The 144,179-nt window shown below is 36.3% G+C and overlaps 10 protein-coding genes and 2 long non-coding RNA genes across 13 annotated transcripts; 5 read left to right on the top strand and 7 right to left on the bottom strand.

Moving 5' to 3' along the window:
* Positions 1–10,074: 10,074 nt before the first annotated feature.
* Positions 10,075–14,140, top strand: LOC110782667 (trihelix transcription factor ENAP1). Its single transcript, XM_021986862.2, has 2 exons — positions 10,075–11,070; positions 13,738–14,140. The coding sequence occupies exons 1-2, from the start codon at positions 10,185–10,187 to the stop codon at positions 13,749–13,751; spliced, it is 900 nt and encodes a 299-aa protein (XP_021842554.1). The 5' UTR covers positions 10,075–10,184; the 3' UTR covers positions 13,752–14,140.
* A 5,551-nt stretch (positions 14,141–19,691) lies between these two features.
* LOC110782666 (uncharacterized) lies at positions 19,692–25,407 on the top strand. The gene is made up of 2 exons (XM_021986861.2): positions 19,692–20,200; positions 25,121–25,407. Exon 1 carries the CDS (start codon positions 19,814–19,816, stop codon positions 20,195–20,197), a length of 384 nt encoding a protein of 127 aa, XP_021842553.1. The 5' UTR covers positions 19,692–19,813; the 3' UTR covers positions 20,198–20,200; positions 25,121–25,407.
* A 1,408-nt stretch (positions 25,408–26,815) lies between these two features.
* Positions 26,816–41,220, bottom strand: LOC110782665 (protein LIGHT-DEPENDENT SHORT HYPOCOTYLS 10). Its single transcript, XM_021986860.2, has 2 exons — positions 40,233–41,220; positions 26,816–27,146 (listed from the first exon to the last, which is right to left on the bottom strand). Exon 1 carries the CDS (start codon positions 40,886–40,888, stop codon positions 40,286–40,288), a length of 603 nt encoding a protein of 200 aa, XP_021842552.1. The 5' UTR covers positions 40,889–41,220; the 3' UTR covers positions 26,816–27,146; positions 40,233–40,285.
* A 1,757-nt stretch (positions 41,221–42,977) lies between these two features.
* Positions 42,978–43,493, bottom strand: LOC130472263 (uncharacterized). Its single transcript, XM_056842792.1, has 3 exons — positions 43,302–43,493; positions 43,097–43,240; positions 42,978–42,992 (listed from the first exon to the last, which is right to left on the bottom strand). The coding sequence occupies exons 1-3, from the start codon at positions 43,491–43,493 to the stop codon at positions 42,978–42,980; spliced, it is 351 nt and encodes a 116-aa protein (XP_056698770.1).
* An 8,341-nt stretch (positions 43,494–51,834) lies between these two features.
* LOC130472426 (uncharacterized) lies at positions 51,835–53,379 on the top strand. The gene is made up of 2 exons (XM_056843342.1): positions 51,835–52,353; positions 52,445–53,379. Exons 1-2 carry the CDS (start codon positions 51,874–51,876, stop codon positions 53,243–53,245), a joined length of 1,281 nt encoding a protein of 426 aa, XP_056699320.1. The 5' UTR covers positions 51,835–51,873; the 3' UTR covers positions 53,246–53,379.
* Positions 53,380–62,214: 8,835 nt separating this feature from the next.
* LOC130459787 (uncharacterized) lies at positions 62,215–65,120 on the bottom strand. The gene is made up of 3 exons (XR_008919389.1): positions 64,384–65,120; positions 62,699–62,749; positions 62,215–62,563 (listed from the first exon to the last, which is right to left on the bottom strand). It is a non-coding gene; the product is annotated as an uncharacterized lncRNA (long non-coding RNA).
* A 14,442-nt stretch (positions 65,121–79,562) lies between these two features.
* Positions 79,563–82,141, bottom strand: LOC110782600 (uncharacterized). The gene is made up of 2 exons (XR_002531951.2): positions 81,617–82,141; positions 79,563–80,361 (listed from the first exon to the last, which is right to left on the bottom strand). It is a non-coding gene; the product is annotated as an uncharacterized lncRNA (long non-coding RNA).
* Positions 82,142–97,842: 15,701 nt separating this feature from the next.
* LOC110782664 (phosphoenolpyruvate carboxylase 1) lies at positions 97,843–104,260 on the top strand. The gene is made up of 10 exons (XM_021986859.2): positions 97,843–98,163; positions 99,360–99,754; positions 100,236–100,320; positions 100,511–100,733; positions 101,057–101,160; positions 101,242–101,329; positions 101,555–101,709; positions 101,981–102,979; positions 103,272–103,658; positions 103,750–104,260. The coding sequence occupies exons 1-10, from the start codon at positions 97,996–97,998 to the stop codon at positions 104,047–104,049; spliced, it is 2,904 nt and encodes a 967-aa protein (XP_021842551.1). The 5' UTR covers positions 97,843–97,995; the 3' UTR covers positions 104,050–104,260.
* Positions 104,261–104,910: 650 nt separating this feature from the next.
* On the bottom strand, positions 104,911–111,845 carry LOC110782663 (protein CONSERVED ONLY IN THE GREEN LINEAGE 160, chloroplastic). Of its 2 annotated transcripts, none has more exons than XM_021986858.2 (10): positions 111,273–111,845; positions 107,460–107,506; positions 107,294–107,369; positions 107,124–107,219; positions 106,950–107,030; positions 106,756–106,847; positions 106,203–106,298; positions 105,872–105,940; positions 105,610–105,789; positions 104,911–105,176 (listed from the first exon to the last, which is right to left on the bottom strand). In XM_021986858.2, exons 1-9 carry the CDS (start codon positions 111,606–111,608, stop codon positions 105,642–105,644), a joined length of 1,041 nt encoding a protein of 346 aa, XP_021842550.1. In that variant the 5' UTR covers positions 111,609–111,845; the 3' UTR covers positions 104,911–105,176; positions 105,610–105,641. The 2 variants fall into 2 exon arrangements, with proteins under 2 accessions (XP_021842550.1, XP_021842549.1); XM_021986857.2 differs by having other exon boundaries at positions 104,911–105,157; positions 111,273–111,823.
* Positions 107,811–111,262, bottom strand: LOC110782662 (uncharacterized). Its single transcript, XM_021986856.2, has one exon. It carries the CDS (start codon positions 109,684–109,686, stop codon positions 108,088–108,090), a length of 1,599 nt encoding a protein of 532 aa, XP_021842548.1. The 5' UTR covers positions 109,687–111,262; the 3' UTR covers positions 107,811–108,087.
* A 1,781-nt stretch (positions 111,846–113,626) lies between the features above and the next one.
* On the bottom strand, positions 113,627–114,064 carry LOC110782570 (protein AGENET DOMAIN (AGD)-CONTAINING P1). The gene has a single exon (XM_021986736.1). The coding sequence runs from the start codon at positions 114,062–114,064 to the stop codon at positions 113,627–113,629; it is 438 nt and encodes a 145-aa protein (XP_021842428.1).
* Positions 114,065–117,537: 3,473 nt separating this feature from the next.
* Positions 117,538–118,879, top strand: LOC110782599 (heavy metal-associated isoprenylated plant protein 28). Its single transcript, XM_021986765.2, has 3 exons — positions 117,538–117,690; positions 117,796–117,871; positions 118,328–118,879. Exons 1-3 carry the CDS (start codon positions 117,682–117,684, stop codon positions 118,711–118,713), a joined length of 471 nt encoding a protein of 156 aa, XP_021842457.1. The 5' UTR covers positions 117,538–117,681; the 3' UTR covers positions 118,714–118,879.
* The last annotated feature ends 25,300 nt before the right edge of the window (positions 118,880–144,179 follow it).

Genomic DNA, 144,179 nt, shown 5'->3' with positions numbered 1-144,179 from the left:
GAGATTAGACTTCGTTTGATAGGTGATTACCTGAGCGTTGCCTTTATAGCCTCCTTTTACGGTGCGACGGTTGGTCAACGTCAAAGCAACCAGTTCTCAAACAAGTAATCTCAAATCACTCAGGTATTGAGGATTTAGTGTCTAATAATTTAATGAAATTTACTTATGACAGACTTTCATCTCTTACAGTAAAGTTTCATAGGTCTTGTCCGATACTAGTCTTCCCAAAGTAAGTATCTATGCAAATGATTATGACATTGCCATGTCCACATAGTTCAAGAAACAGAACTACTAGTCATCTTGCATTCTAATCGTCTAACGTTTTCTATGCGTCCAATTTTATAGAAAACTCCAATTAGGGACCATTTTCAACCTTTGACATTCAAGTTCACTTGATAGACATTTCTTAGTCACAGGACTGGTCCTGACAGTCTATCTTGAATACATCGTCAAGTTGAAGGGACTCATCATTTAATAAACCACAAATTAAATGGAAAAATGAATTCCTTTCATTTATTGTGAATGATTAACCAATAATGTTTTACAAAGATTTAAACTCTAAAACTTTAAAACATTAAACAGAGACATCAAAGTCATTCTCCAATATGCTTGATTCCCATAGCTGCAGTGTGCGAGTTGTGCTTCGCTTGCGGCAGAGGTTTAGTTAATGGATCTGATATGTTGTCATCAGTTCCAATTTTGCTTATCTCGACTTCTTTTCTTTCAACGAACTCTCGTAGAAGGTGAAATCTACGAAGTACATGCTTGACTCTCTGGTGGTGTCTAGGCTCTTTTGCCTGTGCAATAGCTCCGTTATTATCACAATACAGGGCTATTGGTCCTTTAATGGAGGGGACTACACCAAGTTCTCCTATGAACTTCCTTAGCCATATAGCTTCCTTTGCTGCTTCATGTGCAGCAATGTACTCCGCTTCAGTTGTAGAATCCGCAATGGTGCTTTGCTTAGCACTTTTCCAGCTTACTGCTCCTCCGTTGAGGCAGAAGACAAACCCAGACTGTGATCTGAAATCATCTTTGTCGGTTTGGAAACTTGCGTCCGTATAGCCTTTAACAATTAATTCATCATCTCCACCATAGACCAGGAAGTCATCTTTGTGCCTTTTCAGGTACTTCAGAATGTTCTTGGCAGCAGTCCAATGCGCCTCTCCTGGGTCTGACTGGTATCTGCTCGTAGCACTGAGTGCGTACGCAACATCCGGGCGTGTACATATCATAGCATACATTATTGAACCAATCAATGATGCATATGGAATCCCATTCATTCGTCTACGCTCATCAAGTGTTTTTGGGCACTGAGTCTTGCTTAGAGTCATTCCATGAGACATGGGTAGGTAGCCTCGCTTGGAGTCCGCCATCTTGAACCTATCAAGCACCTTATTGATATAAGTGCTTTGACTAAGTCCAATCATCTTTTTAGATCTATCTCTGTAAATCTTGATGCCCAATATGTACTGTGCTTCTCCTAGATCCTTCATCGAAAAACATTTCCCAAGCCAAATCTTGACAGAGTTCAACATAGGAATGTCATTTCCGATAAGCAATATGTCGTCGACATATAATACTAGGAAAGCAATTTTGCTCCCACTGACCTTCTTGTATACACAAGATTCGTCTGCGTTCTTGATGAAACCAAAGTCACTGACTGCTTCATCAAAACGTATATTCCAGCTCCTGGATGCCTGCTTCAATCCGTAGATTGACTTCTTTAGCTTGCATACCTTTTTAGCATTCTTTGGATCCTCAAAACCTTCAGGCTGTGTCATAAACACAGTTTCTGTTAAAACGCCGTTTAAGAAAGCAGTTTTGACATCCATCTGCCATATTTCGTAATCGTAATATGCAGCGATTGCTAACATTATTCGAATAGACTTTAGCATTGCAACTGGTGAAAAGGTTTCATCGTAATCCACACCGTGGACTTGCCTGTAACCTTTTGCAACCAATCTAGCTTTGAAAACTTCAAGTTTCCCATCCTTGTCCTTTTTCAGTTTGAAAACCCATTTGCTTCCAATGGCTTGGTAGCCATCTGGCAAATCGACCAAATCCCATACTTGGTTTTCAGACATGGAGTCTAATTCAGATTGCATGGCTTCTTGCCATTGCTTGGAGCTAGGGCTCGTCATAGCTTGCTTGTAAGTCGCAGGTTCATCACTTTCAAGTAATAGAACGTCATAGCTCTCGTTCGTCAAAATACCTAAGTACCTTTCCGGTTGAGATCTATATCTTTGCGATCTACGCGGGGTAACATTTCTAGATTGACCATGATTCTCACCAGATTCTTCTAAAGATCTCTGAGTTTCATCCTGAATGTCATCTTGAGCATTCTCTAGAGTTTGTTGTTCGACTCGAATTTCTTCGAGGTCTACTTTTCTCCCACTTGTCATTTTGGAAATGTGATCCTTCTCCAAAAAGACACCATCTCGAGCAACAAACACTTTGTTCTCAGATGTATTGTAGAAGTAATACCCCTTTGTTTCCTTTGGATAGCCCACAAGGATACATTTGTCAGATTTTGGATGAAGTTTGTCTGAAATTAATCGTTTGACGTATACTTCACATCCCCAAATCTTAAGAAAAGACACATTTGGAGGTTTTCCAAACCATAATTCGTATGGAGTCTTTTCGACAGCTTTAGACGGAGCTCTATTTATAGTGAGTGCAGCTGTATTTAGTGCATGTCCCCAAAATTCTAATGGAAGTTCGGCCTGACCCATCATTGACCTGACCATGTCTAGCAAGGTTCTGTTCCTCCGTTCTGACACACCGTTCCATTGTGGTGTTCCAGGAGGAGTCAATTCTGATAGAATTCCACATTCTTTCAGATGGTCATCAAATTCATAGCTCAGATATTCACCGCCTCTATCAGACCGCAGTGCCTTAATCTTCTTGCCTAATTGATTCTCTACTTCACTCTGAAATTCCTTGAATTTGTCAAAGGATTCAGACTTATGCTTCATTAGGTAGACATAACCATACCTACTGAAGTCATCAGTGAAAGTGATAAAGTAGCTGAAACCACCTCTAGCATTTGTACTCATTGGTCCACATACATCTGTATGGATTAAACCCAATAGTTCATTTGCTCTTTCTCCAACTTTAGAGAAAGGTTGCTTTGTCATTTTGCCAAGTAAACATGATTCGCATTTACCATAATCCTCTAAGTCAAATGGTTCTAGAATTCCTTCCCTTTGAAGTCTTTCTAAGCGTTTCAAGTTTATATGGCCTAATCGACAATGCCACAGATAGGTGAGATCTGAATCATCCTTTTTGGCCTTTTTGGTATTTATGTTATATACTTGTTTGTCGTGATCTAATAAATAAAGTCCATTGACTAATCTAGCAGATCCATAAAACATCTCTTTAAAATAAAACGAACAACTATTGTCTTTTATTATAAAGGAAAATCCCTTAGCATCTAAGCAAGAAACTGAAATGATGTTTTTAGTAAGACTTGGAACATGGAAACACTCTTCCAGTTCCAAAACTAGCCCGGAGGGCAACGACAAATAGTAAGTTCCTACAGCTAATGCAGCAATCCGTGCTCCATTTCCCACTCGTAGGTCGACTTCACCCTTGCTTAACTTTCTACTTCTTCTTAGTCCCTGTGGATTGGAACATAAGTGTGAGCCACAACCTGTATCTAATACCCAAGAAGTTGAATTAGCAAGTATACAGTCTATAACGAAAATACCTGAAGATGGAACGACTGTTCCGTTCTTCTGATCTTCCTTTAGCTTTGGACATTCTCTTTTGTAATGGCCTATTCCATCACAATAAAGACAGCTTGATGTGGACTTGTCCTGCTTTGATTTAGCATTGCCCTTGGACTTTCCACCTTTCTTGAATGGTCTCTTTCTAGCCTTGAGTAAATCTTTGGCTTCACAGTCCAGTACTATTTCAGCCTTTCTGACAAGGTGAATAAATTCTGCAACTGTTTCTTCTCTTGGTTCACTTAGGTATTGTTGCTTGAAGCGACCAAACCCACTGTGTAGTGAATTGAGCAAGACAGAGACTGCCATCCTTTCGCTTATTGGTGTTCCTAGTAGACTTAGGCGATCAAAATATGAACACATAAGATCCACATGGAACCTCAGTGGGACGCCTACCCTCTGTTTAGTGCGAAGGAGCTGAACATGTGTTTCTTGGACCTCCATCCTATAACACCTGTTGGGAGAACTAACCTTTAGCCCAGACATTGATTCAATCAACTCATGGACGTTCAGGTCCCTGTCCTCCGTACTTCCACGACAGATATCCCTCAGATTCTTGATGAGCGTAAAAGGTTCATAAGCTACAAACCTTCTAGCCCAATCATCAGGGATATTGTTCAGCATGAGACTCATAACCTTTTTGAGATCCGCATCCCAGGCGTAAAATCTCTCAGGGGTCATGTCTCTGGCATAGTAGCTTGGCATGGGATGTGATAGTACATACTCAAGTCCATTGAGTTTGACTATTTCAACTAGCTTAGCTTCCCATTCAAGAAAATTTGTCAGGTTCAGCTTGACCATAAGCTCAGAACCCATGATGATGTTTTGATTGCTGTTTGCCATATTAAAAACTACAATTGAAAAGAATAAACAAATAAATAACCATTCACAGTTTCTCTTAATAAACTTAAATTCTAGCATACATGCATAATTCAATGTTTATTAAGCATTTTATTCAAGTTATGTGTTCCGGCAGGTGTGAATAAAATGATTCCAAGATCCTAAAATCATTGAAGAACTAAGCACAGTTTGTCGACTTAATCCTAGAACATCTTAGGTAAGCAAAAGCCTTTTGCTAATAGTCTAGAAACTATTCTTGGTTGATAGGTACGTCTAAGAACTTATTAGGTAAACCTATCGAATTTGCCACGACATAAAAGGACTCCTTACTTATATCGTTGAGTTTCACCAAAACTAACATGTACTCACAATTATTTGTGTACCTTGCCCCTTTAGGACCAATAAGTAACACCTCGCTGAGCGAAAACTATTACTAGATTGATGTAAAGGATATCCAAGCAAGTGTATATTTTGGCATGGCACCTTTTAACTCAATTTTTAAGTTTGGAACTTAAGGCTCTTACTATGTTGGTTAGATTTTAAGTGAACTAAAATCCTTAATCATGCAACATAATCAAGCTTTTGATCTCATGCATTTTAAGACATATTTAAAGCAATAAATAACTTAAAGCATGCATAAGATATTTGTGATCTAGTATGGCCCGACTTCATCTTGAAGCTTTGACTTCAAAGTCCGTCTTGAAAATCTCCGTGGGAGGCACCATTTTCTTCAAATAGGATAAGCTATAACTAATTACAACTATTTGATGGTACGCAGACCATTTTGAATTGAAAAATAACTTTGGTGCTTTAGACCAATTACATTCAAATTAATGGTACGCAGACCATATTTTCTATCCTATTTGGGCCATACTAGTCACTTCATAACCTGCAAAACAGTACATATACAATATATACCATTCACCCATTCATTATCATGAATGGCCCACTTAGCTGGTTAGTAAAACACATTATGCATCACGTAAACATTTGCAGCAATTAATCAAGGGCACCAATAATCTACCAATTATTCAGTCCTTATTAATTCTAATCGAGTTGTTTTAACCTTAAGGATTTGTAGACCTAATCAAGAGTTTATGACTAAAAAGCGCTCCCACTCAAACCAATAAATTCATATGCTTTACTAATTTTAAACATAAAATTGTATTTCTAGTCTAACCGGAAACATACAAATTTAATTAAAATTTAAAGCTCATATAAATTTATAATTGAATCCAAAAATTTAATTTAATTTCAGTCGCATTTAAATTAATTCATGATTTTAATTTTAGTAAAATAATTAGAATAAATTCCATTTATTATAATTATAATATTCAAAATTAAAATCCAAGAAATTAATTAATTTTAAAATTAATTAAAATTACGTGAACTGAAATTTTCAAATTAAACATTCAAAACGATCTAATCGTAACGCAAACACCCTACGCGTTGCACGCCCATGGGTCGTACGCACACAGCCATTGCTGGCCATGTGCGCGCAGCCCATGCGCTCGTCGCATAGCTGCTGCTGTCCTATCGCAAGCCTCCGCACAGCGCCCCATCGCACGCGAGCTATCGCTCGCAGTGCGCGCGCGAGATCGCTCGCTGGGCGCGCTGGCTCGCTCGCTGTGCGCGCGAGCCATCGCTCGCTGGGGCGCGACATCGCTCGCTGGGCGAGCGACATCGCGCGCTGCGCGCGCGAGGCATCGCTCGCTGGCGCGAGCCATCGCTCGCTGGTGCGCGACATCGCTCGCTGGGCGCGCGACATCGCGCGCTGCGCGCGCGAGCCATCGCTCGCTGGGGCGCGACATCGCTCGCTGGGCGAGCGACATCGCGCGCTGCGCGCGCGAGCAGTGCTGGGCGCAGCGCTCGTGGCACGCGAGCTTGCGCTCGCTGCGCGCGAGGCTGCGCGCACTTGTGCGAGGCAGCGCGCGTTGTGGCGCAGCTCGCTTGCTGCCCACACGCGACTGCCTTGGCTCGCCCTTCGCCCATGCCCATTCGTTCATTGCTCGTGGCACACGACACAAGGCAGGGCTGCTGCCTTGTGCTCGTGCACTACGCCCTTGCTCATTGCATTCGTGCCGCACGGGCGACGAGCTCCCTTGCTCGTCGTCGCATGCCCGCATTATACAACACCCCTTAAGGGTAACACGAAGCGTCCATTGCTTCGTGCGTGCAAGTTATTTGAACGAATCGCATAAAAATTTAAAATTTATATTTAAAATTAATGACAAATTAATAAATATTATTAATTTCATAATTTTAGGGCGAAAAAATCGAAAATTTATTATCCAATTGATTTCCGATTGATATGGATTCAAGTCTAGGTCATAAAAATTTAAAATTTATCGTAAATTTACAATTTTTATGGTGGTTTTTAATCATAGGTTTCTAATTAAATTACAATTAATTATGAAAATCAAATTAATTCTAAATTATTCTAATTTTCAACAAATTAATCATAATTACAAATTAGATTGCATAATTAACAAGACTAGGCATTCAAACTTGTTAAACATATGCAGTAGGTCAATCAAAAATTCAAGATTTATCAACAAGAATCGCAAATATTTAATTTAACATCTTAAATTTACGAAATTTTGCATTCGAAAAACTAAAACCTTCGAAAAGTCATAGTTAGGCTTCGAATTTGAGAATTCTGGGTTCGGCAGAAAAATACTATTTTTGTCAAAATTTTAGAATGCCTTTTACATGCGGAATTGACACAAAAATCACTCAATTCGGATGAGTAATGAAGAAACTGCCGAAAAACTGCGTACATATAATTAAATAAACGCAATTTGCAATTAATTAACAATTACGAAAATTAATCACCCCTTTTAATTCTTGCAAATTTGTAATATTTAACCATGTTCATGCAATTTAGATTATGAAAATAATAAGGGGCTCGTGATACCACTGTTAGGTTATGATACATATGACATTACATAGATCATGCGGAAACAACCATTAACCCAGGACAACATATTATTTACACATAATCATACAGCATAATTTAGATGCATACTCTTTGTTGCGTGCCCTCCCTAGCTGCGCCCGAACCGAACAAGAACAAGTCTTTTAGGACTCCAAGTGTCGTCCCTCCGTAGATAGTCCACAGCACGTCCGGATCCGCCTTAAGATTGACCAACTAGAATCGCCCTTAAGGTACTAGAAAATTTCGGCACTTTTGAGCAAGATGTGTGTTTGATTTTCTCTCAAAAGCTCACTTTTGAATACTTTGAAACTTGTGTATAAATTATGACCCCTAGGCCTTTATTTATAGAGTTATGGAAAAGGAATCGTAATCCTAGTAGGATGCGAATTAATTGGAATTAGAATCCTACATGAATTCTATTTAATTAATTTATCCAATTAGGAATAGACATTTAATCATACACTGACTCTTGCAGATTCAGGAATCACGCATGAGCACAAACTCACACACACACGGCAGCCACAAGGGCTGCCCATGCGCGTGCGAGCAGCAGCCCGCGCATCACGGCCCACGCAGCCGTGGCCCTTGGCGCGCGCTGGGCCTGCCTTGCGGTAGGCCTGGGCGCTGCCTTGGCTGGGCTTGTGGCGCGCATGCTTGCTGGGCGATGGCCCCGGCTTCGTGCTGGGCCTTCGTCCGGCAAGCCTCGTCCGATGCTAATTCGTACGATACGCTTCCGATTAAATTTCCATTTCCGGAATCTATTTCCGATACGAACAATATTTAATATTTCCGATTCCGGAATTAATTTCCGTTTCGAACAAATATTCAATATTTCCGTTTCCGGAATTATTTTCCGATTCCGGCAATATTTCCGATTCTGACAATATTTCCGTTTCCGGTAATATTTCCGATTCTGGTAATATTTCCATTTCCAATAATATTTTCCGATACGTACCATGTTTCCGTTTCCGGCAACATCTACGACTTGGATAATATTCATATTTCCGATACGATCCATATTTCCATTTCTGGCAATATCATCGTTTCCGGAGTATTCATTTCTTGCCTGTGACGATCTTAGCTCCCACTGAAACCAAGATCCGTCGGTTCCGAATATTCATAGATGGAGTATTTAATGCCATTAAATACTTGATCCGTTTACGTACTATTTGTGTGACCCTACGGGTTCAGTCAAGAGTAAGCTGTGGATTAATATCATTAATTCCACTTGAACTGAAGCGGCCTCTAGCTAGGCATTCAGCTCACTTGATCTCACTGAATTATTAACTTGTTAATTAATACTGAACCGCATTTATTAGACTTAACATAGAATGCATACTTGGACCAAGGGCATTATTTCCTTCAATGCGCTACGAAGTTCAAAATAGTAGTATACACCTACCGGCTAAATTAGCCCAAACAACTTCAAAGTGGAAATTCATACATTTTTATCACTCATAGACTATGTATAACGCCAGCAACAAATCCCAAGTACTTACATTGCATCCAAAGTACTAATTCGTAGGTACATTTAGGGCTAATTCGATGAAACCAAAAATCAAATGGAAATTGATATACTTGCGAAAAATGACATGCACAAATACATGTTATAAATATCATATTCAAGAAACTAATTACAAGAAATTGGGCAAAAAAAAAAAAACCCAAAACAATTTGAGCATAAGTTTCATACGACATTTTACTCGAAATTAAGTCAAGAAACTCAAGAAAATTAGTAATCACTTACAAAAATGTTGTCTAGAATTACTTGTTTGGGGAAGAAATCAGCAAGGATCTTAGCAAAAAAAAAAAAGCAATACATATCGAACAAAAGCAGCACCTGGGATGACGAACTATTCCTACAAAATTCAGTATTTAACACAAGAAAATTCTTGCGCCCATACCCATGCGCGAAAGGATTCGTGTGCCACGCAGCAACGCGCGAAAAAAGTCTTGCGCCCAAGAAGTATTCTGAAATTTCTTTTCGGGCCACTTAGACTTCGCCCAGCTGCAAAACCAACCGTTAGCTTTACAATTTCCCTCATGCGGGAAAATTAACGGTTTCCTAAAACTATGACTTATTCAAAAAATAGTAATTAAAATCGTGGGCACACCAAAAGGTAACGGCCTCCCGGGAAATGATCGTGATACACTAACCGGTCATGACTCTGACATTTATCAAAAAATCACCTTAAACTTTCAAAGTTTAAGAAATCACCACCTTCTGTTAACTTCCGTCAAATGTTCCGTCAAATGTTCCGTTAACTTCCGAATGTTTGGCCGTTGGATGTGGGCCCCACTGACGGAACATTTGACGGAAGTTAACAGAAGGTGGTGATTTCTTAAACTTTGGAAGTTTAAGGTGGTTTTTTTTAAAAAAAAATATATAAGGTGGTTATTTCAAAAAGTTGAACTTTTAAAGATGGTTTTATCAAAAAAATCCTTATCAAAACAAAAAATAGTGTATAAGTCAAACAAAAAATAGTGTAAAAGTCAAAATATTGCCAATAATTTGGAACGGGAGTCTTCAACCCGGTCCAATTACCATATCACCCCACCCTTCCTCCCCCGCCGATCACAAACCATAATTCCTTCCGAAAATATTTCTCACAAAGCAAAATTCCCTCATTATTTTCTCTCTCTTCCACCCCCAATCATCTCACCGGTACCTGTTCATGGCCACCAACGTCGACGATAGCTCACCGTTTCCGGCGCTCCGTAAACTACGACATCAACCATTAGCGGCAACCCTGACCCGCGCTTCGCCGGTTCTCCGGGAAGATTGTTGGTCGGAGGATGCCACCCACGCGCTCGTTGAAGCCTGGGGGTCCCACCACCTCGCCCTCAACCGCGGAAACCTCCGCCAGCACCATTGGCTAGAAGTCGCCGCCACTGTTAACACCATCGGTGACCGGCGCCGTCGAACCGACATTCAGTGCAAAAACCGCATCGACACGTTGAAGAAGAAGTACAAGATCGAGAAATCCAGGACCATTGATCCCTCCGGCACTTACGTCAGCCCTTGGCCGTTCTTCTCCCGCCTCGATTACCTTATCTCCGGCGACGGCGAAAAACTTCACTCTTCTCGAAAAATATCACCAGACACTCCGTCTACGGCGACAGCGCTGACGAACTTCCCGGTGGCTCCTAGGTCGGCGTTGATAAGGAAACGGCCGGTTCCCGTTGACGACTCTTTTTTCCGGCGGCAGTTTGCGGCGGTTGTCGCGGCGGCGGCTGAGATGGAGGAGCGGGAAGATGAGGAGGAGGAAAGAGAGTCATCGGAGCGAACTGGGACGTCGAGTGACGGCGGAAGGAGAGATAGAAGGGAGAAGGAGGAGGAAGGAGGGTGCAACAATGGATGTCGGCATTTGGCGGAGGCGATAATGAGGTTTGGAGAGGTGTATGAGAGAGTAGAGACGGTTAAGCAAGAGCAATTGATTGAGCTAGAAAAGCATAGGATGCAGTTTACTAAGGATTTGGAGTATCAAAGGATGAAATTGTTTATGGATACTCAGCTTCAGCTTGCTAGGATTAAACGCTCCAAACATTCTGATGATGCTGGTATATTTAACTTGTGTTTTTTGGGTTTTTAAATTTTGTTTTGTTAAGATTACTTTGCATGTTTTCAGCTTCTAATGATTGGAATTCTGATATGGGATTGTTTGGTTAGTACTTCGTATAATGTTTAGTTTGTTGAGTATGGAGCTGCATTTTGCTTAGATTTTGCGGGGCATTGAATTCAGGATGAATTTAAATGACTACTAATTGCGCACCATATTGTTTAGAACAGAGTGTCTTAGTATAAAATTCATTAACCGCGAACCCAAAACAAAAACGCATCGCTGCTTAGGGCTAGAGCAGCATCTCCTTCTACTCCGCTACTGTGAGTGCTTCTCGGGGTTGGAAGGGGAGGGGTTGTTGATGAGAATCAGATATTCTGATGATTGTGTTTGCATTAGGACTGTGAAAGAGTGATGTATGTTGTTTGAAGTTGCAATAAAAATCTGTTGATAATACTTTCCCTTCTATGGTTATTGAGATGCAGGCGTATTTTACCAGAAAATTGATTTTTCAATGATTTTTCGTGAAATCTATATGACTATTTCAGCTATAATTAGAACTTCAAAGGTCTGCTAACATTCTCTGTTTTTTGTGTACTTGTATTGGTCTCCATTGACCAGAAGGGGGTCCAGGAGACTTTGGGGTAGCAATAGAATCTGGGAAATGATTTTGGCCTAAACATTGATTTTGGCACACCCATTGTAGCAACACAGTTTTATGTGCTCTACTTACATAGAGTTGTGCCAAATCAATTTCCATAAAATCCAGGTTTTCATTGAAACCAGTGTGTAACAGATCTGCAATTTGCCAATTTCCCAAGGCAGAAGCTAAAGAAGTTACTGAACTATGCTATCCTAATTTCTTAAGGTTCTTACATGAAAAGGGGGAAATATTTTGGCTGAAAACTAATTTAACTGCATGTCATGAAGACTAATTATCAGTCCTCTTTTTACTCCTTTTCATTAGTCAAAATCTATCCTCAACCAAAATTTTCTCTACTTTCACAGTTTCACTTTAATTCTTGACAAACTAGCTACAATGCAAACATACCTAACAATGACATACGACCTGTATAACTGTATTCCGTAATTTACATCGATACAAAAGCTTTTCAATCAAACATTGTACAACATACACGTAGAACTGTATAAGAACCTGTATGCCGTAGGCCTGTACCTACTTCACTCCATTGCGCATGATTCGTTTCTCATATAACCTGTAGTCTAGCATCAGCCAAATTTCTCCAAATTTTACATAATTTCTACATAGAAGTTAATTTTGTGTCTATAGACAAATCTTACATATTCATTTACATAATTTCTACAAGAAAGTTAATTTTGTAGTCTATAGACTCTATAATCTTGCATATTCACCTATAAAAAAAAAGTTGTTACTTGCTAGAGGGAGAGATACTGAGAAGAAAGAACCGACATGTGTGGCTGTCAGCCTACCAAGTCCCAACTGATAACCACTGTGTTCGACTACTTGAGGTAAGTCGCGACTTCCTACACTTGGTTTGGCTGCTTTGAATCCGAGAGAGAAAGAAGAGAGAGGTGACTTGGTTAGAGTGAAAGGTAGAAACTGAGGATTCTAGATCTTAGAACTAAAGAAGGGGGAAAACAAAGTTGGATTGGAAGTGAGGAAGATGGAACTCTTCGCTAATTGTGGTTACTTGGTTGTTGAATTTTGCAATTGGCATGAGTGCATGACAGAGGGTGATAGACTGAAAGAGAAGTCCTGAAGAGAGATATCTGATAGGCAGGTTATTCAGAACCAAATTTGAATTTTTTTCCTTTGGGATAGCGTGTCAACCCCTTGCTAATTAATAAATCGGCTTCTGCATGGGAATTTGTTCTGGTTGCATCTAGTTTTGTTACAGGTATAGGGAGAATATCCTTTGTGTTTGCTCCAGTCCTGTTGCTTTAATAGAAAAGTGGTCAACAGATCTATTTTTGTAACCTAAGTCTCAGAAATAACTTTGTTTTGTCTTGTGTGTCTATATTCAAAATATATATATTTATTTGTACTGACTGGTTCGTATGTTTGATTGTTTGGACTGGATGCTTGAAGTAGTACCTTTGGTTTATAGTTTTGATTGATCTGTAGACTTCTTGCTAGAATAGTGAAGTCTTATCTTGTTGAGGTAATAATGCAACACTGATATTGTTGTGTTACCCTGGAATTCTATTGAAATAAGAAATCCACTAGGCAATATGCCTTGTTGTGGTTGCTGGTTCAATTTGTAGTTTGACTACCTGGTTTTCATTATTTGCAATGTTACAATTATAGAACATTGAAGCAGCTGTTTGTATTATAAGGATGAGTTTGCTGCATGGCATGGAGGGAGAAAGAGTGAGCCTTCTCTTTTGCTTTCAGCATTTTAGACAATTAGTCTGAATATATACAGGCAAAACTCTTATTCTCTTTCAGAGTTATTTGTATTTGTTGTCGAGTTGTTGGAACTTGTCATTTTAGTGTTGTTGAGAATAACCATTAGGTTTCGTTTTGAAGTTTGTCCTTAGCCGAGAAACTTTTTGGGATTTTTTAAGAAGTTCTTTATTCTGATTTGGCTCCCGCTTTTGTGTTTGGAAGATGTTTTGCTTCTTTGTATTCTGTGGCAGAGAAAAGTAAAAAAGGTTCTAACGTGGGTGTTTTTCCTTGTAACAGACAGTTACTTGTAGCTCGTGAATGGAGAAGAAAGAGAAAGGACACAGTTGTTTGTTAATAGTTCATGATAGGAATTCTGGGAATCCTGCTCAAAACTGGCAACTCAGTGTATCTGATTGATACCGGTTATGATTCACAACAGAACTCAGATAAGTTTTAGGATATAGATCTAGCTTTCAGAAGGTGTGTAATTACATCAAAAGTCCCTGTTTCATTTTTTTCCGTTTTCTTTTTGCTAATTAGGAACATGAATCTAGGAATACATACAGAGTTACTCCTTAGTTCTTAGCATGTTTAAGGTATGTTTGTTTAGCATCTTATTACTATCTGAAATTCAGTATGAGTAACATTTGTCTTTGTTTCACTTTGGTGATGTCCTTCAAATGGCATGTTAAGATCACAAGATTACAAGTTTGTACAGTTGTTAGTTTTGTTGTCATATATCAGTAGTGTTTTTATCTCCAATCTGTTTCTGATTCAAAAATCAAAATCTATGCAGTGCCAAATATCTACCCCCTTCACTGTGTTCTGCTAATTAGGTGAAAAGTCTGTGTATGTTTTATCTTCTTTTATTTGTATATTGCTTCCTTTCCCTTTTTGTGAGTTGTTTGGTTCTTAGTCTCCTATGTTCAAATGTGGATAGGAAATACTCCCTCCGTCCCAGATTAGTTGTTACACTTTCCTTTTTCGTCCGTCCCAGATTAGTTGTTACACTTCTAAATTAGGAATGACCCCACAATTATTATATTGTCTCTCTCTTCCCACTAAATTTCTTTTTGTCCTCACACCCTCTATCATTCAATTAAAAAAATACCTCACTAACTCCTATCACATCTACTTTTTCAATAAAATAACAATTGATAACCAAACAACCACTTATCACCTACTCCCCCCGTCCCATAATATAGTGCCCGTTTGACCAAAATCACGGTTATTAAGGTAACGGATAACATTGATAATAAAAACAATAATTATTTGTACTTTCAAGATAAAGTACATGTTAGTTGACTTTTATGGGGAGAAAAATTAGAGATTAAATGTGTGTACATAATAAATAGGCCTAAAAAGACAAAAATCAAGCACATGGGTTGAATAAAAGTCAAAAAGTACAATTTTTAAAGTAAAAATTAATAGTTTAAAATAAAAATAGGCACATCATTAGGGACACTATTTTAGGAAAACAGGCACTATATTATAGGACAGAGGGAGTAAAACTTTGTGTAAAGGTAAGTGTAACAACTAATTTGGGACGGAGGGAGTAAAAGGCAGTCTTTATAAATTGAAGGTGACTGTCGTGGTTCCTGGTTTCCTTGTGTTTTAGTAGGTGTGTGCGTTTCCTATCTTTTTCTATTTCCAATTACCAGACACTTTATTTTCTAAATTGCTAACGCAAAGGGAAAAAAGAAGAAAAATCCATAACTCAAATCCTCCCATTTCCCTTCTTCACCTCAGCTTTCCCGTAATCGGTAGCTTTCTCATCTCTAATCGCAGATTCGTGACAATAGATGTTGTTGAAATAAGGGAACTCGACAGCCCTAACCATTCATGTATCTTATCCAGTATTACTTTGTAGGTGTTGCCGTGCTGAAGCTTTCTGTTATCTCCCCAATTACGTTTTTCTGGTTTGTGTCTTGACTGGCCTCTCTATCGAGTTAACCATGTCTCTGTTTTTCCTTAATCCTTAACCCTTAAAAAGTAGGAACTTGATCCCTATGAACAGTAATACCACTCCACTTTATCTTTTATCTTTTATTTTCTATTTTTAATTTTATATGTTGGGTGTTATGGAAGAATTAGCCAAATAGTTAATATCATAATTACTTGCCTCCAAACAATTATCCTCGAGCATAGATACTTCTGCCTTCTTATCTTTTGAGTAATTATAGGGGGTTTGATTACGGAGTTGCTTTAAATCTCTAAAAACATTAACATTTCAATCAAACAAACACGAGCAGACAAAATTTCGAAAACAATAATGTCGAAAAGAGAAAATTAAATCAATCATGTCATCTTACATATCTACAAGAGTACAAGTTCTAAGCATTAAAGGAATTGAGGCTAAGCATTTGAAGCATCATCCTCGCAAAACTAGGTAATTCGAGTCCCTAAATCTCATCATTTCTAATTTATATGCTTTAATCTTCTAGGTTTTTCATAATCCCATGATGTTTTTGTGAGTTCATAACTCACTCAAGCTAGGATTTGTACAAAAGGAGTAATCTTTAAGGGGTTTCATACTTGAATCCCCCTTAAGTGGTATTCCATACTCCGTTTTCAAGTTTCAAGTTTCAATCTTTAAGCTTTATTTTCAAAACAACATGATTAGTAAGTTGAAGCTTTTATTCTTGAATGTGTTCCTTGCAACAATCATCATCCAAATCTTACAAAAATCCAAGCGTTTATGAATGTTCAATGATGTTTGGAAAAGTGCAAACCCTTTCTCAATTTAGAACACATGAACATCAAAGTTTCATGTTCAATATTCAATGTCTATAATCAAGGTTCAATAATATTTAATTGGGAACAATTTCTCTTTAAACTAGAACAATTTCAAGTCATGGAGCATATTAAAGATGATATCTTTTAGCATGAAAGTTGTAATCTTTAAGAATATAACCTTCTAATTTCAATATTTAAGTCCAATATTCAAGTTCTACATTCAATGTTCAAGTTCAATATTCAAGTTATATTTCAATATTCAAGTCCAAAATCGATGGTATGTTTAATGAGCAACCTCATTTTAAAGTTAGATTTTTTCAAAAGTTGAATCCATGGGAAACCAAGTCATACTTGAAGATGTGTTTCTCATTTGTATTTCCAATACTACTCGTACAATTTCTATTATTGTAACTTCAATTATTCATGCTTACATTGCACATTTAATTGCTTTCTTTAATATTGCACCCTTCAATTTTGCACCTTTATCATTCATTCAATTTGGGTTACACCTAGTCCATTCTAAATGGTGATGTATAATTTTACTTATTGCACCCTTTATTTTCTATTGTGATGCTTTGCTTTATTTTTTACCCAACATGTTAACTCAACAAAATACAAGTTCTAATCATGCTTAACAAAGGTAATTTTTAGAAAACCGGACTAGGTTCCCTTTAATTTGACTAAAAGCAAAGTGATCACATACAAAATTAGCAAACTTGATGTTTTAAAATGAATGCCAAAATAAACCTAAACATAGTGTCATGATTAGGATTTTCTTGCATGAAAACGATCATTGTCTTGATTAAACCGAACTTCATAATCTTTCTAAATAAGTGTCTCATTCTCTTACCCATATCTCTAAGAGGTTTCAAGTCCTATGCCTTATCCCGAGTCATGGTCTTTCCAAATCGTACCCTTAAAAGTGTTTGGTGGTGTGAGGGTGTCGATTTTCCCTTCTTCTGGATGTGGCAAGCATATTAAGTAAACAGAGACTAGCTGTGGGCGTTAGCCTCTTTTTACTAGTCTTTAGGAGTCGCCATTCAGTTTTCTTAAAAACCCGGTTATCGTGACATGCCTGGAGTGCAAACATGTGTGATTCACGACGGCCATATATTCCCTTGTAATCCCTGGTGTGGAGATCCCTCAACGTAACATCCAGCGGAGCAGAGATTGAGAGTTCGGGGAACGTTTACTAATACGGGGAGTGCTCAGCATTAGCCCACGCGGCGCGGTCCTTACTAGTTCAATTATGACGATGATGGGACATGTGTTATGCTACATTACTACTCTTGATTGATTTTAATGCACAGATATTTACTAAACAAACGTCAAAAGCTGATTTAGATTGATTAAAGGGACTTAACAATAAACCGGCTTGTCCGAGTATTATCTGATTTAGGCGTGAATAATATAACAAATTAAAGTTAGCAGATTTATATGGCGGGGAAAGCAATAAAAGGATAATGCACGTTACAGCAAAGCGTAGGCTTTACTGCGGTTCTCAGGAACACCTACCACTTGACTTTGCTTGCTTTCCGTTTGGCTTTCGAACTTTCCGACTGACTAACTACGGGACATGAATCTTCCAGAGTTTTGAGTATTTTGGGGTTTAGGATTGTGTTTAGGTTTCTACAACACTTCGACAGGATTCAGAGATCAGGCAGTCGTGTGGGCAGGGTCTGCTTAACAATGTGTTAAATACGGCAGAAACACGAATCAGGACTTAGAAAGCTTCGGTCAATACTCAAGCTTAAAGGTTTAGGGTTGGAATTGTTGTGTATTTTTTTCCAGTTTCAGAGGCGCTATTTATAGCAAAATAGGCCAGAATAAGATAAATTTCGGAAAGAGAATTTTCTGACTCAGATCTGCTGAGCGCTAGAAATTCCTTGTGTATATTAATTTTGAATAAGTATTATGTTCATTTATAAAATGATTTATTATGTTAATAGTACTTGATTTATATGATAACCATTTAAAGCATGTTAAAAAATCATTTTGAGCATGTACATTTATAAAAGGTTGCATGTTCAAGTATAAGCACATTTATTATTCTTTTTTTTTTAATTCCCATTTATTATTCTTGTATAATCATTTAAACATTTTGAATGCTTACCATTTTCAAATCATTAAATGTTCACTTTTAAATTAGTTGTGATCATCATATTAAATTAGTTACTATTTTCATTTCCAGCCTACAACAATGAGGAAATTGAAACCGTGAATGTCAAATATTATGTTTAAATCACACTTCATGCGCACATTCAAAAGTATCAGAACTCGAGATTACATCAAAAGTAAGATTCGAGATTGAAGATATAGGAAAATAAGAGGATGATTTGTACCAATGTCTTGTAATTCAAGTACAATTTTGCATAGGCAATGCCTAAAATGTTCAATTTTTCGGTAATATATGTTTTCTGACATGTTTTAATTGCACAATATATGTAAATATATGTTTAATGTAATAACATAGTAATACAATAATTATGTTCATTTTAAAATTAGTAAATACTCATTTGCCGCTTCTCCCTCTCCCCCTCTTTTCTCTCTCTTTTTAGGGTTTACAAAATTAGGGTTTTTTAGGGCGGAAATAGCCAAAAAAAATTCGGAAATTTGGTTATTTCCACCCCCTCTCTTTCAATTCTGTTGTGTTTTTGCGTTAGATTTCAATAAAACTACATAATTTCAGTGTAGTAAGTACCCCTACGGTGGGTTTGATTGTTTCAGTGTAGTAAGTACCCCTATGGTGGGTTTGTTTTTAGTTAAGTTTTGTGTGTTTAGTTTAGTTCATGTTGTTTCTTTGGTAAAGATTTATGCGGGATTGAAGAGGATGTCAATCTTTCGACTACAATCAGACGAATCAGACGGAAATCATATTTGTCACGTCTACAACAGATGTATAGACCCTCTCGTCAATGAAGGCTGTAAATCACAGCGATATCAAAGAGGGTATACAGAATGTTTGATATACTACGATCGTTGCTATGGTGAAAGAAAGTTTTTATTTGATTCGATTGTTATGTATTTGTTAGATTTAAATCTTTATGTAGATGTCGTATGACTTTTTATCAATGAATTAATTTGTTTATCAAAAAACAAAAAAAAACAAAAATGTTCATTTCTAAATTGGTTGAATAAATGAGAATTCCCAAACAATTAGATAAAAGTTCATTCTCGAATGATTATATATATGTTCATTTCTAAATTGGTTGAATAAATGACGATTCCCAAATAATTAGATAAACGTTCATTTTTCGAATGAGTAGATAAATGTTCATTTTCAAATAAATAAATAAATGTTCATTTCTAAAATAGTAGATTTTCATTTGCAAATAAATAAATGATTTATTTTGAAATAGTAAATATTCATTGCCAGATAAGTAGATAAATGTTCATTTTCATACCAGTATATTAATATTAATATTAAACAATACAAAACAACGTCATTTTAGATGGTCGCACAGCCAAAAAATTTGGGGTAGACATAAAAGTCGTTGTTAACAAACCAAGGAATTGCAAAAGGCCTCTGAATTTCGATCTTAAGTCATAAAGCACAAGTCCACACCTTAGCTCCGTGATTGCAACGTCAAAAACTCTAGGCGGACCTTTCAAATCCACCATAACTACCACCGCCAGAATGTCATCAACAAACGCCGCAAAATCATGGTTGCAATCCCTAAGACGCTACATAAAAGCGCCATGGCAGATCACAGGTCCGTGTGCATCGCCTGAGTACAAGTCGGCGGTGCCAAGGGCGACGGAGTACCGTCTCTTCTGCCCCGCCACCATCCCCCAGGAAGCGATTGTCCCATCTTCCAACCCCGATACGGTGTTCGACATCAAGTACTTTCCTCGAGACCAGCGTCGCAACCGCCCCGCCATCCGCCGTACCGTCCTGAAGAAGGCCGATGTTGAGAAGATGATGGCAGAGAAAACCTTTCAGCCTTCTGATTACCCTATCCCTTATTTGACGGCTACTATTGAGGAGGATATGAATACTCACGGTGGTGGCTACCAGTAATAGGTTACCTCTTTCTCTTTTCTGTAATATGACTTTGATTTTTAGGGATTGGAATTGATTTAGGGATGTTATGGCTAATTGCTTTCTTTATAGTTGTAATGCTTGTTTGGATTGCGCGATTTGAGGTATACTACTTGATAGTGACAATATTTCTTTCAGTTTTGCCCTATAAGATAGCGCAATTTGAGGTTCATTACTTGTTTTGACAATAGGGTTTTGCCTATACTTCTCCGGTGGCACAATTTGAGGCTCAATACTTATGATAATAGGATTTATCCTATAGAATAAACACAATTTGAGGTTTAGTACTCGTGTTTACAATACGATTATGCATATGCCTCTTCTGGCAACGCGATTTGAGGTTCAACACTTGTTTTTTACCCTAGAATTCTTCCGATACTGGTTCCAGTAGCGTGATTGAGGTTCAGAACTTGTGCTTTTACTATAGTATTATGTCTTTACTTGTTTGGGTAGCGCGATTTGAAGTTCATTTGAGTAGCGCGATTTGAAGTTCATTTGGGTAGCGCGATTTGAAGTTCATTGGGTAGCGCGATTTGAAGTTCAATACGGAGTACTTGTTTTTATAGTAAAATTGACCATTTATTTACACAGTTGGAAGCTTCTCTTTGAGCAGTGCCTATGTGATCTCTTTGACCAATGATGAGCTGTGATTACCTTAAATCTTAGTAGTAAAAAATAATAATCTGTATAATTCAATTTTTTTACATTTCCTTTTGATTCAAAATTTTGAACATTTTCTTACCCTTTGTTAACATGAAATCCCAGAAAATAGCTTATAATAGAACTACAGAATCGTAGTGGTTGCAATTGTTTGACAAGAGAACAAAATCTTGAGTATTTGCATTCTTCTATACCTTTCTCTTATAAGGTGCACCCTACTGAAATTGCAACCATGAGTCTCTAAGCATGTTACATGAACCAGTAAAGAATATGAGGGTAATTATCTTAAGAAATGGTGCCAACAATCATTCAGTGTCCTTTGCGCGGTAGGTTTTATTAAGAGAACAAAAGAACTCTCCATGATAAGAAAACCTCCCAATAATAATGCCCACTGATATGGACTATGAGCTGGTCGGTTAACAAATACCGTGTATTTTCGTTAAGCCGTGCAAGGAACAAACAAACAAAAAGCATGATAAGCTAAAGCAAACAATTTATTTCTAGAAAATTATAACAATAATCTAAGATTAAAATTATTGTCCGTGTAGGCAGTTTTTCAATACTTCCTAATAAAATCCTTTATATATGGATAAGATGATAAACTTACCAGTCAATTTGGTTGATGGTCCATTTTGCAAACAAAGAGGGTAAGCCCTGATTCAATCAACTTCCATATGCTTGTAGATCCTTACATGATTGTCCTTATGAGGAGCGGGGCGAATTTCTGCAGCATAGAAACAAGAAAACTCGTTTATAAGTAAGTCACTACACAGACATTAGCAGTCTAATGATCTAACCTTCCTGATGTACTTTTTCTTAAAACGTCAGTTTGTTTGGATAGTAGGAATGGAGAGTAAGGGAGGGAAGGGAAAGAGAGGGATATAAGCGCAATTTGAGGTTCAGTACTAGTTTTTACTTTAGGATTCTTCCTATAATTGTTCCAGTGGCGCGATTGAGGTTCAAAACTTGTGCTTTTATTATAGTATTATGCCTAAACGTGTTTGGGTAGCGCCATTTGGAATTTAATACTTGTTTGGGCAGCGCGATTTGAAGTTCAATACTTGTTTTTACAGTAGAATTGACCATTTAATTTACGTTGGCATTCTGTATTTTGTATTTGGATGATACCGTAGAGTGATTGAGGTTCAAAACTTGTGCTTTTATTATAGTATTATGCCTAAACTTGTTTGGGTAGCGCCATTTGAAATTTAATACTTGTTTGGGCAGCGTGATTTGAAGTTCAATACTTGTTTTTACAGTAGAATTGACCATTTGTTTTACGTTGGCACTCTGTATTTGGATGATACCGTAGAGTGATTGTTAGGTAGTTCTGCTTTTAAGTTGCCTAAATTCATTTTGTTGTGTATTCTATATGAGAGATATTCCTTTAGTAGGTGATTTAAGAACATAGATCGCAGATTCATGGCTCTATTAGAAGCTCCCTTGAGCAGTGCCTATGTGATCACTTATTTAGTGTAAGCTAGAGGACTTTAAAACATTTTAGTGTTGGGAATTCTTTACCACGATTGTTACCTTGGTCGTTCCTTAATGGACATCTCTTGAATCTTATCCGGACAATCTTCTTGTGGGATGCTTTCCTAAGCAGGATTTTTGTAATATTGTGTGGAATAGGCTGTAAACTTGTGTGATCTACCTCGAATTAAGATATTTATAATATCTCTTATAATGATCCTGATCTTTATAGCTATAAGGTGAATGACTTAAGTTCAACATTGGAGAGTTAGGCTTCTAATCCTTTAAAACTTGTCGACCTCCGTTTGATACTTTTCAACTCTTGCGCTTACCATTCCTTTCATGTTCCCGACTTCCCTTAAGTTTCTGACATCTACTCCTCCATCTCGAAATAATGGTTACGCTTTATCTTTTCACGTTTGTCAATCAAAAACTTTGAGAATTAATATCTCTAATTATGTATTTGCCAAATTTTAAAAGTTGATATTCCAAAAAGTACACAATGAGATGAATCCAAGAAGATCCCACATGACCATATTTCCATATTTTTTCTTATGTCAAAATCATAAGCGATAGTCAAATGAAGTTTGTGAATAAGTGGTAGTATCTTTTATAGAACACTTTTGCTACTTCTCTTAATCCTCTCCTAAAAGAAAAAGGTGCTTTGGTGCTAAATCCTTGAATTTCTTACCATACATTTTGGCTGCGCTGCATGACAAGGTGCTTTGTTGACAAGGCTGCTGTAAAGTATAGTGTATTTGTGGTTATGTACTTATGTGTGATGTGCTATGATTAATTCTACCATCCATGCATTGATTAAATGCTTATGAAATTGACCTTTCTTCTTGATGTGCTAGTTCATATCGTTGTTTGGTGTTAGATAACATTTACAATTTGGTGGTATGTATATACCTTCTAGGGCGACTCGTTGGTTTAAGGATCAATTGCGTTAACAACTGAATGGAAATGTTGGGTTTGTACTTCTTAGATAGGAAAAATATATTCAGTCCCTTGTTCTGTAGTTTTGTTGTTTTTGAAAATTTCAAACACAGAAGTGACTATTACTTTATCCCCACTTCTATTTCATTTGGGTTGGTATCTTGAAAAGTCTTAGTGCATTTGCAACCCACTGTTTTTTCAGAGAAACCTATGAATTTTTTTATAAAAGTACGCATGACTATGCCTCCAGATGGAGGATGTATGTCTATGTTACGATATTAGGAATAGTTATTCATTGATCCTTTAGGGAAAAACAACAACTGCACAACCATGTATATCGCATGAGTCGGGTTTAGGAGGTCTAATTCATACAAACTTACCCTCAAAAGTTCAATCCTTTTTTAATGTATTGTATTGTCAAGGAAAAATTGCTTTAAATAATCCAACATTCGACGATTTTCAGTTAATAATGCAACCTTTGAAATAATCAATTAATAATGGAATTAGAGAAAACGGTAACATTAGATTGGGGAAACATCTACCATGATTTTTCGACTTTTGGGCCTCATTTCCAAACAATGATTTCTTCATTAAAACTGTCCACTGATAAAACAGAGTGAAACAATTTTTTTTGGGTAGATAAGTGGGTATGAGAAAGAGGTGATGAGTTTAACTGTTTAAGAGCGGTGGAGGCTCAGAATTGAAAATAGGGATTTTGATTTTACGAATGGAGGAGAAGGTGGTAGCTGACCTAAATGAAGTTAGTATAACAACATAAAAGGGTCTCAGATTTTGGGCTTCAGGACTCAGTTTTTGGGCTTGGTCTCAAAACTCGATCTTTGGTTATCTTTTGGTCTTAGATTTTGATCTTATATCTAAGATGAAATGTTTAACATCTGAAAATAATGTCCATAATCTGAGATGTTTTGTCCAACACCTGAAATGTTATGTCCCAAATCTTATGTCCATACTCTTGTTACATTACACCTATCATAACCCAACTAATTAGCTATAATGGGACATTATAATGTCTACTAATATTATGCCTATTATAACCTTTGAAGAAGAATAAGATGTAGGAATATTTCTCCAGCCCTATGATCTCGTACCAAAGTATCTCACTTCGGAACTTCTGCCGTTGGTAGCACATATGCTTCTAATGTGCATGCATCGTGTTTTCTTACTGCGTTACACTTGGTGTATTTGCTTACTTTTTGATGTCTCTTTCAGTGAGCAGCACACTACACGCCCTATTTAACCCTAGCCTAGGCCAAGTACAATTATCAAATAGTCACACCAGTAGGGTATATGAACATGAGTTCAACGACTTCAACCAGCTGCATGGAGTTGTCTTCTGCGGCAACTCTTGTTGTGCATCCATACTTGTTTAAGGTGAAGATAATAAGAGTGAATATTATTTGATGTCCATTAGTCTCCTGGTAATATATAGGAAGCTTGGTTGTTTCATTTTTTCGTCTTTTCTTCTCTACTAGTCAATGGGTTGTTTCTTCCGAAATTTGCTAGTCATCTCATTGTTCTAGCGATATTTTGTGCCGGGGGAAAGACACTGATAGAAAGACAGGGTGCCAATATGAGATTTCATAGTCTGCATAATTCAGAGGACGTGAACCGAGCCTTGTGCCTCATTTATATATCTGGTCTAGTTTCTGCCACTTTGTTTTTTCTCTTTTTGGGTCTTTTTCAGCTTTCAGATGCAATATGTTGGGTGTAGGGAACAAACAGGAAAGTTCTAGTGTTACATAAGCATAAGCTGTATTCGCTGCTTGTTTTCTTGTGTAATCTTACATACTTTGTGTTCCTTTTTGTCAGGGATCTCAGTAAATTGGGGGAGCAGCTTGATCGTTCTGTTGACGGCAAATTTGAGCTTGGGAGGAAGAAGCTGAACTTCTTTTGAAAATTTTCCTGTAGTAGAACTGATGATGATTATCATTGAACCGAATTTTTTCCTGAAACTATTGTACCCACTTCAGTGTGCGGAGAATTTGTAAATCCGCTATTATTAGTGGTTATTTTATGCATGAATAATCGTGATGTATGGCTTTTCTGATAAACCAACCCTCCCCCCCTTTAAGAAGTAGGGATCTTCCCTTTTTCAATCTTAAAATTTCATTACGGAGTAATTTAAATTTAAATTTAAATTTGAATACTGTTTGGGAAGTAAAAAGGGCTCAGGTAGGTGTGCAAGTGTGGAGCAGGGAAATGTACAAGATCCAATTTGGTTATGGAAATTTTCAAACAAAAGGTCTTGCGCGCACAAGGTGTACAATAAATTTATTGTACACCAAGATAACTTTTATGAAGTTTTTTTTGTAACTTTAACCTATTTTTCTGTAACTTTAATATTATAAAATTAAAAAGTTGATAGATAAACATTTTAAAGGGTTAAATGATTAATTTATACATTATTAGTGATTTTGAAGAAATAAATTTTATTCAAATGAAAAAATTTATCATTAAAAAATAGATAACTTTTACATATATAAATATAACTTTTAAGCATTTTGAGTCAACTTCTACTCCGGTGTACAATATTTATTGTACACCCATTATAAATAAGAATTTGTGATTTTCAAACTCCCAATTGAATACTATTTATACTTAATGGATTTTTAAATGGTTTAATACTTTGGTTTTGGGCCTCAGTGGTTCCAACTTGTTTTAATAACCATTAACTATTTATTTAATATGTTTTGAAAGTTAGTTAATTCCGCTGCGTAATTCTGGTAAATAGTAATAGCCGTTATCACGGTGGTGGTAATATCTTGGTAATTCATTTGTTTTAAAGTTGGAAAATGTTTTATAAAAAGCAAGGAATTATTAGGGTGTTACAATTGTCATAGCCTATTGAATTTTGTGGGAATTGATTGCCATAGGTCCTAGGCCCATTGAATCCGGGAGAAGGAAATTGGGAATGCTCGATAAAAGTTCTCTCTCTTACCAACCTTAGTTCCGACTAACAAAAGTTCTAATTTGCCCTCCGCTTCCGAGCTTTCAATCTCACCAAAGTCCACAATATATTGCACCATCGTGATCGTCTAAAGAAAGATTAGAGCATATATTCGTGATTTCATCGGCCATTGCTGGAGACCAACACTTTGCAGAATGGAGAAGACGTCTCTATCGAGAGACGAGTAAACCCTATCTTTCGAGGGAGATTTTTTCTTTGAGTACGTTTAGCTTGTAATTATGTGTTACATGCATTTCAATACCTAAATACTTCATACTCCCTTCATTTCTTAATGATATTTTTGTTTGGAACGTTACAATATTTAGAATTTGAAATAATATATTAATTTATTCTTAATATATAAGAATAATATATAGTCATGTGTAGTCTTGTTTGATTCTTCTCAATAAGTACTTTAATAATATCAATATTTTATGTTTTTTTACTAGGAATACAAAATTAAAAAGTATTGATGGTCAAAGATGTACATTAATTGACAAATATGTGTAGTCAAATTAAAATAGAAGATCAATAAGAAACGAAGAGAATAATTATATACTTGAACATAATGAATTTATTTAATTTAATCATGGGTTTAGTTCATGAACTAATGAATATGCAATAAAATTTAGAGTAATAGTGAGTACAAATGACTACAAGGGAAATACCCGAAAGCAGAAGGAACTTGATCAATAATAATAATAATAATAATAATAATAATAATAATAATAATAATAATAATAAAACTAATAAATAATGAGCAAAACAATAATCGATCCTTAAACACGTACGATTGGGCATCCCAATTGCAACTTAGAATTAAACATTGTTCTTCCACGCACACTGATGATATCCTTGCAGTGGAGACGTCTTCATTATAGCGTGGTTCTACAATCACAACAAAATACATTATATACTGAATCCCTATAATTTAAAAAGAATTATTATTTACAAGTTTTTATACTCCGTACTACTCCCTCTGTTCCTTTATGTTCTTCCCGTTTGGGAAATAGTGTGGAAATTAAGAAAATTGAATCTTGTAATGATTGGTGTAAGAGTAATGATTGAATGTAAGAGAAAGTAATAAAGTAGTAAAAGAAAGTACTAAAGAAATGAAGGAGGGAGAAGATATTTTTAATAAAATAATAAAAAATTATAAAGTGGAGTTGGGTGGGTGAATAGGGAAATGTGAATGAATTAAATAAGAGATGGTGGGGAATTTTATGGTAAAAATGTATGTCCAAAAAAGGAAATGGAAAGGACATATAGGAACGCCCGAAATAGAAACGGGAAGAACAAAAAGGAATGGAGGGAATAGTAATATATATACGTGCGATTATATAAACAATTGGAATGCATGGGTAATCAAAACAAGTTAAGAAATAAACTCTTGTATAATTATTACTCCTAATTACAATACTAATTAGCCAGCTAGCCCAGCTAAATATGTCTACGCTTGAGCTACTCTTAAGTAATTTGCAGCGGATAGAGCTATAACATCCAAGTCACAAGGTAAGTTGGCCATAAACCTATATTACAGGTTTATCCCACTTACAATTACGTATGTACTAATTAGTACGAGTTTATGGATAAGAAACAAATGATTCAATCAGACTCCCAACAAGCAATTGCACGAGTTATGCAGGATTATTTGATTATGGATGATAATTGTAATATTGTCACACAATGCAGGGACTTTCGAAATCAAGCTTCATTTTGGACCTAGCTAGGAAAACTAACAAGGTTGCAGATAGATTAGCAAAACTTTGTCGTACTGATGTACTACGTAATAGATAACTATGATGTAGTTTTATTTGAACAAGTCCCTGAATTTATCTCGGATAAACCTCAATCAACCTATGTTTGTAACACTTAACTTTTCTGATTTATGTTAATGTTCAAGCTTGCATAAAAAAGTATTCGGTACATACATTGTATGTAGTACACGAATGCTATAATATGCATTAGTAACCACATATCACATATGCAAAAATACTTTATCCTGACATTATAGGGATTTTATTTTTCTGATTTATGTTAATGTTCAAGCTTGCATAAAAAAATATTCGGTACATACGTTTTTGTGGAAAAAAAGTAGGAGCCCCTTCTTTTGCGGGTGACTCCTAAGTAACCATGATCACGAATCAAAAGTAATTGTAGACTTATTAAGAGCTTCAATATACATATATAGAATCTAAAAACTAAATAATTCACATTTGAATATGGAATCTAGTCCGTACTATTTCCTCCGTCCCAATTTTATAGTCATGTTTGACTAAAAATATATTGGTTTTAAGGAAAGTAAAATATTCCCTCCGTTCCTAAATACGTGTCCACTTTGGACATTTACACGGTAATCAATAAAATTAAATGGTGTGTAAGAGGTAATGATTGTAAATGTTTTTTTTGGAGAAAGGAAAAAGTAGATAATTGTTTATTAATAAAGTATATATAAAAGTGGATGTGGTGATTGAAAAGTGGTAAAAGTGTAGAATGTGTAAGAAAAAGTAATAATGATTTATAGAAAAGTGGGAAAAGTGTTAGGAAAAGTGGGAAAAGTGTATGGAAAAGTGGGAAAGGTGTATGTCCAAAAATGAAAACTGGACACTTATAAGGGAACGCTATTTATGGGAATTGGACACGTATTTAGGAACGGAGAGAGTATAGTATATGGAAAAGTGTATGTGAAAATGAAAAGGCGTAAAAAGTGGAATATAGTGTATGTGAAAAATGAGAAAGTGTATAAGAAAGTAAAATATAGCATATAAAAAAGTGGGAAAAACAATATCCAAATAAGGAAACATGACTATAATTTCGAAACGGATGGAGTATATATGTACTTTGAATCCCAAGTGAAACCAACAAGATCGATTTGATGGATAGGATGTTTCAATCTGTATCAAAAGGATCAAGATTTGGGATGCTACATTTTGTTATTCCAAACGTAATAATGCTGATAGAGAAATTTTTGCGAAATTTTTGCCTCCCTGGCCATGTTGTACGTAGCTTGTGATTTGTGGGGGCATAGAAAATTTTGCATTAGGGCTTTGTTTGGTATACGTTGGAAAATATTTTCGGTGAAAAATAGTTTTATAAAGAAAATATTTTCTAAGAAAAAATACAATTTTAAAAGACTTTTCCTCCGATAAGTTCGGAGGAAAAGAAAATTTTTAGAGAAAAAGAAATTGAGAATAGATGGGTGGGATTGGGGAGAAGAGATAGGAGGGAGGCAAGACAAGGAGAGAAAGTGGAACAATAATTTCTCTTCCTTTCAAACGGAAAATATTTTCTATTCTAGAAAGAGTTATTAGAAAAGTGATTTTACATCCCTTGCTATAACAACAATGTAAAATTATTGAAAAGTGGAAAATCATTTTCAAGGAAAAACGGTTTAGTTGTTTTACTCTAGGGCTCAGTTTGGTCCGACGACGCACGAAAATCGTTTTCAGGGAAAAATAAATTTGCGTGGAAAAACACAATTTCAACCTATTTTCTCGTTATTCGGCTCCTTACAAGAAAAATTGTAGAGATTATGAAAGTAAAAGTTGATGGGTGAGGAGTGATGGAAAGATAGAAGAGAAAGTTAAAGAAGGGAAAGTGGAAAAATAGTTTCCCTTCCATTCAAATGGAAAATATTTTTTACGTTTGAGTGTTATTGAAATATTGTTTTACACCCCTTACCAATTATTATAACAAACAACGTAAAATGACTAAAAAAACAAAAATTATTTTCCATGAAACGTTGTACACCAAACCAAACACTCCCTATACCAAACATTACTCTCTTCGTCCATTTTTTATTGCCCTATTGAGTATATTGGGCTTTATTTAGATTTGAGTGTAAATTTTGCACATAGGTAGAAAAAAAGGGATCATGAAGAGATAGAGAGGTAGTGAAAGTGGGAAAAGATACTATTTAAGACATGAGACAAATTTAAAGGATGTCCCTAAAAGGAAATGGGGAATAAAAAAGAGACGGATCGAGAGAATTTTTTTTTTTTAATAGGTTTTTAGAAGGGACCCTAACTGAACACCAGCACATAGCACAGGTTAAACCAGCCCAGCTCCGCAGGTCATCGCTTGAGCCACTTCCAAGCATTTCGCAGTTAATGGGGCTCGAACTTGTGACTTCTCCACCAACTCTACCAACTTATGTTGATTGACGGATTGAGGGAATATATTCCCTATTTGAAAGAGAAGACGGAAAGTATAAATATAGGTATGTTGCTCAATAGGAGATTGCTAGCCTAGCTACTTGGGTAAATGATAAGTTTTCAACTTCATTTCAATCCCATATTCGGGAATTGAATATTTAAATCTGTCCTAGTCTAGTAAATCTTTTGTTCTTTCCGGACCGTACTAAATTGAGCTCTATATGATCAACAATATAGCAAAACAAAAGGAGGTATGAGCCTATTTTTGGTAAGTTGGCCGATTTAGTACAACTTCACAAGCTTTATAAGTACTGATCAATGTCATGAATTTCAATAAAATTGTCTAATGACAATGCAAAGGAGATAATACTCCCGTCGTTCCTAAATAAGTGTCACTTTTGGGCCTCGACACGGTGCTTAAGAAAATTGTAAAGTGTGTAAAAGTTAATGGTTGGGAATGTCTTTTTTGAGGAAAGGATAAAGTAGATAATTGTTTAATTGAATAAAGTACAAATTAAAGTGTATGTGGGGATTGAAAAGTGGATAAGTGTAGAATGTGTAAGTAAAAGTAATTATGATTTATAGAAAAGTGGGAAAAGTGTATGGAAAAGTGTGAAAAGTGTATGGAAAAGTGGGAAAAGTACATGTTCAAAAATAGAAATGTGACACTTATAAGGGAACGCCAAAAATGAAAAAGTGACACTTATTTAGGAACGGAGGGAGTATTTCATATATGGTCGCACCGACTTGCACTTATAGAGGTGTCTTATAATTCAAAAGGATGGTAAAAAGAACGAAAATTTCAATGTAAACGCCATGTACCGCTATTTACCGCTAGTTTAATAAACGACGTATATTGCTTTGTACCAATAATATACCAATTAATTAGAATACCGCTAGTAAATAAATTGAACCGGCTAGCATGAATCGGTCAACTAATAAGACAACAAATTAATTGTTGCTGCTAGTGGGTCAATTAATTAAAGGACAACAAATTAATGAAATTCTATAACAAACAATAACCCAAAAACGAAAAAAAAAAAAAAAATCCTTCGCAACAAATAAATCCCTTGAAAAATTAACTCTCAATACGCCAAAGAACCATCATATTACTGTGATCCATAACTAATTTGAGAAAATCTAATGTAATGATATTAATCCTTAAATGCAGAATCTTGATATATATGGAGAAAGAAGAAACAATTGAATTTCAATTAATAAGGAATAGAATAAAAAGATAAATATTCAACTAATCACAGATTGAGAGGACGTGGTACGGGTTAAAATATAGAAAAAGGGATGTTAGGTTTTTTTTTTTAATTGTAATAATTAACTTAAATTATTAAATTAAATATGTTATTTTAGGTAGGATTAATTAAATAATTAACATTCCTTTTAAAAAGAAAATTAAATAATTAACCATGCATAGCAGATTAGCAGTACAAATCAATTTCGGTACATTACGATATACGGCATTTATTGTAGACTCATTCTTTAAAAAAAAAAGGTGTACATTATGTTTTGCTAAGATACTCCCTAAACGTTGGATTATTCTGATTTAATCAAAATTACCGCCAAAAATTATTTTATTTTTAAATTTTCCTAATGATAAAAACAAACACATGAAGTAATTTCATAATGCACCGAAACAAATACAATTTAAGAGACTAATATGCGGGCCTTTAATTAGTTTAAAATCAATGCGTGATATGATGTACATCCAATAAGTATATTATATACTACGTACTAATATTTAATGAAATTCCTTGCACCAAACCCCACTAAGATCAATAGACAATATTGTGAATTTTTATTATGTTAAAGATTTGCAATGATACATTTATAGAATTATTAATATATTTTATGAAAATATAGTACGGAAAAGTATATTAGCGCCATTAAAAAATAGTTAGAAAGATTAGAAGAAACCTTAAGATACAAAATAAAATATAATATATATATATATATATATATATATATATATATATATATATATATATATATATATATATATATACATTTTAGATGATGTCTAATTATTTTAGATGAATTTTGTGAATAGTTTTTTTGCCTATTGTTTGTGATGATTAGTTATAATAATACGATTTTAATTTTTACATGTATACTCCAGTACGCATTGCGTGCATATAAGACTAGTATATATATATATATATAAAAAATGATATTGTTCCAATTATGGTGCATACTTTAATTTTTATTTATTTATCCTTGACATTAATAGATTTTGGTGGGGGCACAAATCTTTAGAAATCTTAGAAAGCCAAAATCTAGTGAAAATGTCGACAAATCAAAGGCGACTGATATGATATTAAAATAATTATTCCAGGAAATTATTGCAACAAGCACATATTACCTCCGTTTACATACTCAATCCTTATTCTTTTTTTTTTTTTTTTTTGAGTAAATCTCCTTATTCTATTAGGAGTTACGTGTCAATCGACATATGTATTAAGGAAGGGAAATCATACACTTATCCTGGGAGGTTGTTTTTTCGGATATCAGATATGTGTGGCAACACACATATCAACTAAAAGACAAATAGCTAAAAGACAAAAAAGGAAGTACCATTTATGTTAAAAAAGTACCATTCTGTAAAAAAAAAGTACCATTCAGTTAAAAAAAGTACCATTTTTGTTTAAAAAAGTACCATTTAATTTCTTTTTTGTCATTTTTCTTATTTTGTCTTTTGCTATGATATGCATTTGCCCACACATATCTGATATCCGAAAATACTTCCTCCTTACCCTGGGGGTAAGCTTAGTAGACTTACCCTGCAATTAGGGATTGACAACTAAGCAAGTAAAAAATTGGTTTGGGGGGGGGGGGGAATTTTCAGTGTTTGCGCCATTGCAGGTCTTCTTCAACGGGTTTTGCAGCGCGTTATTTCCTTCCCAAAATTATACCGCCCAATTTTCATATTAGAAATTAAAAAAAAAAAAAAATCAGGTTTACACATTATGCAGATTTGAAGCTTTCTTCTTCGTCGTTTCAAGGTACAGTTTCTTGAACACTATTCTATACTTCCATTTTGAAACGAAATAATTCGTCATCTTCAATACAAAAAGGTATGGTTTTTTTTTGTCCTGGAAAGAAGGAGATTAATCGTTCATTTTTCAGTCGAGAAGAAAGGTGGATTACACATTTTAACAAAGAAACTTCGGTATCATCGAACCTTAAAAGATCTAAATAGATCGGGTTCAAAAAAATTACCAGACACAAAAAAAATTGATGGCCGAATCGAATCTACAATTGAAAGAGAGTTATAAACATTAACCAACAGATTGTAGTTGTTTGCGTGATGATCTGCGAAATCTGCCTGGCCGTGGTTCACTTTGGAAACAACGACATAAACACATAAAAAAAAAAGGAAAAAAATTATTCATTATTTTGAATTTCAAATTCAAATCAGGTTTGAAATATTTGGTGCTGAGTTGGACGGGAGTACAATGACTAGGATATGACTGGGATTAAAATAGCCAATCATAGCCCAGGGTAAGATTATTAGACTTACCCCCATGGTAACTGTGGGTTTTGCGATTAAGGAAGGATTGTTGAATCTAATAAAAATAATAAAATAAGTGGATGAGGGGGTATAAAATAAATAAATAGAAAAAAATGATGAGAAAAATATTTTAATCAAAGTAGAGAGGGAATTTATCATAGTTGTGGTCCCTATAAAAATTAGATTTATTAAATAATTAAAAGGTGTGGAAGAAAAGTTACTAAAAATGAAAGCGTGACTTCTAATAAAATAATACCGAAAAATGGTAAGTATAACTCCTAAAATAATATAATACAGATGGAGTATATTGCTAATATTTATTAGCCTGTTGAATGGATGTAAGAAAAGGTTGGATAAAATAATCTATACCTAGTCTATACCTAGTATTTAAAAAGGGAAACCACATTTGATTAGATGAAATGGGTCAACACATTTGATTAGATGACACATGTCATCCATTATTTCTCCATCAATTTGGTTTTTTTATTTTTTCTTGGTTTTTTATTTTTTCTTTGTTGTTTGATATACTTCGTATTATACAATTCCAATCGCCTCTTTCACTCCATCTTTCTCATACAACATCAATTCACCAATCTACATTCAACATTTTCCACTCCCTCTTCCCGATTAACAATCAATATTATTACACTATTTAATTTATGTATTATTTCAATTTTCAAAATTTACCTCTATTTAAAGCATATATTCTCTCTAAAATCACAAGCTCAATAAAATTAATTAGAACTTAAAAAGATAAACTAAATAACCACTATACAACTACCCGTTCTTTGAACGAGCTCAAAAGCTAGTTGTATGAAAAGGTGGGTAATTGAATATAAGAAAAAAGGCTCTCCGTAGATGATAAGAGATACTCATTGGGGAGTTAAAGATGTACTCCATGAATGTTTTGAGGTAAGATGGGTGTTATGCCAAAAATAGAATAAATAAATTTGTTCCCAACTTTCATAAACAGACCAAAATGGAACTGGTTAACGCATTTTAATAAAAGGGGATAGTATGTGACATACTCCATTTCATAATAATGTTTTAATTCGGAATTTGTAACCTTATTCATAATTGTAGAGACTCTCTAAATTCTTCTCAATATAAATGTGTTGTGTTTTTATTTATTCGTCTATCAATAAATATTTTAAGAACATCTAAATTTTATAATTTTTAGTATTGTGTAATTAGAGATAAAAATGATATAAAATGTGCACTGGCAAACATAAAAAATATAATGAAACTAAAACATCATTATAAAATGAATAAAGTATACTCTCTTCGTTTTCAATGTTAGTCCTCTTTCCGTTTCATGTTATTTTTTAGTCCTTCTTGAAATCTTTTCTTATTTGTCAAATATTTATAGATATCTAAATAGTCCACTTGTTTACTCTCAATATCCCCAATAAACCCTTTAATTATATTTTGACAATTATAGTTAGGATTTTTTCAAAATTACCGTACACTTTTTAAAACTTACCACCTTATATATTTTTATTTAAAAATTATCACCTTATAAAAGCACGTACCCTCAAAGTTCCTGGTACTGCATTGAGAAACAATAACAGCTGTTGTACAGCACTCATGTACATGAAAAATTAAGAAATTTCTGGTACAAATTAGGCCCTGTTCTGTTCACCTTATTTCCACTTATTTCAGGAAAAATAAGTTCAGATAAGTTCAGATAAGTTCAGTTAAGTTCAGTTAAGTTCAGATAAGTTCAGATAAGTTCAGTTCAGGAAAAATAAGGGTTGACCAAGTACAATTTATAACTAAAATAAGTTTTGATAAGTTCTAATAAGTTCAGATAAGTTCAGATAAGTTCAGATAAGTTCAGTTAAGTTTAGATAAGTTCAGATAAAATAAGTTCAGGAAAAATAAGTGAAAATAAGGTGAAAAGAACGCAGCCTTAGCCAAGCAAATTAAGAAATCTTAGCTCCTAATCCCTTTGTGTTATCCTGCTTTTGCATCTGCTGTCTATGTTGTGTTTTATATACATTTCATACCATCTGGTTATCTTCTATTGATTTTATGTAGTCATGACTGAATTTGTTGAGTTGAAAAAGAAACCAAAAAGTGGACCCTACGAACGGAAAATTTAACAGTTTCCCTTAAGTGGTGGTAACTTTGAATTCTTATGATTTTATAAAGTGGTAATTTCAAAATTATATAAGGTGGTAAGTTTGAAAAAATAGAATTTATAAGGTGGTAATTTTGAAAAATTCCTTATATATAGTTATATTATATTGTCTTAGATTTAAAAAAGGATTGACATTAAAGAACGGTGGGAGTACCAATTGAAGTTGGAATGAGTGGCCGGTTAAGGGCCTCATGCTCATTAACCAAGGTCTCTGATTCGAGCTTTGGGTATAGAAAAAATCTCAACCGGAAGAGATGCTAGCAATCGAGGTATTCATACAAACTCCCGCGGAAGATTAGTCAACTCGTCGAAAGCGATGGAAACTCCTCATAGTAGGAAAAAAAACCCGGTGGAATTAGTGTTTTCTGCATGGTGAGACTTATCAGGATGTTCGGAGAGTGATAAAAAAAACGGTGGCCCCTCCCTTTCCCTCCATTTCTCTCCATTTTTGCTTTATCGGAAACAAAGTGCATGGTAAATGCATTATCATGAGTCTTACATGAAAATATGAAATTTCTTATAATCATATATATAATATATTTACAACATAAAATCATTCTCGTTGTCACCATTTACACCCAACTATAAAACGTGATGAAAAAGAAAAACAGATAATTTACTCCCTCGATTTAGAAATACTAGCTTAGTCACATGAATCACTGTTTTATGATGGATAAAAGAGGTTAAAATCTTTTTTTAAAAAATAGAATGATTTATGAGATTTTCATCTTACCAAGATTGAGTGATAAAGATTGTAAGAAAAGTCAAATCATTTTCATTAGTGTGTTAGGCTCTGTTCTCTTGGTTTCAATTTTCTAGTTTTGGGTATGACTCTTCCTAATCTGGTTTGAATGGTTTTTGTGAGTGTTTTTTTGTTTTTCTGGTCTGATTATTTTTTATCTGGTGTAATAAACACTAAGAACAAGGTGAAGAGCACATAACCTAAGGTGTGTAGGAGATGTGGCCGTGGTATGTGGTCTAATATGGAGTAGTTCTTTTATACTCCCTCCGTATTTAAACATAGGAGTCATATATGGCCGGGCACGGGTATTAAGGAAAAATAGTTGAATGAAATAAAATAATAAAACAAGTGTGGCAGCGATAAATATTTTAATCAAGTAAAGCAAGTGGGACAATTAAATTTTGGAGAGGTGAGGAGTTTCTGAAATTACCTGTTTAATATGGTGGTGGGTTCTTGGGTAAATTAAATATATTATTCAATTAAATGGTGGTGTAGACAAGTTATTAAAAATAAAAGTGTGACTTCTAATAAAATACAGCCGGAAATGATAAGTGTGACTCCTAATAAAATACGTAGGGAATAAGAATTTGTATATATTTGATGATGAAATGTAGGATAATGTGACCTTTTTAAGAAACAAGTGAAAGGATGTGATAATTTCCTCAGACAATACTGCTTCTAATTTCCCGAAATCCCAATATATTTTACCATCTTTTTAAATATTTATAAACCCTAGCTAGATATACAGCTCCAAATATACACATGAAATAAAATGTTGCGTAACAGTGGCTTAGTGCACTTATTTTCAACAGTACGTAATTTAGCGGCTTTATTCTTCATCCCTGTAAATTTTGATGATTTTTTTTGCTAAAGATCCGCCACTCATTATTCTACTTTTTTAGATTTTTTTTTTTTTTGGTGTACAGAGAGACACAAAGTGTAAGACAACAAATGGTGTAGACAGTGGCGTATCTAGGATTTAAAAATAGGATGTGCAAAATTGTAATAAGTAGCAAATTTTATAAATTAAATACAATATATATTTATGAATAGAAAAAATTTGATTAAAGAAAACATGCATAGTTCATTATTTAGAATTTTAATGCAAAATCCTATACATTTAGAAACCCTGTTGTATAGATTTTAATTGCGTAAAGACAAAGTTTAGCAAAAATGCTAGTGGGAGGAATCGAACCATTTATTGAAACCACTGAGACACATAACATTAGTAACTATCTTTGGGAATAATAATTACTAGTCGTATTGACTGTCCGATTGATTTTTCGGTTTTTGAAGCTTTTTTTTATAAAAGAAAAAAAAATAGGGTAGACATTTGTCTACCCTACTTACACTATAGATCCGCCTCTGGGTGTAGATCAAATTTGATCTCAAGTTTTGGGTACCACCCTCTCTAAACTTTACCAACTAAACTAGTTGACATTCACGTCGAGAGTTAGATACTTATAAAACCTCATCATTCTCATCATGAATTTGTTTAACATCAAGCAGGTTCATTAAGAGATCTTATACCTTAAAATTCTTAACAGCTCATTCATTACTGGTTGTATCTAATACTATGGCATCAAATACGTACTTAATCTATACTTAATCTATAAAAAGGATAATCATGGATAATTGAATAACACATGTCACCCCATCTTTCTTCAATACATTTATTTTTCTTTTGTTGTTTGTTATACGAAATATTTTACAGCTACAATACCGCTTCTACAGTTCCACTTCATCTTCCTCTTTAATACCCAATATTAATTCATCATTTAATTTATTTTTTTCAACTTCCACCTTTAGAATCATATTATTCCCACTAAAATCACAAAACCACAATAAAATTAGCACTTTAAAAGACGGCTAAATAACCACTATATAATTGCAGTATAATACTTTAGTCTTTCTCCAACTATATTTATTTATTATTTCTTTCTATTTTCGAGGATGTTTAAGAATTGTTCTTTGTTCTAGTTCTTGAGAGTTTTACGAATTAGAAAAGTGAAGACAACCCGTTGAAGAATAGTTTAGGTTTTTGTACGAGGAAGAAAAAGCTTATTAGTTGGTACTAGTATTTATCCGTTCTTACTACATCTATGGAGTGAAATTAAATATATTATATATACTTGAGTAACTTTAAATCAAGTAATTTGGTTAATTTAACCAGCTGTTTCGTTTTGATGTTATTCTTTGATTATAAAACTGATATAATACAAATTCTTGTAAAAATTAACCGAGTATATAGTAAGAATAATTACGCTCCTATTATTCATATAAATTAACCGTGTATATTGTAAAGTAAACCAAGTGTCAAATCATTAGCATGTCACCCATCTCCATCCCAACTGACATTAAATTAGCCATAATATGACGATCGTTTAATATAAGATATTTAATTATTACTATTTACTCGTTTAATTATATGAATAATCATCCTCAATAATGTGAAATTAAACGGATAGGATCCACATTAGCTATGGTGGACAATCTAATTATTGGATGAATTAGATGGTGGTTTAAAAATTAAAATACAAAGTTTAGTTTTCTTTTTTCAATTCAACCTCACTATCAATAAGTAAATAATTGAAAGATATATAGAAAAAGCTAGAGAAAATCTAAAATGATTAAATTAAAGAGATCTTCAATCTTTGTTTTGAAATAATGATATGATGATATATATGTTGTTGGATGAATCAAGAGATCGATGAGATATTCTGGAAATAAAATAGAATTTCTCTACTCTGTATATGGATAATCCAGGTTATATTACTTAATTTATCTACTCCGTATAAGAACAATACAAGTACAATTGCTTAATTTATAAAATAGAATTTCTCTACTCCTTATAGATACTCAAACCCTATGCAATCTTAATCCCTATAAGAAACTTAATCGAAAGGTTTTCTGCTTTTGCGTTGGTATAGGGTCGATGGGTGTTATTTGTGTATTTCATGGTGGAAATTGTGTTGTTTCTATGATGTATGCACTTTGAAGATCAAGATCAATCCGGGATATGAAGCAGATTCATTTTTCAAGATGACTATAACGTTTGTAACGAGGTCCTCCATCCAACGAAAAGATGCTATGACATCGAAGTTATTTCATGGCTACACATATACCATGATTTCGGAGCCGTTTTTCAGTATTTTCTCATTTAGTTATTTGGAAAAAAGAATCTGTTACTATATTTTAGATTTGTTCTTGTTTAGGGAAAAATTTGATTGTAGATGCTGTATGGCTTTATTTTAATGAAATTTTCCTTTACCCCGTCAAAAAAAAAACAAAAAACAAACTTAATCAAATGAGGATTCCATTTATTTAAACTGTATTCATCAATTAAAAATTACAAAAAAAATATATATATATATAATCTGACAAAATAAAATAAACATAAATAAATACATACCTCTTAATAATTGATGATCTTCAAGACAAACATAATAGATTTAGTGGATCATACTAAGAAAACCTCATCATCATGGAAGTAGAAGATCCATCAGGAGAGAAAGAAGAAGAATGATCTTCTCCACTACCACTACCACTACCACTTCCGCCACCGCCACCGCCACCGCCACCGCCGCCTCGTCCACCTCCTTTCTTCTTCTTCTTATAAGGGATACCCCTAGCCTTAGCTTGACACTCCCTAACCTCCCTAAGATACACCCTTATCGCGCTACCGGCAAAAGGGTTAGTCTCCGGTGGTCCACCATTCTCCTCATAGGCGGCCCTAAGGCGGCCTATGAGGGCATCAAGGCTACCCCAAGCTTGTCTTAGAGGACAAGGACAAGGTGCTGGAGGCTCGGGTTGGCCGTAGAACATGCACCCAGGTACATGAACTTTGGTCTTTCCAAACTGGTCTAAGTATCGAAGAAAGTCTAAGACATGGTGGCTAGTGCAATGAGGAAGAGGGACAGGAGGATGTTGGTTCCTTAAGTATTGACCAAAAGTATTCCAATCTCTCCTCTTTTGGGATTCATAACGGCTAGGTGTTGTTGAGGTTGGAGGTGGAGGTGGTGTTCCTACATAGTTTTGGGGTGTAGATGACGAAGATGAACCTTCCATTACTTTAGGGATTTAGCTTATGGTAAATGGGTGTGTCTTTGTGAAATATTTTAAGAGTTATAATAAGGTTTTTGTGTTGTTACACATTAGATTAAAAAAAAAATAAGAGGGATAGAGGAATTGGTTTCATAAATATATTAAGAATATAATAAGGTTTTGGTGTACTATAAATATGTTTTTTGAGTAGGTCAAAAGAAAGTGTCGAATAAGGTAGGAATCTTGCACAGGTCAATCTGATTCGAGCTAACAGACAATATTCTTTAAAAGTAGAGGAAAATGACAGGAATTAGAACTCCCAAAGTGCCTCTAATGAAGATTAATCTCAAAATCTATGATTTGTGAGGTAATATCTTTTTCTATTGGACCAATTTCTACTAGATCATATACAAAAAACAAGAGGTGGTTGAGAAATAGTGTAGGGGGAAGTGAGAGGGAGATTATTAGTAACATCCCAAATGGAGGGGCCTACTTTTCAATGGACACTGAAGTGGGGTCTAATTATTGGTAAAATTTCAAGCTATTTAATTTATATTATTATTATATTTATTATTTATTTAATTTTTTTTTATAATTATTTGGGGGTGGGGGTCACTCAATGGTTGTCTAATTTGTAGGATGTTGTGCTTTAGTCCTATGTACAAACAAAGCCATAATTATTTGGGATCTTTTGATGTAAGCTGATGACAGTGGATGACGTTAATTGCAAAGTGATTTTACCATTGATTAGTGAGGTAATTTAATTAGCGTCAAAAAATATAAGGACAGTCATAAAAGGTCAGGCCCATAAAGAACAGGGCCAACCAATCATATGGCCCATGCATAGTCGAAAAGTCAAAGCCCAAAAGCAAATGAAGTCAAATAATCTTATCTAGAGTCAAAAAAAAAAGAAGCAGTTGAAACATTAACGTTAACAAAAATACAAAATTAATTACTTATCTTTTAGCTAACTAGCCCTAGCTTAGTCCCTATGCTTAGTAGCCCGAATTAGTTTAGTACTTTAGTTAAGTGTAGTTGTACTAAAGTCTTCAGCCACAGTAATCGAACTGTGATGGGACCGACTCATGGTTGGTATGCTCTTAACTTTGATGGGGCAGCTAAAGGTAATCCGGGACCGGTTGGAGGTGGAGGTATCATTCGAGATCAACATGGTTCCTTTGTCTCAGCCTTCCATGCTAACTTCGGACACTGCAGTTCGTTCCGGGCGAGGTCAAGGCATTAAAAAAGGGGCTTGAAATTGCTAGAAACCTGCAAGTTACACATTTAGAAGTGCAGCTAGATAACCTGGCTTGCATCCAAGCCCTTAACAGCGAAAGCATACCAAATGGTGAGTGTGCGCATGAACTTAGAAGTTGTCATACCATGCTACGGGAGGTCGATTGGAGAGTCAAGCTAATTCTTGTTTACTGGGAAGGGAATCGAGCGGCAGATTGGCTCGCAAACAAAGGAGTCGCTCACACTTTTAATCTTGTCATTTTAGTTATTGTTCCATTTTAACTTGTTAGAATCTTAGAGGAGGACATTCGAGGGGTTGCTCTGCCTCATTTTGTTCCTCCCTAAGCTTTCTGACTTGTTTTAGTTTTGTTTGCTTTTATTGCTTTATTTTCTTCTTTTTTCGAAGCTAGTGTTTGGGCGGAAAAATACCCTACTCGTGACTTGGCAAGGTGGACCATTCAAAGGGTCATATGATAGCCATCAAGACAGTAATAAAGGCTATGGGCATTAATCAAGGGAAACGGCTAAAGTAAAGGAAAGGTTACAATTATTAAATGCGAGGCTGAAATCAAGGGAAGGTTACATTCAGTAAAGGTTAGGGGGTTACATGCAATAACTCCTTGGTTTAATGATGGTTTTTATGATTGCAATTCAATTACTCGTGATCGAGGATATAATTGTCAAATATTGTTTTCTCTTAGCCTCTTAGGTCATGTTCTTTTTGACTTAATTGCAGTTTAAGGACTTAATTGGCAGTTAAGTTAAGTTAAGTGCAGTTCAGTTCAGTTTAATTCAATTCTTTTTTTTGGTAAGCAAGCATTATAATTAATACCAAACAAGGTCAAATACAACCTAGCCAACTCAAACTGAAAAGGCATCAAAACACAACTAACTGCCACAGCAGCCAACACAAACACCTAGCAGCTAACAAACTAGCTACACACAACTACACAACAATTACAAACTGAGAAACCAACTAATGTCTCTTCTACTCACTTTCTGATTCATGACTACTGTGATCCTATCTCTCACAATTTGCTTCAAACTCCCCATAACAGAATGCACTGCTGGCACAAAGTTTTCCCAGAAACTTTGATTTCTGCTTTTCCAGATCAGATATACCAGAGCTGCCACGTACCCCTGCATAACATACTTGAGTTCTAAAATTAGAAAACCTCATTCTTTTAATACTACTGATTACATTCTGCAAACTTGTACCAGTAATCTGAATACCAAGCCATGTAGTAAGACCTTGCATACACAACAGACTGTATTGACAGTTGAAAAATAGGTGCTCATGAACTTCATCACCTTGCTTGCATATTAAACACTCAACAGAAGTGCTAATCCCTAGTTTTGCTAGATTGGCTGTAGTCTGTAATCTACCTTGCATAGCCAGCCAACAAATAAATCTATGTTTTGACACATTCAATCTATTCCAGACCACCTTATCCCACTGAATATGAGGTTTATCACCAGTTAGCTAGTTTAATTCAATTCAAGTCAACTTATTATTATTATTATTATTATTATTATTATTATTATTATTATTATTATTATTATTATTATTATTATTATTATTATAAATCAAATGCTAACAAAGTCAAATAATTTACAAATAGTTAGTGGGAAGCCGAGATACAATCTGGGCCCCTACTCCTCTAGCTATAGCAAAGTCTATCCTGGTGAAAATATGAGCAGCAGCACGAGCCCCAATGTCCTGAGTCCTAGCAAACTTCTGAATCCACTTCAGCAACGCTACAGCATCCTTATCCAGCTCCCCCAAATAAGAGAAAGAGAACGGAAGAAAGCCATAACCAATGGCCCTGCAACGTGCTTCGTACTTGACCCGTTTCCGACTAGCCGCATCAGCCACAACCCGGCCCGGGACAAATCCAGCCAACCCAAACTTTATTATTATTATTATTATTATTATCATTATTATTAGTTATATTTTTATTATTTTTAATATTTACTCCGTATTTATTATTATTATTATTATTATTACCATTATTGTTATTATTATTATATAACTTATTATTTACTATTAATTATTATTAATTACTATTATTTATTTTAATTCAGTAACATTTAGTTCAGCATAATTAAGTTCAGTTCATTTCAGTTCAGCTCAAAAGAATAGGGTCTTAGATGCGGTTAAACTTAATTCACTTTCCTTATAGATGAATATGATTTCATAATGTTACCAAAATAAATTCATTAGTTAAATAATTTTAGGTATTGATCATTCATAAGGTGTGAATCTATCTATTTTATTAAAGCAGAATGAGGTGAGCAAATCCTCAATACTCCTTCTCACCTATGTCACGTCAATGGCCACGTCATACCCACTCAAAAGGCAACTAATCAATTCACAACTTTAATGCTTCAATCAAGAACTAATCAAGCAAGAAAAAAAGGAGAATTCATATTAGCAATAAAAGGAAAAATAACCATTTACAAAAAAGGAAATAGAAAATTTTGTATCAAATAAATAAGGGGGAAAAAACAGTCTTGTATATCTTTAAAATGGAAATTTGAATAACATAAATATAATGACTAACTATTTCAAAACAAAACTTCAAAAATTATGAAATAAATTGAAAATTAATTCTAATCATAACAAATTTAGAAAACGTCATTTTTTAATTCTGTATTTGATGTATATTTAATCAGTTTAATAATAAAAAAAAAAAGGTAGGTACTTCAGTTAAATGGTTAAACAATACAATTTATAACTTACTCTACATTATTATAATTAATTTACATATGCACCTACCAACATTTTAATTGTCTAACATCGTTAAAGAAAAAATCTCATGTAGACCAACATAGATATATCCTGATTTATTAATTTCATAACTACTCCCTATTTGTGTTATTACAATACTCCCTCCGTCAAGGAATACTTGAATAGGTTTGACCAGTACAGAGTTTAATACAAAGTAATTGATTTATTATTTAATTAAATGGTAGTTGATAGTGAGGTATTTTTTTAATATACATAGGGATATGTGTCAACTTTTTAAAGGGGGTAACGGGGTAGGGGGATGGTGCATGGGACCACAAAGTGAAATGTGAAAGGGGTGGTTGATATAATATTAATAAAATTTTACCATTTATAGAAACGGTGCAAGTAATTCGGGACGGCTTTATAAGGAAAGCGGTGCAAGTATTCCGGGACGGAGGGAGTAATAATGTATAGAGTAACAGTTTTAAATCTAATGCATTATTATATTTTCTTTCTAATTTTATAGAAATCTCGTGCATTGGCACGGGCCTATACTAGTATTATTATTATTTCGAAGTAGGATCAATGTGTATTTGACTAGACTCGGTCATGGATTGTGTCGGGGCGAGTTCTGACTAGAAATTGTCATTCGGGCCAAAGCGTTGGGGCCGAATTTGTACCTAAAAATTAATTTTTGGGCTGAATAAAGTCCAAAGGATCAGGTCAATTCAGGTTGGATTCGTAATTGGGACCAAAATATAAGCTACGTTGGAGTATTTTTCGAGTCGGGTACCCTATAATCAACTCTAATTAAGTTGAGAAAAATGTCATCCAAGTAATCATCCACAATACATAACACACTTTTGTTCCCCGCCAAAAAATAATATATTTGTGTTTTTTTTTTTTTTGTGTGCAAATGAGCCATAAAGAACAGCTTACACATGGGGAGGGAGAATATGAACTTATGACCTAACCTACACCGACACTCAGCTTTAACCACTAGAAAAAGACATCATTAATATAATGAATTTGTATTGTTACTTTTTTTAAGTATTTTTTGGCACGTATTTTTTTATGATAAAATAAAGAGTGGTAAAATACCATTTCTATAGAGAATTGAAACGCACAAAACCAATGTTGTACAGTTTAGGACTTGTATGGTATCAATCAGTCACTTTTCAAATTTTGGTTTATTTGATTTTTGAAAGTCATATGATTTATATTGAATCATGAACAAAAAAAATAGTCATATATACCTATAGTAATCATGTTGAATTTAAAATTGACAACAAAATACCGAAATTAATTTTTGTGATTCTCATATTTTAATTTGTAGTTTTATAGAAAATTAAAAACAAAAAATGATACCGAACGTATGGGCCTTAAGTTTTACCATCTATAATACCAAATCCTCAACTAAACATTCTTAATCCATTTAAATTTACATTTAAATATAAAAAATGTTTGATTGTGAAAGCAAGCTAAGTGTTCTAATTGGAAAAAGACAAGGGGTCTAGATTTTTTTGGGTACTATGTTCACTTATTTAGCTTAAAGATCGAAAAGTGAGCTTTATAATCACTTATTGGTCGAGTAATATCATAATTTTTGTAGTTTGATAGTTATAGCAGTTGCAAATTAGATTTAAGACATCATATGCTTTGCTAAAATATAATTTTCTTCCTATTTGGTAGCATGTTTATTTAATAATGTATCATGTCTTCTTTTTTCCTGCGCAGTACGTGGGACTGACCCTAATTAATATGACATTATCGAAAAGAATGAGATATTTAAAACAATATGATTTGTGTTTTTCAATAACATCTATTGTGAGTTTACATTATTTGTCTGCCAGCTGTATATTGAACATGTTCTAACCGAAAGCACTAAAGCTATTAAATAAACTGTATGATCTACGTTTTTCAATAACATTTATCGTGAGATTACATTATTTGTCTGTCAGTTGTATACTGAAATGATATTCGAACCGAAAGCACTAAAGCCATTAAATAAACAGCTCTAAAAGTCCTTTTAACCTTTTATATTGATTAGTTAAAAAATAGTGGCATTTGTATTATTAATTTATAGAATATCACACAAGATTATTTGACAACAAAATCTTAGTTTTGATTCCCAAAATAAAGTTCACATTGGTGGTCTCCACCAATCTTGTCTATAAGTGGCGTTGTTCTTCAAATACTTGGTCAAATTCACACAAGAAAAGAGTGATAAATGAAAGAACCCTAATAGATGTTAGTAAATTAGAAGCACTTAAATAGGATAAAAATACAAACATTGTTATTCATGAATAAATGTATAAAATTCCCAAAAAAGAGGGCAAAAGAATCATTCTCAAATGTGCTCATTTTAAAGCCCTTTTTAATTTGTCTTTTTATATATATATATATATATATATATATATATGAGTCGTCCTTTTTTATCTATATTAAATAATTTGTCTTCTTATATGATTAATTTTACTAAAATTTCATTGGTATAGTTTCATTTGTCTTGTCCCCTTTTTGGTAGTGAAATACATAAACATTATACATTTGGTAACATGTAAATCGTAGATCTTGTTTGTAATTTTGTGCTCTTATTTTACGTCATATCAAACAGCATAGCGTTGCATGGCACTGACCCTCTGCCCTTCTTATTTATTTCAATGCACCTCATATTTGACTCTTGACTTCCCCAATTATTTCTCCGGATTCATAATTATTCCGAAACATCCTTGTTATTTTTCTCATTACACCTCTACTTAATTTTAGTTAACTAGTACTAGTATAGGATTTATATATTTTAATTTTAAATGTAAAGTCAAATTAATTTAGAAAAGAGACATAGAAAAATACGTAGATTTTTTTATTCCTTTTCACGCACCACCCATAGTTTCATGTTAGGTATAAAAAACAGTTATCATCTTGTATTATGAGACATGTCTATTCTCAAGCTGAAACGTTGAACCCGATGGGTTGGTCCGATCGTTTAGAGCCCAAACAGTTAATAACCCGCGAGCTGGAACCCAAGACCCGATCCGATTATATTTAACCCGAACCGACCACAAAATATTAACCCAGACTTAATTAGTGTTCTACTTTGCACAAATTAAGTCTACTTTTTTACGTTATAAACTTTAAAAAATTAAAAACAAATATAAAAAAAAGTGATAACATATACTTCCTCCGTTCCTAAATAATTGCACCGTTTTGACTTTCACGTTCGCCAACGCATAAGTTTGACCATCCATAATTATAATTATGTATTAGTAAAAATTATAAAAAGTTGATATATTTAAAATGTATATTAAGACAAACCTAATAATACTTTGTATAATAATTTTTAATTTTATTTATTAGTAGAAAATTAAGGTCAAAGCAAGATAAGTGAATAGTGTCAAAAGTAAAAATGGTGCAACTATTTAGGAACGGAGGAAGTATAATATAGTGTTCAACTTTTTAACAATTAAGTCCACTTTTTTATTTGCACGTTATAAACTTTTTTCAAAAAGTTAATCTAATACTTGCTCAGCTATTAGAGCGCCACGTAGGAAATCGTTAGATTTTGGCCAATGAAAAATAAGATTTTTTAATTTATTTTAAAAATTTGTGTCAAGTAGATAATTAATTGGGTGACATGTAGATATTATTTTTTATTAAATAATTACTAATACAAATCTAATCAAACAATCAATCTAATAAAATTCTACGCACAAGACTTTTTCTATCCAAAATCAAACACTCTAATAATACTTAAAATACAAGATATCCTAGTAAAATCATCTACGTAGTACTAAGTACTGTATAATTTATCACTTCCCTCAATTAAAAAAACTCTACAATTTATCTTTCCTAGCTAGCTTAAACATTAAAATATAATCTTATAGTTCATGAGTGTCGTGACAGAAGTTTGCTCTATGACATGCAATTTACAAAATAGCTAACCTCTGAATCTCTTAATTAATTAAAAAAAACATATACTTCATAGAATTTTGAACTAATAAAAATGTGTTTTGGATAAAGTTCGATGTATTTATGGGATATATTTGATAAGATAGAGTTTAATGTAAGCTGTTAAACCAAAGAATGCATCATACTTCAATTAGCATATAATATAGTTCCCAGATGACAATATTACGTACATAGTTTCTGTTCCGGTGTTGTAAAGATGGAAACAATGGGCTTCGAATGAAGGCCCTTTTGTATGTGTTGAAGATCTTGCTTGTTTGAATGAGTGGAGTCCGAATTCACCTGCACAAGAGCAAAGTCACTAGCCTCGGGGGTGTTTCCGAGGAAAGCCCCTCCGATGCCTAAGTAAGAATGATGCTCGGATTCTAGAGAGAAGTTCTCTAGAAGAGTAGTCTTAAGGCGGTAAATTGGACGTACCTTGAGGTGTGAGCCTTGGCGGCCTATTTATAGTGTTTGCATAATAAATGCCCATAGGTCATTTATTGCTATTGGGCCTTGGGCCTTGATGGATGGCTGACTAGCCATTGGTGGGTTTGATGCTGTTTGTTTAGAGCCATTGGGCTTTGGACTTAGTGGCCCAATTGAGAATCAATTGGGAGCCCAAACAACATGCCCCCCAGACCCGGTCCATTTAGAATTAAATGGGTGGGTTTCCAGCTGTCAGAAGTCCGAAAGTTCCCTCTCTTTTTCTGAAAAGGGATGATTTGCATTGATGACAAGTGTTGGGAGTTGTATTGTGCCGTGGAGATCGTGGGTTGAGGAAGTTGATGCGCCCCTTTTCTTTTCTATAAATACGGGGTGCATTGCTCTTTTCGAACTTTTTACTCCTTCTTTCAGACCCTTTCTCTCTCTAAATTCCGGCGATCGCAGTGCAGTTTGTTTCTTCAGATCTACGAAATTCGGCCAACTTTAGACTTCGGGAACTTGTGTTGTTCGTTTTATCGGCGAATTCCGCTTCGGAAAAAGGTAATTTGTTTCTGAATTCTCCTTTTTTCTTCGTTTTTCCTTCTACCCCTCAATCTCAACCCTAGACCGAGAATTCGCGGCCATGGCAAAGAATAGGGGCAAGAGCAAGTTCGTCGTTGGCTCCTCTAGTGAGAGGGAGAACGTGCCTTCGGGAAGGTGCTCGAAAACTTCGAGGGGTCGGCCTTCGGAGAGGCCAGTGGAGAGGCGTTCGACTGGTTGGGATGCTTCGAAAGATGATGTTGTTGGCGGGTCTAGCGTGTCTGATCGCGCAACTTCTGGTAAAAAGGCTGGCTCTTCGGGTGTGCGCCGCTCCTACCCTGAGTTTCCAGTTCATTGGACTGAAGCTGATCCGCAGGGCAAGTATGCCCCGATTCTGCATGAGACCACTAAGATCGATGGTCCCTTGGAAAAATCGGCCAGTGGTGACTGGTTGGTGGAGGCGAAGCTGGGGCATTACCATCGGAGGGCCGAAGAGTTATACGGAATCCAGCACGCCTTGGGGTACTGGTGCGAGCTTCCCGACCAGGAGCGTCCTCGGGTGACTCATCCGCCGAGGGGGTTCATCTCTGTGTATACTCATCATTTGGAGAACGGCCTCCGCTTTCCTTTGGATCCCTTCGTATCCGAGCTCCTGGTGTCGTACAACATCAGTTTGGCCCAGCTTACCCCCAAATCTATGAGGCACATCATCGGATTTAGATGGGTGTGCGATTTTATTAACTTTCCATGCTCTGTTGCCGTGTTTCGGGATCTGCACGATCTGTCTTTCAACCACGCTTCCAAGGGGGATGGGTATGGTTGGTGGACCATTATCAACAAAAGATCCCGAAGAAAGGGGGAGCCGAACTATATTACGGCCTACCCTTACCTCAGCTCTGATCATAACTGGAAGACGGAGTGGTTGTTCGTTCGTGTGCCGACAGATCCGAAGCATCCACATTTTTACCGCCCTCCGAAGTGGTTTGTGACTCCTGATCCTGATATGCGAAGCGTGGCTGCTCCGGATCGGAACCATCACCACTACGTGGATCTCCTCCAGTGGTTTTTGGCTCGGGAGGACAACTACAAATTGCCGTCCAACTGGCTCCCGAACCTCAACTATATCTTGCGGGAGGACATTCTTGCTGTTGCCGGTCTCAGCAGGATTTTTGACAGGGGTAGGTGTCTTTCGGCTGGGACCGTGCTTTAGTAAGTTTGTCCTCCTCCTTTTTGGTCTCGTTTTACTGATTTCGTTTTGTGCTTTGTTTCTGCAGAGTACGGCTTTAGCTGCGTTGATCCTGTGGTCTTGGGTATTTCTTTGGATCTGAAGACCATTCACGACTCGGCCCCTGATTATAAGTTCGGGAAGGAGAATCCTCGTAATCCTCGTTTGAAGGATTACGTGCTGTCTCCGTCGGGTGTCGCTCGGATATCTGAAGTTCGAGCTGATCCGTGGGATTCTGCCTCTTCTCCCGAAGCTGTTCCAGTGAAAGTCGTGCTCCCTGATTTGAGGACAACCTCGGATCCGGTGAGTGTTTCTAATCTCGAAGTCTTTTGTTTGTCTTTCTTTTTGGTTGGCCGTCGGCTAACGTCTTGGTCCTGGACCATCTTTTTAGGGTCCTGGGACTGACGCTGTGCCGCGTGCCGTTCCTTCGGTTTCATCTCCGGCTCGGATAGATATCTCTTTATCTAGGAACCGGGTACTTCGCGATTTTTCTTTATTCCTTCCTTTGTCTTGTTTTACATTTATTGACCCTTGGTTTCTTCTGTTTAGGATCAGCGCAAAAGGAAGAGCAGCACTCTTTTGAGGCCTTCTGCGCATCCGAAGAAGGCGAAAGCTGATCAGTCTTCGGAGAAGGTATTTGTTCTGACTTAGAGCTTTTGTGGTCTGTTCTCTCTTTTTCTGAAACTGACCTTTGAGCGTTTGCCCTGTAGGAAGTGGTTTCGGAAGTCATGCCTCCTCCCAAAAACCTCCTTCACTTCATGCCCTTGCCCGGGCAGAAGTTGAAGAGTGTGGTGGTTGTGGAACTGCCTCCCGTGGACCAACCGCTGGCTGAGGAAGATACCATCCCTTCTCCGCTGAAAACCGTCTGCTGCTTTAGGGATCGAGATCCAGGATATAACCAAGGTGATGGAGGCAATTGAAGCCGACCTTGTTCCTGGCTCGGATGTCCCTATTGTGGCCGAGCAGAAGGAAGAAGCTGCTGACGTTTCTCTCGAAAGGGAGAAAAGTCCGGATAAGGAGATGGTGGATCTCACCGAAGCTCACGTAGAGGTTCCCGAAGCTGAGAAGGAGGAACCCGAGCAGGGTCTGACGAGGAAGAGGCGTCATTCGACCTTGGGCTCCACTTCGACCTCGGCCCTGGATAGACTGATCCACGCTGACCCTTGCTCGGATGTTCCGCTGAAACGGATCCCCGAGGAGGTAAGGGAGGCGATGGCTCGCTATGCCAGAGCTCCGGTTTTGGGGGAGAACCCCATGGCTCACGTGGGATCTTTGGTGGGTCCCGAAGCTGCACGGGAGAATCTTCTTCGGGCCAACCCGCAGTGGAGGGTTCCTGGAGCTGAGGAGAGGAACCCAGCTATGATGGCCCAATATTATCTGAATGAGGTAAGTGTTGGAATTTTTGTTTTGAGTTCCGTTTTTTTGGTTTGTTGTTTTCTTCTTTCCTCATCTTTTCTCGTCCTTTCTTCTTTCCCAGGCTGTTTTCTGGTCCTCGTTCGCTTCCGAGTGTAGCTCGGTTGAGGAAAGGCAGCTGAGGAGGTATCAGGAGGCTTATGCTCGTGATATCCCTGTCTTGGACCAGAAGGCTGGGCAGCTCATGGCCGAGATGGTGGACCTCAAGCAACTGTACCTTCAGTACAGTCGTGAGGCTAGGGAAGCGGCGGAACAGATCGGGGCCGAAGTTGGGAAGCTCACTTTCCAAGTTGAAGAGGATGCTGAAAAGATAGCTTCCTTCGACAGGGAGAGGAGAGAAATGGCTGCCAAGTTTGCGAGCGAACTTGAAGAAAAAGACAGTCTTCTCAAGGAGATGACGTCTAAATTTGAGGCGGCCATTAAGCAGAGCCAGGAAGCGGAGGCGAGGCTTCAGCAGTTTATCAAGCACCGGGAGATTGTTCAGAATCAAGCTGACAAGGTGCCCGTTCTCCAGCTGAAGATCCGAGAGAAAGATGCTGCCATTCGGAAGTTGGAGCAAGAGAGAGTTGACCTCTACACTGCTGATCAGTGTAGAGAGCAATACTGGAATGGCATCCTGGGTGCTCGGCGGATGTTCGCGAAGCATATGCCTCATTTCCCTTGGAATGAGAAGGTTCCGCTCTGGATGAGGGCCCAGGATCACTTGGTGGAGTGCCAGGCCGATCGAGACGAAGCTGAAGCTGAACGCCAAGCTGCTCTTGCAGAGGCTCGGGCCCAGAAGGCGGCTTCCGAAGGTGATACTACTGCTGGGGGTTCTTCGAAGGATGCTCCTCTGGGGGATGCTCCTGAGACTCCCAAGAGCTAGGGATTCGGGCAGTCGTCTTCTTCAGAGTCGGTCGGTTCCAGTTGAGGACTTCCGAACATGTGCTTGCCTTTCCCCCTTTTGCCTCGGCGCTGCGTTGTACTTCTTTCTTTTTGTTTTCTTTAGTACTTCGGTAGGCCGGTATTGTCTGTTGATGGCTGCCGATTTTAACTTGTTTCATTTTGTTTTCAATTTTTGAGGTTTTTCGATGTATTTGTACTTCCCCCAAATATTGAATAAAAAATGAATGTTTGTTACTTGGCTGCTTCTTTTCAACTTGTTCTTTCGCAATTTTTAGGTCTTTAAATCCGTAGATTTCTCGAGCTCCTCTTTCTGTAGACTTGCTAAAAACCTTTTGATCTTGCGAGCTCTTTAAATCCGTAGATCTGTTAAGAGACTTTTTAACTTTTGCGAGTTCTTCAAATCCGTAGATCTGCTAAGAGGCTCTTTGACTTTGTGAGTTCTTCAAATCCGTAGATCTGCTAAGAGACTCTTTAGTTTTGCGAGTTCTTCAAATCCGTAGATCTGCTAAGAGACTCTTTAGTTTTGCGAGTTCTTCAAATCCGTAGATCTGCTAAGAGACTCTTTAGTTTTGCGAGTTCTTCAAATCCGTAGATCTGCTAAGAGACTCTTTAGTTTCCAGACTCTTCAAATCCGTCGATCTGCTCAGAGGTTTGGATTGTTCTTCCGATCTCTTGTGGTTCGGAAACCTGGGCAAGAGATCGCTAGTCTGCCTCTTTAGTTATGCCTTCGGCGATCCGTGGATCTGAGCCGGAGTTTTATAACTTGATTCGAGCGACTGTTTGTTGCGAACAAATTTTATTAGGGTACCGCGAATCCGAGGATTCTGGACGGTTCCCTGAAGTGTATGATTTGGTCATTTCTTGCATTTTATCAAGGAATGGGCAAAGTCAACCTGTTTTTAGTCTCGGATTGATCAGATCCGAGGCTGCAGATATATATAAAGGGACAATAAATGTAGAGATAAGTTCAATGAAACACATGGTGCCAAATGGCTTTCCTCTTCTCATTAAACAACTTACTTGGTTTACAGACAGAGATCATACAAAATATTTCTTGAGAACATCGGTATTCCAATGGTTCTTCAGAATTGTTCCATCTAACTGTTTCAGCATATACGTGCCTGGCCTTTTTTCGGAATGGATGATGTATGGTCCTTCCCAAGTGGCTGAGAGTTTGCCATGGATCCGTCCTTTCTGAACCGAGGCGGCGTTTCTGAGTACTAGATCACCGACTTTTAGGGGTCTGGCGTTGACTCTTCGGTTGTAATGCTTGTTGACCCTCTGCAAATAGGCTGCGTTGAGTGTCCTTGCATCGTTCCGAGCTTCATCCAGTAGATCGAGAGCTTCGGATAGAAGTTGGTTGTTGCTTTCTCCTTGGAGCCCATCATACCTGTTGTATGCCTGGATCCTCAGGCTTTCTGTTCCGATTTCCACAGGAATTACTGCTTCGGATCCGTATACAAGGTGGAACGGTGTTTGTCCGGTAGCTTCTTTTTCAGTGGTCCGAAGGGACCATAGCGTTCCGGGTAGCTCTTCTAACCATTTGTTTTTGTCATCCTCGACTCTTTTCTTGAGTGCGTTGAGGATGAGTTTGTTAGCGGCTTCGGCTTGCCCGTTGCTTTGTGGGTGACAGAATGCCGAGTACGCTAGGTGTATGCCGAACTGTTTGCACCACTTTTGCAACGGGGTGTTGTCGAACTGTTTCCCGTGGTCGAAGACCATCAGTCTTGGTATGCCGAACCTTGTGATGATGTTCTGCCATATGAACTTGCGGACCTGAGGTTCGGTGATGGAGGAGACAGCTTCGGCTTCGATCCATTTGCTAAAATAGTCGACTCCTACAATCAACCACTTCTTCTGGTTCGTTGCTGAGGGGAAGGGACCAATGATGTCTAACCCCCACTGTGCGAATGGTAAGGGATACAGTGTTGATTGTAGGGTTTGAGCTGGTTGATGGATGGCTGGTGCGAACTTTTGGCATTTCTCGCATTTCCTTGCCATCTGCTTTGCCTCGGAAACCATAGTGGGCCACCAGTACCCAGCCCGAAGGGCTTTATGTGCTAATGTCCTACCTCCAATGTGGTTTCCGCATATCCCGAGGTGGATTTCCCTTAGGATGTAGTCAGCGTCTGTTGGACCCACACATTTTAGCAGCGGAGCAGAGAATGATTTCCTCATGAGCTCTCCTTCGGCGCTGATGATGAACCATCTGTTGAATCTTTTCAGTTTTCTCGCTAGCAGCTTATCTTCGGGAAGTTCTCCCCTTTCTTTGTATGCAACTACTGCGTCCATCCAGCTAGGTTCGGTACGTAAGCTGCATACTGTGGTGGGTAGCAAGTCGATGCTTCTCTCTTGGTGAACTTCCACGTGGACCGACCTGTTTAGGTCGATGAGTGTTGAGCTTGCGAGTTTTGACAGTGCGTCTGCTTGCGTGTTCTGTCCTCGGGGAATGAGGATGACTTCAAAGGATCTTAACTTTGACGTTAAGGATTTAATTTTTGCTAAATAGGCTGTCATGCTGGGCCATTTGGCCTCATACTCCCCTCGGATCTGATTGGCTACAAGCTGGGAATCAGTTTTGAGGCGAACATGTTCGGCCTCCAGGGATAAACAAAGCTCTATCCCTGCGATTGCGGCCTCGTATTCGGCCTCGTTGTTGGTTGCTTTGAAGCCGAACTTCAATGCATACTCTATGCTTTTCCCCGTCGGGGGGATCAGTACAACTCCTGCCCCTGAGCCGTTTATTGTGGAAGATCCGTCAGTGAAGACCTCCCAAGTGCTTTTCGTATCATCCAACATTTCCTGGTATGAGCATTCGGCCAAGAAGTCTGCCAATGCTTGTGCTTTGATTGCTGTCCTCGGCTGATATTTGATGCCGAACTCTGATAGTTCGAAGGCCCAGGCAGCCAATCTTCCTGACCTCTCTATTTTGTCGAGTACTTTTTCGAGCGGTTGGTCAGTTAGCACCGTGATCTGGTGGGAGTCGAAGTATGGCCTCAGTTTTCGTGCAGCTACCACTACTGCATATGCGACTTTCTCGATGAGTGGGTACCGGGTTTCGGCCCCTGTGAGTGTCCGGCTGGTGAAGTAGATTGGCTGTTGCTTCTTTTCTTCTTCCCGAAGAAGCACTGCGCTGACGGTTCCAGGGCTAACTGCGACATATAGGTACAGGGTTTCCCCCTCCTTTGGTCTGGCCAGTGTCGGCAGTTGAGCTAGGTGGGCTCTGAGTTGCTGAAAAGCTTCTTTTTGCTCCTGTTCCCATATCAGTTCGGGATCCACTTTCCTCGGGACCCCTTTTTTCTTGACTGGTTCTGTTTCTCCTCCGGGGAGGTTCTTTGGTTTCAGTGCTTTGAAGAAGGGGGCTCCCTTATCCGAGGCCTTTGATATGAACCTTGTTAGTGCGACTAACCTGCCGGTTAGCCTCTGCACATCTCTCTTGGTCTTCGGCTCGGGTAAATCCAATGCCGCTTGGACTTTGTCCGGGTTCGCATCAATTCCTCTTTCGCTCACCATGAATCCGAGGAATTTACCTGACTTCACCCCGAAGACGCATTTTTTTGGGTTCAGCTTCATGCTGTGCTTCCTCAGGTTTCCGAAGGTCTCTGCCAAGTCTTTGACGTGGTCTTCCTCCTTGATGCTTTTTACGATGGAGTCATCCACATAGACCTCCACATTCCTCCCCTTCTGGTCGGCGAAGACGTGATCAACTAGTCTCTGGTAGGTGGCTCCGGCATTTTTCAAGCCGAAAGGCATCATTTTGTAGTTGAACACTCCTGCGCTTGTGATGAACGCTGTCTTTGCCCTATCATCGGGGTGCATGAAAACTTGGTGGTAGCCTGAAAAGGCATCCATGAAGCTGAGCAGTGCATGGCCGCTGGTGGAGTCAACCAATTGATCTATCCTTGGCAGGGGATAGCAGTCTTTGGGGCAGGCTCGGTTCAGGTCCGTGAAATCCACGCACATTCGCCAGGAGCCATTCGCTTTTTTGACCATCACCACGTTGGCCAGCCATTTCGGATACATGCATGGCTCGATGAATCCGGCCTCCTGCAACTTTTTCACCTCCTCGGCGATGGCTTTGTTTTTCTCCGAGGAGTAGTTCCTCTTTTTTTGCTTGACTGGCCGAGCCTCAGCGTTGACGTCCAGCTTATGACAAATCAGCTTCGGATTTATCCCTGGCATATCTGCTGCTGACCATGCAAAGATGTCTTTATGATCCCTGAGTAATCGGATCAAATCGATTCGGAGCCCCGAGCTTAGGCCCTTGCCTATTCGGACGCTCCTGTCTGAATCATCTTCGAGGAAGATATCCTCCATTTCTTGATCTGGTTCGGGGGATAGGGTTTCGGGGCGAGCATCAACTTCTGCGGGAGACAAGCTGCTCGTGCTTGCTCTTCTCCTTTTTGCCTCGCTTTCCTCTCCCGTAGCTCCTCTTTCCTCCTCGGGGCCGCCCCCTAGTTTGGGCTTTCGGACAGCAGTGTGGCAGGTTCTTCTCGCCACTTCTTGATCACCTCTGATTCGTTCGGCGAATCCTGCATCCGAGACGTATATCATCAGCTGGTGGTATGTGGAGGGGACTGCTTGCATCTTGTGAATCATGGTTCTCCCCATGATTACGTTGTATACGGAGTCGCAGTCCATCACCAAGAATTCGTCCCGAAGGGTTTTTGCTGCCTGGCCTTCGCCCACCGTGACTGGTAGGGTGATCTTTCCTCGGGGGATAGCTGCGGATCCGTTGAATCCGATCAGGGGATAACTGACTTTCGTCAGTGCTTCCTCTGGCTCTTCGAGGATCAGCTGCTCGAAGCAGTTTCTGAAGATGATATTGACGGCACTTCCTCCGTCGACTAACACTCGATGTACGTTATGGTTGTTGAGGTCCATGGAAATGACCAGAGGATCGTCATGTTTGTACTGGACTCCGAAGCAATCATCAGCAGTGAAGGTCATGTTCGGGGGGTGTGGTTGGTTGTCTCCAACCGCGCTGAAGTTGACCCGATGGGAGAGGGCTCTTAGGTGTTTCTTGCTGGCCTGGCCAGACTTCTGCCCCCCGAACACCACCAGGATGTCGTTTTTCTTATGTCCTGTTGCTTCGTAGACCCTCTTCTGGGGTTGCTCATGCTGTTTGCCACTGGCGGCCTTTTCTTTTTCCTCCCTTCGGTCTAACAAGTACTGTTTCAGGTAGCCTCGGCGAACGAGGTCCTCAATGTTGTCTTTCAGCGAGTTGCACTCTTCGGTATGGTGACCGAAGTCATCATGGAACTCGCACCACTTGTTCTTGTTTCTCCGAGCTGGGTTGGACTTGAGCTTCCCCGGTAGTTTCCACTTTTCATCATTTCTGTTGAGGCTAAATATCTCTTTTCGGGGCAGAGCTAGTGGAGTGTAGTTGGTGTATTTGGGTTGAAGTTCACCCCTTCTCCCGTCTTTCTTCGGGCTCATCTCTCTAGCTCCTACTTTCTCTTTCCCTTTCCTTGAGCCGCCCTCGGGCTTGCTCTGGTTATTCTTTGTGTCTCTCGGATCTGACGATCCCTTCAATCTTGCAGCGGCCTTGTTGAACTCTTCGGTTCTGATGAACGCATCGGCCATTTGGAGCACGTCAGCTATTTTGGAGGGGTTCTTCATTGAGAGTTCGTCACGGAACTTCCCTTCCTGGAGCGCGTGCTTCAAGGCGAAGATGGCCACGTCTGGCTGCAAGTTTGGTATGTTTGTTGATTCCTTCATGAATCTGGCCATGAATTCTCTCAGACTTTCGTCTCTTTCTTGTTGGATTGAGGTCAGTTCTGCTGTGGTTCGCTCGGGGCGATTGTTGCTCACGAACTGTGTGCAGAATCTCTTTTTCAGCTTTTTCCAGCTCTTGATCGATCCCTTCGGCAGCGATCTAAACCACTCTCCCGCCACTCCGGTTAGCGTGGTTGGGAAGTATTTACACCAACATGCTTCGGAGTAGGGACTCAAGAACATTTGCTGTTCGTATGAGATGACATGATCCCTCGGATCTGTGATTCCGCTGTAGGTTAGGTGCGCTGGCAGTCTTACTTTCGGTATTTCTTCCATGATCAGCTCGTCCGAGAAAGGGGATGACGTAGGAGTCATGATTCTTTTCCCGAGTCTAGCCCTGATGCCTTCGTTTGCCGAGGTTCTGTGATTAGAACGCTCGGGCGTACGATGGGGGCTAGGGGTTCGATCATGCCTCCTGTCTCTTCTTCTTTCTCGGCTACTGACCTCGGGTCGTTCGCCAGACCTGCTCGACTCACCTACCCCGAGTCTCGTATGGATCGAAGGTCTTAACCTTGAGTGGACCGAGGGTCTCAACCTGCTGAGCACCGAGCTTCGGATCCGAGTGTTACGAGTAGTTGATTCGCTTTGGAGAGCTGTTGGAGTAGGCGATGGTCTCGCAAACAATTCTGGTTGCTGTTGTGCCCTTTTTTGGGTGTCCCACGTGGTTTCCATCCACCTCGATGTCAAGTGTGTGCCTGTCAAGGGAAGGAGTTCTCGTTCGGGTCTGGACACTTCCGCACTGGGTGGCTCGTTCAGCCTTCGCCTGGTCCTCCTCTCTTCTCTGCGGTCATTTGCCAGTCCTTGCTGCTTCTCATTGAAGAGGAAGTTTTGCATGATGGTCATGGCCGCAGTGAGCTCTTCCCTAGTTGGAATCGGAGGTCCTGCATTCGTGGCGGTCGTAGCTCTGCTTGGCTGTGACCCCGCCATCGATTGAGGGTGCCCCTCTTGGTCAGATTCTGAATCTGACCGCACCATCATATCGTCGTTATTGTTGTTAACAGCATCATTCACCATTTTCGCGGAAAGAGGTGATTGATGTCTTTCAAAGGCTTTGAAGTGTTCTTCCCCACAGACGGCGCCAAATTGTTCCGGTGTTGTAAAGATGGAAACAATGGGCTTCGAATGAAGGCCCTTTTGTATGTGTTGAAGATCTTGCTTGTTTGAATGAGTGGAGTCCGAATTCACCTGCACAAGAGCAAAGTCACTAGCCTCGGGGGTGTTTCCGAGGAAAGCCCCTCCGATGCCTAAGTAAGAATGATGCTCGGATTCTAGAGAGAAGTTCTCTAGAAGAGTAGTCTTAAGGCGGTAAATTGGACGTACCTTGAGGTGTGAGCCTTGGCGGCCTATTTATAGTGTTTGCATAATAAATGCCCATAGGTCATTTATTGCTATTGGGCCTTGGGCCTTGATGGATGGCTGACTAGCCATTGGTGGGTTTGATGCTGTTTGTTTAGAGCCATTGGGCTTTGGACTTAGTGGCCCAATTGAGAATCAATTGGGAGCCCAAACAGTTTCTGAGTTTTACTAGCTTTTGAGCCCGTTTATAAAACGGGCGGTTGTATAATGGTTGTTTATCTGTCTTTTAAAGTTTTAATTAGTGAGAGCTTGTGATTTTTGGTAATATATTAATTAAATAGAGGTGTAATTTGAAGTAAGGGTGACAATGGATCGGAGGTAGATTGGGCCAATGGAGACTCATCCGCCTCCATCCGTCAACTTTTCATCCATCATCCAACTCATTCGTCACTCCATTTACCCTCCATCCACATCCGACTCATCCATCATGCATCCGCGGATGAATCAGATGGATCGGATGATTAGCCGGTGTAATTAAAATTATCGTCAACTTTATTTATAATATCAATCAATATAAAGTAATATGTGTTAATCAATGAATTATAATTTTGATACATTTACATTATAAAATAACCGAAAATGCTAATAATAAAAAAATATTAGGTAATGCATACGGGATTATATTAGTAATTAAGTAATTGTAGTAACCAAAATTAATAATTTTAACGGATGGATGGATGGATGGATCAGATGATGGATCAGATGATGGATCGGGTGACGGGTTGGATGAAGCTCTACCCGAATCCGACCCGACCCATCACCCGATCCACACGCCACCCGTTTAACAATAGTGTTTTATCGGGTTTCAACCATAAATTCGGTTCGGGTTGTTCGAATATCCGTCGGACTTTGATGAAATTGTCACCCCTAATTTGAATGTTGAAAAAATATAAAAATTATATGTTGAATTAATATTGAATGTTAAAGGGGTGAATTAAGTGGAAGAGGTTAATGTGTATATTGGACTATTAGTAATTGATGTTGGATAAGGAAGATGAAGTGGAAGAGGAGTTAAAGTTGTAAAACATAGAAACAATAATAAAAAATAAAAAAAACTAATAATGAATTGATGAATGAAATGAGAGATGACACATGGCTTCCAATAATCTATGGTGACACATGTCTTTCAATAATCGAAAATTTCATGAAATGCCCTCGAGTTTTGCCATAATTCACCAAACGCCCATCAAGTTTCAATAATTCATAAAATACCCCTCACAATTCGTACAAATACCCATCATACCCTTACTAATAACGGGCCGTTAGTCCGCCGTTAGCCAAGTTTCCAATTCACCCAAATGCCCCTATTCTGAAACTTATTTCACCAAATGCCCCTATTAGGAAACTTATTTCACCAAATGCCACAAATTTAAATATAGCTATTCTGATGTTCCGGCGGCTAGTTTTTGTGTTTGAAAAGTGGTTCTTGGTCATGGTTGGCTATAAAAACCCCTTTGCTGAATGGTTCTTGTATTTTAGATGTTATTTTACTTTACTTTGCTAATTTCATAAGATTTTTGTCATGAGTTTTCTTTCAAAATCATCTTCCACACCCAATGAGTCCACATATATTAGGGTACCTAACAAATTTTGTTATTGTGGTAGGAATAGAGGTTGAAGTGGTGTTCCACAAGCTCTTCTGGATAGCTGCTAATGCTTTTTGGGGTAGTTTTTTGCACATCTGTTTTGATCTTGCACATATTCATTGAGTACAAAATAACATTAAATGTAGTTGGTGCAAAGATGTTTTGTAAGTGAAGCTAAAAACAGAAATGCTTCCCAGTTTGGTATTTTGTGCAGATTATGCAACATCAATTATTTATGAAATGTGAATTTGTTTCTCATTACTTGTGTTTACTTCATGATTACAAACAGTAAAATTACAAACATCAATATCCCCATTTGTATTACAACTTTGACTACTTTTTGTTGTTGTTTTAGCTTCTTCTTCATTTGCTTCAATTCTTCTTGCATCTTACTGTTTCGCCTGTTTTCAATACTTTCTCCTTCGTCTAAGCTTCCCCCGCATTGTCCTTCGTGTTGTTGCCCCTTGTTTTTTTGCTCAACTACTCCCTTTCACCATCTCAGATTGTTTCAAGGATCACACTTGTAGTACAACCTTTGTGGATTGAGTGTTGTATCAGAGCTTCGAATGACAAATTTCCTAGCACAATAACAAAATTTGGTAGGTACTCTAATATATGTGGACTCATTGGGTGTAGATGATGATTTTGAAAGAAAACTCATGACAAAAATCTTATGAAATTAGCAAAGCAAATCAAAATAACATCTAACTTACAAGAACCATTCAGCAAAGGGGCTTTTATAGTCAACCGTGACCAACAGCTACCTGTCAAACACAAAAACTAGTCGCTGAAACATCAAAATAGCTATAGTTAAGTTTGGGGCATTTGGTGAAATAAGTTTCACAATAGGGGCATTTGGTGAAATAAGTTTCAGAATAGGGGCATTTGGGTGAATTGAAAACTTGGCTAACGGCAGACTAACGGTCCGTTATTAGTAAGGGTATGTTGGGTATTTGTACGAATTGTGAGGGGTATTTTATGAATTATTGAAACTTGATGGGCGTTTGGTGAATTATGGAAAAACTCGAGGGCATTTCATGAAATATCCGTTCAATAATATATGGTTATCCTTTTTAAATACTAGGTATAGATTAACTTTATTTTCTCTTTGGTACGTAGTATATATTGTAGTACTCTGCTTAGTTTTTCTTTGGTACATGTTTGAATGTTCATATGTATGTGTTCATCAATGTCTTAATTTGTGTTTATCTGCATATTGTTAAGAAAATAACCTTGAATTATATTTCTCTATACCTTGTTTGAATAACTTTTTTTTTGTTTACCCTCATGTAAATTATTTTTATTTGAATTTCTCTGTTTGTTCATAGTGACTTGTATTACGGATTATTATTTTGTTCATTATCTTTTTTTTGTGTGTGTGTGTGCATCTTGCAGATATATCCATAAGAATGATCAAGGTATGATTTCTATAAATTTCAATTTAACAGTAATGTTCAATTTATCTGATAATATATTATTAAATTATATTGTTTTGTTTATTGATTCACATTAAATTCTTTGCAAGTACGGGTTTTCATATAATCAACGTTTTAATTTTTGACAAACTATAAAATCCTAGATTCGCCCCCCTATTCGTCTAATGTTTCAGTAGAGTAATTTTAAACATATCTTTTACCACTTCTTCTGATATTGATTAAAAAAACATTGACCATCAATAGTTTTAAATTCGCCTTACTAAAAAAAATATAAAAATTTGATACTCCGTATTTAGAAAATTTACATTAAAAAAATCCAATGAGACCCCACACGTTAATATTTTTTCTATTATTCATATTACTGATTACGATCTAAGCTTTTAAAGTTTGAACACATGAATAGTAAACATGAGAAATATTATGAAAGGAGCAACCGAGGAAGTGCTACTTATTAGATTTTTATAATCAATTGCTAAAAAGTATCTGGTATTGATTAACAAAACATATATTGTATATAAGACTACAAAAGGTCTTGCGCGCACAAGGTGTACAAAAAATTTATTGTACACCAAGATAACTTTAGCCCATTTTTTTTTTGTAACTTTAACCTAATTTTGATTAACTTTTATATTAGTAAAAAGAATTTGATAGATAAACATTTTAATGGATTAAATGATTAATTTTATACATTATTAGTGATTCTGAAGAAATAAGTTTTATTAAAATGAAAAAGATTATCACTAAAACATAAATAACTTTTACATATATAAGCATAACGTTTAAGCATTTTGAGTTAACTTTTACTCCGATGTACGATAATTATTGTACAACACTGTAAATAAGAATTTGTGATAAGACTATTACTTGTTAGATTGCTATAATAAAATGAATAAGTAAACTGGTTTCAAATCTAGTTTAAATATAAAAATAACAATTAAGCAAAATTTGAAAAAGAAAATTACTTATCGTTATCATCAAAACTCTTGCAGTTCATTCACTTCACTCCGTTCTAAGTTCTCATCATCATCATCATCATCATCATCAAAGTCGTTATTATCATTTGTTATTCATCATTACAATCACCATCACTAAATCCACCATTAACAAAATCATCAGCAACAACAGACAACCTTACGGCCTTCGCCTCCTCTACCACCACCACTATCCCACCCATGGCCCCGCCACAACCGACCATCCTCTTCTCCTCCTTCGCCGCGAACCACTCAGTTCCGCCAACGCCCAGAATGAAACCACCTCCGCCCAACCCAACTTACCCCTCTTCCTTCTCCTCCTCCGGCGTTTCGTGCCCCTGCATCTTTCAAAGACCAAGTTTTGATGATGCGTGATGACGTGATGTTTGATAATGATGATCCCTTGTTGTATAATTGGGGAAAATTACTGGGAATTTTTCTTTATGATAATGCGTCATGTTTGATGATGATGAACCATTGTTGTGTAATTGGGGGAAATTACAGGCAAATGTTTTTTTCTTGAAAATTATTTATAATTGTTAAATGACATCACTTTCCGGTTGTTTTCGATGGAAAGTGAATCGGGGTTGTAATTTAAAGTGGGGTATAAAGTTTAGGTCTATAATTCGTAAAGTGTTAAGTTTGTTGGGTTGTATTTGACAATTTTTCCTTTAAATTTTATATTTGTACTGTGCTAATATTAAGTTCATATATGATAATATGCCATAAATTATTCACTATCAAATAATCTTTTAGTTGGAAAAGAATTCTCACATAATAAACATTACTAAATTAATTATGTAATTAAGTTCACTTATTTAGAGGAAGAAAAAAGAGCGGGAAAAATAATCAATATGAGAGTGATATGTGTCCGTTTTGCATCTAGGGCCTCTCTTTAGTATAGTTATAGAATTTTCATTATTTTTTTAACACAAATTCTCATTTAAAGTTGTGGTGTATAATAAATATTGTACACCGAAGTAAAAGTTAACCCAAAATGCTTAAAAGCCCTGATATGTGTAAAAGTTACTCGCTCCGTAATTTTTAGGGTTTACATGTTGACCGACACAAGTATTAAGGAAGCTTAGTTGAGTTTAATATAATAACGATGCAAGTGGTATAGTTGACAATAATTAAATAGATAAAATGCAAGTGAGGTGTAAGAGTTACTAAAATTGGAATAATTTATGATATAAGTGAGCCCATAGGAAGTAAGAAATAATAAACAAGGAGTGATCGAGCGTAAAAGTTATCAAAAATGACATTGTAACTCCTAAAATAATACGTCGGGAAGTAATAATTGTAACTCCTAGTGTATCTATTCTTTAGTGACAAAATTTTACATTTTTATAAAAATTATTCCTTTACTAATAACATATAATGGAACCATTTAACCCTATAAAATGTTTATCCGATCCATCTATTTTTTTTTCTTTAATAATATAAAAGTTAATCAAATCTCCTTCAAAAAAAAGTTAATCAAACCATATTAAAAATTACAAAAATTTAGGTAAAAATTATCTTGGTGTAGTACACCTTGCACATGAATATTGTTAAATTTCTTAATAAAAAACTACCATAATGATATCTTATTAATACTATCACTAGTATGTGCCCGTGCTATTGCATGAGTACCTATAAAAAGTGTAAAAGATTTATGAAATGACTATATTAACTACAATGTTTATTGTATGGTGATACCAAAATATATCTAAATATTGTTGTGTCATATGTAAAACGTAAAACCCGAAGTAAGAAACTAAAATACTATCCAAACTTAAGTTCTAGATTCTTGATGATCTTAAAAAAAAAATTATGAAATTGCAAAATCGACTACGTGGATAATTTGATTTTGTAGAATATCCTGTTGTAATTAAATAACAATATTCTTTTACCCATTTCACTTGAAAAATTAAGACAAAAGTGAATAAATTCATAAGAAGTAAATACTTCTTCAAAATATCATCTCCAGATGCCTGATTATTAATAAAGTTAAATACCATGGTTAACGTATATTGTGTAATTATGTACTACGTATAATTCGAGCATTCATGTGTAAAATGTGTAATGTTTGCATTTTGTATCATAGATTTGTCACGAAATTTTAAAGTGAAAAATTGTTATTATATTGTTTTCTTTCTTTCCTTTATTCTTTCCAATTGAATACTCTTAATTTTTCTTATTTCCCATTAAGTGTTCAATTAAGCCACTTTAGTTTGTGTCGGCATCAATAGGTCTCAGTGTAACACCAAACTCATTTTGTGAAAAAAATATTACTCACGTCGGATTAGAGTAGAGTTATACTCATTATACTACTTCATCTATTCTTAAAATATTGTCCCATACGAAATAAGAAACATCATTTTATTAATGTAATAAGTCTCACATTATTAATATTTTAGTGTAAATTGTGTATATAGGTTGGTAATTAAGCCCATAAAGAGAAAGAACCTACAAATAAAAAATAAAAATAAAAATAAAAAAAGCCCACGAGGAGAAAGATAGAGAGATAGCAAGTAGCCGTAAAAAGTTACTTCACCATATAACGTATTGGGTAAACTTAAAGAAACACTCCAAAAAGAATGGGGGCAATTTTTTAAGAACAGAAGAAATATCAATGGTTCTATTGATCTATGCTAAGAGTTGGGCATGATGGAACCTTATTGTTTGCCTCTCCCGACAAAATTGATCTATTAAAAATTGGAATGGAATGAAGAAATACAAAAGTGATAACTAAATGTATTTTTTATGTGAGAATAATGTTATGGTCTTATGATCATTTTAGTAACAAAGTGAATTTTTTTTACGAAAATGATAAAGGTCGCAACATGCGACCTTTAAGCCGTGTCACAATGATGACATGGCATACTTGTGTGTCATGATTTAAATTGGAAATTAAAATATTTAACTTATATAACTATTATACATTTTTCAAAAAAAGGTAAAAAAAATCTTAATATTCTAATTTGTTTCCTTCTTTATATCGACTACCTTATTTACATAATTTCATAGTAAAAATAATGCATTGATAGTAAAAATATTCTAATGATGCATAGCCTACGTGGCGCCTATATGTACCAATTAAACAGCGACACGTAAGATTGCGACAACTAAATGTCATCGCAACTTGCGACCTTTATCATCACCCTTTTTTTTATCGACAGACCAAATGCCACACGGAAAGTGACGGAGTATGACGAGGAAGTCATTTCGGCATGAAACACATCACAAGGGCATTTCTGTAAATAAATTGAATTTCAATGGTACATGTTTTAATCGTAATGGACCAATGGTACATATTTTTATCGTAATGGTACATGTTTTTATCGTAATGGTACTCCGTTTAACGAAATGGTACTTTCTTTTTAATGAATGGTACACAAAATGCCCTGTGATGTACTCCTTCCGTTCCTATTTGTTGTATCCGTTTCCATTTTAAGCGTTTCTTTTTGTTGTACCCGTTTCTATTTTTGGACATACATTTTATCCTAAAATACCCTTATATTTCTATCTAATTACCAAAATACCTAAAGATTCTACCCATATTCCCACCTAAATTTCCCCACCCCTATTATTTAATTCTTTTCCCTTCCCCATATACCCACTCTCTCACCTCCTTTATCACTCATCATTATCACTCATCTCTCTTACCTAATTTCTTTATTATTATTTTTTTATTATTATAATCTCTTACATACAATTATTTTTCTTACACCCAATCATTACACTTATACCAATACAAACCAAGATTCCAATTTTCTTAAACCCCCCACCCCCACTTTCCCAAATGGATACAACTTAAAGGAACGGAGGGAGTACATCACAGCATGCCGAAATTCCACTCCCGGAGTATGACTGTTTGGGTTTTTGCACATATATAATGCACACGCATGGAAATAGTAGTCCGTACTATGTTTGTAGACCTGTTATTCAGTGAAGGTCAGTAGTCATGGCAACGTTTGATACTACGGAGTAGGACCCTATTGTGAGTCTATTGCGAGTTTTTTTTCCTTATCTCGTTTTGACGGAAATAGTATAGTTGTCCGCCATGAGCATCAATTATTCAATTGTGGGTTACCTTTTATTTACCCCACTTTTAGTCTCTCTCCACTTCCACTTCCACTTCCACTCTATCTCTTGATAAGAATTACCCCCTCTGTATTTATTTAAGAAATATATTTGTTTTTTTTTGCCGTATTTATTTAAGAGATACACTTGCCATTTTTAATAACTTATTAATCCCATCATCTAATTAAATAATCTATCTACACCCCAACCTCACCCCCGCTACCTAAAATGACATGGTCCCCACTTGTTTTTCTTATTAAAATATATACTCAACCCCACTTGTTTTATTACTTTATTTCATTCAATTCTTTTTCTTAATACACGTGCCCGGCCAAGTGTATCTCTTAAATAAATACGGAGGGAATAGCTATCAGAAAATCTAAGAAATAGACTATCTCTAACACACTAACTCACAGCCCCGATCCTGATATTTTGAGGGCTCTAGGCGAAATAATGGATCAGGATCCCTTCCGAAATGATACGTCTTTAACTGAAATAATATCATAACTTTTTTTGTTAAATCCATTATATTGTTGAATTCAAATTAATAAAAAAATTATCATATCTCCTTCGCATGATCCTAGAATTTCAAAATTCTGCTCTAGTCGATCTCATAAAATATTTCAATAAACTAAATACTTACTTAATTACAAGATAATTAATGGGCATAAAGATTTTTTTTTTGTTTGTTTCAATAAAGGTTCATTTTGAACATATAAAAGTATCAATTAATTTTGTCTTCATTAAAATTTGATATATATTTTAAAACTTATAGTCCCATAGTCCATCAAATAAGCATTTTTTCGCCCACGTATAGTTACATAAATTAGAATTGAGTACTAAAAGTCAAATGCTATGTACATAAACTTAACGTAACACTTAATTCTCTTGTAAAGGACAGAGCTAATACAAATAAGGGGTTTAAATAATTGAGACACTATAAATACGAAATATTATAAATGAGAAAATTAGTTACTAAAAAGTAAATTTAAATAAAAAAATTACAATACAAGCTAACAAACACAAAAATAAAAATATTGACAAAGTTTAAAAAAAGAAAAGAAAAGAGTTGAACGAATAAAGGAAGTAAACAAGAAAAATAATGAGCCAAGGGAATAAAATATGTATTTAATGCGTTGTTTATTCATAGTACTAATTTACTGGACATGCTATTATTTTGGGGCCCCTTTCCGCATTGGACCCTAGGCGGTCGCACCCCTCGCCTATCCCCTAGGGCCGGGCCTTGTAACTCATGGTTACAATGGTGTCATGGTTTACTGTTCAAGATTGTGTGTATATCTACGATAGATCACAAGATCGAATTTGACTATTCACACTCAAAAAAAAAAATGGATGCAATTAATAAGAAGAGAAAAACCAGGTTAAACTCTTTGAGATGGTCAACTTAAATCATCATTTGAAAAAACATATTAATTTTTTATCGGATTTTACATACGCTATACTTTGAAATATAGTAATTTCTAAACTGACGCAAATGAATAATTAGTTTTTGCTAATTTATCCACCCCATTTTCTTACACTCTTCTATCTCTCCTGTGAACAAAAGCTTACGGTAAATAGGTTTGTAAATGAAAGACAAAGTACGGACTACTTAGTTGAGGCTCAACCATATTAGCTAGCTATTTCCTGAAACAAATTAGGCAATCAAACCTTAGCTAATTATTTCATAACCTATCTTTAAACAACCCACTCCCCACGATTTCATTATTGGCCATAATCGGTGCATGGCCGCAGCCCCCTCTCTCTCTCTCCATTATTGGCCACGATTTCACGATTTCATTATTGGCTAATTTAGTGACCGCCTTGGCAGTCGCTAAATTAGTGACCGCCAAGGCAGTCGCTAAATTAGTGACTGTCTTTGCGGTCACTAAATTAGTGACTGCCAAGGTGGTCGCTAGTTCTGTCTGTAAATTTTAGCGACCGCCTTTCAGTCGGAGTTTTCTTAATTACCGTCCAGGTGAATACTGACCGCCATTTTGCGACCGTTGGCGGTTGATAAAACTTTTACCAACCGTTTTTCGCGTTTTACCAACTACTTTTGGCGGTCAGAAATTAATCAATTTCTTGTAGTGCAATTTCTTAAATTTACCACCACTTAACAGTTATTGTTCAAAATTAACATGTGGGGCCACGTTGGGTAAAAAAATAAATAGAAAATATTAAGGCCATGTTTGGCAAACTAGCGGTGACAAGTAGCCATGAATAGTAGTAGATAACGGTTAGTTGTTAAAGTATCGGATAACTAATATGAGTGTTTCGGTAAAACTGACGGTTGATATTGTAAAATACAATAAAAACTATACATATTGTTTAAAACTTTACTATAAATTCATCGTTCACTACCACTACCTCCATGCTACTAATTTGGGACACGAGGAGCACTCATATCTTAGTTTTTTTTTTTTTTCTTTTTTTTTGAGAAAGACTCATATCTTAGTTGAATTTCAATATCTGTCCTTGTGTCCTCTGAAAGAATCAGACTATTGGAGACAGTATGTACATTTGTTCCGTATAATTTATTTATAAATAAAAAAGATTTTCTGCCGACTGGGATATATCCTATTTATATATCAATCAGTTTTGTAAATAAAGAGGGACAAACAGTAATTTGAAGTTATTTCATTTCCTCAACAGATCTGGTGGCTAAAAAGTATGTCCTTTGGGGAATATTTTGGTTGGAATCTTACCAGGAAAGGAAGAAATTTTGTTCAAAAGAAAACATCACAAAGTTAGCATCATTTTTATCTTCTCTTTTTTCCGAAAGTGATCGATATGATGGAAACAACATTTTGATGGAACACCCCATGTCCCCATCCCTAAAGAGTAAAGAGTCCTTGACTTAATACATCAATGTGCATGCATGAATATATTACTCATTATTATTATGTACAAAACTACCAACTCATTTATTCGGCTCGACTATACCGAGTCTATGGGGGTAATCATTACTTTATGACCGTCTTTAATACTCCCTCCGTTCTTAAATAAGTGTCACATTTGGGCTCGGGCACGGTAATTAATAAAATTGTAAAGTGTAAGAGTTAATGACCGAGAATGTTTTTTTTGGGGAAATGATAAAGTAGATAATTGTTTAATTGAATAAAGTACAAATAAAAGTGTATGTGGGGATTGAAAAGTGGAAAAGTGTAGAATGTGTAAGTAAAAGTAATTATGATTTATAGAAAAGTGAGAAAAGTGTATGAAAAAGTGTGAAAAGTGTATGGAAAAGTGGGAAAAGTACATGTTCAAAATAATAGAAATGTGACACTTATAAGGAAACGCCAAAAATGAAAATGTGACACTTATTTAGGAACGGAGGGAGTAGTTAGTTACTCCATATTTACTCCATTTGTCTCAATTTTTCCATTTGATCAATTTTCGTGAGAGCTTTTTGGTCAAAGTAGAGCAAATAAAATGAGACGGAGGGAGTATTATTATAATTTGGTATGCAATATCAATTTTTTAAGCAACCATATTTTTTAACTACAACTAGTTTTTGGGACCAAGCGATGCCCCGGGTTACTAAATTGATAACATTCACATTTACTTTATTTATTTATTTTTGCAATGATAATAGGAAACATGTAATAGCTTAGTCGTAAAAGTTTTATTACTTAAACTCAAGGGCAGAGTTTCAAACCTTATGCAAACCATGTTTCATACTCCCTCTGTATTTATTTAAAAGATACACTTGCCTTTTCCGGCCGTATTTATTTAAGAGATACACTTGTCATTTTTAGTAACTTATCAACCCCACCATTTATTTAAATAATCTATCTAGTATATCATATGTCCCACCACCATATTAAACAAATAATTTCATAACTACACCCCACCCCCACCCCCTAAAATGACATGATCCACACTTGTTTTACTTATTAAAATATATACCTAACCCCACTTGTTTTTATTACTTTATTTCATTCAATTCTTCTTCTTCTTAATACCCGTGTCCGGCCAAGTGTATCTCTTAATAAATACGGAGGGAGTATTTTCTTATGTATATGAAAATTACATTGAACAAACGACCCATAAACAAACCGGCATGTGTCACGTATACTTTCTTATAGACGCCTTTTAATACTTCCTCCGTTCCTTAAATATCGGACCGTCTGGTTTTTTACACTATTCACACTCATTTGGTAATTTTTTGCGCTTAATACTTAAGAAAAATTATTGTCATGTAAGATCTTGTTAGATTCATATAGATAAATATTTTCTAAATATCAATTTTTATAATTTTGCTTATAGATAATTCGAGATATAAAGAGTCAAAATAGATGTTTAAAAACGTAAAATCAACCATGGTGCATTATTTAAGGAAAGGAGAAAATACGTAACATAGATATACTTCAACTATTAGCAAGTTTCATGCATAAATATTTAGGGTACATCGCATATACTATGAGCTAATATATAATCATTACTTCACGAGGATGGAAGTTGATCGAAGTTAATTAATTATCGACCGTGGTCATTTAGATTGTGATTAATCAATTAAGATTAAGTTCAAAATTAAGATTAAGCTCAAAATTAAGATTAAGCATCTTATATTTGATTCTTGTCGTAAGTTGAATTCTTGTATTTTTGTGCTTAGGAATAGGTTGATGATTTATGGTTTCAACATTTTTACATGTTACCCACGTACGTCTCTGGGATAATCATTACTTTACAAGGATGGAAAAGTTGAAACTTATAAGTGATCATTTAAATTAGGTGTTTCTATTTGCTAATTATAATTTGTAGCTTAAAGTGTGCTCATTTTAAGATGTGTTGTTCTATATATATAGAAGTTGTGTAGTTAATATGGACACTACAAGAAATGGTACTATTAACGACGGGAAATTCCGTCGCGAAAGGCCAATAATCGTTGATTAACGACGGGATTTCCTGTCACGAATCCGTCATAAAAGGGGGCCGTCGTTAATAGAAATCCCGTCGTAAATTTGTCGTAAACCCGTCGTAAAAGACATTTGCGACGGTTATTCCCGTCATGTTTGGTTGTTAGCCCCGTCGCAAAAGGCTTTTGCGACGGGATTTTTGACCCGTCGTAATTAGGTTGTCGTTAAAGATACAAATTTTTGTGGTGGGAGTATTCTTGAGACACATTTTTAAAGTTGTGCATAGGTAACAGTAAAAATTCAAACTTGCACTATTAAAAAATACTACTCCTTTCGTCTCTTTTTGTTTTTTCACTACAAGAAATTGTACTATTAACGACGGGAAATCCCGTCGCGAAAGGCCAATAATCGTTGATTAACGACGGGATTTCCTGTCGCGAACCCGTCATAAAAGGGGGCCGTCGTTAATAGAAATTCCGTCGTAAATTCGTCGTAAACCCGTCGTAAAAGACATTTGCGACGGTTATTCCCGTCATTGTTTGGTTGTTAGCCCCGTCGCAAAAGGCTTTTGCGACGGGATTTTCGACCTGTCGTAATTAGGTTGTCGTTAAAGATACAAATTCTTGTAGTGTTTGCGTTTTCTTTTTTGGGTATTTTAAAATGTTTTTTACATTTTCTTTTATATTATCACATAAATGACTTAGTATTCTATCAACATTTGTGTCCAATTATTGTTTTAACCAATTAAATTCATTGGGTCATTTAATATCTCACACTTTTCTATTGGGACATTAAAATTTTCTCATTTTCCCAATATAATTATTTTGATAAGAGTAAAAACATTATAAACAAACGTAATTTTTCCTTGTTTAAATAAAAAAATAGAGGAATCTCAATGCACATTAATTAGTCGTTAATAAACGTGTAAAACACCAAACTTAAAGAACAAAAGATCGAAATTGAGGGAGTAATATGTATTATTTAAACTTATTAATTCTAAAATAAGTGAAAAAAGGTAAACAGTTACTTTCCCGTATTTTTTTAACTTCACCAATAGGCAATAGCCGCTTGGCACTGTCTATCTCTATTTATTTATAAGGGAACTCCTTATGTCACTAACGTAAATGATCTTTTGGTGTCCCCCTATAAATAGACTATAATACCCTCAATGACCATTAAATAAATTTAAATTGTATTAAGTAAATAATAATAGAAAACTTGTTTAGGATGATAATTAAAAAACATAAAAGGAATAAAGTAATAACAGGAAAATAATAAAAGAGGAAAAAAAGTCAAACAATTACTCCTTAATTCTCTCTTCCTTATTTTTTATGGCACTCCATAATGCATGTTTGTTTTAATGTTAATAATTTGGGAAAACAGAACAACACATAAACAATGGTTACTCAAATTTATTGAGGAAAATAAAACAGGGTAGGCAAACGTCATTTAAATTCAAAATCTCTTATATTCTCACGCATCGCATGCACATGAAAAAGTATTGTGTTTCACTTTAATACTATGTTGTAACACTGGTTTGATGTTTGCTAACACAAATGGTTGTTTGCTTCTGTTATGAGAGAGAGTCAAAAGTCATTATTCAGTAGAGAAGATTTTAAATAACTTTTTTTTACATATTATTAGGTTAAACTGTAATAATAAATTTGTTTCTTATATTGTCATGCATTGCATGCATATGAGACTAGAATATAATAAAAGAGAAGAAATCAATGTGATGATGACAAATGTCACTCATTGATTCGCCTTCCTTTTTTAATTAAAAATATTTTTTAAAAAAAATACTCTCTAATACATATATAGAACAATATCGTAACCTAATTAAGCAGCAGAAAATACTCATATAATATCTTTAACTTTATTACTACTCATTTGATAAATCATGTTAATCATAGTTACATTATGTAAAATAGTGAATTAGTTCCAAAAAAAAAAAATACATGAAACACAAATTAAGTAACTATTGTAAAAGATATTTTTGACTTTATGATTTTATGTATACTTACTCATTAAAATACATCTAGAGCCAAGTATCATGGCATGATTTTACTTTAATCTCACGAGTCACCCATAACATTATTCTTACATATTGTTACTATGTTTTCTTTATAATTTATCTGTGATTATCTAACACAATTATACTATATTCTCTTTATATATTTACATTGACTACCTAACATAACCATAGATTATCTATCATAATTACTTTTCTTTAATATGTGTGTTCTCTAATACGAATACAATCTTTTCCAAAAAATGTTTCGCATATATAATGTTTCATTCAAGAGTAAGTTGTGGATTATTTAACCGCATTTATTAGACTTAGCTTTAAATGCAAACTTGGACCAAGGGAATTATTTCCTTCACTTAGTTCCCTCACAACACGAGGCAATGGCCCATAGAACAAGTCATCCTTCTCTAGTTGTTTTTTGTCCTCCCCCTGGATCAAAGTCCACATCTAAATCTGAAAAGTCTGAATCACTTTCAGACCAATCACCAAACTCATCCCTGCATCCATCTTCAAATAAACAGTCCCCGAGGTCCTTTTTCTTTCCTTTTCCCTTATTCTTCCCTGCTTTTCTTGCTTTTCTTTCCCCTTTTTCACCTTCTGTGCTACACTCTTTCTCCTAGGGGTAGAGTTCTTCAAATATGGACTAAGAAGAGGTGGGTTTGAAGGCAGAGGTGGGTTTGAAGGCTTTGTGGGAGTGGCGGGGGTCTTTGATGGAGAAATTGTGGTATGGGGAGGGATTTTAGTATTTTTATAAATGTGTTTGTGTGGCTGGAGTGTGAGGAACAGCTGAAGATGGATTTGAGGGAGTAGGTTTAGACACACTAGATTTCATAGTGGCTGAGGCAATGAGATTGACAGTGGCTGGGCAGTTGGTTTTTTTTTTGGGTTGGGTGCTTTCACAGTTGATGAATTCTCACTTGTCACTGTACCCTTTCCCATGTAAATCACTACTAGATCAAAACCAAGCCTTGGGCTTCTCCTAACTGGGGAAAACTTCTATGAATCAAGTGGTTCCATTTTCACTTGTTTTAGGCTCAGTTTTGATGGGTCAGTAGGTTTGGTGTTAATGGGCCAGGTTAGTGTTCTTTGTGGCCCAGAAGGTTTGTTTTGTGTAGGTTGTTTCAGTGGTCTTAGTGGTTTAAAGGTGGCAGTTTGGTAGGTAACATATGGACCAATAGAAGTTGGTTTGGATTCCTCAATTATGTACAAAATGACCATGTTAGCTACATCTTTTGTCTCCAATGACCTCCCTATATCATCATGAGTGTGTATAATCTTCCTACCATTAGTCAAAATAATCCCATGTAGCCAAAACCATACACTGAAATTCTCAATAATCCTCCCTATGGTTCCACTCATCCCTTTCATTACAAGCTCCCTCAAACTAAAAACAGGTAACGCATGCAACCACAATGTCAATTTTGTATACAACTTCCCACCAACATAATCAATTTTCCCCTTATTGAAAACAAACTACCCCACCCCCACCCCCCCTCCCCCCCAATCCACTATTCCAAGATCAATATAACCTAACTGCTGATTCCTACAATTATAATTACTAATAGGAAATTAACTGCAAATCAAGAGTGATTATAATAAATTCTCGAATCGGGTACATGTCCAAGCCCCGACTCGGGTACGTGGCCAAGTGTCCGACTCGGTTACATAACACGAACAAATAAGTAACCACATGGAATCATTGTAAAATATTAAATTGATGAGTCAAGCATAATAATCTGCTTTTTCCATTAATAAACAATTATTTCACAACATTAAACCAAAAACCCTATACAATGTAAATTAGGGGTTTTTCAATTAAACAATCGATTAATCATTTTTCACATTAAACATTCAATTAAACAATCACATTAGGGTTTCCAACAACATTAAACAATTAATTCGCGGATTTCAATGACAATAAAAAATTAGGGTTTTTATTTGAAAATTTGACAGTGGCATTAAAAAATTAAGGATTTCTATTAAACAACTAATTCACCACTAATCTCATATTATACTACTTAAAGCGCATATTTTAACATTTTGAGACCTAATTTGGGCTCCTCCTTGTCGTTGCGCCATCATTATCCCCTTTCCTTTATCTTTTGGACCATTGCCTATCGTTTTCATCTTTCCGAAATACCCTTTTGTGCATAAGTAGATGGAGAAGAATCTGTTGTGTTGAAGATGACTCAGGGCTATATCATCATCATTAATGGAACCTTGCATATGTGGTTGAGAGTGAAGAAGAAGAGAGAGACGAATAAATGAGAAGGTACAGAGGATGAGAAAGATGACATAGGAAAGAGAAAGGAGTATATAGAAAGTTGGCTAGGAAGTGAATGGGAGGATAGGCGTAAATTCAAGTCTGAAAATAGAGGGAAACGTTGGGGGTGGGGCCCATAAACGGAGCAATTTGACGGTTTCTGTTACAAGGTAGTGTTACTCAAACTTAACAAACTTATAAGGTAGCATAATATAAAAAACTTTTTATAAGGTAGTAATTCACAAAACGTGCAAAGTTTAAGGTAGTGTTTCACAAAATTTCCTAATTGTTTTAATAAATAAGACATCGAATGAGTAATAACAAATTTATCCATCATTAATTCTAATTTGGAGAATAACTATAAACTCTATTTTAATGATAATCGTTTACCCGATTTCATATAAAGTTATGTTTAGATTATAAATCGTGCATCGCACGAATATTATACTACTCTGTAGTTATTACTAAGTTTGAGTGGTCTGGTTCAGTGATCCGCCATGGCCGTCCATGGTCGTGTGGGACCAGTATGTCTGGTTCTGCCAATCTTACTTTTTTCTTAAATGGTTGCAGGATTGTTGACTATCGCTAAAAGGATTGGACGATCCTATTTTTATTATTATAAAACCAAGTACCTTTCTATTTATCTATTATTATTATTATTATTATTATTATTATTATTATTATTATTATTATTATGAATCAAATTCTAACAAAGTCTTCAAAGAAACAAAATATAACATGCTAGTCTATTTTTGTTGAGGTAAGTTTTCTTTCTATTGATGTGCCAAGTGATCATAGTCAAGTAAAAAGAAAAGAAAGTACAGTACATTTTAACAAAGTTTGGTGTTCCGGCCAAATAGAGTTATGCAAAATTGTCAAAAATTATCTTTTTTTGCCTCACTTTGTGAGCGTGTACCTTATATTTTCAATTTTGTTCAATAATACCGCCAAAATCACAATTTTCTGGCCAAAATCGCAATTTTCCGGCTATTAACACGTGATCATGAAACATCTAAATTGAATAATCAACAACATACTTCATTGAACTAACTAGTTTTAGAAGCACGTTTGGAAGGAGATAGAAAAGGAGAGCATAATTTTGTTTTTTAATTAAAAAATTAGAGAGCATGCATTAATCAAAACGAACATATATACATTTTTGTTTTTCCATTACATATGATTTTGTGCAAAACTCGTTTTCTAGTGGAGTGTTTTTTCAAAATAAACTTGGTGATGGCTGCCTCTCCTTTTGTTTTAAAGACGCAAAGGGTGCCTTTGATATCCGAGTATCATATTCCTCCAAGTTTGCATCATCAAGTTTGGAAACAAATGACAACAACAGAAATATCAAACTAGACCTGGTTATTGGACAGGGTACTCCAATGGATACAGGGTTAGGGTCAAGTTAGGGTTTTTATTGGGCAGAGCTCTTATTGGACAGGGCCTCTATTGGACATGGTCATTATAGGGTCAAACTTATACTACAACTATTTTGAAAATTAAAATAGTAATGATACAAAAAATTACGTGTATAGCTTCGTATTTACTTGTACTTGAACATGGCTCTTTTGTTTTTCATTTTTCATTGCTCGTTTGACCCGCCCACTAATGACCCGCGACCCGCTTTTGACCCGCCCATTATCGACCTGCTAAAAATGACCCTTTCAATATCCGACCCTCTTTTGACCCGCACCGACCCTGACCCGCCCCGCCCGATAACCAGGTCTATATCAAACACACCACCTTGCTCAGTTGCTTGGATAGTTGGATTCTCAGACGCGAGATGGTCACGGTGTCTGATGCTTCACCATGCTTATGGTTCCGTAATCATAAGTATAAACTTGTTAGGTCTTTCTTAATCACAGCTACAAATCGTTAATACGAGCATAGTAAGATGTGGCACTGGAAGATATATATGTAACAAGAGGAGTAACAACACAAGAGTAAGTAAACAACAAGGGCCTATGAAGCCTGAATATGAAGATAGGCATTATATTGAGAAATCACAGGATGAAGATACTTTCAAGAGTTTCAGACACTGGTAAATGTAGGTAAAATAACTGTTGATATCAGAAATAATAATATACAAGGAAATGATATTACTTGATTGTAGATCTCATAAGAATAGCATTGCATCGTGGTATGGAGGCCACTGCCTTAGAAGCGAATTTCGCCACCCTACCGGTGCAGGCTTATAGTGACGAACGCCCCCCAAGGTTAACACAACACCTCTGAATTCTACAACCCGAACTCAAAGGTTGGAATTGCTCAAGAACTGCTCAGATCTCGAATGGAGATATTAGGGTTTGTATTTAGGGTTTTCTGTCTCCCCGTGAATCTGAATATATCTTGTACTAGGAAAAGAATAATAGGGAGTATTTATATGTTTCACAAGAAAAGGAAACAAAACAAGATGGGTTTAAGTCCTACTAGCCCACTGGGCCACTTAACCGGACTGGGCCCAAACTTATAAAAACCTCCGAATGCATTATATTCCCAACAGTAAATACAATATGTTACAACTAGACCTGGTTATGATCGAGATTCTGTACAAGTGCGGGAAGGAGAATGTAGCTACTGATGCCCTATCAAGATCGAGGTGCTGAGATACTTTGTATGACAATTTTAGTAGTTTCATCTGATTTGACAAGCTTGATTTAAGGCAAGTATCAAATTAGATGACAATATTTTGAACATTTTGAATCATTGCAGCAGAATGTACTGATCCAGCATCTCCCATTGCACGACTGCAAAAAGCTTGGTGAATTCAGAATATATTTCTTAGGTTATGAACATAAGTTATATGTCAATATTCTTCTAAAAATGCTAAAGAAAAAGAAGCTAACAACTAGTTCAGTATACAAAGAAAAAGCTAACAAGGAAGTCTAAGTGCTGAGTACAATTACAACTCTTCAAGTAATAGGGCCAGCAACAAAATTGGCCAAATTGAGACAGGAGTCACACTGTCACAGGACAGACGCTGAGAAAGATGACAACATAATCTGTAATAAATTGGAAGAAATAACAAAGAAGATAATACCCTCAATGACCCATGTTTACTGTTTAGGACTTTAAGATGTGCCCAGCATTTTCCTGTCAGCCACAAAATATAACATTAACTCTCTTAACTCTCGGTTCTCTTGTACAGGAATGGCACCTGATAAAGAAGGGGATACATCCTCTCTAGACACGTCTAAAGATGGCTGTGGGCCGGGCCGGGCTTCGTGCCAAGCCACGGGCCGTGGGCCAAACCGGGCCGGGCCACACCAGGCCCACGTTGTGTTTGTGCCGTGCCGAAAAGTTAAAAACAAGGCCCAGGCTCGGCCCAAGCCCACGTGCTTTCGTGCCGGGTCGGCCCGGCCCGTCGTGCCTAAGGCTAATTTGACTAAATTTAACGTGCTTTGTCGTGCCGGGTCGAGTCGTGCAGTGTCTTGTCGTGCTTTTTCAAAAAAACAAGGCCCAGGCCCGACCCATGACCCACGACGTCGTGCCCGTGCCGGGCCGTGCTTTTTGCGTGCTCGTGCCGGGCCGTGCCTTTTCGTGCCGGGTCGGGTCGGGCTTCGGGCCGGCCCGGCCCACAGCCCTCTTTAGACACATCTAACGGAGGTGCTCTCCCTCGGTGGGTAGCTTTTGGAGGCCATGTGCTAAATACGACACAGATGGTTAAAGCCTGATTAAGGTCTTCAACTAGTGCGTATAGTACTTGTAATTCTTCGATCAAGTAATAGTACCAGCAATCTCTCTGTCTAAAACTTAAAACTCTACTACTATATGGTACTACCCATTTTTCTGACAAGATCAACCAAAATGCTTGCTGATGAAGGAGCCATAAAATATGTAGCTAATCTTGGAAAAACAAGGCGTAAAATGAAAATAGCTTTAAAAACTTTTAGATTCTAAGATAGGCCTAATGTACCCAAACTAATGTCTTGAACCAGGCTAAGATCTGTACGTAAATAACAGAGACAATGAAAAATGTCAAAAGAGTAGGAAAATACTCACCCCTACATCATTCCCCTGTCCCAAAGCTGCACAAGTACAAAGAAATGGAAGTCACCAAGCCTCCTAAAAAGTTAAGGCTAAGGCTCCGTTTGTTTCAACGGTAATGTTAACATAATTTTCAAGGGAAAACAGAATTTTCTAGGTTTCCTTGGAAGAAAAGTTATGGACAAAAAGGAAATGGAAGTGGAAAGGAAAGGATTTGTGGGAGGTGAAAAAAGAAATGTAATGGAGTAGAGAAGAAAATGTCGCATTCCTTCTCTACAAAACAAAAATGTTTTCCACCACTTAACAAAACAATCAAAAGGAAATGGGAAAATCATTTTCTGATAAAAAAATTTCCTTCAAAACAAACGGGGCCTAAGTGAGTCATGCCAAACAATTCAGTGATGCATTTGTTACATTCCCTTAAACTATATGTAAATCTAACCCATCAAATATCTCAAACAGTTAAGTTGTATGAAGGGTTACTTCAACATTGATATCTTGCAATACTTGAATAATACCATTAAGGTGCCATATTGAGGTAGCTTTCTAAATTGCTGATGACGCTAAAAGGATGAGCAATCCAGATGAGTAAAAGAGTTATTCCTTGCACATAGTGAAATTCTACTGGGGGAAGAGGGAAAAAGAGAGACAGATTATATAAGGAATTATTAGGGTGTTACAACAATATAGTTGGCTCATAACATGCTAGACATTACGTACAATAGCATAAATCATTCCTTGCATACAAATAAACCATACATTCATAACCATACTTGCACAACATGCTTGTTATTTAAATTCAATAAACATAACCAATCATAACATGCTTGTTCAGATCACTTCAATTCAACAAACATAACCAATTATAATATGCTTGCTTACTTCAATTCAACAAACATAAACCATATCCATAACATGTTTGCTCACCCTAGACTTGTACGTACCGTGAATTACTAAGTACGGGGACCACTTTGTGATTCAATCCATTAATTTAGAAATCTCCTCCTATCATTAAAATAATGAAACTTAAACTTAATTATTATTCATGTTCATTCAATTTCCAGCCACTTTATTTAGTTTTAAAATGCTTAAATTAATTAGAAGTTAATACTATTAAAATGATAATATTTTATAAAATGATTACCCAATTTTAAGTAGTCATACTCTTTTAATGTACATAGGTGACCACATTGAAATCAAATGGAATTAAAATACTAGATATAACCATTAGCTTTTTGTAGACACTTTTTGTTTAAAAAATAAATTCATATAAGGGGAATATTTCCCAAAACTATACAGTAGTAAGTGAAATAGAAGAAGAAAAAAATAGAGGAAGCAAATTGGTTATAAATTAAAAAGCTAATAAAAGTGGGAAACTGATTTTAGTAGAATTCGAATCCTGCTCCTCAACATCCTTTTCATAAGGCTTTGCTACCAACAAACCAAGATCTTCTCATTGACATACTAACCAGCATCTAATAATTAATACATAGTGTGTTTTTCTGTATTCAATTTTTTTTTTTTGGATCTTGGGGAATGGGGGCAAGTGTACCCCTTGTACGGTTGTACCCCCTAGATCCGCCCCTGACTGCAGGACCCCGAAGCCGACGCCAAATAGTCTTGGCTGCTGGAAAGTTGCTAAGAATATGCAGCATTATTTCCTCCTCATCTACACATATATAACACTTCGGATCATCTGTAGGTGTCTTTTATGTCGATTAATAAAACATAGTTGAATAATGATAGAACAACAAAAAACCTGGTAAAGCTATTAGTATAAAACTGCATTAAAGTTAAAATCTTATACCGAAGTTTAATTCTTTTTAAATAATTGTTTCATGTTTATCTTATGGTTTAATATTTTTATTTTTATTTTTAAAATAAAATTAAGGATAAATTATTTTTACCACCTAAAAAAATCGAAAAATTATTTTTTACCACCTTAAAAAACTAAAACTTGTATTTTACCACCTAAAAAAAATTTAAAAAAGGTTTTTTACCACCTGAAAAATGGAAAAATAGATGAAAATGTTATGTAGGGGATCACAATAACGGTAATACTTCTAATATGTTCTATTCTTCCACGATTTCATGTATTTAACTCTATTTTCTTCCCCCGCTTCCTTATTTTCCGTTAATTTACATAATTTTTCACCACCATTAGTTTACAAAATTGACAAAGTTTAATGGAAGTAAAGAGCGAAGGGTGAAAGAGTTAAAGAAAATCACACAAGGGATGTATAAAATTGGAAGAAAATTGAATTAGGTAGCCATACATAAAGGTTTCATCTATTTTTTCGTTTTTTAGGTGGTAAAAAACAAGATTTTATTATTTTTTAGGTGTAAAATACAAGTTTTAACTTTTTAGGTGGTAAAAAACAATTCTTCGATTTTTGTAGGTGGAAAAAAATAATTTGTCCTAAAATTAATATCGATTTTGTGACTGAACTTTTCTATGTGGACGCTCTCAAGGCTCTCGAAAAAACTCCCCTTTATATATATATATATATATATATATATATATATATATATATATATATATATTAGATTACTTTTGGTATAGGGAAAGTTAGAAATTTATGGAATTTAATAAAAGCCACTAGAAACAGAAAGAGAGGGGACTAGAAGGGGAGGTGTGTACGGCATATAGTAGCAAAGATCAAAAGTGAATTGGGGTCCAAAAGTAAGTGATTGAATTGAGATCACTTTTGTTGTTGTTATGAAGGAAGGTGCGATGGTATATGCCTTCCAAAACATCCAAAATCATGAAATTAATTTGCCAAAAAATACACAAGCGTCTCAAATTAATTGGCCTTTCTAGTGATTAAATAGTCAAGAAATACAACACCATTCAAACCCCTTAATTAATTTGTGAATCTTTGACTCTTCGAATTCCGTAGGAACAATAGTACTTGTGTCTTAAAACATTCACAAATAATGAGTGATAGTGATTTCTTAGGGCTCTAAGCAATCAACACCTAGTTTTGTTTCCCTACTTAAAGAAGATAGTACAAGAGCCTTTTTCATATTACTACCTCCGTTTCAGAAAGTTCTTTACAGTTACTATTTGCACGGACTCCAATGCAATATTTAACTACTAATATATCCAATTTCGTATGTGGAAAAATTATAAAAAAAAAAAATTGATATTCTGAAAATACATACCGAGACCAATCTAACAAGATCTGTTGGTGTACACACTGGTGTTGGTGTACACACTCATGCTCTCAATGCTGATACAAGTTTACAGCAATGCAGCAAGCAGTTTCGTGCACAAGTCAAGCAGCAACAACTGCAGCAACAACTAACTGCATCAGCCTTCTAGAATGTTCAGTGTAACTGAATTCTGTTAGAGCTATTGTTAGCTTCTGTTTCTGTTATAGAGCATGTTAGTTAGAGCTTGCTGATGTGTTAATTTGAAGCACATTGATTGGCTCCAACACGTCACCTATCATTGTATATAAAGCCAATCATGCTGTAATCTTTATTCATTCAATAAGAAAACAATCTATCTCTCTTTCTTCCTCTCTTTCTCTTTGCATTTACTGTTAAGTTGCTTAGCAACTTTCAGTTTGTGATCAACCAAGAAGGTGATCACTAACATGGTATCAGAGCAGTGACTCAGATCCTGCTATAATCCGTTCTTCTTTGCATATTCAATCAGCAAAACACTCAAAAAGATCAATCAAGAATGCCTGATCAAACAGATCAATCCCAGAATCCTAGTTCTGTTTACTATCTGAGCAACAGTGATCTAAATGCTACAAAATTGGTGAATATTGAATTTGAGGGACAGTTTTTCAATGATTGGAAACGATCTATGATGATAGCTTTATCTGCAAGAAACAAATTGTGTTTTGTTGATGGAACACTAAATCAGCCAGCAATAAATTCTGCAAACTACAGATTATGGTGCAGATGTAATGATTTGGTGATTTCTTGGATGTTAGCTTCACTTGAACCTAAAATAGCAAGAAGTGTCTTGTATCTCAAAACAGCAAGAGCAATTTGGCTTGAATTGGCTGACAGATTTTGTAGAGAATCTGGTCCTCAATTGTTTTCTGTACAGCATCAGTTGAGTGAGTTAACACAAGAAGAGGATGAAGGAATTGCTAGTTTTTACACTAAAATCAAGCTATTTTGGGACCAACTGGATGGATTAGAACCTCTGCCTACGTGTGTTTGCACTGGTTGTAATTGTAATCTCACACAACAACTTCTGAAAACTCAGCAGAATCAGAGATTGATACAATTTTTGATGAAATTAAACCAGAAATATGAGCATCCTAAAAGTGCAATTCTCATGATGAATCCCTTACCTACAATATCTAAGGCTTATGGACTCTTACTCCAAGAAGAGCAGCAGAAAGAGTTGCACACTATCAGAAATCAATTGCAAACAACAGAATCTGCTGCATTTAGTGTCAAAAGGTTTGACAACAAGTTCTACAAGCCTCAATACAGCTCTAATTCTGGCTCTCAGATTACAACATCAACCAGGAATAATCTCTTTTGTGATCATTGCAAAATGAAAAACCATACTGTTGACAAATGCTGGAAGCTACATGGCTATCCAAAAGATTTCAAGAATAAAGGAAAGAGGATTGCAGCAGCAGCACAGCTTGATGAAAGCTTCAACAAAGAAAATCAGAATGAAACAAATTCAGGAATGGTTCATGCCACTTTTACTGAAGATCAATACAGTCAATTGATGCAATACCTCAACAATAATCAGGTTTCTAATCAAGTTGAGAATTCCAATCCTCACTCACTTGGATTAGCAACAACTTCTCAGCACAAAGGTACTTTCTGTTTATTTTCCAATCTCAAGAAAAAATGGATTTTAGACAGTGGTGCTAGTGATCATATGTGTTCAGATCTGTCATTATTCAGTTCTTTTGAATCTGTGAATGATGCTCAGCATACTATTACTATTCCTGATGGTTCAGAATTAACAGTTAAGCACAAAGGTGTCATTCATTTAGGTGGAAATATTACACTTAAAGATGTGCTGCATATTCCTGAGTTTCAGTTCAATTTGATATCAGTATCCAAACTTTGTTGTGATGATGGTTATTCTGTTTCATTCACAACTAATGAATGTTTACTTCAGGACCTTTCCAAGAACAAGCTTATTCTGCTTGGTAGATTGGAGAAGGGATTGTACAGTTTAAGTGAAGATTTACTGGTGTCTAGCAAGAATAAGTATGCTCTCTCTACTGTTGGGTCAGTTGCTGTCCAAGAAGCCAAACTCTGGCATCTTAGGTTGGGACATATGTCATTTGGCAAAATAAAGGGATTACAAGGAGTTGATGTATCAGGGTGCTTAGCTGAATCTTTCTGTCAGATATGCCCTTTAGCTAAGCAGGCTAGGTTTCCTTTCTCTACTAGTAGCATCAAAACAACTAGGCCTTTTGAATTAATACACATTGATGTATGGGGTCCTTACTCTATTCCTGATTCTTCTCATTGTAATCAGTTTCTTACAATTGTAGATGATCACACAAGGATGACTTGGACTCATCTTATGAGAAATAAAACAGATTCTTTGAAAATCATGACTCAATTTCTTATTTATGTTGAAAATCAGTTTGGCTTAAAGGTTAAACATGTTAGATCAGACAATGCACCAGATTTGACAGAAGGTAGCATGAAAGAGTTGTTTCAATCAAGGGGTATTCTAAACCAGAAAAGTTGCAGCTATACACCTCAACAAAATGGGGTTGTTGAGAGAAAACACAAGCATCTACTTGAAACAGCTAGAGCCCTCTCATTTCAATCCAATCTCCCTGATAAATACTGGAGTGAATGTATTCTTGTTGCTACTTATCTCATTAATAGAATGCCCTTGAAAAGTATCAATTTCTGCACTCCTTATGAAAAGATATTTGGTACAAAACCAGACTTGTCTCATCTAAGGGTGTTTGGATGTCTTTGCTATATTACTACTGCAAAGACACAGAGATCAAAATTTGATCCTAGAGTTGATCCATGTGTCTTCATAGGATATCCTTGTGATCAGAAAGCATACAAGGTTCTTAACCTTGCTACTCATAAACTTGTTACATCTAGGGATGTTGTTTTTCATGAAAAACATTTTCCATATCATTTTTCATCTTCCCCCTATTCCACTTACAAAACCAAATTTTTCCTTCCAATTGTTACTGATATTTCAGATTCCTCTTCTCTTTCCATTGCTCAAAATGAAGAATCTCATATCTCTTCTCATATCTCTTCTATTTCTACTCCTTTAACTTCTCCACTTTCTTCTCACAATTCTCCTTCTTCCATACCATCTCCTTCTTCCCCAGAAACTGTTCCCACTTCTTCAGATCTCAATCAACCTTGTGCTCCTCCTCCAAGAAGGTCCACCAGAGTACCAAAACAGCCATCTCACTATCAAGATTTTATTTGTTCAAAGCCAGTTAGACATTGGTGCAACCTTGTTGCTTTTGACCAATTACCTGACAAACAAAAGGTCATAATTGCAGCAAATATGGACTTGATTGAGCCCACCTCTTATTCTGAAGCTGCTGGTGATCATAACTGGGTTACAGCCATGGAAAAAGAGATTACAGCTCTCAACAACAATCACACATGGGATTTTGTGGTTCTTCCTAAAGGCAAGAAAGCAATTGGCTGCAAATGGGTTTACAGAATTAAGAAAAATGCTGATGGTTCTATTGAAAGGTACAAAGCCAGATTAGTGGCCAAGGGTTTCACTCAAAAATATGGTATTGATTACCATGAAACATTCTCCCCAGTTGTAAAAATGTCCACAGTTAGGTGTCTAATTTCTATTGCTGCAAGCAGAAACTGGAAATTGTTCCAACTGGATATTAACAATGCCTTTTTACATGGCAATCTTGATGAGGAAGTTTACATGAAAGTTCCTGAAGGTGTCAATGCTCCTGTTGGACATGTGTGCAAGCTTACTAAGTCCCTTTATGGCCTCAAACAAGCATCTAGGCAGTGGTTTGCCAGACTTTTAGCTGAGTTGAAATCTCAAGGGTTTACACAGTCAAAGAATGACTACTCTCTTTTCATCAAACATGATCTTACTGACATTACAGTGGTGGCTGTTTATGTTGATGATATTATCATCACAGGATCAAATGAATCTGTTATTACTGCACTAAAGACTCATTTACATCAGACATTTAGCATCAAAGATTTGGGATTACTTAACTTCTTCCTAGGGATTGAAATCTGTCACACAACAGAAGGTTACATCCTTACTCAGGAGAAGTATACTAAGGAAATGCTCCATGATTGTGAACTGGATCTTTCTAAACCAGCAGTCACACCTTTCCCTTTGAATCTAAAGCTTTCTCCTGAGGGTGATCTTTATGCAAATCCTGATTTGTATAGATGCTATGTAGGCAAGCTAAATTTTCTCACCAACACAAGACCTGACTTGGCATTTGCTGTTCAATCACTTAGTCAATTCATGCATTCACCCAGAATTGATCACATTGCTGCTCTCACTCATACCTTGAGGTATGTTAATCATACTGCTGGTCAAGGGATTTTGCTTAGAGCTACTGATAAACTCACACTCCAAGCTTTCTCTGATTCTGATTGGGCTGCTTGCCCTTCAACTAGAAGATCAGTAACTGGATATATTCTCTTGCTTGGCAATTCTCCTATTAGCTGGAAATCCAAGAAGCAAACAACTATATCTAAAAGCTCTTCAGAAGCTGAGTATAGAGCTATGTCACAAGCAGCTAGTGAAGTCTCTTGGATTGTAAGACTTCTAGAGGAATTGGGGGTCACTGGTTTACAACCTGTTCAACTTAATTGTGACAATCAATCTGCTCTTCACATTGCCACTAACCCTATTTTCCATGAAAGAACCAAGCATATTGAGGTTGATTGCCACTTTACAAGGGATAAAGTTCTTGAAGGTCTGTTACAACTCAGCTATCTTCCTACTCAGCACCAGTTAGCTGACATATTCACTAAGATTCTCCCTAGTCATCAACACAGAACTCTTTCTTCCAAACTTGGTATGACTCATGTTTCACCCATCCCAAGTTTGAGGGGGGGTGTTGGTGTACACACTGGTGTTGGTGTACACACTCATGCTCTCAATGCTGATACAAGTTTACAGCAATGCAGCAAGCAGTTTCGTGCACAAGTCAAGCAGCAACAACTGCAGCAACAACTAACTGCATCAGCCTTCTAGAATGTTCAGTGTAACTGAATTCTGTTAGAGCTATTGTTAGCTTCTGTTTCTGTTATAGAGCATGTTAGTTAGAGCTTGCTGATGTGTTAATTTGAAGCACATTGATTGGCTCCAACACGTCACCTATCATTGTATATAAAGCCAATCATGCTGTAATCTTTATTCATTCAATAAGAAAACAATCTATCTCTCTTTCTTCCTCTCTTTCTCTTGGCATTTACTGTTAAGTTGCTTAGCAACTTTCAGTTTGTGATCAACCAAGAAGGTGATCACTAACAAGATCTTACATGTAACATTTTGATGTATATAATAGTGAGAATTTACGGTCAAAGTTTTCATATTTTGGACACATATATTCCAAAGCGCAAAGAACTTTCAGAAATGGAGGAAGTATTAGACTAGCATTTGGTTTATGGAGTACGAGTTATCATTTATGTGCGTAGTATTAATTTCTGACCTTATGTTGCTTGTTAAATTGTGTAAATCCCCTTGAATTTGAGGTGTTTCATTTATCATATTTATAACAACGCATAATGTTAAATGCATTAAGAAACAAACTCTGGCAAAATAAGGAAATAGTTGCTTTCCTTTTCTTTTTTCTACTTAAAGAAGATGGTGCAAGAGCATTGATATTGGACTAGTATATGTATATGTGATATGTGGTTTGTGGCGGATTTTTTATGTACGTAGTATTTCTTCTTTCTGGAATTATTAACTACCTTTTGTGGCTCGTTAATGTACATGTTTACACTTTTACAAGTTCAAAAAGTTAAAAAAATGAGAGGATGACATATGTCAAAAAAATCTATGTTATTAAATAACTTAAAGTCTTATATGTGACCAGCCACATTATCAACTTGATGGAGTGACATGTTCACACTTGTAAATAAGCCAACGCGTTTAAAGCCCATTAATGGAGGTTAATGGAACCCAAAACGGCAGTACAATTACTTTTATAGGTTTAGGTCAGTTAGTTTTATGGGTTTAGGCTATGTACTTTTATAGTTTTAGTCAAGCTATTTTTATAGTTTTATAGTTTCAAGGAAAGTTATAGTTATTAGGTCAGATACTTTTATAGTTTCAAGTAAGATTATAGTTATTAGGCAATATACTTTTATACAATGAGTATATAACATGAAATTCAAGAAACTGCAATACAACAAGGAAAGTAACCGCGAATACAATGTATAAGTAACACCAGCATAGAAAGTCGAGTAACACCTATCAATAACCATCTCCATAGTAGTTGTGCGCGGGGGAGCCCCCCCCCCCCCCCCGTGCATCGTCGCACCACAAGTGGATGGTGTGGCTGGTTACACATGAGACACGCTGCTTAAATAATCTATAATTTTCTACTAAAACAACACCATGAATGACACATTTCAGTTCCAGGTGCAATAATTTCCCACCAAAAACTATTATCCTAAAAGTATCTCTATTTTATTTATTTTATGATTTTCTATCCCTTTCTATAAATTGTTTATGTATAGAATAATAAATATTGGTTTATATATTGTTATAATAGATACCACGTAATAATAATTTGCTAAAAATGATGGTAATATTTTAGCCAAACCGGTATATTAATAATGAAAATTATATTACTCAATATTGTGGTCAAATTAGCATATAGGATATCGAATATTTAATTTAAATTGACATATTAAACATATAAAATATGAAGTACAATATATGTAATAAGTAGTACGGAAGTAGGATAGTAATTACATATTATGTGATGAAATTAATGTGTTCAAGATTTAGTAATTATGCAATAACTTTAGGGAGAAATATTTCCGTCAAATATTTTATAACTAAATTATCAGATAATAACTTTCGAATATCGATCTGTGCATACACGAGAATTAATCTACTACAAAGCACTCCATTTGTTCCATAATTATGTTCCTTCTTAGAATTTTGGTACTACTAGTTGTTGGACCACGCGCTAGCGTGCGCGGTCCCCCAACAGATGTAAAACAGATTAGTGAAAGTAAATTTGTATAGTAAAACTTGTATAGTAAAGGCCAAGGAAAACGAAATATGAAAATCACAAATATACAAAGTTTAAACACAAACACTTAGGTAATAGATATTATACATTAGATATGTTGGCAACCGAATTCTGTAAGTTGTACAATAGGAGAGAAGGTAAAGAGTATTGGCCAAGAACATGAAGCATTGCATTAAAGACCTCATTACATACTACATTAAACTTGGGGAGTTAAGGTGATGCAACATTATATGTTAGTGTCAAATTATATGTAATTTATACATATAGAAACAGACATTGATGCTTAGCCACATAGAGCTGGACATCATACCTGAACTGCATTCATTCACCATCTTTTGTCTTCCAGAACAACTTTCTTGAGGGTCCACTACACAACATTGTTCTTGTAGAAAGAGTTGTTGGTCCTATCTCGATCAACAAATGCTTGGGCGAATCAACTCTGGGATAAATTTGAATACCCCTTGACTATTCTACAATTTAATATAACTTGGTCTAGGGAAAGTTCTAATATAAAATCATACCGATATGTAACATTGTATTTAAGGAAATGACAAAAAAAGCAAATGAATTATTAAGTGCAATAAGAGGGAAGAGAAAACAACTACTATGAAGTGTAATAAGAGGAAAGGGAAAAAACATAAATGCACTATTGTTAAGGAAAATACAAGCAAATAAGAAATTGGAGGTATTTCAGTAATACCAGTGTTACATGAATAGTAATCAAATTTCAAAACTTTATAAGTGTTAGGATTCACAATTGAAAAGGATTTTCTAAAAAATTTCAAATGTATAAGGAAAAACATATTCATGTGAGATCTTGTTTGATTTGTGTCAATGAGAAACTTAAGAATATGAAAAGTTTATATTCCCTCCATATGGAAATGATGCACTTTCCTTAATGGGATGTAATTAAATGATTGGTACACTTTCTACTTTTCGAAATTTCTCTTCTTATTTTATTATATCCTTCTTACGCCAAATACCCCACTACTAATATTTAATCATTAACTAGTTTGTGCGGGATTTCTATAAAATTAGAAAGTTAATAAAATAGAGGGTATATTATATAAAAACTACTATGCTTGTTGACAATATAATAATAATAATATAATTTGGAATTTTAGAGTAGTTATGAAATTTATAAATCAATTTATATACGTTAATGCAATTGATAATTAACATTTTAAACAATGTTAGATAGTTAAAACATTGGTAGAGGCTTAAGTTAAGGTAAAATATTCATATTGACTTAGCTTGATATTTCACTCTTGAAATGAAATGATACATATAGATCCTAGCCTGGCAGCAGCTAAAGAAACTGTTGAGTTCTGCGGTGGATCCCACCGAACCTCGCCCTCCTCCATATTGTTATGGTACCATAACACCCAATTTGTTGTCTTTAATCTTATGACCTATTTAGCTAGCTTGAAATACGCTTATCAAAATTGTTATACTAATTGATTTTGTATGATTACATGGGTGTTAGTTGATTTTTACGAAAGTAATATTTATGTGTCAATTAACTGTTTAAGATTTTTTTTTTCGTAGCTATATTTTGATGTTACTCCCTCGTCCCTTTTTATTCTTTTTGTATTTCAATTAGGGCGTCTATTTTTAATTTATTGACTCTGGAATTTAATAACTTAATTTTAAAATGATGATTTTAGAGAAATGATGTAACATTTAATACATCCAACATTAGTTTCAAATATTAACTACCTTGTTATGCTAAGATGTCCATGTATGCATGGTATACAATTGTACCTTGCAAATGATACAACCTCAAATTTCAATTTAATATTAAAAACGTATGTAATAATTATGATTGACATTTATCAAACAGTAAAAATAAAATTATATTTCCTAAATTTTTAGATTTTCACATATATTATATCGTATATTTTAGTTTTTTTAAATTAAATTAAAGGTTGAAGAAATGTTTTTATTTTATTTTATTATGTAATTGACACTAATTGTTGAGGTTGTAATATTGTTACGTACACCTTTATCTTTTTTATGGGGGAGGGGGGATGGATATTATTATTTTTATTCAAGTTTTCTTAATACTCTGTATTAGTTGTGGTTCAATCATTTGTCTCATGTTTCCTATTGTAAAAATTAAAACATTGTACGTTAATAAATTATGAATTTCGTCTCTACATTTAAAATTTTCCCGTTTATTTTAGCAGTTTTGAATAATAGTTTGAGAAATTTGTTATATAAGGTTTTTTTTTAAAAATATTTATTTTCTTATTTAGAAATAATGACTTAAATAGTACACCTATTAATTATAGAGTGAGAATTATTTCCATAAGCCATCAGATTATTTTTCCAATTCAATTAATTTTTTTTATTTTTTAATTTCCTGAATTTCCTTAAATAGCTTTGCATGAGAGGTGAGAATTAGGGTTTTGGAGCCCTTACATTCCTCACCACTCTGCTTTAATAATATAGATTCACACTTATCCCAATCATTTCCATACGGAAGGAGTGTAGTTAGAGATAAAAATGATGTAAAATGTTCATTGACAAACATGAACAATAGAAATTGGAATATCATGATTTGTTGCCATTTTTAAAGTAGTAGACTAGTTGTGACTGATACGAATCTGTAGTAATATACTCCATGTTAATAAGGTGCTCCATTTCGATGTTACCCTCTCAATTTTATTTTACTAGATTAGGTCCCGTGTATACGCGGATATTATAAAATTATAATTTGATCATTTTTTTGTAAAATAATTGAGTACAAAAGATTTTGCCTGATTTTCAAAAGATTAATAAAATTTTAGTCAAGTATACTGAATCTTTCCCATAAAAAATTATTGAAATAAATTTTTAAAAAAACAAAGTTTTGCAGGATTTTTTTTTACCAGAAAGTGACATGTGTCACTCCAGGTGTCTATCTCAGTATAATGTAATATATTTTAAAAAAGAAACAAATTTATAAGGTATTGAACACATGTCCTTTGAAATATGAAGTTAGAATTTATCAACCAGTCGAATAGTGTTTTTTTGGTTTAAAAGGAAGTATGAAATGTAACGATTCGGACAGGATAATCGAGTAGTATGCTTAGCATATACTCGTACTAGTCTTTATGCACACAATGCGCGCGTGCGTGAATTTTAGAATATATGCATGTAGGTTGACATTAAGAAATTAATAATTATTAATGTAGAATGACTACTTTTTTTTCTTCATATTTTATTTTAACCAATAGTTTAATACCCATTCCAAGATTTCATCACAAATGACTAGTTGAAAAGTTAAGAAAATGTTTAAAAGATCTATATCAATCCATTGAGTGATTTTTGTCGTTGAAAATGATAAATCTCAATAACACAGTTTATGTTTTTATTGTTTTTTTAATTTGTGCATGGATTCGAGAGAGGAATATATATACTCACATGTGTCGGCGCAACTTCAAGAGAAACGGTGGTGGAGTTTTTTGGATAGACTCGTTTATTTGATACTCCGGATCTAAATTATCTTAAGTTGTTCAGACTCCTATTAGTTTTACTATAAATCGAATGACAAAAGTGATTTGAGTAATTTTAGTTTGGAAAAATTGATTCTAAAAATACAACATTTAAGCGATCTACTTAAAAAGGGCTGACTTTATGTTTATCTAAGAATAACACAACATTTTGGACCTATCTTCTTTTAAAAGGCTCTCATCTATAATAACTTGCTAAAGTAGGTAATATGCTACAATTTTTTTTAATCTTCTTGTTAATTATATAAAGAAAAAATGTTTAATTTGTGAGGTTGGTTTTCATATTACCTATTGTAGCAAGTCATTTATGCGGGGAGCCCTTTAAAAGAAGACAGGTCTAAAAGGTTGTGTTATTCTTAGTTAAACAGATAGTTAGCCCTTTTTAAGCATATCACTTAAATGTTGTATTTTTAGAATCAATTTTTCCTTTTAGTTTTCCGTATACAAAATAGATATTTTGGCAATTATAAAAAATTTGTAATATTATTTGATTTTTGGGGTCTTTTTTGACTTTTATTTACGGATTTTATCGTTTTTCGTGAAAGAAAATGAAATATTACAGTGCCGGTTTCCATATTTTTTACTTACTTGATTTTATGATTGTTGGATAAATTATTTAATTCTATGTTAACTTTTTGCAGTAACATTGCCAGTAGGGAAGATTCTATGCATGATATTATTTGGTTTTTATAACTTACAAATTTGCATTAAGTAGCAAGTTTTTAAAATTACTAAAATAATTAATTAACTTTTAATTTGTGAATTTAATCGTCGATGGTATTTTTGAAGGAAATAATGCCCTTGGTCCAAGTATGCATTTAATGATAAGTCTAATAAATGCTTTTCAGTATTAATTATGCAAGTTAATAATTCAGTGAGATCAAGTGAACTGTATGCCTAGCTAGAGGCCGCTTCAGTTCAGCTTACTCTTGACTGAACCCGTAGGGTCACACAAATAGTACGTAAACGGATCAAGTATTCAATGGCATTAAATACTCTATCTAATCAAAATTCGGAATCGACGGATCTTGGTTTCAGTGAGAGCTAAGATCGTCAAAGGCAAACAAAATGAATACTCCGGAAACGATGATATTGCCGGAAACGGAAATATGGATCGTATCGGAAATATAAATATTATCTAAGTCGTAGATGTTGCCGGAAACGGAAACATGGTACGTATCGGAAAATATTATCGAAAATGGAAATATTGTCGGAATCGGAAATATTGCCGGAAACGGAAATATTGTCAGAATCGGAAATATTATCGGAATCGGAAAATAATTCCAGAAACGGAAATATTAAATATTTGTTCGAGACGGAAATTAATTCCGGAATCGGAAATGTTAAATATTGTTCGTATCGGAAATGAATTCCGGAATCGGGAAATTAATCGGAAGCGCATCGTACGAATTAGCATCGGACGAACTTGCTAAACGAAGGCCCAGCACGAAACCAGGCCCGCGTCCAGCAAGCCAGCGCGCCACACGAACAGCCAAGGCCACGCCAGGCCCAATGCAAGGCCAGGCCCAGCAGGCCGTGGCTGCGTGCAATGGGCTGCGAGCAATGATGCTGCGCTCGCGTGGGCCGAGTGGCCGTGTGGGCTGTGGGCGGGCATGGCCTGCACGCTTGCGGGTCATGCTCGTGTAGAGTTTGTGTTCACATACGAAACCTAAAGCGTATGGGATTCGTTTGATGATTAAATTTCCTAATCCTAAAAAGATAAATTAATTAATTTAGAGTTCTGCTAGGATTCTAATTTAATTAATTCGTATCCTAGTAGGACTCGATTGCTTATTCCATGGCCTATAAATATGAGATCAAGGCTCATAATTTATAACGAGTTTGAAGTATTCAAAGGTAAGAATTTGAGCAAAAATTCAGCCATACACTTGCTCATAATAGCCGGATAAATTTAGTACCTTAAGGGCGATTCTAGTTGGTCAATCTTAAGGCGGAATCCTGGCGTTTATGGTTTTTCCGCATGATTTATATTCGTTTATATGTATCATAACCTAACAATTTTAGTCTATTCTACTAGTCTTATATGCACACGATGCGTGCGAATATAAAAAAACAAATTTGATCCCCTTAAGAAAACATACTGTAAAATCAAGATCAAATCACAATATAAATAACACAAAAAATTCATAATACTTTTGTTTTATCTTAAAAGAATTTTGACCTCTAAAGGACATACAATTGATAGAACACACTCTAGAATCTAAATACACCAAGACGGCAATCCTTTAAAGAAGTGTGAGCAAATAAAGTACTTCGTATAACGTGGTTGCGGACTTCGTGGTAGTTTTAGGGTCAACCCAAGAACCCGCGGATTAACACAAACCGAGTCACTTACCGGCAATCAAGTGAGACAATTTTTTTTGTGTACCACTCAATTCACCCTTAGGGCTAATCCGGATTCGGAGCAACCAGGTGAGACGTGAGTGGCAGTGATGAATTTGTTTGTTAGCAAGACAACCTTTTTCTCCCGTCAAAAAAAAATATCTCCTTTTTCTAATTTATAAAAACTGGTCACCACTACCATCAAAATCAGTCTACACACTATCCCTATTTCACTGCAATTCTCTCTCCTCTTCACCCCTCTTCTCTTTCTCATCATCATAAAAACACTTTTTCACTACTCCCCTTCTTCAATTCACTTTGTAGAAAAAACCCAAAAAGTAATAATATTATCATGGCTACTGTGAAGTTGGAGAAATTGACATCAATCGATGCGCAATTGAGACTGCTTGCGCCTGGAAAAGTTTCGGAAGATGATAAGCTTGTTGAGTATGATGCTTTGTTGCTTGATCGTTTCCTCGATATTCTAGAGTCTTTACATGGCGAAGACATCAGAGAAACGGTATTACATTCTACTTTTTATTTTTAGAAATGAACTTTTATTTCGTTCTTTTTTATTTATTAAATTTTACTCTTTTTAAGCTAAGTTATGTTATTGTAGTTTAAATGTTTAATTATTGGGTTTTGATGAATACCCAGATGGAAATTTGTTGGTTTTATACTTTTATTGTCTAATTATTTGTGTGTTTGATTATATTGTGGTTAAGATTTTGGGTTATTGGTTTGTGAAATTGTCATTTTTTTATTAGATTTTGCGGCATTGTATTGAGTAGTTGTTTTATTCATATTCAGGGTATGCCATGGTTTTTAGGGGATTGAATATTGATGGGTTTTTTTATTTGTTGTTTTGGAATTTGGCCTTTTAGTTTGTCAAATTGCACTCAGTTTTTTCAAAATTTGCTGCATTTTTTCCGGTAATCTATTCATTTCATATGTAGGTTGTGCCAAAACTGTCAAAGTGCCATGATATTGATGTGTACATTGTTCTGCTTAAAAATATTTCTGCTTAATCATATAGGCAGAACCATTTTATGTTCATGAATAGACTCGGAACTGGTCTTTATAGTTTAAAATCATGGATTAATGGGAGAGTAAAATGTTATCTTAGGGGGGACAGATTTTTTGAGGGAATTTTAGGGGGATCAAGTGAAAAGTTTAAGCTACTTTACAACAACAACAAAGCCTTAGTCCCAAAATGATTTGGGGTCGGCTAACATGAATCGTCGTAGGAGATCGTCATTGAAAATATTTACATTTATTTTATTTAAAAACTTCAGAAAGTATTACGGAGTACTTTGTAAATTTTAGTCTATAGTTCTATACATTAAAATGTAATTTGATAATGTGTTTGGTTTGTAACTTTGATGTTTAACATTGTTCTGGTTTCGAGGATAACGAAGAGTATAAAGCAATACTCCGCATTACATTGCAGTTTTATACTTTGGGATATTCATGGTGCATCATGACCTAGGTGCTAGGTGCATGGCTACTTATTTCTGTGCCCCTCCTTTCCCCTTGAAAGAAACATATTGTGTATAAACATTCGTTAATGAATCATTGAAATTATCTTGTGATCGTGGAGATACGGCATCAGCGATTAACCTGTTTTTTTTACTTTTTACTTTTTACAATAATAGGGCTTAGTTTTTCAGGATCATTCTGTAAGATTAATAAATTTGTTTGGTGTGTATGGATCAGGTTCAAGAACTGTATGAGCATGCTGCTGAATATGAAAGGACCCGCGATACTAAGAAGTTGGAGGACCTGGGAAACTTGATAACCAGTTTGGATGCTGGAGATTCTATTGTGGTCACAAAATCTTTTTCACACATGCTTAATCTGGCCAACCTAGCTGAGGAAGTTCAGATTGCTTACCGTAGGAGAATAAAAAAACTGAAGAAAGGGGATTTAGCAGATGAAAGTTCTGCAATTACTGAATCAGATATTGAAGAAACGCTAAGGAGGCTGGTGGTGGATATGAAGTATTCCCCTGAAGAAGTTTTTGATACATTGAAAAACCAGACAGTGGACTTGGTGCTTACGGCTCATCCTACCCAATCTGTCCGCAGGTCTTTGCTTCAGAAACATGGCAGGTCTGTTCCCAAACTGCACTGTGCTTTGCTTGATATATGAATTGTCAGATGTGTGGTAGACTAGTAATTGTGCATTCTTTCTTGTTCTGGTTGGGTATGGTGATTGTGGCGGTGCTGTTTATAAACCACTTCATACTTGGTTGAAGTGCGGTATAACATTTCTTTGATACTGGGAAACTCTCATGAGGATCACATCTCCTGTTTAAGAGATTTAGAAATTCGAAATAACAGAGGAAATCTTGTCTATATGACCAGCAAGTTCTTCCCTATTTCATCATATTTCAACGACTCAAAATTATCTCTCTTTTTAGTAGCTTTTAAATAAACTTAGTAAGACTATACAATTGCTAATTCATGATAGTGTTTCCTATCTATGTTTCCTGCTGAAGCCCTTTTCACTTGGTCTTATTACTTCTACAGTATATATTATTTTTCTTTGTTGTGTCTTTTTAAAATTATCCGGCACCCATTTTTTCTACAGGATAAGAGATTGTCTGACACAGTTGTATGCCAAAGATATTACCCCTGATGATAAGCAGGAACTTGATGAAGCTCTCCAAAGAGAGGTATGTAATTTGAACTATGTAGTTCGGAAGTGTTGCTACAACTTCTTTTTGCATTGTCTGCACTCTGCAACTAAAGATCCTCCTTAAAACCATGCATTCAAGGGTTTAAGTAAAAGCTTAAATTATTAAAATCTTGATTTGTCTTTGAGTGGATCTTATGGGCTTCTGATTGTACATTCCTTTAACCTAGATACAAGCTGGATTCCGCACAGATGAAATCAGGAGGACACAGCCAACTCCACAGGATGAGATGAGGGCAGGAATGAGCTACTTCCACGAGACAATTTGGAAAGGTGTTCCAAAATTTCTAAGACGTGTGGATACAGCATTGAAGAACATAGGAATTAATGAACGTGTTCCCTATAATGCCCCCCTCATTCAGTTCTCTTCTTGGATGGGTGGTGATCGAGATGGTATGATCTCTCTTTATGGGTAATTATAATTGTACTGGTGCTATTTGGTATTTCTAAAATGGAACTTAGAGAATACCTTAGCTGCCCGCCTGTCACTGTAATCATTTCGTAGAGTTACAGTCTTTGTCTTGAAGTGTTTAGCCATGCCTTGAATTTTCTTCTTTTGGTAGTAGAATAATTTTGAGCTTCTCTTTCACATGTTATCGTTCTTCAAGATTTTGTGTATGTATGAGCCTTTGGAACAGACAATGCTGAGTAGTTAGTTCTTAGGATCATGCTTTTCACATAACATCATTTAATGTGACTTTACGTCCTGACTACAGGAAATCCAAGAGTAACCCCAGAAGTTACTAGAGATGTGTGCTTGTTGGCTAGAATGATGGCTACTAATATGTATTTCTCTCAGATAGAAGACCTCATGTTTGAGGTACTAAAGAATTCTTTTGCTACGTTTTAATCTGAGACCTTACTATGTAACTGACTTTTCGGATATTTCTTTTCCCAACAGCTCTCCATGTGGAGATGCAATGATGAACTTCAAGCTCGAGCGCACGAAATTCATAAACATTCGAAGACGGATGCCAAACACTATATTGGTATGCCTTATTCTGCCCTTCATATGTCCAAAAAAATTATTTAGTTGAAGTGAGATGGGTAATGCAGAGAAAAGATTAGCCAGATGCTTGGTTTCTCACTGTTGAAGCAGATGTTTACAATTCCCTTTATCCTCACACCAGATATTCTGCCTTTGAACTTGAGCAAAAAGTGATAGGTGTGAGATTAGTTATTGATGTTATTACATTTACAATAACTTTTTACAGAATTCTGGAAACGAATTCCTCCAAATGAGCCATACCGTGTTATTCTTGCTGATGTGAGGGATAAGCTCTATAACACACGTGAACATGCTCGTCAGTTATTGTCAAATGAGACCTCTGACGTCCCTGAGGAATTGACCTTCACCCATGTTGATCAGGTTGGCTTTTCACCGTGTTCCTAGAATTTCTACCCCTTCTCCTGTATCACTTCTGAATTTGTGAGGAATTGTACTACTGTAATTGATCATTGATCTTTAGCCTGTTTACGCTTCTTTTCTACTTCAAGTGTTTAGGATCTTGAACTATGTTACTGATTGGTCTTGTTTTCTTGGTAGTCTTATCAGAATGAAGCTGGTGTGTATGTCCTTATTTGATAAAATTGATATCAGTTTAGTTCACCGATCTCAGTTTTGTTGTTTATTTTCATAGTTTCTGGAGCCTCTTGAGCTATGCTACAGATCGCTCTGTGCTTGTGGTGATCGGCCTGTTGCCGATGGAAGTCTTCTTGATTTTATGCGACAAGTTTCGACTTTTGGGCTTGCTCTTGTAAAGCTTGATATTAGGCAAGAATCAGATAGGCACACTGATGTTATGGATGCCATTACTAGGCACCTAGACGTCGGATCCTACCGTGAATGGTCAGAGGAGAAGCGACAGGAGTGGCTTTTATCTGAACTTAGTGGAAAACGTCCTTTGTTTGGCTCTGATCTCCCCAAAACTGAAGAAATTGCTGATGTTTTGGACACTTTTCGTGTAATCTCAGAACTTCCATCAGATAGCTTTGGTGCATACATCATCTCCATGGCTACTGCACCATCTGATGTGCTTGCTGTTGAACTTTTGCAACGTGAATGCCATATTAAGAATCCTTTAAGGGTTGTCCCTTTGTTTGAGAAACTTGCTGATCTGGAGGCTGCTCCTGCTGCCCTGACTCGCCTCTTCTCCATAGATTGGTACAAAAATAGGATTGATGGGAAGCAAGAAGTCATGATTGGATACTCTGACTCCGGTAAGGATGCTGGTCGTCTCTCAGCTGCGTGGCAGTTGTACAAAGTTCAGGAAGAGCTGATAAAAGTAGCCAAGGAATTTGGTGTGAAACTTACCATGTTTCATGGGCGAGGAGGAACTGTAGGAAGAGGAGGGGGTCCTACTCATCTTGCCATATTATCTCAGCCACCTGATACTATTCATGGATCACTTCGTGTTACTGTACAAGGTGAGGTAATTGAACAATCATTTGGAGAGGAGCATTTATGTTTTAGGACATTGCAACGGTACACAGCTGCTACACTTGAGCATGGAATGCATCCCCCAATCTCTCCTAAGCCAGAATGGCGTGCACTTTTGGACGAGATGGCTGTTGTTGCCACCAAGGAATACCGCTCTGTTGTTTTTCACGAGCCTCGCTTTGTCGAATACTTCCGCCTTGTAAGTTCACTTCTACAGAACTTTGTGCTTTTGTTATTATGCTTTTCCTACACTTCACAATAAGTCCATTTCTTTGTCATTTACTTCTTTCTATTTTTATGATTTTTTCATAGACAAAAATAATACAATGATAATTTGGGTTTATTGGAGTACGAAATATGTCAAGTAAAATTCATGTTTTCAGAATCCAGAACCTCTGGAGTCATTTTTTTCATTTTCTTTAATTAAATAAAAAAGAAGGGAAAGAAAAGAAAGGACTGCCACTGAATCTTCATATATATATAATCTGCAGGCGACACCGGAGTTGGAGTATGGACGCATGAATATTGGAAGCCGTCCTGCAAAGAGAAAGCCAAGCGGTGGAATTGAATCTCTGCGTGCAATTCCTTGGATATTTGCATGGACACAAACGAGATTCCACCTACCGGTGTGGCTTGGATTTGGATCAGCTTTTAAACATGTCCTTGGGAAAGACATAAGGAATCTAAAGATGCTTAAAGAGATGTACAATGAATGGCCTTTCTTTAGGGTGACTATTGACTTGCTTGAAATGGTTTTCGCAAAGGGGGACCCTGGAATTGCTGCTTTGTACGACGACCTTCTGGTGTCAGAGGAATTGAAGTCCTTTGGGAAACGCTTGAGGGAAATTTATGAAGAAACTCAGCACCTTCTCTTAGAGGTAATTATTCACATGTCATGAATCATAATATCATATACTTCGTATTATATATGTTGTTCTTTCTGAAAATGGTCGCGTTTTTGTAAAACAGGTAGCTGGGCATAGGGACCTGCTGGATGCAGATCCTTACTTGAAACAGAGACTCCGACTTCGTGATCCTTACATTACAGCATTAAATGTCTGCCAAGCATATACCTTGAAGCGGATTCGTGATCCAAGCTTCCATGTAACCGAGAGGCCACACTTATCAAAGGACATAATAATGGAGTCAAAGAATCCAGCTTCCGAGCTCGTCAAGCTTAATCCTACCAGTGAGTATCCTCCTGGTCTTGAGGACACAATTATCCTGACTATGAAGGGTATTGCTGCTGGTATGCAGAACACTGGTTAACTCACTCAGACCATATATTTTATTTATCATCTGGTTTTCCAGTGATCCTATTACTGGCCATCATTGGGATTTGGGATAGATCTTTTGCTTTTGTACTAAACAACACTTTTTGCTTAATGAAACTCTTTTCCTTTGTTTTGTTTAACGATGACTTGCAAAACTGTTTTTTTTTATTTATAATGAATATATATGTTTGTTATTTTGGAAACCATTTTATTTTTGTGTTTTAAGTTTTCAATTTTAAAACATGTACCTCAAACCTACAAACCCGAGGCCAAACCTTTAAAGTATCAAATACAAGAAACATACTTCCTCTGTGCCCAGATTAGTTGTTACACTTTTCTTTTTCGTCCGTCCCAGATTAGTTGTTACACTTCTAAATTAGGAATGACCCCACAATTATTATATTGTCTCTCTCTCCCCACTAAATTTTTATTTGTCTCCACACCCTCACTCATTCAATTAAAAAAGTACCCCACTAACTTCCATCACATCTATTTTTTCAATAAAATAACAATTGATAACCAAACAACCACTTATCACCTAAAACTTTGTGCAAAGGTAAGTATAACAACTAATCTGGGACGGAGGGATTATTTATTCTTGAAAAATAAACCCAAACAGGAAACTGACTGTAACACTTTAAAGTTTAAACAACTGATTAACTGAATCTTCAATTCTACACAGTGTTGACGTAGCAGAAAATAACTGCAAAATACATGACTGATAGCCCGCTTGTTCCTCCAGCCATTGTAAAAAACATTTCATCCCTTAGATTTTCCATCATCTTTCTCTTGTCAATCTAATACCAAATCACAGGTAACAAAAGGATAATACCAAATCACAGGTAACAAAAGGATATCATTTTCAACAACTTAGATTAATAATAAACAAAAAAATAACCCAAAGTTTATTGTAGTATATTACATCAAAGTGATGCTCTGTTTGTAATGACAGAGCTTAGTTCCCCCTTCATCCTTATATTACATAACTCAATCATCATAACTGCAGCACAAGCTCGATTATCTTTGAATTTCATATACTTGTGATTGCATGTTTGTGGATGATTCCTGTTTAATGAGTATTCCCCTTCAAGCCACTGTTTAATCTGAAAGCCAATAAAGAAACTGCAACTCGTTAAATTAAGACTTGCTGGCAAAACCAATTCACATTAGCCTTTATGGTAACGAAAATGATAAAGGTCGCATGTTGCGACCTTTAAGATGTGTCACAATGATGACATGGCATGCTTATGTGTCATGATTTATTTTGGAAACTAAAATATTTAACTTATATAACATATTATACATGTTACAAAAAAGGTAGGAAAATCGTAATATTCTAATTTGTTTCTTTTTTTATATCGATAATCTTATTTACATATTTTCATAGTAAAAATATTAAATTGGTAGTAAAAATATTGAATTGACGCATAATATACGTGGCGCCTAAATATGTCAATTAAACTGCGACACGTAAGATTGCGACAACTGTAAAACGATGCTCGAATAAGGCAAAGCTATAATTTGCAAATCAGAAAGAGTGTGAAGGTTGAATAACCTCAAAATTAATGTTGCAAAGCAAGTGCACTGTCAAGTCTCTGAGTTATTTGGCTTATTCTCTACTATTTTCACAGCTTCCTCAATGGCTTGGAAAAAAGTAGCAATTTTGTAGGTGAAGAACCCTACTAGCATTGGTATTAAATCCAGGTGCATAAGTCCATATTCAGGGACCGCGATCCTGCAACAACCCAATTGGGAAAACATTATCAAAACATTATTATTATTATCAACATCACAAGCATGTACATAGTAATACTTACCCATTCCAACGATTAAAGATCATGACCAACACAACTGGTACCAATAGCCTAGGCTGTCCAACTGCTGCCCTGCAAACCCGTATTATGTATGTAGATGAGAACACAACGAAGATAATTTGCACGATAAACAGATACAGACTAAACATTAAACAGATTTTGCATCAGTAGGATAGTTTCAGCAGAATTCACAATAATAATGTGCAATTTATGGCTGTATTTTCCAGTTTAAGAGGTGAATGATAGCCTCAAGTGGAACATTTAAAGTTCATACAGAAAATCATGCAGAGGCAAAATAAAAGCTGGCTAGCTGAAAAAGAAAAGTGGCACATACTTAATCATACTCCTAGATCCTGAAGAGGCCATGGAGTCCACACTGTTGCTAAGCATCCTTATGTAGGCCAATGATCCAAGGAACCCAACACCAAAACTGAAAGTTATTAAGGGAACTGCATTAGCCAAAAAGAGTTTAAGCATCTTGTATATTAATTACTGTAGTTGTATCTAAGGGTGTTCTTGAACGTTTTTTAACCCCTATTTACTCAGGAAATTTCTAATAAAACTGACAACCAAATCTCAGCAGTATTACTTTTTTTTTTTTTAAAACAATTATATTCATCACTGATCAAATCTATGTTCTGCTTATCCATGCACCTACTTGTATCACATGTGTCACTATTGGAAATGCAAGAGAAGGTATCTAAAACTATTGTGGATTAACATTACAAATCTTGGACGGTATTTTTCAGTAGCATCCTTAAAAGAATAGAAAAAGAAAAAGAAAAAAAATCAGAGTCTATTATCTTATGCCCCACAGTCAGCCAGCGATCAGCCGATCACCACCTTCCAGGAGATGGGATGGAGTTAATAGCTCAATGGCGCTTTACCTTATTGCGATTTCTGGAGTGTAAGAAACATAAGCTGAAACTAATCCAACGCCACCTATTCCAACTGTTAGCTGTTGCAATTTGTTCTTTAGCTGCAGAAGCGAATAGCTTCAGTAAGGCATTATTATGTCATCAGAAGTATGAAAGCAAAGAAAAATTAACTGGTTGGACAGTCTAAGCTGTTACCACTCGACCTTATAATACTGTTCTCTTGCTTGGGCGGCTAAAACTTCTGGATCCCCCTGAGTCTTCCTTGATTCGCGAAGCATCACATCCTACAATGATAATCATATCAAACTTCCTGGATTCATTATGTTGGCTGAACAATTTATACAGAACAATAGGTCAAGACTAAGTGGAGGACTTACAGTGCCTCCAGTAGCAGCCTTAGTTGCTTTATCCCATTTCTCCTGCTCTCGTCTAGTCGGAGCAAGCTTCCATCTTTGCGTAGGAGATTGCATATTCTGGAGATGGGATCATGTAACTAAACAGTGATTTTAAGAAAATAAACAGTAATTGACAATATCAAACATCATACTTTGGTTGTTGTTTTTGGCTGTTCTAGTGCTGGCTTTGGAATTGCTTTAAGAGAAGCGCTGAGATCAACTTCTAAACTGTGAAACGTTCACCACAAGTCAGTATTCCAACCCGTCAACAGGGTAAAACGGTATTAAAATATAAATTGAAGACTTGCCATAGCATACCTGTCAAGACTCATGACTCTATTCAGGCTTAAAAATCCAGAGGACTCCTGTTCACACAGGAATCAACAGTTGTGTAATTGTTTCAGTCATATATAACTCAACAATAGAATTACATTTTGCTAAAAATGAAGCATTCATCTTATTTTTTGGGTAGTTGAGCACAGCAGTGAATGGGAAGAAGTGGAGGGAAGCAGATGGATGATTTCGAGTTCGTTGTTTAAATAACAAACTAAATCAGTAGATGCATTTTCTGCTTTCCATGGCAATGCTGGATTAATCAGATTATAAAAGCGAGTAACAAAAGATTAAGAGCCTAAATAGTAAATAATGAGTACATCATAGCGAAAAATGTAGAGAATTTGAACCAATCAATTAACCAAGTGACGTAAACCAACAGTTTATCGGCTCACTTCACTAACAGAAACCGTTTATTAGACCAAAAATCACACAATACTATTCATATCATTCTAATATCTTATAACCCAAAAGAAGGCAAACTATATTATAAAGTAGACAAGTAAAATTCAGTAGAGGTAGGCATATCATTTCAAGCTTATATATCAACATAGACATTAAATTCAAAGAAAGTGATTAGAAAGGGAAAACCCCATCTCTAGTTCTCTGTGATTCAATGTTCTTCATCATCATCCTCTTCGAAACTAAACACAGGCATCTCATCTTCATCCTGATGGAAGAATGACTTCCTTCCAACTAACTGAGAAACTCTTTTCGCGGCACCTGAATCCCGAGGACTCTGATCAATGTGTCGAAGAATCTTGATTTTCGGATACTCTTCCATGACTTGTTCTTCTGCAAAACTCAATGCCTGACAAACAGATTCCTCAACTTCCTCAGCAACCACATCCGCAACACTGAAGAAGGATTTCCTCCCAACTAATTCAGCTACCCTTTTTGCTGGGCCTGAATCTCTAGGACTCACATTTTGGCAACGCAAATTCTTTAATTTCGGAACAAAATCAAGCACTGTAGTCACGGATGAAGGAGTCTTATTATGATCAACACTTTTTTGAATTACCACTTCACCTGGAATTTCCCACCGCCTTTTCACCTTACTTTCAACAGTTGCTAATTGCTCTCCTCCTTGAGGTTTATCAGTTAAAGAAACCCTTTTCTTATCAGACCTCTTAAAATCCTCCTCATTTTCAGACAATGACCTCTTTCTAAGTTCTTTCAGCGCTGAATTTCCTCCATTTGACAACTGGTTATACCTACTAGGAACCACTCTACCACTCTTCACTGGCTTCTTAGCCGGAGCCGATTTCTCACCATCTTTAGCAAAAAGCTTCTTGGGTTGAATTGTAGAAATAACAGTATCTTCTTTCTTTGCTGTCTTCTTAGACCCAATGGTAGTTGCAGCTGGTTTCGGCACTTGTGCTTTCAGAGCGGTTTTCGATCGACCTTTTGGACTAAGGCTCATGCTTTTTCCTCTCTCTTTAGTTACTCTTAACTCATCAACATCATGTAGCTTCCAATAACATGATTTTCGCCTGTTTGCGCTCTGCTGAACAGGCGTAGTGATGTCTTGCTTACCCAATTGCTTTAATTTCGTTGCCGAGTAAATCTCTGCCGGGCCAAGACTTATGCCCCTTCTCACACTTCTCATTATCTCTGCCGGTCCCATACTTAATCCCCTTCTGGGTGTCTTCAATTTTGCACTCAAACTCATTGATTCTTCAATCTTATTCAATTCATTAGAGATTCTGGTACTCTGCTTTGGCGGTTCCATGAACTTAGCCGCTACAATTCTGCCTCTTTTCTCCATTATTTTCGCATTTCTCTTTGCCTTTTCAAGTCGAAGCGATTCTAACCTCGACGACAAACGATTTATCTCCTTCTCAATCTCTTCAATCTCGACATCTATATCGATTTCCCTTTCCTCAAGAAGATTTCCCTTCTCCAAAACACCCATCTTACAAATGGGGTTTTTCTGGGCATTCCCAATTACCGTGTTATCTTGAAGAGGCTTCATAGATGACAACGACTTCAGAGAAACAGGGGATTCCGCCATTGAAGGGGTCCGATTCTCTTTTGTTGAATCGGATCCTATAGATTGAGAAAGATTCACTGATGATAATTGATTCATACCAGACCAAGAAAACTTAACATTTGTAGAATTTTCTGATTCCCCATTATCAAATGCTGCATTATTCCATATTTGGAGATCCTTTGAGTTCATTGTTTCTGGGTATTGCTGTAAAACACTCATTTTCGCTTTCGGATTCGGAAATTTACAAAGAGAAGATAAGAGAGAGAAGGAAAGAGAGATGTGAATTAGATGTGATTCTTGAAATTGTGTGCTGTGATGAAATGGAGTTTTAGAGAGGAGGAAGTGGAGAGAAATCTTGAAGACGAAGATAGGATTTGCGCAGAGATTTATATTTATGACCGTTGGAGAGATAGAGATTCAAACGTTATAAGTCCGCTCCTATTTGAATGTGGGCTGTTGGATGGTAAACGGCTCGTATACAGACGCTCCGATTTTGATTGGGATAATGATGGCTCCATTAATTTCTAATGTCCGTTTTCTGCCAATTAATTAATTAATTAAGGGGCTTAATATTTACCACCCTATATTAGCCAAATCACCTCATTTACTTACCCATATACTCTCCTATATTACCTCTCTCATTTCAACATTTACCTTCCTCATTTACCTTCTTTACCTTTTACCTTTCCACCACAAATCTGACCACCGCCGGCCACTATTATCGCCGGCCACCATCACAGGCAGGTGTGGCTAAGATTTGTTAGACTCGGGCAGGTGTGGCTAAGATTTGTTAGACTCGGCCTATAGCCCGATTCCTTAATCACGGGTTTTATTTTATCATCCCACAAGTCACTATATCTTATTTATGACTAACTGTACTTATTTTGTCCGGTTTGATGTGCTTTCCTATAACAAAGTGGTTCCAATTGTATCTGAAGATTGAAACACACACTAACGTGTCTCGGTGTGTCTCGTGCTATCTACTAATTGTTTTTTTGTTCAACTACGAGGAGTTCTCACCGCCTTGGACGAGTAGACTAATCTCCCGCGAGAGTTTACATGGATACCTCGATAGGCAGCATTCCCCAGTCGAGATTTTTTACCAAGGCTTGAAACCGAAACCTTGATTAAGGAGTAAGAGACCCTCAACTGCTCATGTCAACCTCAATTTATCTACTTATTGTAAATGGTGTGTTCCGTATTCCATTGTCCACTAGTTACGGACTAAAAAGATCGTGAAACTATGACCGCGTTTATGGTCATACTCCATTTCACTTACCGACCATCGTCCTCAACATCAATTTAATGCGTATAACTTACGACAACATCACCCATTTTGGAAAGCGAGCACCCCATAACCCCAACCTTATCCCAAATCCCCAAAATCCTAACCGCAAAAGCTTAATTTACCCAAACACAGTACTAATCAAATAAATTATTACTGTTCCTAAATACGTGTCCAGTTCTCATTTATGGAGTTCCCTTTTATGTGTCTTTCATTTTTTGACATACACTTTTCCCACTTTTCTATACACTTTTCCCACTTTTCTATACATCATTATTTCCTTTTTTTACACATTCTACACTTTTCCCACTTTTCAATCACCAACTCAATAAACATTATCTACTTTTTCCTTCTTAAAAAAAACATTCTCGATCATTCCCTATTACACACCATTCAATTTTATTAATTACCGTGTACATATCCAACGTAGACACGTATTTAGGAACAGAGGGAGTAATTCAAAATCACATTATTCATCACAATTAACAACACTAGCAATTCTAATTATTAAGTGAATTACCTCAATCTGGGAAGGAGGCAGTGTGGAAGCATCAATTTGAGATTGATCTTGAAGAAGCTTTTCCATTCGAGGCATAAAATCTCTGTTCCAAATCAAGTCAGAGGAGGTAATAGGGTCTTCCTTCTCTCCACCCCAATACTTACGGAGCTTGGTGGTGGTGGGTGGGCCGCCGTATTCTCCCGGCGCAACGCCAGTTGACCATTTTTCAGGCTTCTTGTTTGGGAGTAAGATTTTGGTGGGCAACCGCGGCGGCGCTGCTGGTGATGATGATATTGGTGGGTCTTGTGACATTGGTGTTGCACTGGAGTTCACTGTCATGTAATTTAGGATTGCCATTTTTTTGGGTTGGATTGGATGGTTTGAGAAGGGTGGGAAATGAGGAATATTGGTTAATTTTGATTGTTGGTCAAAACTCAAAAAAATATATATATAAATTGTGTGGAGATTGAAATTAAAGGGTGGCAAAATATCTATGGGAAGTGTGAAGATGTTTTTTCATATGTTATTATCCACTCATATATTCCTCAATGGAAATTAAGATTTTAATTTACAAAATGTCTTGTGCGCACAAGGTGTACAATAAAATTTATTGTACACCAAGATAACTTTTATGCAATTTTTTGTAACTTTAACCTATTTTTCTGTAACTTTTATATTATAAAATTAAAAAGTTGATAGATAAACATTTTAAAGGGTTAAATGATTAATTTATACATTATTAGTGATTTTGAAGAAATTTTTTTTATTCAAATGAAAAAATTTATCATTAAAAATTAGATAACTTTTACATATATAAATGTAACTTTTAAGCATTTTGAGTCAACTTTTACTCCGGTGTACAATATTTATTGTACACCCATTATAAATAAGAATTTGTGTTTAGCTTATTCTTCAAACTAAGAAGTGGACAAAGGAAATCATTTTTAGTTTACAAAACATTTCTAGAGATATTATAGTTTCCTTCTAGGAAAACATCGTGGAATATAGAAAATATCTCGTGCAATTGTTATGTCACAAGTTCTGCAACTAAATTATCTACTTAGGAGTTGCAAAATAGTGTATGCAATGGATTTATAGCTAACAACTCCACCCAAAGCTTTTAGACTGTGGTCTACATGAAAGAAAATCCATTTTCTAAACTTGGAAATATTGCAATTAATGTGAAACGAAAGATTGTTTCGACTTCCAAGACTACACTTATGTGTCAAAACATTTTCGTTATGGGTATTGTTAAACGTAGTGTACGCATATAGATAAAAGTTGAGTGATCATCCCTATGTTGTCGATGAAATATGACATATTACCTCCATTTCGTAAAGTTCTTTACGCTTTGAAAAATGTGTTTAAAGTATAAAAACTTTGACCGTAAATTCTCATCATTATATATACTTCAAAACGTTATATGTAAGATCTTGTTAGATTGGTCTCAGGATGTATTTACAAAATATCAAATTTTGATTATTTTTTCACATACGAAATTGGGTATATTAGTAGTTAAATATTGCATTGGAATCCGTGCAAATAGTAACTGTAAAATCTTTTTGAAACGGAGGTAATAATATTTTGGGACGATATAAAATAAAAAAGATTCATTTTCATCATAAAAAACACACTTCACTCATTTTTTTTCAAATTTAATTATCACTTCGATCTGCATCGCAAATTGGATTATACACCCGGGTGCACAGTGCTCATTGTGCACCCTGTTGAACATTTATTGAAAATCTAATGAACATTGAAAACGATTTCAATGTACATGTACTAGTATTTATTCAAAGTATATGTTCTATGGATTTGAACTACTACCTCCGTTTCAGAAAGTTCTTTACGCTTTGAAAAATGTGTCCAAAGTATGAAAACTTTGACCGTAAATTCCCACTATTATATACATCAAAATGTTACATGTAAGATCTTGTTAGATTGGTCTCGTTATTCATTTTGAGAATATTAATTTTTTATAAATTTTTTCCATACAAAATTGGATATAATAACGGTCAAACATTGCACCGGAGTCCGTGCAAATAGTAAGTGTAAAGATCTTTTTGAAACGGAGGAAGTATATGTTAATTGGCTATATGTTTTTTGGGTATGAACAATATGTTCTTTGTAAAACAGGGCGCACAGTGAGCATTGTGCATCCGGGTGTATAAACCATATTTTCGATCTGCATAGTCTCGTGTAACTTAAACAAGGAAAATGGGTACTAAATCGGAAAAGACTAGTACATACTACTCCGTAGTAAACACTAGAATCATCTCTACCACACTAGTTTTGGAGCAAAAACCTAGCCAAAATTAATTGGTGCAACGAGTGAATGAAATTAAAAAAAAAAAAAAAAAATTGGTTTGTAAATATCATTGGAAAATCTTTTTGGAAGAAAACCAATTGCCAGAAATCCAATCTTGATGAATCCTCAACTCATTAGACCAATATTTAGAAACTTCAACATCACCATTACCTTGAAAAGTAACGTAATACCTGGTTGCTCTCCCTCTACCAATCAACTTCTTCGTTATCTTTCCCCTCCACCAGCCATCATTAGCGTAAGCATCAACCTCATCCTTGCGATCAAACTTAGTGATCGCGATAGCAGGCGGAACCGGCCGAAGATCAACTGCCGAAAGGAACTCGCGATGAGGGTGTAGTTCGTCTGCCGTCAATAGAGTGTTGTATTGGACTATGTATTCATTGGTGTTGATTTCTGATATTATGGTTGCTGGGTAGAATGAGTTATTGAATCCTTCGTCTTTGCAGCATACTTCTACTTGATCTCCGCTCTTGAATCTCCACATTTTGGAGAGAATTTTTCGACGTTTTTTTTTTTATTAAATTGTGTCACTGATCGAATTTTATGGAATTTCCCTAAATGCAGGGCCTAAAACCCTAGACGTTGCGCTTATGAAATAGTGACGATTGTTTAGAGAGGCGAAATGGCGAATTAGGAATGAGTCCAATGACCTTGTTTCTAAAATAAAATATTGGTACTCCTTACGATGGTAAATTCTTAAGTGAATTTGGTCCACACTAAATTTATTGTGGATCATGTCTTAAAATAAAATCAACAACTTGTTCCTAATTTATTTTGGCATTTTATTAGGATTACTATGAAAATATATATATCAAATTAGTGTCATTGATGCATATTTCGCTTGAATAATGTGATTTTAAGTCACAATTTGCTTTTAAAAATATAGGGTTACTATACTTCAAAAAATGGTTACTATATCTAAGAATTTTGGTGTTTAATTTATTATAGTTACTATATGAACAATAAAGGTCACTATGAGTGGAAAAATGGTGCTAGAAAAAACTATTGGTTTTTGGTCCACACTAATATTATTTGTGGACCAGGTCCACGCAAGAATAATCCCCTTACGATATTTAAATATAGAGTTTTAGCATACCTTCGTACACTCCGAGTTTTTGATGCTCACTTGGGACGAAAAATCATTTTGACATATAGCAACGTTACGTTTACGTACAAAAAAATGGACGAAAAAATGACGTAATATAAGAAAAACGAGGGACAATTGTTTTTGGAAAACAAATACGCTTAGACCCATTTAGGACCCAGATCCAACCCTAGACACATAGACCCAGTGGAACTGGATTTGGAGCTGATTTTTTTAGACCCAACGGATCTGGCTCGGATCTGGATCCACCTCTTAAAAAGCGGGTCTGGGTCTGGATCCTGTCGGACCCGGTCCAGATCCAATCCATTGTCATCCCTAGTTGGCAGCAACTTCATATTATAGTACTTTGGTATATGACTAATACTCTGATGTTGACTCAGATCTTCGATACGAGTACTCGTCGTGATAGAATATGTAATTATTTATTTAGTATATATTAGTATTATGTATAATTATACATAATACTTATATATACTAAATAAATAATTACATATTCTATCACGTTGGTTTAATTAAGTTGCGTTTAATTTCTAACAAATTAAATTTTATCCATCAACTTTTTTTTATAATACAAAAAAGTTAACTAACACATTAAAAGATAAAAAAAAACTAGTTAAAAATTATGCTGATACTAGTTAAATTTTATCCATCAACTTTTTTTTATAATACAAAAAAGTTAACTAACACATTAAAAGATAAAAAAAAACTAGTTAAAAAGTATATAATAAATTTATTATACACCTTATGCGTGCAAAACATTGCTACATTATTACAAAAGACCCACTAAAGTCTTGCATCAAAACTCTTTTCAACACAGTAAAACTTGTCCTTCTGATCAAAACCAACAAAAAGAAGTAAGATTACATTTTAGTTGATTTCCCTTAGGTAAAATACATAAGGATCGTAAACAAACCTTAACCTTAACTTTAGCCTTAACCTTAACCTTAACTTTAGCCTTAACCATATATAACCACGTACTAGACCAAGATCTCATTAATAGTCTAGCTTAGTTTGATTTCTTCCCGTCGATGACTCTAAGGCGCATTGTCTCTCCAGTAATAAAATTTTGCACTTGGCGCCTTGGCGGTAAAGATGGTTGTGGGCCGGGCCGTGCTTCGTGCCGAGCCCACGGGCCGTGAGCCTAACCGTGCCGGGCCCACGTTGTTTCGTGCCGTGCCGTACCGGGCCGAGAAATTAAAAATAAGGCCCAGGCCCGGCCCAAGCCCACGTGCTTTCGTGCCGGGCCGCCGTGCCTAAGGCTAATTTGACTAAATTTAACGTGCTTTGTCGTGCCGGGTCGAGTCGTGCCGTGCTTTGTCGTGCTTTTTCCTAAAAATTAAGGCCCAGGCCCGGCCCACGACTTCGTGCCCATGTTGGGCCGTGCTTTTTGCGTGCTCGTGCCGGGCCGTGCTTTTTTCGTGCCGAGTCGGGTCGGGCTTCGGGCCGGCCCGGCCCACAGCCATCTTTACTTGGCGGTCTACACAATTAAGAAAGATAAAAGTGCGCCAACTTTAAAATTGCTATACAAGCAATTGAGACATGATCCGTTTGGCCCGCCATGATCATGCCATCCTTTTTCCCTAACAATTTGCCATAATTCAAGCTTAAATTTCTTAATGTTTAGACATGGGTATTGGACGATATAACCCAATTAAGATGGGATTAGGGGTCAAAACACATATGGTTCACAAATGACAAAATATGTTTTACATCTTCGTGTTCACTAGCACTGTTCACGAGTCTAAAACTAGATCGGATGAAAAACCCATTGTATAATTCAAGATTCAATATCGGACTAGTCATGCTTAGAACGAAACCGAGCCAGACTGGTAAAGCAGAACCTGACTTACGTACGTATATATGTGGTATGTGCATGCTAGAGCCGGGTATGATCAATATCCAATTATTGGAACCTATCTTACGATACATAAGTGACTTCAACAACATTGGGGCAAATGGTAACCTAGGTTGCACCAAAACGGACACGGAAACAGTACGGGTACGGGGATACACCATTTTAAAAATGACGGACACGGGGATACGGGGACAAGGGAAATAATAATATTAAAATAATAAAATATAATATAAAAAAGATAAAATTACAATCATTTATAAAATAATATGCAAAAAGTAATTAAATTTATTAACGGCATTCAAATAAGAAAATAGAACTATTCTACACGATAATGACACGATAACCATCTCCTCCTACATTTTTGTTCTTCCTTTGTAATAACTTTCACTCATTCTATAAAGTAGACGGAGATTGTGTGAATGAACATCAATCCTTCATAAACATAAGATCATATTCATGTGATGATGGAATAACCCACAAATGAGACCTTAATTAATGTCATGGTGGCTTGTGAATATGGTCATATATTTATAAACGTTGTTGATTAGGAGACATTCGAAAGAATTGTTAAAAAGAAAGAAGTAATTGAAATATGTGTTCAAGATGTGTCCAAAATGTGTCCATCGTGTATCCGGTTGTGTGTCTCGTGTACTAATTTTTCAAAAATAACCGGACACGTGATTTCGCGTGTCGGACACATATTTCGCGTGTCCAAGGCGTATCAGTGTCCAATACGTGTCGAACACGGGACACGGCAGCCCAATGGCGTGTCCGTGCTTCCTAGATGGTAACCTTTGCTTATATTAGACATGATTAGACCACATGCACAACTAACCAATAATTAATACTATGTACCACCACCTTTCAAGTTTACTTCTATATATCATTAACCCACTTACAAGTTTCAAATTGTACCTTAAAAAATTAATATTGAATAAAAAGTCGGTGGAATTTAATTTTATAATTCTAAGTTAATTGCTAGGAAGGACGTACAACCAATACTACTTGAAGAAGCTAGCTACTTCGTACTACTTAAGCTTGAATCTATTATTTAGTTGAACATACATAAATCTCTATCAACTCAAATTTAATTTCAAGTGTTTTTATTAACGATCATCAATTACGTACATTGTATACGAAAATGACAACGGTATGTATATACTCTACGTGTTCGTATCGTTATACCTTCTTCATCTTGTAAATTTTGCAGGTTAATTAACAAATATTTTCGTTATCATCTATTACCAATTCCCAGGTTACAGAGATGAGAGTTCACATGTGTTGTCCTGGATGCGAAAGTAAGATCAAGAAAACATTAGATAGGATGAAAGGTAAGATTCGTAACCACAATTCGATCAAATTTCTCCAAAAAATTAATCCCTCCGTCCCAGATTAGTTGTTACACTTTCTTTTTTCATCCGTCCCAGATTAGTTGTTCACACTTCTAAATTAAGAATGACCCCACAATTATTATATTGTCTCTCTCTTCCAACTAAAACTTTTTTGGTCCTCACACCCTCTCTCATTCAATTAAAAAAATATTTCACTAACTCCTATCACATCTACTTTTTCAATAAAATAACAATTGATAACCAAACAACCACTTATCACCTAAAACTTTGTGCAAAAGTAAGTGTAACAACTAATTTGGGACGGAGAGAGTATATATGTTTGTCAAATGTGAGATGTTGATCGATTGAGTCTTAATGCAATGTATGTGATTCTCTACAACTAGCTTGTATTGTGCTGACATGACATGTAATTCAAAATATGTAATATGTATACAGGAGTGGATGGAATTGAAATAGACATGGGAATGCAAAAAGTAACAGTAACTGGAAGTGCAGAGCAAAAGAAAGTAGTAAAAGCAGTGAGAAGAACAGGAAGAAGAGCAGAACTATGGCAATTTCCTTATAACCCAGAACTAAGGAGTTATACTCATCAATACCCTAATCAATGCCAAAGCAACGGGTCATCAACCGGGTCATATGGTGGTGGCGTACAAGCTCAACCAACCTCATCTTACAATTACTTCAAGCATGGGTATGATGGACATGAATCTCATGGTTATAACAACTTCAACAACCCTTCCCTTTCTTCTTCGTCGTTTGCGACCACCCGAACAGGGGACGCCTTCAGTGATGAGAACCCTAATGCTTGCTCAGTAATGTGATATAACTAGTGTGTGGCTCGGGCGATGCCCTGATCGCTACATTGAATAGTTAAAATTTTAGATTTTTTTGAGCTCAATATTTGACGAAATGCATGTGTATCATAAAGTGAAAAACATCAATTAAGTTTGTTAATTACACAGAACACTACGTCATTTATCATGTCAAGTAATTTTTCAATTAGATCATCTCACAATTTGTATAATTTATTTTCTAGTGGAACTAAGTGCTTCAAATTAATAACACCAAATTAGATATAAGCAGCCATGCAAGATATTCTATAGTTGATGCTTATGAGATTCATGACATCATGTTTCTTCATAGTTGTCTTAATTTATTTATTTTATTTTTTTCAAAATATTCAATATAATAGAAAATAAAAATTCATATAAAAATTTAGTTAGTTTAGACTTCGCTTTAACATTTATTTATAAATTAATGTGAAGAAATAAACCACAATTTGTGGTTGGTTAAGATGGTAATAAGAATTATCATTCAGACATGAGGTCTAGAGTTCGAACGCCTTTTAATATATTAGTATAGATACGTACCTTAGGACAGAGTATTAATTGAGTAATTATAACCTATAGTTTTATAAAAGAGTTTATTATTATGCAACTATATTAATACTTGGAACATAGTATTTTGTTGAAACTCAGATTCATCCTTCTCAAAACCCACACTTACCCTTGGGGTAAGTCTTGTCATGGTACCCTGTTATGTAATTGGTTATTTTTGTCAGCTCATGTCCTAGTCATCTCCTAGTCACCCCCAAAATTTTCAGCCTCATTTTAAATTCGAAATTCAAAAAAAGAAATAAGAATTCCTTCTATTTTTTTCTTCTGAACTGTCGATAAAACCTAAGATTTTTCAGATCTCCCCAAATTTGTTGATCTTTTCTGTTAATTTAGACTATGTTCTTAATCTGGGTTCGAGATCGATTTATCCTTGCTTCTTAATCTGGGTTCAACATCGTTTCAACCTTGCCTCATCTATAATAAACCTTGCGATGTTACCAATGTTGAAGAGGAAATGTTGTTTATCAGTTGAGAGAATTTTGTTTTGAAGATTAGACAAGGTTTATTAATTGGTTGTTTTTATGAAAGATGTTGTTTGGGGACAATTCAAAGATTTGGAAATTTTACAGGCCCAAAAAAAAAGGAAAATAGAAAAAGGGGGTTGTGGTTATCTGTAAATCTGTAGAATGTGTAAAACTGATTTTTTTTTTTAAAAAAAAAAATTTAAGATGAAAATTGGGCTGTATAATATTTGGGAAGGAAATAAGGCGCTGAGAAGCCCGTTGAAGAAGACCAGAAAGGCGCAAGCAGTGAAATTCCCCCCCCCCCCCCTTAAACATACATTTTCCCCCCTAAACCTATTTTTTAGTTGCTTACTTGTCCATCCCTGATTGCAGGGTAAGTCTACTCATTTTACCCTCAAGGTAAGTGTATGATTTCCCTCCTTCATCCTTATTTCTTTGCATGTCTTTTAATTTATTCCAGGTTACGCTCCTATCAATCCATCCCGCATTTACTTAACAACATGCAGGTTCAAAAAATCATGGTTTATGTCCGTTGTGTTCTGCTGCTTTTCGTCTGTGTGCTTTAAAAGTTTTCGATAAAACTTGAGAAAATTTGTCACTTACGCCCTATTTACTCCACGTTATTTAAAAACCTTATTATTTATTTCAATTTAATCATTTAATCAGATCAGATCAGACCAACAAAAATAATTTCAAATCAAATCAGATAAGATCAGGAAAAATAAGTTCTTATCAGATAAGATCAGGAAAAATAAGTTCTTATCAGATCAGATCAGATGATTATTATAGTAATGATATTAATAATAATAATATTAATAGTAATAATAATAATAATAATAATAATAATAATAATAATAATAATAATAAATAATTATTATTATTATTATTATTATCAAATGCTAACAAAGTCAATCAAAGTACAAAAAAGTTGTGGGAAGTCGAGATACAATCTGGGCCCCCACCCCTCTAGTTATAGCAAAACCTATCCTGGTGAAGATATGAGCAGCACTAGCCCTAATGTCTTGAGTCTTAGAGAACTTCTGAACTCGCTTCAGCAGCGCAACATCATCCTTATCCAGTTCCCCCAGAGAAGAAAAAGAGAAAGGAAGAAAATCATACCCAATTGCCCGACAGCTTAATTGCTTCGTACTTGACCCGCTTTCGATTAGACGCATCAGCCACAACCGCCCCGGAACAAAGCCAGACAACCCAGATTGTGTCAAATGAGAAGATCCTATCAAGTCAACACACACATCACGACCCGGATCCCAAGAGTATGCGGGTTGGAGAGCTCCGCCGTTCCCTCAACGCAGAACAATATCAACTTCTTTCCGTGCCGAAATCCCACACCAGTAACAAACATCAACTAGGGTATAGCATTCATGAAGGAAATAATGCCCTTGGTCCAAGTATGCATTCTATGTTAAGTCTAATAAATGCGGTTCAGTATTAATTAACAAGTTAATAATTCAGTGAGATCAAGTGAGCTGAATGCCTAGCTAGAGGCCGCTTCAGTTCAAGTGGAATTAATGATATTAATCCTCAGCTTACTCTTGACTGAACCCGTAGGGTCACACAAATAGTACGTAAACGGATCAAGTATTTAATGGCATTAAATACTCCATCTATGAATATTCGGAACCGACGGATCTTGGTTTCAGTGGGAGCTAAGATCGTCACAGGCAAGAAATGAATACTCCGGAAACGATGATATTGCCGGAAACGGAAATATGGATCGTATCGGAAATATGAATATTATCCAAGTCGTAGATGTTGCCGGAAACGGAAACATGGTACGTATCGGAAAATATTGTTGGAAATGGAAATATTACCAGAATCGGAAATATTGCCGGAAACGGAAATATTGTCAGAATCGGAAATATTACCGGAATCGGAAAATAATTCCGGAAACGGAAATATTAAATATTTGTTCGAAACGGAAATTAATTCCGGAATCGGAAATATTGAATATTGTTCGTATCGGAAATAGATTCCGGAAATGGAATTTTAATCGGAAGCGTATCGTACGAATTAGCATCGGACGAGGCCTGCCGGACGAAGGCCCAGCACGAAGCCAGGCCATCGCCCAGCAAGCACGCACGCCACAGCCCAGCGCGCACAAGGCCACGCATGCGTGGGCCGCGCTGCGTGGGCTGCTGCTCGCATGCGTGGGCAGCCCTTGTGGCTGCCGTGTGTGTGTGAGTTTGAGCTCATGCGAGATTCCTGAATCTGCAAGAGTCAGTGTATGATTAAATGTCTATTCCTATTGGATAAATTGATTAAGTAGAATTCATGTAGAATTCTAATTCCAATTAATTCGCATCCTACTAGGATTACGATTCCTTTTCCATAACTCTATAAATAAAGGCCTAGGGGTCATAATTTATACAGAAGTTTCAAAGTATTCAAAAGTGAGTTTTTTGAGAGAAAATTCAAACACCCATCTTGCCCCAAAAGTGCCGAATTTTCTGAGTACCTTAAGGGCGATTCTAGTTGGTCAATCTTAAGGCGGATCCGGACGTGCTGTGGACTTTCTACGGAGGGACGACATTTGGAGTCCTAAAAGACTTGTTCTTGTTCGGTTCGGGCGCAGCTAGGGAAGGCACGCAACAAAGAGTATGCATCTAAACTATGCTAAATGATTATGTGTAAATAATATGTTTCCTGGGTTAATGGTTGTTTCCGCATGATCTATGTAATGTCATATGTATCATAACCTAACAGTGGTATCACGAGCCCCTTATTATTTTCATAATCTAAATTGCATGAACATGGTTAAATATTACAAATTTGCAAGAATTAAAAGGGGTGATTAATTTTCGTAATTGTTAATTAGTTGCAAATTGCGTTTATTTAATTATACGTACGCAGTTTTTCGGCAGTTTCTTCATTACTCATCCGAATTGAGTGATTTTTGTGTCAATTCCGCATGTAAAAGGCATTCTAAAATTTTGACAAAAAATAGTAATTTTCTGCCGAACCCAGAATTCTCAAATTCGAAGCCTAACTATGACTTTTCGAAGGTTTTAGTTTTTCGAATGCAAAATTTCGTAAATTTAAGATGTTAAATTAAATATTTGCGATTCTTGTTGATAAATCTTGAATTTTGATTGACCTATTGCATATGTTTAACAAGTTTGAATGCCTAGTCTTGTTAATTATGCAATCTAATTTGTAATTATGATTAATTTGTTGAAAATTAGAATAATTTAGAATTAATTTGATTTTCATAATTAATTGTAATTTAATTAGAAACCTATGATTAAAAACCACCATAAAAATTGTAAATTTACGATAAATTTTAAATTTTTATGACCTATACTTGAATCCATATCAATCGGAAATCAATTGGATAATAAATTTTCGATTTTTCGCCCTAAAATTATGAAATTAATATTATTTATTAATTTGTCATTAATTTTAAATATAAATTTTAAATTTTATGCGATTCGTTCAAATAACTTGCACGCGCGAAGCAATGGACGCTTCGTGTTACCCTTAAGGGGTGTTGTATAATGCGGGCATGCGACGACGAGCAAGGGAGCTCGTCGCCCGTGCGGCACGAATGCAATGAGCAAGGCCGTAGTGCACGAGCACAAGGCAGCAGCCCTGCCTTGTGTCGTGTGCCACGAGCAATGAACGTATGGGCATGGGCGAGGGGCGAGCCAAGGCAGTCGCGTGTGGGCAGCAAGCGAGCTGCGCCACAGCGCGCGCTGCCTCGCACAACAGCGCGCAGCCTCGTGCGCAGCGAGCGCAAGCTCGCGTGCCACGAGCGCTGCGCCCAGCATCACTCGCGCGCACCAGCGAGCGATCTCGCGCGATCTCGCGCGCCAGCGAGCGATGCAGCGCCCCAGCGAGCGATGGCTCGCGCGCACCAGCGAGCGATCTCGCGCGCCAGCGCGCGATCTCGCGCGCCAGCGAGCGATGCAGCGCCCCAGCGAGCGATGGCTCGCGCGCATCAACGAGCGATCTCGCGCACCAGCGAGCGCGGTAACGCGCGCGCGCTGCGAGCGATAGCTCGCGTGCGGTGGGCGCTGTGCGGAGGCTTGCGTATGGGACAGCAGCAGCTATGCAACGAGCGCATGGGCTGCGCGCACATGGCCAGCAATGGCTGTGTGCGTACAGCCCATGGGCGTGCAACGCGTAGGTGTTTGCGTTACGATTAGATCGTTTTGAATGTTTAATTTGAAAATTTCAGTTCACGTAATTTTTAATTGATTTTAAAATTAATAATTTGAATTAATTTCTTGGATTTTAATTTTGAATATTATAATTATAATAAATGGCATTTATTCTAATTATTTTACTAAAATTAAAATCATAAATTAATTTAAATGTGACTGAAATTAAAATTAAATTTTTGGATTCAATTATAAATTTATATGAGCTTTAAATTTTAATTAAATTTGTATGTTTCCGGTTAGACTAGAAATACAATTTTATGTTTAAAATTAGTAAAGCATATGAATTTATTGGTTTGAGTGGGAGTGCTTTTAGTCATAAACTCTTGATTAGGTCTACAAATCCTTAAGGTTAAAACAACTCGATTAGAATTAATAAGGACTGAATAATTGGTAGATTATTGGTGCCCTTGATTAATTGCTGCAAATGTTTACGTGATGCATAATGTGTTTAACTAACCAGCTATGTGGGCCATTCATGATAATGAATGGGTGAATGGTATATATTGTATATGTACTGTTTTGCAGGTTATGAAGTGACTAGTATGGCCCAAATAGGATAGAAAATATGGTATGCGTACCATTAATTTGAATGTAATTGGTCTAAAGTACCAAAGTTGTTTTTCAATTCAAATATGGTCTGCGTACCATCAAATAGTTGTAATTAGTTATAACTTATCCTATTTGAAGAAAATGGTGCCTCCCACGGAGATTTTCAAGACGGACTTTGAAGTCAAAGCTTCAAGATGAAGTAGGGCCATACTAGATCACAAATATCTTATGCATGTTTTAAGTTATTTATTGCTTTAAATATGTCTTAAAATGCATGAGATCAAAAGCTTGATTATGTTGCATGATTAAGGATTTTAGTTCACTTAAAATCTAACCAACATAGTAAGAGCCTTAAGTTCCAAACTTAAAAATTGAGTTAAAAGGTGCCATGCCAAAATATACACTTGCTTGGATATCCTTTACATCAATCTAGTAATAGTTTTCGCTCAGCGAGGTGTTACTTATTGGTCCTAAAGGGGCAAGGTACACAAATAATTGTGAGTACATGTTAGTTTTGGTGAAACTCAACGATATAAGTAAGGAGTCCTTTTATGTCGTGGCAAATTCGGTAGGTTTACCTAATAAGTTCTTAGACGTACCTATCAACCAAGAATAGTTTCTAGACTATTAGCAAAAGGCTTTTGCTTACCTAAGATGTTCTAGGATTAAGTCGACAAACTGTGCTTAGTTCTTCAATGATTTTAGGATCTTGGAATCATTTTATTCACACCTGCCGGAACACATAACTTGAATAAAATGCTTAATAAACATTGAATTATGCATGAATGCTAGAATTTAAGTTTATTAAGAGAAACTGTGAATGGTTATTTATTTGTTTATTCTTTTCAATTGTAGTTTTTAATATGGCAAACAACAATTCATTCAACATTCGATCAATTCTCGAAAAGGAGAAGTTGAACGGGAAAAACTTCCTTGACTGGCAAAGGAACTTGCAAATAGTTCTTATGCAGGAAGAAAAGGAGTATGTCCTAGATGAGGCGATGCCCGAAGCTCCAGGCGACGGGATCACTCAGGCAGCCCTCAATCGTTGGATTGATGCCAACAAGGATGTGAAATGTCTAATGCTCGCCACCATGAGTTCGGATCTGCAGAAAACGTTCATCAACTCAGATGCTTTCACAATCATCAGTGAGTTGAAGAACATGTTCCAAGATCTGGCTCGAGTCGAAAGATTCGAGACTCATAGGCAAATTCTTGAGACCAAGCTTAAGAAAGGCGAGCCCGTAAGTCCACATGTTCTCAAAATGATTGGACTCATTGAGAATATGAGTCGGCTGGATCAGCAATTTTCTCAGGAAATGGCTATAGACACCATCCTCCATTCTCTTCATAGCGGGTATGATCAGTTCAAACTGAACTACAGTATGAATAGTCTGGACAAAACGCTCACTGAGCTTCACGGTATGCTGAAGACCGCTGAAAAGACGCTCAAAAGTGATAAGCAGGATGTGCTTATGGTGCGTGGGGGCAAGTTCAAGAAATCTGGAAAGAAGAGGAATGCTAAGAAAGGTGGCAACAAAGCCAGCCCAACTAAGCAAACTGGCGCCAAATCTGCAAAGAGGAAGGTCAGTCAACCCACTTCTGAATCCGAATGCTTCTACTGCAAGAAGAAGGGGCATTGGAAGAGAGATTGCTTGAAGCTAAAGGAAGATCAGAAGAACGGAACAGTCGTTCCATCTTCAGGTATTTTCGTTATAGACTGTATACTTGCTAATTCAACTTCTTGGGTATTAGATACAGGTTGTGGCTCACACTTATGTTCCAATCCACAGGGACTAAGAAGAAGTAGAAAGTTAAGCAAGGGTGAAGTCGACCTACGAGTGGGAAATGGAGCACGGATTGCTGCATTAGCTGTAGGAACATACTATTTGTCGTTGCCCTCCGGGCTAGTTTTGGAACTGGAAGAATGTTTCCATGTTCCAAGTCTTACTAAAAACATCATTTCAGTTTCTTGCTTAGATGCTAAGGGATTTTCCTTTATAATAAAAGACAATAGTTGTTCGTTTTATTTTAAAGAGATGTTTTATGGATCTGCTAGATTAGTCAATGGACTTTATTTATTAGATCACGACAAACAAGTATATAACATAAATACCAAAAAGGCCAAAAAGGATGATTCAGATCTCACCTATCTGTGGCATTGTCGATTAGGCCATATAAACTTGAAACGCTTAGAAAGACTTCAAAGGGAAGGAATTCTAGAATCATTTGACTTAGAGGATTATGGTAAATGCGAATCATGTTTACTTGGCAAAATGACAAAGCAACCTTTCTCTAAAGTTGGAGAAAGAGCAAATGAACTATTGGGTTTAATCCATACAGATGTATGTGGACCAATGAGTACAAATGCTAGAGGTGGTTTCAGCTACTTTATCACTTTCACTGATGACTTCAGTAGGTATGGTTATGTCTACCTAATGAAGCATAAGTCTGAATCCTTTGACAAATTCAAGGAATTTCAGAGTGAAGTAGAGAATCAATTAGGCAAGAAGATCAAGGCACTGCGGTCTGATAGAGGCGGTGAATATCTGAGCTATGAATTTGATGACCATCTGAAAGAATGTGGAATTCTATCAGAATTGACTCCTCCTGGAACACCACAATGGAACGGTGTGTCAGAACGGAGGAACAGAACCTTGCTAGACATGGTCAGGTCAATGATGGGTCAGGCCGAACTTCCATTAGAATTTTGGGGACATGCACTAAATACAGCTGCACTCACTATAAATAGAGCTCCGTCTAAAGCTGTCGAAAAGACTCCATACGAATTATGGTTTGGAAAGCCTCCAAATGTGTCTTTTCTTAAGATTTGGGGATGTGAAGTATACGTCAAACGATTAATTTCAGACAAACTTCATCCAAAATCTGACAAATGTATCCTTGTGGGCTATCCAAAGGAAACAAAGGGGTATTACTTCTACAATACATCTGAGAACAAAGTGTTTGTTGCTCGAGATGGTGTCTTTTTGGAGAAGGATCACATTTCCAAAATGACAAGTGGGAGAAAAGTAGACCTCGAAGAAATTCGAGTCGAACAACAAACTCTAGAGAATGCTCAAGATGACATTCAGGATGAAACTCAGAGACCTTTAGAAGAATCTGGTGAGAATCATGGTCAATCTAGAAATGTTACCCCGCGTAGATCGCAAAGATATAGATCTCAACCGGAAAGGTACTTAGGTATTTTGACGAACGAGAGCTATGACGTTCTATTACTTGAAAGTGATGAACCTGCGACTTACAAGCAAGCTATGACGAGCCCTAGCTCCAAGCAATGGCAAGAAGCCATGCAATCTGAATTAGACTCCATGTCTGAAAACCAAGTATGGGATTTGGTCGATTTGCCAGATGGCTACCAAGCCATTGGAAGCAAATGGGTTTTCAAACTGAAAAAGGACAAGGATGGGAAACTTGAAGTTTTCAAAGCTAGATTGGTTGCGAAAGGTTACAGGCAAGTCCACGGTGTGGATTACGATGAAACCTTTTCACCAGTTGCAATGCTAAAGTCTATTCGAATAATGTTAGCAATCGCTGCATATTACGATTACGAAATATGGCAGATGGATGTCAAAACTGCTTTCTTAAACGGCGTTTTAACAGAAACTGTGTTTATGACACAGCCTGAAGGTTTTGAGGATCCAAAGAATGCTAAAAAGGTATGCAAGCTAAAGAAGTCAATCTACGGATTGAAGCAGGCATCCAGGAGCTGGAATATACGTTTTGATGAAGCAGTCAGTGACTTTGGTTTCATCAAGAACGCGGACGAATCTTGTGTATACAAGAAGGTCAGTGGGAGCAAAATTGCTTTCCTAGTATTATATGTCGACGACATATTGCTTATCGGAAATGACATTCCTATGTTGAACTCTGTCAAGATTTGGCTTGGGAAATGTTTTTCGATGAAGGATCTAGGAGAAGCACAGTACATATTGGGCATCAAGATTTACAGAGATAGATCTAAAAGGATGATTGGACTTAGTCAAAGCACTTATATCAATAAGGTGCTTGATAGGTTCAAGATGGCGGACTCCAAGCGAGGCTACCTACCCATGTCTCATGGAATGACTCTAAGCAAGACTCAGTGCCCAAAAACACTTGATGAGCGTAGACGAATGAATGGGATTCCATATGCATCATTGATTGGTTCAATAATGTATGCTATGATATGTACACGCCCGGATGTTGCGTACGCACTCAGTGCTACGAGCAGATACCAGTCAGACCCAGGAGAGGCGCATTGGACTGCTGCCAAGAACATTCTGAAGTACCTGAAAAGGCACAAAGATGACTTCCTGGTCTATGGTGGAGATGATGAATTAATTGTTAAAGGCTATACGGACGCAAGTTTCCAAACCGACAAAGATGATTTCAGATCACAGTCTGGGTTTGTCTTCTGCCTCAACGGAGGAGCAGTAAGCTGGAAAAGTGCTAAGCAAAGCACCATTGCGGATTCTACAACTGAAGCGGAGTACATTGCTGCACATGAAGCAGCAAAGGAAGCTATATGGCTAAGGAAGTTCATAGGAGAACTTGGTGTAGTCCCCTCCATTAAAGGACCAATAGCCCTGTATTGTGATAATAACGGAGATATTGCACAGGCAAAAGAGCCTAGACACCACCAGAGAGTCAAGCATGTACTTCATAGATTTCACCTTCTACGAGAGTTCGTTGAAAGAAAAGAAGTCGAGATAAGCAAAATTGGAACTGATGACAACATATCAGATCCATTAACTAAACCTCTGCCGCAAGCGAAGCACAACTCGCACACTGCAGCTATGGGAATCAAGCATATTGGAGAATGGCTTTGATGTCTCTGTTTAATGTTTTAAAGTTTTAGAGTTTAAATCTTTGTAAAACATTATTGGTTAATCATTCACAATAAATGAAAGGAATTCATTTTTCCATTTAATTTGTGGTTTATTAAATGATGAGTCCCTTCAACTTGACGATATATTCAAGATAGACTGTCAGGACCAGTCCTGTGACTAAGAAATGTCTATCAAGTGAACTTGAATGTCAAAGGTTGAAAATGGTCCCTAGTCGGAGTTTTCTATAAAATTGGACGCATAGAAAACGTTAGACGATTAGAATGCAAGATGACTAGTAGTTCTGTTTCTTGAACTATGTGGACATGGCAATGTCATAATCATTTGCATAGATACTTACTTTGGGAAGACTAGTATCGGACAAGACCTATGAAACTTTACTGTAAGAGATGAAAGTCTGTCATAAGTAAATTTCATTAAATTATTAGACACTAAATCCTCAATACCTGAGTGATTTGAGATTACTTGTTTGAGAACTGGTTGCTTTGACGTTGACCAACCGTCGCACCGTAAAAGGAGGCTATAAAGGCAACGCTCAGGTAATCACCTATCAAACGAAGTCTAATCTCAAGATCGCAAGATTGGGATTGTCCTCCCATAAATCGGGATGAGATGCTTAAAAGTTGTACAAGGCCACTCGGAGAGCTAGAAACTGTGAAATGCATGGCCGTGCTCGGATGAATCATAGGCTATGATTATCTGTTTATTTGATCAGTTGAACTCTGAAACCGAGGAACACCTCTGGACATAATAAGGATGACAACTCTTACCTTATGTTCAAGAGCAAGCATCGAGCGACAAAGGAATTAGGAAATGCACACTTGTCCCTAAGGACAAGTGGGAGACTGAAGGAAATAATGCCCTTGGTCCAAGTATGCATTCTATGTTAAGTCTAATAAATGCGGTTCAGTATTAATTAACAAGTTAATAATTCAGTGAGATCAAGTGAGCTGAATGCCTAGCTAGAGGCCGCTTCAGTTCAAGTGGAATTAATGATATTAATCCACAGCTTACTCTTGACTGAACCCGTAGGGTCACACAAATAGTACGTAAACGGATCAAGTATTTAATGGCATTAAATACTCCATCTATGAATATTCGGAACCGACGGATCTTGGTTTCAGTGGGAGCTAAGATCGTCACAGGCAAGAAATGAATACTCCGGAAACGATGATATTGCCGGAAACGGAAATATGGATCGTATCGGAAATATGAATATTATCCAAGTCGTAGATGTTGCCGGAAACGGAAACATGGTACGTATCGGAAAATATTGTTGGAAATGGAAATATTACCAGAATCGGAAATATTGCCGGAAACGGAAATATTGTCAGAATCGGAAATATTACCGGAATCGGAAAATAATTCCGGAAACGGAAATATTAAATATTTGTTCGAAACGGAAATTAATTCCGGAATCGGAAATATTGAATATTGTTCGTATCGGAAATAGATTCCGGAAATGGAATTTTAATCGGAAGCGTATCGTACGAATTAGCATCGGACGAGGCCTGCCGGACGAAGGCCCAGCACGAAGCCAGGCCATCGCCCAGCAAGCACGCACGCCACAGCCCAGCGCGCACAAGGCCACGCATGCGTGGGCCGCGCTGCGTGGGCTGCTGCTCGCATGCGTGGGCAGCCCTTGTGGCTGCCGTGTGTGTGTGAGTTTGAGCTCATGCGAGATTCCTGAATCTGCAAGAGTCAGTGTATGATTAAATGTCTATTCCTATTGGATAAATTGATTAAGTAGAATTCATGTAGAATTCTAATTCCAATTAATTCGCATCCTACTAGGATTACGATTCCTTTTCCATAACTCTATAAATAAAGGCCTAGGGGTCATAATTTATACAGAAGTTTCAAAGTATTCAAAAGTGAGTTTTTTGAGAGAAAATTCAAACACCCATCTTGCCCCAAAAGTGCCGAATTTTCTGAGTACCTTAAGGGCGATTCTAGTTGGTCAATCTTAAGGCGGATCCGGACGTGCTGTGGACTTTCTACGGAGGGACGACATTTGGAGTCCTAAAAGACTTGTTCTTGTTCGGTTCGGGCGCAGCTAGGGAAGGCACGCAACAAAGAGTATGCATCTAAACTATGCTAAATGATTATGTGTAAATAATATGTTTCCTGGGTTAATGGTTGTTTCCGCATGATCTATGTAATGTCATATGTATCATAACCTAACAATTCATCGTCTGTCCCAAACCCGATATGGGGACCGCCCGAAGCCAAGAAGATGTGTGATTTCCCTGTTGTGACTTCCACAATGCTGATTGCCGAGGAGATAAAGAGAAGGTGGATTCTGCAAATGGAGTAACCTTTGTGAAATATATATCTGCCAATTTCTTCATGAGTTTAAGGGCAGCGACCTCACTAGGATTACTCAAAATTTCAGACTCCACAGTTCTATTAAATAGACTCAACACATCTCCAAAGGCTCGATGAAGTCCAGCAATGCCAACATGTCGAAGAAGCTTTGTCTGCAAACCAGCAGACTAACCGAGAAGCAAGAAAATCATAATGACGAACATCACCTGCGGAATAAACACCAAGCCCTCCGAACGCAAAAGGTAAAGTGGAAAGTCGCCACTTCCATTCGCCAAACCCAGACCCCGAAGCAGTAACAATACGCTACAAGGAAGATCGTAGAGCCGCATCGAATGTGCGTTGAACCGTCTCAAAAATACAAGGAGGACAAGTACGCAAAGGGAAGTTGAGTTAAGAGACTCCGGTGCAAGCCCTAAGTAACAACAACTCACACTAAGGATCATCAAGCTTAGCAATTTTATCCATAAGCACAATGGTCTTGGTCACCCTATGCATCACAAGCTCACCACTAAAAACGGATCTGAAACTGGCGGGAGCACCAAGGAACTTAACACCATGAAAAGGTCGAGCAGTATTAGGGGGAAAGACACCCACAAGCCTACTACGAGGGTCTTCTATAGGCCATAAAACTTAAGTTTTGTCGACGTTGACATGTAACCCGAAACAAGGTGCTTCCTCCATAATCAACTGCAAAACCTCCCCCACCACCAAGGTGTCACCAAATAATAGTGTCGTCATCCAAATACCATGCCTGAAGACATACATCAAAATCGTCTATGATTTTACACACCAGGGGTTGTAAAACCAAAGCAAAAGGCAAAGGGCCAAGGGGATCACCCTGCTGCACCACTTGAGACGACCATAAGTTGTGCTCCCTATAATACAATCTATCTAGAGTAGAGTAGCAAAATTTAACCCATCGCGAAATAGCTGGACAAGATAGACGAACTTCACGTAACATGACCGATCGGTCAACTAAATTGAAGGCATTATGAAAATCCACCAACAACATTGAAAGACCCACATCAGAACCGAGATCCTTAATCAACCGATTCACAGCATGAAGAATTGCCTCACCACCTGCAGAAACCCCAACACCAAATTAAAGACCATCAAAATAACATCCCATAGACAGACCAACCAACCATAACAACACCGACCTTCGAAACTAGACGCTGCCATACGGTACCCACAACTATAGGACGAATACCACCATCGGGCTTGACAAGAGGTGTGAAAAGAGCACTAACAATAAACTCTCCCAAATCCTTAGGACATTTTCCAGCAAAAAAGAGATCAACCACCTAAGAAATAGAGTCAACTCACTTATCTGAAATAGCCACAACAACACCACTCAAGCAATCCATAAGGTGTTGAGCTTGCAAACCGTCCTGCCCACATGATGTGCCACGTGGAAAACTCCTAATCCGGTCCAAAACAACAACAGAAGTAGCAGTAAATGATGATCCAGATTAGAACCCAACTATACAAATCATGTCCAAATGAGAACCGATATGTGCAGATTACTGGTATGATCAAAATTAGTATGATCGGTATGTACAGATCATGTTAAGATCAGAACTATCATTTCTAGTAAAACTAGGAATAATTAATCCAAGGTTACTTGGGAATTAAGCAATCGAATATTTCTTGGAGCCCAAGACGAACAACCCAACGCAACCACAAGGGCCACGATGGTTGCTCGAGCTGCCTCGGCCCAGTGCCCTGCGGCCCACGCCTCGACAGGCCTTGCAGTCGTTGCACGCTAGCTAGGCGCATCCCTTGCGTTGCTGCCTTACCGCAGGCTTGGCGCGGCCCATGAGCGGTTGCTTTGCTTGCAGCTTGGCGCGGCCCATGAGGCTGCTGCCTTGCTTGTAGCTTGGCGCGGCCCATGGCTGCTGCCTTGCTCGCAGGGCACGGCCCATGGTGTTGCCTTTGCTTGTCGAGCGATGGGCCGGCTCGCTTGCCGGCTTGTCGCTCGTCGAGCTTCCGATTCGTTTTTCGATTCCGGAATTCATTTCCGTTTCGGACAAATATTTACGTTTCCGTTAATATTTCCGATTCCGGAAATAATTTCCTTTTCCAACAATATTTCCGATTCCGGTAATATTTCCGTTTCCGGAAATATTTCCGATTCCGGCAATATTTCTATTTCTGATAATATTTTCCGATACGAACCATGTTTCCATTTCCGGCAACATCTAAGACTTGGATAATATTTATATTTCCGTCATGAACCATATTTCCGTTTCCGGCAATATCATCATTTCCGGAGTATTCTTTAATTTTCCTTTTGACGATTTCAGCTTCCACTAGAACCGAGATCCGTCGTTTCCGAATGTTTATAAATGGAGTACTTAATGAATAATATATTCACTTAAATACTTGATCCGTTCACGTACTATTTGTGTGACCCTACGGGTTCAGTCAAGAGTAAGTTGTGGATTAATATTATTAATTCCACTTGAACTAAAGCGGCCTCTTGCTAGGCATTCAGTTCACTTGATCTCACTGAATTATTAACTTGTTAATTAATACTGAACCGCATTTATTAGATTTAACATTAAATGCATACTTGGACCTGAAGGAAATAATGCCCTTGGTCCAAGTATGCATTCTATGTTAAGTCTAATAAATGCGGTTCAGTATTAATTAACAAGTTAATAATTCAGTGAGATCAAGTGAGCTGAATGCCTAGCTAGAGGCCGCTTCAGTTCAAGTGGAATTAATGATATTAATCCACAGCTTACTCTTGACTGAACCCGTAGGGTCACACAAATAGTACGTAAACGGATCAAGTATTTAATGGCATTAAATACTCCATCTATGAATATTCGGAACCGACGGATCTTAGTTTCAGTGGGAGCTAAGATCGTCACAGGCAAGAAATGAATACTCCGGAAACGATGATATTGCCGGAAACGGAAATATGGATCGTATCGGAAATATAAATATTATCCAAGTCGTAGATGTTGCCGGAAACGGAAACATGGTACGTATCGGAAAATATTATCGGAAATGGAAATATTGCCAGAATCGGAAATATTGCCGGAAACGGAAATATTGTCAGAATCGGAAATATTACCGGAATCGGAAAATAATTCTGGAAACGGAAATATTAAATATTTGTTCGAAACGGAAATTAATTCCGGAATCGGAAATATTAAATATTGTTCGTATCGGAAATGAATTCCGGAATCGGAAAATTTAATCGGAAGCGCATCGTACGAATAAGCATCGGACGAGGCCTGCCGGACGAGGCCCAGCACGAAGCCAGGCCATCGCCCAGCAAGCCAAGCGCGCCGCACAAACAGCCACGCCAGGCCCAGCGCAAGGCCAGGCCCAGCAGGCTGCGCAGCGCGCACAGCGCGCGCGGGCGCTGCGTGGGCTGCTGCTCGCGCGCACGCATGGGGCCCATCGTGGCTGCCGTGCGTGTGTGTGCAAGTGTTTGTGTTCGTGCACGTTTCCTAAAACATGCAGAGTTCGGTTAATGATTAAATTCCTAATTCTATTTGATAAATTAATTAAATTAGAGTTCTTGTAGGATTCTAGGTTTAATTAATTTGTATCTGAATAGGATTTCGATTCCCTTTCCATACCGCTATAAATATGAGGCTAGGGCTCACAATTTATAACACAAGTTTCAAAGTATTCAAAGTGAGTTTTTGAGAGAAAAATTCAGTCACACATTTGCCTATAAAGTGCCGAAAATAATAGTACCTTAAGGGCGATTCTAGTTGGTCAATCTTAAGGCGGATCCGGACGTGCTGTGGACTATCTACGGAGGGACGACACTTGGAGTCCTAAAGACTTGTTCTTGTTCGGTTCGGGCGCAGCTAGGGAAGGCAAGCAACAAAGAGTATGCATCTAATCTATGCTAAATGATTATGTGTAAATAATATGTTTTCCTGGGTTTATGGTTTTTCCGCATGATTTATGAATTGTCATATGTATCATAACCTAACAGTGGTATCAGAGCCCCTTATTATTTTCATAATCTAAATTGCATGAACATGGTTAAATATTACAAATTTGCAAGAATTAAAAGGGGTGATTAATTTTCGTAATTGTTAATTAATTGCAAATTGCGTTTATTTAATTATACGTACGCAGTTTTTCGGCAGTTTCTTCGTTACTCATCCGAATTGAGTGATTTTTGTGTCAATTCCGCATGTAAAAGGCATTCTAAAATTTTGACAAAAATAGGATTTTTCTGCCGAACCCAGAATTCTCAAATTCGAAGCCTAACTATGACTTTTCGAAGGTTTTAGTTTTTCGAATGCAAAATTTCGTAAATTTAAGATGTTAGATTAAATATTTGCGATTCTTGTTGATAAATCTTGAATTTTTGATTGACCTACTGCATATGTTTAACAAGTTTGAATGCCTAGTCTTGTTAATTATGCAATCTAATTTGTAATTATGATTAATTTGTTGAAAATTAGAATAATTTAGAATTAATTTGATTTTCATAATTAATTGTAATTTAATTAGAAACCTATGATTAAAAACCACCATAAAAATTGTAAATTTATGATAAATTTTAAATTTTTATGACCTAGACTTGAATCCATAACAATCGGAAATCAATTGGAAAATAAATTTTCGATTTTTCGCCCTAAAATTATGAAATTAATATTATTTATTAATTTGTCATTAATTTTAAATATAAATTTTAAATTTTTATGCGATTCGTTCATAAAACTTGCACGCACGAAGCAATGGACTCTTCGTGTTACCCTTAAGGGGTGTTGTATAATGCGGGCATGCGACGACGAGCAAGGGAGCTCGTCGCCCGTGCGGCACGAATGCAATGAGCAAGGGCGTAGTGCACGAGCACAAGGCAGCAGCCCTGCCTTGTGTCGTGTGCCACGAGCAATGGACGAATGGGCATGGGCGAAGGGCGAGCCAAGGCAGTCGCGTGTGGGCAGCAAGCGAGCTGCGCCACAACGCGCGCTGCCTCGCACAAGAGTGCGCAGCCTCGCGCGCAGCGAGTGCAAGCTCGCGTGCCACGAGCGCTGCGCCCAGCATTGCTCGCGCGCACAGCGAGCGATGTCGCGCGCCCAGCGAGCGATGGCTCGCGCGCCCAGCGAGCGATGTCGCGCGCCCAGCGAGCGATGGCTCGCGCGCCCAGCGAGCGATGTCGCGCGCGCACTGCGAGCGATAGCTCGCGTGCGATGAGCGCTGGCGCGCGCAGCGAGCACCAATGCGTGCGGAGGCTTGCGATGGGGATGCAGCAGCTATGCGACGAGCGCATGGGCTGCGCGCACATGGCCAGCAATGGCTGTGTGCGTGCGGCCCATGGGCGTGCAACGCGTAGGGTGTTTGCGTTACGATTAGATCGTTTTGAATGTTTAATTTGAAAATTTCAGTTCACGTAATTTTAATTAATTTTAAAATTAATAATTTAAATTATTTTCTTGGATTTTAATTTTGAATATTATAATTATAATAAATGTTATTTATTCTAATTATTTTACTAAAATTAAAATCATGAATTAATTTAAATGCGACTGAAATTAAATTAAACTTTTTGGATTCAATTATAAATTTATATGAGCTTTAAATTTTAATTAAATTTGTATGTTTCCGGTTAGACTAGAAATACATTTTTATGTTTAAAATTAGTAAAGCATATGAATTTATTGGTTTAAGTGGGAGCGTATTTTAGTCATAAACTCTTGATTAGGTCTACAAATCCTTAAGGTTAAAACAACTTGATTAGAATTAATAAGGACTGAATAATTGGTAGATTATTGGTGCCCTTGATTAATTGCTGCAAATGTTTACGTGATGCATAATGTGTTTTACTAACCAGCTATGTGGGCCATTCATGATAATGAATGGGTGAATGGTATATATTGTATATGTACTGTTTTGCAGGTTATGAAGTGACTAGTATGGCCCAAATAGGATAGAAAATATGGTCTGCGTACCATTAATTTGAATGTAATTGGTCTGAAGTACCAAAGTTATTTTTCAATTCAAATATGGTCTGCGAACCATCAAATAGTTGTAATTAGTTATAGCTTATCCTATTTGAAGAAAATAGTGCCTCCCACGGAGATTTTCAAGACGGACTTTGAAGTCAAAGCTTCAAGATGAAGTCGGGCCATACTAGATCACAAATATCTTATGCATGTTTTAAGTTATTTATTGCTTTTAAATATGTCTTAAAATGCATGAGATCAAAAGCTTGATTATGTTGCATGATTAAGGATTTTAGTTCACTTAAAATCTAACCAACATAGTAAGAGCCTTAAGTTCCAAACTTAAAAATTGAGTTAAAAGGTGCCATGCCAAAATATACACTTGCTTGGATATCCTTTACATCAATCTAGTAATAGTTTTCGCTCAGCGAGGTGTTACTTATTGGTCCTAAAGGGGCAAGGTACACAAATAATTGTGAGTACATGTTAGTTTTGGTGAAACTCAACGATATAAGTAAGGAGTCCTTTTATGTCGTGGCAAATTCGATAGGTTTACCTAATAAGTTCTTAGACGTACCTATCAACCAAGAATAGTTTCTAGACTATTAGCAAAAGGCTTTTGCTTACCTAAGATATTCTAGGATTAAGTCGACAAACTGTGCTTAGTTCTTCAATGATTTTAGGATCTTGGAATCATTTTATTCACACCTGCCGGAACACATAATTCGAATAAAATGCTAATGACTTGCTTAGATTGCATGATTGCTTTCATTTTCAAGTTATTACTCATGATAAATGTTTAGACTTTGCATGCTTCAATGAATGTTTTAATTATTGTTTATAATTAAATATCTTGCACTGCAATAAATCCTTTTAGAAAGGTAACAGTAAATTTCCTCGATTGGTAGTGAATCCAAGAACGATTCACGGAAATGAGAGAAAGTGAGCAATTTAAAATGTACGTTTCTTTTAGCGACTTTTATGGTTGTTTTCGAAGATCAAAATCGAATGGCAAACCAATTGGTGCTTGTGAATTCAAAATACAATGTAGTTTTGAGATCATAAAGCATTGAGCTTAAACGCTCAGCTTTACCAATGGTTAACAACCTAATATCTTTGTCCATTTAATTCTCGAATGAGTCTAGTCCCTAGACATTCGAATAGATCGATGCTTAGAGAACTTTAGAAGCTTCTTGTAAGATCATCTAGTTGAAACAGAATATTCAACATAAATTAAAATGGTAAAAACCTTGTTGGGGTGACATTGGACATGTCTAACAAAGTATAAAAGTCAACACTAAAGAATTCAATTCTTAAGACTATAAGAAAGGGTACAAGAAATAGGAAAACGAGGAACAAATGAAAGGAATTTACGATTCCGTTTCTACCTATAAGTTTATGTTTAAAGAGAAGTGACCTAGCAATCAAACTTCCTTGGTATCATATACCGCTTGAGGTTCTTACTTCGGTAATAACTCAAACAAATGAAGCTAGGATACACTAATGACCTACAAGTGGGAAATGAAGCATGGAAATGCTACATTAGTTGTAGGGTCATCTAGTTTGTTTTAAGTCCTTTCAAAGGCTGGAACTAAATGGCTATTTTATTCCATAATCAGCATACCTAAATTTCTGCTTCAAACACAGAAAGACTCACATTCAGAAGAACAAAAACAATGTTTGTTTGTTTATTTGAATGAAATGGTCAATTACAGGTTGAGTCAATATGCTTGATTAAAACAAACAACTCTTTAAAGAACTTTACTAAGGTTCAAATCAACCCCTTGATTTGAGTTCCACTAATCTTTGGCATTGTTGCTTAGACCATATCAACAAGTTAACATTCAAAAACTCTATTTTAATGGACTTTTGAAAGTTGGTTGATTTCTAGATCAACTTAAGACAAGCTAGTCTTACTTGTTGAAAGTAACAAAAGATGTGAACTATTGTTAGAACGCCTAGACAATAGAGTTCAAAGCTAAAGAAAGATTTTATGACTTTATTATTTCGCATGGATTTGAGTGAATGTAGGTTTATTTACTCAAATGTGATATAAGTTGAATCTGTTTGGCTAGTTCAAAGATTCAGAAGTATAAAATCCACTTGGCAAGAAATCATAAAGATCTAGGTTAGATCATGTTGATGATTACTTGAGACCAAATATGATCATCAATGATTGTGTGTTGTAATTTCACAATCTAGGTCCATAAGATATGGCATATCTTAGTTGGAATAATCGAAGTCAATTAGTACTTGATTCGATCAATGATGGATCATAAAAACTTTTCCTATAATTTCTAAAACAAAATGCTCAACTACCACCAAACTAAACCAAATTCGTCAAACACTACTACAAAATAGGCTTATAGCAACGACAACAAAATGTTACTATAGATCAATTAACTGTTGCAATAGGCCTATAGCAACAGTTTAAAAACCGTTACCAATAGGGGGCGTTGCTATACGTTTATGGCAACAGTTTGTCGGATTTAGGCAACAGTTATGATAAACTGTTGCCATAAATAACTATGGCAACACTTTTTATAGGCAACACTTTTAACCTATGGCAACAGTTATTCAACAACTTAAACCAACATTTACACACTTAAGGCAACATTTTTCGCCAACATAAGGCAACACTTATTAGGTTGTTGTTGGTTGAAGTTTAAAGCTAATGCAACACTTTCTTACACTTATGGTAACACATCCAATTGTATCTATGACAACACTTTCTATCGAGTTTATGGCAACACTTACAATTGAGTTTATGGCAACACTTTTATTTGACTTTATGGCAACGATTTCAATTGAGCTTAAGGCAACGCTTTCAATTGAGCTTAAGGCAACGCTTTCAATTTGTCTGAAGTTTTGTTCCCAGACGGATTTAGTTATCCATATACCTATAGTAATTATAAATTCATATAATAAGATTTTTATAACAAATAAGTTCAATAAAGATTTACATTTCAAATAACTTAAATTCATATATAATTACATTTATCTCATTAAAAAAAGTATTGGTTGTAAAAGTACATCCACTAAAATAAAATATCATGCAATAACGGTCCAATAGCTCTTTTTTGTAAAACCTATCTATTAATTATGTGTCAAAAACCCTATAAATCTTCACATGTTTAAAGCAGCTTGTAATTCTTGAATATATGCACCATCCTGCACAACAAACAAATCAAGCGTAAAATTTAATAAGAAGCATATTACCGATATCGATCGATGAATAAAATCGAAATATGAAAGAAAAAAAAGCTCTGCATAAATGACAAAAGATAAACTTTAAGAATAATGGGTAAAGAAATACCATGAATCCCAATGTAGACCCTTATCTATTGCAAATGTCTATAACATAAAATGATAGTGAAAGTGGAAAATTCGGCAGAGTATAATTTAAACTTGAACTATCCACAAAAATGGACCTAATTAAAACCTGTTCCAAATCCATAAGACAAAATAATTTTATCCAACACCAACAATTTTGAAACCACAAACAATATCTTTCCTGTTTAACCAATTTAACATTCTAGCAACATGTCTTCATCCAAAATAAGAAAGAGAGATCTTTAACACTCTAACATACTACATATCATATTTTCCAACAAATGATATATGTCTAAAACAAATAGTGAGGAAATAAAACCTAATACAGAACTGAAACACAATCATAAGTTCTTTTAATTTGATAAGAATGACTGTATCCATTTGCTATAAAAAAAAGTCAAAATAAAAAGACTATCAAAAATAAAACTAATCATCTTCTCCCTCCTTCATTTTAATTTTAACCACTACTGGATTTTGCATCCCCTTCCATTTCCCAATTGCTTATCCTTTGAATAAAAAAACCAACCAAAAAAACAAGCTAGGAAAGTAAACAGATGTGAACGTTGGACTACTACTACCTATATACAAAAATTAGACGTGCATATAAAGCATAGGCATGCTTCCTCAAACGAACTTTACTGCCCCTACTAGCCTTCATAAGCAATCACTTAGGAAAATAACCCAAAACCCAAACAAAAACAACACAAACAAAACTAGTGCATATCAGATTTTTCCCATAAAAAATAAATTACTCGCATTACATAACAGTAGCAACAGACAGAAGAAGTTATATCTTCTTATAAGAGTGAAGGATCGCAACACAGTACTCGAAAGACTACTTTTTGAGGTATATTATTCACACTACGTTAGGAAAATTGATGGCTTGAGGTTTAAGTCAATCTTAATGCAGAACACTTTGTAATTAACAAATGAAATAAAACTCGTGAAAGAGTCTTGGAGCCGAAAAAATCAGAAAAACAGTAGATCAGTACACAAAGTCAATCTTAGTAATTAACATATGTAAAAAAAACTCGTGAAACACCGAGCCCTTGAGCCGAAAAACTCAGAAAAACAACAGATCAGAACACATACAACAGAAAGAGGCAGACCTTATCAACAGCAAAGAGCCATACAACTCAGAAAAATGGATTCTTCAGAAGCAAAGTAATCTTAAAGCCGCTTCAAGCCTACAATGAAAACAAACAGTTTAAAAACCCTGAGATATTCAACTTAGGCAGAGCGCCGAAGCATGAGAATTAATACAAAAATACTATTTAGCATGTTAGAAACATCAGACATGTTGAAATTTAAATATAAATGTTATCCATATGAAAATAAATAAGTACATAAAATTCACTACTACTAACTTGTTTACACCCTATGAATGATGCACTCTACAGCTTTGGTTTTGTCGCAGGTGCGCGTCTCATAAAGTATATGACAAACCTAATAACATGGATACTAGCTAGATTAAACATATGGGAATTTTGAATTCCCTGAATTTAAACCAATTCATCAAATATTTGATGACTGCGTCAAAAGCTTCAAAGAAAAAGGCTTTCTTAGATGCTCTTTGGCTTCCAAGAGAAGGAAATAACTCTTAATCCACCTCCACAACTACATATAAGCTTTAATGATGGCCAACAAAAATCAAGAAGCACAACAAAAATCAGCCTCTGTTTCAGAACCACCCCAAAGAAACCCCCCCAGAAGTCGAGACCCTCTATAGAAAGATAATGAGAAGTTGAGATTTATAGTTGGCAACACCAATCTTCGTTAACTCATAAAAGACTGTTTGAAAAACATAGGAAAAGCCATGTTACTTCCCCACACACTGGTGAACTTAGTCCTAGTATATGATCTTAATCCCAAGAGAGAGAAATGTCTACAACTATCAATTTTAGTACAAATGGAAACAATGCTATCCACTTCCATTCAAATTCTTTTTCACATATACACTTGCACAACCCTAATTCCTATGGCAACTTGCAGAACATCATAAATAATCAAACTTGTGACATTTACCCACCTCAAAAGAGGATGGGAGGGTAGATAAATCAAATGAAGGTTAAAGCAAAGCACGATTCTCTGTTATAGGAAACATGAACCCTATTTTCTTGATATATTAAACAAGAGTATCTACGATAGAAGAAGTATCATATGATACTGGATATGCATATCAAAAGGAGACAAATAGCAATCTCTTTTACCTGGAGAAGATCAAAGGCAACACAAATCTTTAATATTGAAGACGGGTTACGCATCATTGCTACAAATCACACTGATTACCTGAGAGTTGAGAGTAATAGTTGTGCTTCAAACTTGATTACCTGAATTCTAGTGAGACTGATGAAACAATCACACTGATGTTAAGCTCACCAGTTGAGCCAGGAGGACCAAAAGCTATGACTGGTTCATTCACATTCCTTTTGCGATGTTTACCAGAATCAAGTGGAAGTGGATCGAGCGATCTCTCTTGCTCTGCTCGTTCTGCTGCCCGGTAAAGTAATGTTTGGTCGGCGACCCATGTAGCTGGATATATGAACTCTGTTTTTTTTTCAGAAAAACATGCTACATTCAGATAGTGATTGATTGCTTTTCAGATTCATTTTTTAATAATGTTGAGATGCAATTTAAGTTCTATGTATAAGATATGAAGTTGCTAACCAAATCCTTCGGCTGGTTGAATGCAGCGATTGATATACGGTAACGATCTAGTTATTTATTCTGTTTTGTATGTTTTCATATGCGTCCCTTGTTTGTGTATATATAGTACGTTGAAATCAGTTGGCAATTCTCTATTTGTTAGTGATCTAGTTGTTTTTTAGGCCTGGTTGAATCTGAAACATAACCATCAGAGGACTTTCCTTGAAGGCTACTCAGGAATTATTTTATAAATATGAACAACTCGCTATTCAACAAACACTTCTTTTAATTTCCTATGCAATATGGCTATCCCCTCCTCCTTTTGTAGTAAATCAAAAGTTTGAGTTCATTGCCTTATCGTAGAAGTACTTGTACTAATTCTAAACAATCTTGTAGGACTTTTCACTTTCTGCACTATTTTTCGATACTCTTTTGCTAAGGTCCTCCAGTTTACAGGGTTTTAACGTGTGATTTGGTCGAAGAAGAGGAAGTTTAAAGGAACCAAAAAGGAAACATAGAGCTAACGAACCTGAAGTTGTACTCACAAAAAAAGTATTTTGGAAGAGAATTAAAAGCTAAGGCAAATGGTTATTCGCCTTTGACAAGAAA

This window comes from Spinacia oleracea, chromosome 4, assembly GCF_020520425.1.
Source record: "Spinacia oleracea cultivar Varoflay chromosome 4, BTI_SOV_V1, whole genome shotgun sequence".
NCBI lineage: Eukaryota > Viridiplantae > Streptophyta > Magnoliopsida > Caryophyllales > Amaranthaceae > Spinacia > Spinacia oleracea.
Note: the sequence above shows the minus strand (reverse complement) of the source record. Positions and strands in the feature narration are given on the sequence as shown.

Excerpts from the sequence above, each read along its gene's own strand:
- LOC110782667 (XM_021986862.2), top strand. The coding sequence starts at position 10,185 with ATGGCCACCAACGTCGACGATAGCTCACCGTTTCCGGCGCTCCGTAAA.
- LOC110782666 (XM_021986861.2), top strand. The coding sequence starts at position 19,814 with ATGTCATCAACAAACGCCGCAAAATCATGGTTGCAATCCCTAAGACGC.
- LOC110782665 (XM_021986860.2), bottom strand. The coding sequence starts at position 40,888 with ATGGAAGGTTCATCTTCGTCATCTACACCCCAAAACTATGTAGGAACA.
- LOC130472263 (XM_056842792.1), bottom strand. The coding sequence starts at position 43,493 with ATGCAAGGTAGATTACAGACTACAGCCAATCTAGCAAAACTAGGGATT. Across the intron at positions 43,241-43,301 it reads CTGGTACAAGTTTGCAGAAT|GGGTACGTGGCAGCTCTGGT; the intron begins GTAATCAGTAGT and ends TATGTTATGCAG.
- LOC130472426 (XM_056843342.1), top strand. The coding sequence starts at position 51,874 with ATGGAGGCAATTGAAGCCGACCTTGTTCCTGGCTCGGATGTCCCTATT. Across the intron at positions 52,354-52,444 it reads CCCAATATTATCTGAATGAG|GCTGTTTTCTGGTCCTCGTT; the intron begins GTAAGTGTTGGA and ends CTTCTTTCCCAG.
- LOC110782664 (XM_021986859.2), top strand. The coding sequence starts at position 97,996 with ATGGCTACTGTGAAGTTGGAGAAATTGACATCAATCGATGCGCAATTG. Across the intron at positions 100,734-101,056 it reads GATGGGTGGTGATCGAGATG|GAAATCCAAGAGTAACCCCA; the intron begins GTATGATCTCTC and ends TCCTGACTACAG. Across the intron at positions 103,659-103,749 it reads CTCAGCACCTTCTCTTAGAG|GTAGCTGGGCATAGGGACCT; the intron begins GTAATTATTCAC and ends TTTGTAAAACAG.
- LOC110782662 (XM_021986856.2), bottom strand. The coding sequence starts at position 109,686 with ATGAGTGTTTTACAGCAATACCCAGAAACAATGAACTCAAAGGATCTC.
- LOC110782663 (XM_021986858.2), bottom strand. The coding sequence starts at position 111,608 with ATGGCAATCCTAAATTACATGACAGTGAACTCCAGTGCAACACCAATG. Across the intron at positions 107,031-107,123 it reads AGGCTGCTACTGGAGGCACT|GATGTGATGCTTCGCGAATC; the intron begins GTAAGTCCTCCA and ends TTATCATTGTAG. Across the intron at positions 105,790-105,871 it reads ATCTTTAATCGTTGGAATGG|GATCGCGGTCCCTGAATATG; the intron begins GTAAGTATTACT and ends GGGTTGTTGCAG.
- LOC110782570 (XM_021986736.1), bottom strand. The coding sequence starts at position 114,064 with ATGTGGAGATTCAAGAGCGGAGATCAAGTAGAAGTATGCTGCAAAGAC.
- LOC110782599 (XM_021986765.2), top strand. Across the intron at positions 117,872-118,327 it reads AACATTAGATAGGATGAAAG|GAGTGGATGGAATTGAAATA; the intron begins GTAAGATTCGTA and ends ATATGTATACAG.